Source organism: Mus caroli, unplaced genomic scaffold (genome assembly GCF_978045245.1).
Source record: "Mus caroli unplaced genomic scaffold, Mus_caroli_1 scaffold_8, whole genome shotgun sequence".
Classification (NCBI taxonomy): domain Eukaryota; kingdom Metazoa; phylum Chordata; class Mammalia; order Rodentia; family Muridae; genus Mus; species Mus caroli.
The window spans coordinates 72,867,024-73,011,202 of NW_028227263.1; the positions used below are offsets into that span (position 1 = coordinate 72,867,024).

Sequence of the window (144,179 nt, forward strand, 5' to 3'; positions counted from 1 at the left end):
CAACTGAAGATCTGAAAAGTATTGGCTCTTGACTCTTCCCTGCACAGCCACCAAGGTGGGGTTTAAGCAGTGGTGACCAGAGAGGAGACCTAGGCCTGCTGCATGAGACACTATGGTGGTTTGAATAGGAAAGGACCCCACAGACTCCTGTGTTCGAATGCTTGGCCATAGGGAGCGGCACGATTAGGAGGTGTGATCTCGTTGGGAGTAGGTGTGGAAGTATGTCCCTGTGGAGGTGAGCTTTGAGGTCATATATGCTCAAGCTGTGCCCAGTGTGACACATAGTTTCCTGCTGCCTGTGGATCAAGATGTACAGCTCTCAGCTCTTTCTCCAGCACAATGTCTGCCTACATGCCACCCTGACGATAATGGACTAAACTTCTGAAACTGTAAGGCAGCCCCAGTTAAATATTTTCCTTTCTAAGATTGCTGTGGTCATGGTGTCTCTTCACAGCAATAAAATCCTTACTAAGACACCACCCACTTTCCTGGAGAGCTGGCAGAAGAAAACTCTAACTTGGGAGTCAGTCAGACTGGCTCAGGAGAGGCCACTGCCAGGGAGAAAGCCTGAAGCACCTCCAGCCTTGTCATTGGCACGGAGGAAGGTTTTGTGGTCCATGCTTCCCTCCCTTAGAAACTGCGCTAGGAAGCTTAGGTGGATGCTTACAAAATAGCAAAGAAACGTTGGGAAGTTGTTTGCAAAACCAATTTTACTAAATATGTGTGTTTATATTGGATTATTGAGAAAGAATATTAAACCCTGCCAAAAAGATATCAGTGCAGAGAAAATAGGCGCAACAAATTTTAATGGCTTTTTTTCTGATTACAGAGTAATTTGTGAACATTGAAGAAAAATTTTTAAGGCAGAAAATAGTGGGGAAGAAAATCAAAATCATCCCAAGCTTCACTGCCTAGAGATGCCTACTGCTACACAGGTAATACACATGTGGTATATGTTCATATAGGTGTGTAAACATGTCCTTTATAGTTTGCTTTATCATAAATAATAAATTATAGCTCTGTGTGTAACACAGTTGATGCTAGCTTTCTACACACTTTGGATATATTATTTTAGTTTATTCTTACTGAAACTCTTGAGCTAAGTACTACTACCGTCTCCATTTATCATCAAGAAAACTGCAACTTAGAGAGACCAGAAACAGACACTAAGAGGGTCCTCAACTCTACTTTGCATGATCTCAGAATCAAGTCTAAAAGAGAACGGTTCAATGTGCAGCCCAGGGTCCAGCACTCAAATGTGCTGTGTGTTTCTACTGCGCACTGGGGCTGTGTGTTACTCCTGCACACTAGGGTTGTGTGGTACTCCTGTACTCTGGGGCTGTGTGTTACTCCTGTACACTGGGGCTGTGTGGTACTCCTGTGCACTGGGGCTGTGTGGTACTCCTGTATACTGGGGCTGTGTGTTACTCCTGCACACTAGGGTTGTGTGGTACTCCTGTACACTGGGGCTGTGTGTTACTCCTGTACTCTGGGGCTGTGTGTTACTCCTGTTCACTGGGGCTGTGTGGTACTCCTGTATACTGGGGCTGTGTGGTACTCATCCCTGGATCTCTCTGTAGTCCTCCCACATCTGCTTTGTCAAGGAAAGTATGGGGACTGGTGAGTGCTGATATCTATCATACAGACTTTATTTGAGCAGGAGAGAAGGGGAAGGGACAAGCTGCCAACACTGACAAACCCAACTTCAACCCCAAGATCCACATGGTGGAAGGACAGAGCCGACTCATGAAAGTTGTTCTCTGACCTACATCAGCATGGCCAAACACAAATGAATAAATGTAGCAGAAAATACATTTTAAAAGTTAAAATATTAAATATCAGCATGCATGGGATATATAAACATTCATTTCAATAAGAAGCAAAGACGGCAAGCACTTAGAACCTCTCGCTTTCTCACTGCTTCACCCTTCACCATTTTCTAGCTCTTGACAAGTTTTCATTTTCTTTAGGCATGATAGACCTGCTCTGTCATGGTGTACCATGCATCTCTCTTCCCAACTATGACTTTATCAACATGAGGATAAAGGTAAAAAAAAAAATTAAACCATAACTGTCCATCATAGATCCATGTGGAGCCAGAAAGTAATGAACGCCTTTATCCCTTGCATGTTTCCAATGTCATTGAAAATGCATGAAAAAAAATTGAAAGAACACTGGTGTGTATGAGAGAAAAGTAGAACTGCATTTGATCAGAAACAAGCAAGCTGGAGTGTAGTCTCAGCTTCGAAACTAAGACTCCGAACTTCATCAGGAGGCAATTCACCTGCCTCAGTCACCACATCCCAGCTGCCAGCACAACTTCAGACACACAAAGTGACGCAATGAACCCTGTCTGTGAATGAAGAGGATCTTATGACTTCCACAGACACCCCCAGCTTGGTGAGTGGAAGACACATCATCCAAACAGAAGCAAAGGGAAGAGATGCAAGATGGACTCAAGGACAGTCAGCATGGGCTACCCATGGATGCCTGAGGATGGGCAAGACATGCTGGACTCTAAGCAAACCGTAGGGAGATGAGAAGTTTGACTCCAAAGTCATGGTGGCCATTTTATGGAATCATGACAGAACATTCCCTTTTGTTCTCTGCTACCTGGAACTGGACTTCGTGGTTTGATTCTAAATTGTCTTTCACCCCTACAGAAGGGTTTGTCAAACTTCCAAGGGAAAGAAAATATTTCAACACCGCTTCCCCCCAACTTCTCTCCCTTCCAGCTCACTGTGAGCATGCTCCACCCCCTCCCCACATCTCTTGCTGATAATTTCAGAAACATTTGCAGCAATTGCCTGAGTATATTTCTTTTCGTTCCTTGGCTAAACTACAATTTTGCTATGTAGGAAAGTTACAAATGGAATGCAAATGTGCCCCTTCGCTTTTCCATATTGTTACCACTCTGATTCTGATCTGGAAGGGGGAAGCGTGGCATTTTTAAAGAACACTCAAATGTAGTGTAAATTTCAAACGAAAAGGCAGGCTCTTTCCGTTATTGAAGGTGCAGAAACACAATAGCTTATTAATCTACCCAGACTATGATATCTTGCCTCTTTCCATTCCCCTCCCATTCTGCTCTATCCCAACACACATTCTCACATTCTCTCTCTCTCTCTCTCTCTCTCTCTCTCTCTCTCTCTCTCTCTCTCTCTCTCTCTCTCTCTCTCTCTCTCTCTCTCCCCTCTTCAAGAGATGATGAACACACAGAACCATCACTGCTTTGTAGCTATAAGGTTGTTAGGTACCAGGTCCAAATGTTGGATAATTATTATTTATTCTGCATTGATTGAAAGGACTTTTCCACATGGAAAGACAAACGTTGAGATTTATAGTTACTGTCTCCTCAAGGATGGAGACTACACTGAAGTGAAGATGGATTTGATCTCCAAGCCCCAACACAGCAGATCCTAAGGGATACAAATCAAAGGAGGTGCTGTTTGCAAATAGATTCAGAGTTACCAGAGTTGTGGGGGAACCTTTGCGTTTACAACATCTGAATCAGAACCACACACACACACACACACACACACACACACACACACACACACACACACACACACACCAACTGAACCACATAGGCAATTGAGCATCTCTAAGCCTCAGTTTGCCTGGTGCAAAATGGAGATGATGTTATTTCTATGAAAGGATCTACAGGAGGACTGAGAGAAGTGTCCCCCAGCCTGCCTTACAGTGACACATACTCGTGAATGTTGGTGTGGAACTGCTCACCCTTCCCCATCTGACGTGGCCCTTCAGTGTGTCAGACAAATCCTCATCAATATAGTAGTTCAAGTGATTTCTTTTCATAGCCAGACTGTATCTAGGCTGTTAGTTAGACTAGGGGTGCTAAAGTTTCAGAGTGTTTGTGAATTGCAGCTCGGGGTAACTCCCACTGCTTGAGGTATCATTACCTCAGCCTGAACACTGACATGGAAGGGCTGTCTGGCTGCTATGTGCTGCCAGACTTCTGCATGGCCTCCTTCTCTGCTACCTCCCATTAATACAAACTTCCTGAGCCCTTTTGAGTTGCCTGAACAGCTAATATACTCTATTAATTTGAATTAAAATGTTAATGAGCTGTAATGACTTTTAATTTACTGGTGCTCCCATATAAGTCCTGCATTTTAGCCTGAGCATACGACGACTTGGCCTAAAGAAAGGATTGCTGCAAGATACCCCAGTTTCCAGAGAAATCCAGTGCAGGAAAGGGGATGCAAGGAGAGAAGGGATCAGCATACCAAGCTAAGCATGTGCTTGCTTGTGGAGCTGTACTGGCTAGTTTTATGTCAACTTGACACAAGGTAGAATCAGCCAAAAGGCAGTAACTTAAACTGAGAAAAGTCCTTCATAAAATCCAGCCATAGAGCATTTTTTCTTAATTAGTGATTAAATGGGAGAGGAGGGCCCAGACCATTGTGGGTGGTACCATCCCTGGGCTAATGGTCTTAGGTTCTATAAGAAAGCAGGCTGAGTAAGCCATGAGGAGCAAGCCAGTAAGCAGCATCCTTCCATGGCCTCTGCATCAGCTCCTGCCTCCAGTTCGTGGTGTTGCATCACAGCGGTAGAAACCCTAACTAATACGGTAGCTATTGACGCTTGCTTCCAATTTGATCTTTCATCCTCATTCCAAATTCCAGGAACAAACTCAGGTTGTAGAGACAACAAGGGTAATCGTTATGCATAAGTCACTGTTAAGGAATTGACCCAAGAATAATCTAGCCTAAGTGCTTTAAACAATACTCTATGGTGAATGATCAAAAAGGTCCCTTACCACCCTCCAAGTTAAACCCTACCTCAAGGACTGTCATTGGAAGAAGGGTCTCTACAATATTAATTTAGTTCCATTTCTTGGGACATGTGCCCTGGAGCCTTCCTCCAATGATCTGGGCACATGAATTTCTCTATAAGGAATGGTATTTGATGCAAGTCCCTGTGGCTCCCTGGCCACTCCAAATGGTTCCTTTCTAGTGGGTAAAAAGGAGGATACTGCTGAGCCTGGAATAAGAACACGGGTCATAGAATAGAAAATGAAAAATCTCTACTATAATAGTGTTTGAAGCAGTAAGGTTTGCCTGACCCAATGAATTGAGCATCGTGGTACTACTTCGTGACATTCTGTCACAATAAGGAGTGTAGTCAGGAGCTGCAGAGATGGATCAGTGGTTAGGGATTCTCAAAAACCCACATAAATGCCAGTGAGTATGGCAGCCCATCTCTAATTCCAGCCTTGGAACGTGCAGTCAGGGCTTCTCAGGGCAAGCTAGCTAGCAAGACTCACTATATTGGTAAGCTTGGGATTTGACTGAGAGATCCTGCTTCACTGTATAAATTGGAATCAATTGAGCATGATTCTCATCATCAATCTCAAACCTCCACATACATGCATGAAAACATACATGTGCACCTACACACTGTCATGTGCCTCCCACACACACACACACATGCTCACACTCTACACACATGAAAAGTAGAAAGCAAAAACGTGTAGCTGAAGAAAGGCAAAGAGCAGGGAAAAGAGAGGCCAGGGTGGTTTCCTCTTGTTCCTTGGAGAGGTCCCATTAATCAGTTATAAGTAGGAGACACAGCTCCACTGTAGCTCACGCCCTTTGTTATAATCAGACACTTGGCATGTCTGCCTTCCTTCTGAAAAGAAGGCCACTAGAGGGCAGGAAATGACTTGGCTCTTGTTATCTCTAGCCTCTAGCATGGAACCTGGCACAAGATAACTGCTCAATAAACAGTGCTGAATGAATGAAGTGAATGGAGAAAAGCAAAACAAAAATCTCACCAAGTACAACACCTCCTACATGACCAACAAGTCAGACAGAGAGAAAGGCACTTAGAAAATGTGGGCACAGGATGGACTAGACCACCTAATCGGTCACACTGATAGAAAGGTGTGGGTGTGTGGTGTGTGTGGTATGTGTGTGTGTGTGTGTGTATGTATGTGTGTGTATTGTGTATGTGTGTGTGGTGTGTATGTGTGTGTGGTGTGTATGTGTGGTTTGTGTGGTATGTGTGTGTGGCATGTGTGTGGTGTGTATATGTGTGGTGTGTATGTGTGGTGTATGTGTGTGTGGTGTGTGATGTGTATGTGTGTGTGTATGTGTGGTGTGTGGGTATGGTGTGTGGTGTGTATGTGTGTGTGTAGTGTATATGTGGTGTGTGTGTGTGTGGTGTATATGTGTGTGTAATGTGTGTGTAGTGTGTGTGTGTGTAGTGTGTATGTGGTGGGTGGGTGTGTGTGCTAGTGTCAGCACAACACACTGCATGACCACATTCTCAGCACAAAGATTATTTGTCCCAGAAGAACAAAGGGCACAGAATAAGAGATAAAGACAGGAGATAGAAGATGAGAGATGAGGGGAAGGGCTATTTGTCCCAGTGGAAATAGGCCTGCCTCTGGATAGAGAGGAGACAGACGTGGCCCATAGCAAATGGTGGTTTATAAAGGTAAAGGAGAAAAAACCCCATATTAGGATGAGGTGTCTAATTTTGATTGGGTATGTTAATTCTGGCAGCTTAAAGGGGGCTTTTGATAGCTAGACCTTGGTAGTCAGCCTCAGGGGGAAGGAATAAAACCTTGGTGGCCAGTTTTAAGAATGTAATCTAATGTTTTTGGTTTGGTTTTAGGTTTTTTGCAAGGCAAAGGGAATGGAAAGATCAAGGCCTGCCAGAACCACATTTGTTATGTTTGGCCAGCTAGAGACCCTTCAGTGTGCGTGTGTGTGTGTGTGTGTGTGTGTGTGTGTGTGTTTGTTGTAGTTGTATTGATCATGTTCATGTGGAGTGTGTACAATGTATTATAATTGCACACACACACATGCAGGTATGTGTGTACAGAGTCCAGAGGTTAATGTTGGCTGCCTTCCTCGGCAATGTTTCATCTTACTTTTTGAAACAGTCTCTCACTGAACCTGGAGCTTGCCAATTCAGCTATATTGGCAGGCCAGCAAGCCCCAGGGACCTGCCTGTCTCTGCCCTGCCCCTGGGCACTGCAGTTAGAGATGCACATTACCCAGCTTTGAACTTGGTTCGAGAATTCCAAACTCAAGTCCTCATGCTTTCATGTGCGCCAAGCCCTTGACAGACTGAGCCACCTCCTCAGCTCTGAGATGCCCTCTTTAGACATCTCCCTGCTTGTACTGGAAGGAAAGAGCGACTTTCAACAAGGTGCTCAGCCTCTGAAAGTCACCCCCAAGTGGGAAAGTGTGCTACTCTTGGGTACTCCTTGAAAGGGAAGGAACGGATGTGCAAGGGCAGGGCAGGGGGTGGGAAAGCAATGAAGCACCCTGGAAGGGGCGCGTCCCTCCTCTGGGAAAAAGACAACTGCTGCTGGCACTCAGAGGAGACCCCTGAAGAACTTGCCCCCCACCTTACCACACTGTTTCCTTATCCTGTCAGCAGGCAGGGCATAGAGGCTCTCCCTGCAGGGGAGTGCTTGTCCTGAATCACACCACTACCACCAGTACCACCAACAACAACAACAATAAAAACAACAACAGAACCCAGCAGACCTCCTGCAGAGACCTCTCCCTCATTCTCCCTCTTACTCACAAAGAGAGCGAAGGATTCTGGTCACAAGATAGCCTGTTCCTTGATGAAGAAGAATGAGGAGCTCTCTAGACCTTCACACCTTGGCCTGGGAGAGACAGGGGTACTACTAGCTCCTCGGAGTTGTTCTGGGGGACAACTGAGTGGGCATCTCTGTTTATCTACAGGTGCTTCCCAAACAGTAGGGCATTGCATTGACATTCTCAACGCCCCTAACAAGCAACCTCTAGGACCTTTCATTAACCAAAGGATGATCTGGCTTCTTCTGAAAAGTTACATCCAGTGTGTGTGTGTGTGTGTGTGTGTGTGTGTGTGTGTTGTAATCTAATTCTAGTGAAACTTAATGAATGAGTTCTTCCCACTTAACGCTCAGGGCAAAAGGTAACGTGAGCTAAAAGGGTCTGAAGCAGGGAAATAGTTCGGTATGGGGTGGGGGGAGGGGCATCTCCCTTTGTGGGAAGTGTATTTTTCTAGAAGGCCTTTTGATCATGATAGGACTCCAGGGGTTTATTGATTAGACCAGAAAAGAGCAAGAGCTAAGGGGATGAAGCACGTACAGTACCAGCCACAATGTGGGTACTATGCCTGCTCTTGGAAGTAGAGCAGGTACTACGGGGATCCCTGGGTTCTAGCCATGACCTCAAACAACTCGAGAGCTCCATGCTCCCGGGCTTGAGTGTATAAATGGACAGAGATGACCGCCCATAGAGAAGGTGGTGTTGTGCAGACTGAGCACCTCGCCCACCAATTGCCATGAACATCGCTGGTGAAGTTGGCCCCTCTCGCCCATTTCTTCTCCCCTCCTCTCTTCCACTTCCCCTTTCAATTCGTCAACTGCTGAAGCGTAGCTCAGAGGATACCGCCTCCTCGCAGCGCGCCGGAGACCGTCCCCAAGGTGCTAGTCTTTGTGTCGGGAAAACTTTGAGAGGAAGCGAGGGCGCTGGACAAAGAGGGAGCGACGCAAGGCGTTTGCCAAGCAGTCCCGGGTGCTCCGAGTTGTCTGGCTCAGCTCAGTCTCCGGGTCGCTTTCGATGGCCCGAGCCCAGCCTTCCTAGGCCGGGAGTGGCAAGCTCCCTGAGCCCTCTCGGGCAGGAAAAGCAAAGGCGGGTGGGTGGCCGCTGGAGTTAGTGGGAGGAGACCAGGCAAGGCGCGGAGCAAAGCTGTCAAACTGCGCCTGGAGCCCAGTGCGGGGCGGGGGGGGGAAGGGGGGGGGAGAAGGAGGGAGGGGAGGGGAGGGGCGGGCAGGAGCGGAGAGAGAGCGAGCGGGCTCGCTGCGCCAGAGCAACCCTTGTCTGTTGCTGCTGCTGTCGCCTTGGCCGCCGCCGGCCAGGACTCGCCCGGAGCGCAGGGTGTGTGCCCTGCTGCGCGTGGAGCGCGGAGGCTCCTCCAGCCCCAGCTCCTCGCCCCGGCCCGCGCGCGGGTCCCGGAGGGCACCGACCCCACCATGCAGCTGCAGTTCCGGAGCTGGATGCTGGCCGCGCTCACGCTGCTCGTGGTCTTCCTCATCTTCGCAGACATCTCAGAGATCGAAGAAGAAATCGGGTAAATAGCCGCCCTGAGCCCGTGCCCCGATCCCCGGCGGGATCTCTTCTTCCCCTGGGCTCCTTACTCCCTATCCGCTTTGTGTGCGCCGCGCCCCCCTGTCGCTCAGCTGGAGGGATAAGTGCTGGCGGTTTGGGCTGGGGGTGCCAGTGTCAGGGGCCCGGGACGCTTTAGGGAGTGGATGATGGGGGCGCGGCTGCCGAGGGGCGTCCCCGGGCGGGGCGCACGGGCAGCTGTAGCCGCGCGGCGTGGGGAAAGCGGACTCGCCCACCCTGCTCCCTGTCCCCTAGTCCCTTCCCCCGGCGTGTGCGCGCGCGGTGTCGCCGGGGTCGAGGGAGGGCGCCGGGGAGTGTCTCGGGCGGGTAGAAGGACGGAGAGTGGAGGCAGGCAGGAGTTTCTTTGTCTCCGGCTCGGCCGTTTTCTCGCCTTGGCAAAGTGGGCAGGGGGCGCGCGGGGGATCTCTGAGCTGGGGGAGGGGAATCCCCTGGCGGGAGATGAGTGGGAAGGGCTCCGTACCGACTCCTGGGAAGGGGAATGTGCCCTGCACACACCGGTACGCACCCACGCCTCCCGCCGGCCAGCCCAGGATCCGGGCGTGGGGGGGTGGCACCGCTAAAGGTGTGGCGCGCGGTGCTGGAGACCAGGGCTCTCCCCTGGCTTTGGGTGCTCTGACAACCTTGCGAAGGCCCCAGGCAACCCCAGGTTGCTGAGCGCTCACAGCAGGCGCCAAGACCCGGAGAGGTTGTCGGAAAGTCTCCAACGCCGCCCGGTGGGCTTCGGGGTCCCCAGGAGCGCGCGATCTCAGCTTGTCCCTATCTCTTCAGAGGTGGGCGGGACCACACCTCCAGCTGCGCCTGATTCGGGACTTCTCGGAATGAGCTCTCTAACTGAGCCGGGCTCATCAATCAGGGTGTCCCGTGAGCTGAAGCTGGCTCCCGATCCTACAGTCTTCTGCACGCGGAGCCCGACCCATGTCCGGAGCCTCCAAACCGTGGTGGACATGTAGGAAGGCAGCAAGGCTCTGAGGTGGCCTTCAGTAAAAGGGTGAGGTCCCTGAGAGCACAAGAGGCGGATTTGATTCTCTGTGGGATTAGTGAGGAGCCAAGCTCAATCAAACAAGCGTCCTGTGCTGCGTGTGCCCCTCCTTTGTCCAACTTCGTTCATACGGAGATAAGAACAGAGAATGGATGGGTCCTGCCTTCAGATCCCTCCAAAACAGAGAGAGTCCAGAATCCAAGATGCTGAGACCCTAGGGACCCTAACCTGCAGGCTGGTGCCTCTTCCTGCCCTTTGCTTTCTCTCTCCCACTGTCCCTTTCTGTAACCCCACTAATCATTCTATGGACTCCACTATGTTTCAAGAGTCCCTCTCTGCTTCATTCCTCTCGTCCTCGGTTTCCCCAAGAACTCCGGAAACTTTCACTTAATGTTCAGTTAATACACTCTGTGCCGCCAGCTTCTCGGCAGAAACAGAAACGAACTGCTTTCCCATAGCTGCTCTCCTGGTGTATGGTCGGAACAGAAATTGGTGCAGTCACATTCTGAGATATGGACTAAAGTGCTCCTGGGTCACTAGATGACTTTGACAATGGGAAAAGGAAGGACCTTCAGATGCCTACTTCTTCTGGTGTGTGTGTGTGTGTGTGTGTGTGTGTGTGTGTGTGTGTGTGTACATATGCTCCCACTTCCAGGAGCAGGCATCCCGGCTCATCAATTCGCTGAACTTTTTACTGAGTCTCTTCTATGTGCCAGGGACTTTTAATTTTTAAAATGTAATGAGAAGATCAGTTACACGTGGTGTCTCCCATTCCTGCCAAAGGCATCTTGAAGCCTTCACTTTCCACAGTCAAATTCTTCCAGCAGGCAGACGGAAGTTTCCAGAGGAGCATTTACATATAGAGTGTGTATTGAAAACTCAAGGCTCTTGTGCTGTGAGCACACCGTGTTTTACCAGGGGATCCCTGAGTCTCCCCCAACCCCACCCCCATACCTGGACTGATCCTAGTAAGAAAACTGTCACCTAGCCCACCCTGACACCTTCTATAGCATCATCTCTGTGGACGCCTGTCTTTGGGGTGGACTTTAGCTTTGTCAATCAACACTTTCTCCTAGTTTGATGGGGATCACCATAGACCTGCACTACCCAGGCCACATGGTTGGTATCAATAGCCCAGTTCTGTTTGCAGCCAGCCCCACCTGCTTAATCTGGAGGGAAGGAGGCTCACTGCATTTACCATGCATGGAGAAGGAAGGGATAATGTGGGACAGAGTATGGGAATCGCACTAGCCCATCTTTCTGATAAGGAGTGTGGTTTTAACACTTACCCTTGGAGCCACCGCAAATGTTTGCTGTGGATAAGTGACCTGGAATAGATTTGGGGGTGTCAAGAGGACTCTGTCTCCTTTGCCCTATGCTTCCTACTCAAGACCACAACGCTTTTGCGTCACACCTTGCTAACTGTGCTGGGGAAGATGGCAAGTTACCCACCAGAGAGAACCACGGTCCTATCTGGACAGGGGAGAACAGTATGATCCTGAATTCTACTGGGCAGGCAAGAAAGACAGAATCACTTTGGGAATAAGTTGTCCTGGGACTAAGAGATGAACAGTTAAAAAAACAAGTAAATCTGTGTGTGTATGTGTGTCTGTGTGTCTCACACACATAGACACACACACACAAATATACACATACACACACACACATATATATACACATACACACACATATATATACACACATACAAACACACACATACACACACACACACACACACACACACACACACACGGCCTACAGATCTATTCTTCCAAAGCTTTCAATTCTTTCTTAGAAAATGAGATTTTTGGGCCTGTGGGAGGCAGAGGCAGGGGCATTTCTGAGTTCGAGGCCAGCCTGCTCTACAGAGTAAGTTCCAGGACAGCCAGGGCGAGATTTTTAGATTGGTGGCCTCAGTCGTCCTGACCTGCCCCCAAGCATTAAATATCCCGTGGCCAGGGGTAGAGTTTCTGCGAGACATCTCCTTTTCTGAGTGATTGTCTTCAGAGTTCCATTCTTGACATTCTTTTTTTGTTTGTTTTTGTTTTTGTTTTTTGAGACAGTATAGCCCTGGCTGCATTCTTGACACTCTTATCATTCATGTGGAATTGCACGAGAAGTGTAAAAAGACAGACTCTCTGCAAGGTGCCCGGCCCATTGAGTTCCCCCAGGAACCCAGGATCACAGTTGAGTTCTGAGTCAGATTGAATGGGGCTTTGGTGAAAGGAATGCATTACCTACCCCAGTGCACATCCCGGGTTTTGCGGTCAGTTGGCTCATGTTGTATCAGGCATGTTCAACCTTTAGATACTGTGACATGATGTTATCATTTACAAAGTTCACAGTATGTAGTCTTATTACAAAATAAAAAGCAAAGAAAACCTTGTAGTGTTTTAAATACATTTGCAATTTTACGTTCGACTACTTTCATAGCTCTTTTGGTGTGTATGGGGCCTGCAGGCTGCAGCTTTGATATACCTGCTTGGTAAACTGAGTTATTCTGTTTCTCTCCTGGGCTTTAGGCTTGAGTGTAACCCTTACAAAGGAGTGGGATTCACGGTTCTCATGTGTACTACATTGCCCTCACAATTGGCCTACAGAAGTCATTCAAGAGGCACAAATTTTCCCAGTCTAGCACAGGTTAGGCACACAGCATCCTTGGGTAAGGTGCCTCAAAGGGCTCCTCCTCTGAAAACAGCCCCCTCTGTTATCAGTTGTGCTTGGTTTAATGTAATATCAAATATTTAAGTCATATTCTGGTTGCTTCCATGCAAGGCAGGCTTATGCCAGTTGTCATCCAATACCCCAGACACCAGATGAGCCATTATAATTAAGAGAGTTACACAACTCTGTCTGAAGACAGATGAGTATTTGGTGATCCTAACAATGCCTGTTGTGGCACTAAGGGGGGGGGGCGGTAATGATGACTCGCATGAACTACAAGCTTTTTGAAGTTAGCCAAGACATTAACAGATTCTATCCTTGTGGTACCCCAAGGGCAAGCAACCAGTGGCACCAAGAACTACTGTTCATTGAGCTCTGTGTACCTGGCCCATGCTGACTATTTCGAAGCACCTGTTCACTGACTCATCACCCTCCCTGTCTTCAGTGGGTACTGCTGCTACCCCTAGTTTATCAGTCATGAAACCAAAGCTGTGAGTTAATTTGCTAGTAATGAAGTACAAGGTCTCCATAGGCCAAAGGTCAGGCAGGCTATGAACTAAATCTTCTGGAGGCTATGGCCCTGTCATTCTCCTGCAAACTAGATTCCTATGGCAACGGAGCCAGACGTCTCTAATTACACCCAGGTACCCAGAGCAGGGGAGGTTGTGAAGATGTTTAACAACCGATCCATCTCTGGCATGGGTGCCTTAGAATGAATATCAGACTGGTCAGAATTGATACCATCTAGTAGGTTATACCAGGGTCCTATCACCCTATTAAATGTCAAATCCTGTCTGGGAAAGTGGCAGAGGAGAAGGGGCTAGCTCTGCCCATCACTGTGACCAGATGCATGAGCAGGCAGTGACTCCTGCCACCCAGGGAAGGCCAGGTGAAATATACTTTTGAGAGGAGTCTTGAGTGAATGCTAGATAGAGATCACGGACCTGGGCAGTTACACCCTGTACTCTGTGAGAAAAGACTGTGTTTATTCAAGGTGGTCCCTTTGTTGGGGGAGGGGTTTGGTTGTTTTGGTTTTTTTTTTTTTCCCCCTTCCATTCCAGTATAGTTTACCCAAGCATAAACACAATTAAAAGATAAAATAGAAGAGAAAGACGGTCTGGTTTTAACTCCCTTGCTCCTAGTCCTTGATGCCAACTGTTCTAGCGTCAAATTTAAATTGTAAATAGATATCTATCTTAGAAACCAATTCAGTGAGTACAGCCTCTTTCCCCTTGTAGTACAGAGTTGCTAGGCTTCAAAAATTGTTTGGATTTTACAGACTGGGAATGGTGAAAATGAAAATTATAAATACTTGCCCCAGAGTGGGACTGTAGACAGACATTGACTTCTTTAAGCAGAGAATGAACATCCATGGCTATAACCTAGCTATGGCCTTTTGGGTTAATCTTCCCGTGGCTTCTACCTGTTCCATCAATATGACTCACAACTTTCTAGATTATTCTATAATGGCCCATCTCTATGCCTTTGCACATGCCAATCCTCCTATCTGGGACTCCTGATATACATGGACCTTGGTGTTCTTCTTGCTCCCTTCCCAGGTCCCTGTCTTCTCACTACTCCACCACCACCTCCTTTGCATCACCTTCCCAGCCGCCTCACCCACTCTCCCTCTTACTTAGTTGCTCATCCAGTGTACAGCTTGAGTATCGCATCATGTACCTTATGGAGACAGAACTCACAATTATGTTTTATTTCTTCTCTGTCCCCAGCTCCTTGTGAGAAATACATGGTCCGGAAGTGCTCAGCCTTTTGACATTGCAAAATGACGTAGCCACCTACAAGCTCACCCTCAAGAACCCCTTAATCAAGTTACCAAAAAAAAATCTTTTTTTTAAAGTCACAATGTTTCAAGTTAGTGTGCTAGTTTGTAGTGAGCTGCCTTCATAGCTACCCCGGGAAGCATATGGCCCAGGGCCCCAGGATGGAAATGCCTGGTAGATAATGAAGCCCATAAAGGTTTTTGTTTTGTTTGGGGTTTTATTTTATTGAATGAACAAACTCAGGTTTAGGGACTAGCAACTGGATCCTAGTCTCTATGTCTCAAAAGATCCCCACTGTTCAGCCGACAGTTAAACACCTCCACTCGGTGAGAAAGCTGTCACGTGCAGCATGAATGGAAGGACACTGAAAGGGACATCTTTAAGACATGGCCCACATAGGAACGTATGGTCCCACCCCTGAATTCTATCTCCAAATGTTCTTTAGGGGACATTTGAAATGGGTGTTTTATTTTTAAAACACTGTCAAGCCAGAGGCTCTGATGACCACTCAAGGCTGGGGATGCTGCATGGATCTAGATAAGCTCAAGAGGATCAGATCTCACAGCTGCCTGCAGCAAAACTGAGTTAGACAGGCAGATGGCAGGATAGCAGGACTCCACAGCCCAGTGAGCTGACGGCTGTCTCCTGCTGGTGGGAGGGGACAAGTCCCTCACTAAAGGTCTGCCAGAGAGACATCCCCAGTGACTGTCTGCCTGACAGTCTGGGTCTTGCTTGCTATCTCTGAAGTGCTGGTCTCATCCTTAAGTGTTGAGATTAGTCACTCTCCTAGGTGGCAGCTGGACTGGTTTTAAATTCTCCCCAGTTGCCCGCAATTCATCACCCAGCCAGGAGACTGCCCAGTGTCCTGATGGGACCTGTTTGTCCCTGAATTTGCTCAGCTTCAGCTGTCACCTACTTCACAGTAGTGTGAGGAGAGTGGCTTCAACCAGGGAGAGCGTGTCTGCATTACACACGGGCAGCTGTGTTCCTCCTGGCACACTTGCGAGCACTTGGGGGAGCTGATTTGTTTCCCTGGAAAATCCTGCATCACGCCTTGCTTGCTGTGTGAGTAGTAAATCTGCATTGCAAGAGGGAGGCTCGCTGCTCTGTCAAGGGGATTTCCCCTATGCTTTCTTGCTATTGTCTGAGGAGCCCGGGATCCTGCTCTGCTCTCTAACCCCCCTTCAAGCTTCAAGGATGCAATTCCTGCTCCTTCAGCATCTCAATCCACAGTTTGGAGATCCAGATGATCCATCCCTCTGACCAGTGGTCCCCAAATGCTGATGTGCAGAAAGGACAAAGGATGCAAAAGGGAAAAACAAAGAAGAAAGGAAAGGCTACAATGTAGCCAGAACATTAGGCAGTTTCCAGTCCCAGCTGTCATTGCCTCTGAGCTACCATATCCTGAGGTACTGTTTTCTTTTCCTTTTGGTTACTAAGACCATGCTTTTAAAAGTCTTTGTAGTTGGCCCAATAATCCCTTTCTTTGACCAAACAGGTTGAGAACCAATGCCTGCCAACCCCAAGTTTTTTGTTTGCTTGCTTTTGTTTTGTTGGTATTTTTTTTTAATGTTACCAGCTTTTAAGATTTTTATATGCTGGGATCCAGGTCCTAAAAGATCCATGCTGGGGACCACAGTGGAAGACACATCCTCCCTCCGCACACAGTTCTTTTCTCCAGGAGGAAGGCACCAACAGACAATAACACCATAGTCATTTTATGGGTGTTAGATCTCAAATAACACCTCTAAGACTCACAAGCAATATGATAAGGTTGATGTCATTATTACCCCTATTGTACAGGTGGGGAAACTGAAATACAAAGCCATCAAATAATTCATCCAGAGTCATAGCTAGGGAAGTACCTACATGAGTACCTCCATTCCAGATGACAGGAACTATCCAAAAAATGCATGAAGCAGCCTCCAGTAAGGAAACAGGCATGCTGTAATCTCCAAGGGAGAAGTCCCTGAAACGCCTAGGTCTATGACAGGGGACAGTACAGACTCAGCAATCCTGGGGAAGGCCTTCAGGGACAGTGTGCTGGAGCCCAAGACATAGTAGGCCATGACAGCTGGAAAGATCCAAGCAGAACAGGGGTGTGTGTGTGGGGGGGGGGGGGGGTCAGCTTTAAAAGGCCACTCACTGCCTTTGCCTCCCCTCCAACAACCTTCTGTCTCGAGCCATCAGAATGGAAAATGGTGCCTGTTAGAGGTCGGGGAAACTGAGTCACTGAGAGAAGAGGGAATGATACACATGAGAAGAGGAGTTTTCTTCTGAAGAGGAAACAGAAGGGCTCATGCTGTCAACTGCCCCTGGTCAGTGAAGCCTAGTAAGGAAAGATGTGCATCTGGGAAAGAATGCACTCAGCAGGGAGATGCCTAATCCCAGGGCCGGACACCTTCTCTAAGAGCTCTAGCCAAGCCTCAATAAGTACTCCAACTGTGGTCTTTACCCATCTGTGGATAAGCAAAAAAGGCTCACAGAGGTCCCAGGACTTTCTGTGACCACACAGCAAGAGGATCTGCCTTTACCTGCCCCCACCCCCACCCCCACCCCCACCCCCACCCCCACCCCCGCTCCAGTCCCAGGTCCAGCCCCCACCCACTGCTCCTCGATACCTTTTGCTACTGACGTTTTTATACCCTCTACTCTGGCACTCTACACTCAGTTGCATTTTCTGTGCACCGCTGCAGGTTGGTAAAAGGATACTGGAAACTTCTGAGTCTGTAGGAGGGACTCACTGTTCATCTGTAGTCTCCTAGCACTGGGGTGACATCGCTGAGGTCTTTCATTTCAGCAGATGCAGAGGAAAGGGCAGACATACTGGGACTCTGCCCAGCAAGACCCAAACGCGTGCTGTTAGTTTTTCTGTATCTCTAGTTTCTAGGCTAAGTGTGTTGGCCTCACTCAGGGGAGCGATACCTAGGGTAACTCGCACCTTCTTTCAAGGTATGTGCCAGGACAGTGTAAATAATAGAGAAAAGGCATCTGGTGTCTGGAGAGAGTAAGCTTGACGGGGCAGGTGACTTTGGCTTGCTGTTTCTATAGGTCACAAACTATATTCCTAGAACTTGACTTCAAGTAAACCATGCAAAGTATGCAAATCGAAAAGTGTCCTAATCGAAATGTTTATCTATGAGAATCAAAAAGAAAGGTGAGAGGCACTCCAGGGCTGTCCTGTATGTGTCTGGACATGCTTACAGAAGGCCTCCCACAAAGACCCTGAATGCCTGTGGAAACAGCCACGACTTTCAGCACTTTCCACAGCCTACCCATGCTGCCTTCTGTGGCTCTGACCCCACAGAGTGAGGTCATACAAATCTCTTCCAGATGCCACTCAGAGCCTTACTTCTGCAGTGTTCTCACGGGGGCAATGCTCACTGCCCATGATGCAGGAGATCCACCTCTACCTCTGTACCAGTCAGGAGCTACCATTGGGCAGTGGGGATGCTTTGCTGTGGCGAAACACTTATTACCTGTGTGTCCTCAAGTCAATGTCCCCACTTTTCTGAACCTCGGTCTCCTAAGGCACAGTCTTTTCCTGATTGTGCAAAGTGCAAATGACAGAATATGAAATGCTGTGGCCACAATAGAAAGCAATAGGACTGCCCCCCCAAACCCTAATAGAGATTCCATGCCATCTAATCTAGCAGTCTCGCTGGTGGGTATACACTTTTAAAAATGGAGGGGCTGGAGAAATGACTCAGTGTTTGAGAACACTGGCTGCTCTTCCAGAGGACCAGGGTTTGAGTCCCAGCACCCACATGGCAGCTCACAGCTATCTTCAAGTCCAGGCCTAGAGAATACAACTCCCTCTTTTGGCCTCTATGGGTAAACACACATGTGATACACAGACATCTATGCAAGCAAAGCATGCATACACATAAAAGAAAAATAAGCAAAATCACCAAAAAGTTTATAAAATTGAAAGCAGAGACTGAAACAGATTGTCGTGCAATAATACCATTGTTCATAGAACCATCATTACAATATCCACTGACAGATAAGTGATGACATTTATAAAGGAATACTATTTAGCTTCAACAATGAAGAAACTTCTGACACATGCGCTGTCCGACATAGGTGAACTTTGATGTCATTAAACTCAAAATAACACCGTCACAAAAAAGCAGTCACTGCTTGATTCCTCGAAAAGGAGCCTCCTCAGACCAACCAGATTCGAGGTAGAATGGTGGTGGCCACCGCCAGTGGGAAGAGAATAAAGAGTTACTATTTAATTAGTATAAATTTTCCCTTTTGCAAGATGAAAAGGGTTCTATAGAGGGATAGTGACGAAGATTGCACAGCAATCAGAAATGTACTTAACGCCACTGAATAGAATAGTTAAACAAGTTTAAAATGGTAGATGTTGCACGTGTTGTACTACAAAATTTGAAAACACACACACACAAAGGAAAGACTGCTGGGGGCTGCTGGGGGCTGCTGGGGCACGTTGGTTTATTTTAAGAGCGCGGTGTGGTTTTAACAAAGCAATATCAATGAGATGGTTATTTCGCTTAGAAAATGATATGGCGCCAAGAAGCATGGGAGAGAGGGGGAGCGGCAGAGGCATGGGATTGGAAAATGCACTCCATGGAGTATCATGAGTGTGTCTGGATAGGCTTGCTGGATGTGGCCCAATTCTCTAACACCTGGAATTGGGACTATGAGATGTACAAGCCCACACTTTTCTGTGTGAACATTGATGTAAATCCTTTCTGGCCTGCCTGCCTGTTTAATTCAGTGGAGAAGTCCCTACGGTCCCATAAACACATAAGGAGGAAGGAGAAGGCTCCTTAGACCCCTTCCAACCAACACCCTGCCCAGCTTCCTGCTCCCCCTTGCTCTTCTGCAGCAGGCTAGTCTTGAAACTGCCTTTTTTCCCCCTCAAGAGTGAACTTGACTAGACCCTCAAACCTCTGATCATCTGATTTGGCAACTGAAAGACTAAAAATGTGGGGTCCCATGGCCCCTTACCTGTCAGGCTCACACTACACAGCACCTGCAAGAAAATGGGAAGATGAGTGAATATGGCATCCTGCGAGGCATGACGTCTATAAAGTCATTCTGAAGCTTGAAAGAGCATCAGAATTACTTCAAAGGCTTGCCCAAAGCAGATCGCTGAGCCCCACTCCAGAGACCCTAAGGCTTGAGAATTTGCATTTTAGACAAGTTCTGGAATTGAGAGACACTGGGCTAGGGCCTTTTTATTCAACGTATGGTCCTTAAACCAGCAACTCCAGGCATCATCTGGAGGTCTAGCAGGTATGCTGAATCTCAGACCAGCTTATAATAAGGCCCAAGCAATGTGCATACACACCCCACTGGTGGGAACATAGTCACACCCCACGATATGATGTTTTGCTCAATCCCAAACTACATATGCCAAAGTGGCTCCCTAAGATTATAGCAGAGCTGAAACATAATGTGCCTTTCCTATGTTTGGATTAAAAAAAAAAATGTGTACCATTTTGTTGCCTATAGTAAGTGCACTGTACAGGAACACGTGCTTGGTCCTAGGAGCAATAGAACATATAGCACATAGTGAGCAGATAGAAGGCTGCACCATCCATGTCTGAAGAACACTTGGTAGCATTTACGCAATATCGCTTACGGATGCATTTCTGCAGGTATGTCCCTGTCACTAAGAGATGCACGAGTGTAACTGCTTTCTTTATCTGCCTTCTGTAGTGACCCTGGCCCTACTCACCAGGGAGAATTTGCCTATGTGTTTCCACTGCCCATCACGGAATTGTCCTAGAGTGAATGTTTTAAAGAAATGTTAATGAATGTTAAAATGTTAATACAAAATGTTAATTAAAATGAGTCTTTTAAAAAAAAAGTAACTCATTACAGACACAAGCGGGGATGCCCTTGTGTATTGTGAAGAGCTCTTTATGTAGTCCACACATTTATTATAAAGACACTGCAAGATGTACTGGAGAGGTGGCTCAGTGGGACAACTGCTTATCACACAAGCTCGAGGAACTGGGTTTGAATCCCCAGGACCCATGTGAAGCCAGCTACACTAACACACATCTCTAATCCAAGTGCTACTACAGACAGATGGGTGGCAGAGATAAGAGAATTTCCAGAAACTCATAGGCCATGAGTATGTATTGGCAAATAACAACAACAACAACAAACCCAGCTCAAATGAGATTGATGGTGAAGGCAGGTGGACAAGGTTATCTTCTGACCTCTATGGGTATGCTATAGTGAACACACACACACACACACACACACACACCCTGCAAGAGAAATTTGATGGACAGGTAACTGAAACCTAAGAACAATAATTGCTTTATAAAGACAGAAAAGGAACTTGAAATTTTTCAGAGTCTAGCTGGCCACGTTCCTGGGCCATGAGGTAAAGCCACAAGGAATCTTCACCAAAGGTTGACCTGCCTTAGGGGTCTAAAGGGGCTCCAGTGTGTCCAGACACAACCTTGATCATAAGCCTTCAGTACCAGATGGAAATTTCTGGAGAAGCTGGACAGCAAAGCACACCTCAGCTTCACTGAGGCCTTTTGCGAGCCGGTTGGCTGTGATCATTCAAATAGCAAATGGCCTTGCTTCACAGTTGGCACGTGCAGTAATAGCCGCCTCCCCACCCCACCCCCCAGGTCTGGAGTTTCCTCAGCAGATTTGGTGGCCTGCCCAGCCTGTAGTCTAATCCCAAGCACCACTGTCTGGAATGGAGAGGGGTGGGCTCTAGGGGTGATGAATGCTAAATATAGGGGAACCTTTTAAAACCCATCTGCTCTTCCTGATAAAGCAAGCCCCTGAGCAGGACGGTAGCCAACAATTTAATTGTATTTATTCTCACTATTACCTTCTATTTAGGGCAAGGGATATTGCTATTCTATTTATGGTCGCAATATAAAGATGTCTTTTGTGATAAATTCGTTTAAGTTTTTAAGTGAGTCAATTTGAAGACAAGTGTTAAGTCAATAAAGCTGAGTTAGCAAAATACATGAGAGTAGACTCAGAAAGCTTGAGGTCTGGGTATGACATGCCAGTCTGATTTCTTCCCCGTGGCATTTTCTACCCCAAAGGTAGCAAAGCCAAAACAACTCCTTGAGGAACTTCTATACAGAGTGAGTTAATACTCCAGAAAGATCCCTTGTTACAGAAATGACTCATTCAGTGGACTTGGGAAATTGCCTAGTACCCAATGGAAGACTCTTCCAAGGAAGCAGTCATGCGGGTGATTTAAATGGTGTGTGTGTGTGTGTGTGTGTGTGTGTGTGTGTGTGTCCATCACAAGAGGAAGGTTAAGATGATTTAGGTTCAAGAGGACTTCCCTCTCTCTGCAATACTACAAGGCCAACACCAGCTCACATTCTTCTTTAATGCTCTGCCTCTCTTGGGTACCACTTCGTATTTATCATGCAGTGTCTTCCATAGTTGCTGCACATGAGCTCACCAAGGGATAGGAGCCTTTCAGATTTGTGCTAGGTTGGGCATCCAGCTCCTTACCCAGAGCCTGCTAGAGAATAAGTGCTCATTTGAGAATAAGGAAAGAATGGGGAAGGGAGAGAAAGCCTGGCGAGGGAGCTCATTCCTTGAGGAAGCCCAGAAAACCTGTCACACACATTCTGAGTTCCCATAAGTACCTCTTTCTGTTGCAGTGAAGAAGAAATCTGCAAGGTATCATATGGAGCATTGCCGTCATTTGATATAAAACCTACTGTTACTATTTGAACATGAGATGCTCCCCCACCACCACCAACAAGCTCATGTGTTAATAACATGGTCTTCAGCTGGTAGCTCTATTTGGGAAGGTATCAGAAACTGTAGGAGATAAAAATCTACCTGGAGAAAATAGACCATTGGGAGGATACCATCAATAGCTCTACCCGGTACCCAGTCCTTTCCCCACTCTCTGCTTCCTTTCCACCCTGAAGTGAAGAAGCTTTCTATGTGCTCCCACTGTTGTCATGGTCTACATAGACACCTGGGCTAAAGAGATGGACTGAGCCATCTGAGAGTGTGAGCAAAATAAATCTTTTCTTCTTTGTTTCCATTAGGACAAAGTTAATACATATGTTGAATTGTGTCTTGTTAATACATCAAGCCCACCCAATTTCATGAAGAAAGAGCAGCCTAGAGTTGAAGTTAGTATTCCTAACTGACTGCTTCATGGTTTCACACAGACATCCTATACAGAAACCAGAAGATTGGAGGGATGTGGCCAGAATAGGGAATCAGGCGAGCTGGCTTCTGGCAGGCTAAGATCCAGCTGATAACAAGAAGATTGACAGAGGTCCACAACCTCCTCAATCTTGAAGCACAGAAGAGGGTTTTTAAATCAATGCTGGCTAGGCTGGCTTAATGGTATCTAATCTTACCTTTTGAAACACAGATATTTGGGAGTTGAAATCCACTGAGATAAAGTAAAATAATGCATGTTGGGTTTTAGATTTTTTTTAGACTTCATCAAAGTCACATTGTGCAGTGTTGTTTTTATTTTCTTAGAAGCAGGCAGAGATTAGCCTCACTCCGTCTGCATGAGGGGTGGTCTATTTTTATTCTCGTTCTTTTTTATTCTTTCATCTCCCATTAGATCATTTTTCCACCAGGGAAAGAATCCATTTCTGTGCTAGCTCATCTCTGTGTACCCAGCACATGGCTCTGTAAATGTTCAGTGACTATTTCTCAAAAGCAGTAGCTCAGAGAAACCAGTGAAGAATGTACCACAAGTCTATCTTCCAAGGGGAAAACCAATCTATTTCTGATCAGGTGTGCACACAGCAGCCTAACAGGACACTCATGGTATTCCTATAGGGAAGTGTCAGGTCATCTCCCAGTACCTGATTTCTGTGACAGTTCCGTACATAAGCTTTGTGGCTTCATTGAGCCGCTGGCTATGTCTGTCTTGTGCACATGACCCATTGCACCAGGTACTTATAGCTGTGAGTGGCATGCAGAGATGGACAGAGCCCAGATGAGAGGCTCAAGGAAATTGTGGTCCAGTTGGGCAGAGTTCTTGTGTGATATTGAGACAAGTGTCTGGAGGGGAGCCTTCAGAGATCTGGATCTGGCTGTAGATGTACAGCTTACCTCAATGGCAGATCCTTGCTTCTCAGGGTCTAAGTTTCCCTATCTGTAAAACATAGATTAGATACTGCCATGGGTCTTCCCTTGTTCTGGATTCTCACAACTGGGTGACTACAACAGAGACGAGCTTTCCCTGGGCGAGAGTTTAGACTCACTGGAGGGAGCCAGACCCTTTGTTGTGCTTCTACATGTCCTCTGGGATGGCAAGGTAAACAGATTCTAATCTATTTTCACCTCCTATCTGCTCTACAGAGAACCTAGAGGGTAGAGGGGTTGGCACACAGAAATAAAAAGAAAATTGAACTGGCTAAGTATCTGTGCCATGCCAACTATTGCACGTGACACTTTCTCCTGTCAGAGAAAGGTCTTCAAAGATTCATAATCACTTTGCATCCTCTGCACCAATCAGTATCACTGGAGAAAACATTAAATCACAGTCTGAGCAGCGTTCTTGATAATAATGGTCAACATACCCCATTTCTGCAAAGTTCTTGACTGTGCATAGCTGGACGCAGAAAAGTCCCCACTAGGCACAGCTAAACTGGGTGACTTGGCAAGCCATCTTCATTTGGCTATCAGGAAACCTCATCGTTGCCAACAAAGGGCCCATGCCTGTGGTCTGCCATCAGCCTAGTTGCAACCCCTGACCTTGGCAGTGAATGCTCTGTTAAAACAAATAAAAATTTAACAGACAATGTGGTTTGGGGGAGGAGAGGTGTCTGGCTTACTTTGAGGAGTCAAAGCCCTGTATGGCAGAGCTTATGTACTCTGAAACCCTTCAAGTGACAGGCACAGGATTCATAAGTCCAAATGATTCTCAAAGAAAAGGGAACCACAGTGGACCCCTGAAATGCTTTCTTTGAACAAATAATGTGCCAGCAAAGAGTAGTTTACTAGGGGCAAGGAGAGCACGGGAGTTGAGAGAACCACCCACATTACCAACTGGAACCACAATGAGTAGGGTCTGCCCCAAGTTAGTATCCTTGCACTGACAGGAAGAGTTAAGAAATGATTTCAAAAAAGAATTGACAGCACTCCAGCTTCTCTGGGGACTGTCCAGTAATGCCTAGAGGAATTCCTGAGCCTGGGGCAGCTTCAGCATGAAGAAAGGAAGCTGTTCTGTATGGCTCTTGGATGGGTTGGGTTTCACACCTGATCATTTAAACAGAGGTATCCATCTGTATGGTAACAAGAACAAAGTGTAATGACACCAATGAAACCGTGAGAAAAACAAAACAGGCATCACCTTGCCCATTATTAGAGCAAAGAGGTGCATAAGAAGTCACCCCTCATTATTATTATAGACACAGCGACAGTAAGATGTGAATGATTTATCCACAGTCCCCTAAACTGTGAGAACCCAGGACTGACTGGTGTGTAGTTTGGAGAGCAGTCAGGGCTGAAACTGAAGTAGTTTTCCATGAGGTCTGATGAAAGTCACTAGTTGTAGATGAACCTCTGCAGTAGCAAGGGCTCCAGAAATAAACCTTGGTCTTTGGCCTCACTTGGAGAGTCAGAGCAGAAGCCCGGTGGCAGAGGCCACGGGGAAAGGTAGCCAATGGGGCAAGGAGAGAAGAAGAGAGCAGGGAAGCATGTTGCTGGTGTGTGCTCCCTTTAAAGATGAGGGTGCTCAGGGTCCCAATCATGGCCTTGGTCATCATCAGGACTTTGGCAACTTTGAGAGACCACCCTTGCATCAAATGGTGGAGTGGAAGGAGAGTCTAATGGCAAGAGACTGGCCTTGTCAGAGGTTTGAAAAAGAAGGAGAAAACAGGAGATGGAAAGACAGGGGAAGAGCCTACAAATAAGAATGGCTTGCCAATGACACCAGGCTGAGGAGCTGGCTCAGTGTGTCACGCCCTGCCAGCCAGGAGGAAGCTCCTGAGTTCTGAGTTCAAATCCATCCTCAGAACTCGTATGTCCTGCTCAGATGTGTCAACTTGACACAGCCTAGAGCCATCTGAGTGGAAAGTCTTGATCTGAGAGGAAAGCCTGATTCAAGAGACTGCTCTTAGGTCAGACTGACCTGTGGGCATGTCTGGGTTGGGGGAGTGTGTCTCGATTGTTAATTGATACAGGAGAGCCAGGACCACTTATATCATTCCTTGAGCAGGTAATCCTGGACTGTATAAAAATTAAAATCTAACTAAGCATGAGCCTGGGTTTGAGCCATAACATAAACTAGCAAGCAGAATTTCACCAGGGCTTCTGCTTCAAGCTCCGGCTTGGGTTCCTGCCCTGACTTCCTTCAGTGATGGGCTGTGTCCTGGCAGTTTCCTCTTCTCTGTTGCCTTTGGTCATGGTGCTTGTCATAGCAACAGAATGAAACTAGGACATCACATAAAGCTTGGCAGTGAGAGGCTAACCCAGCACTCCTACTGCATGATAGGAGGCCAGAGAACACTGGGATCTCGGAAGGCAGTAAGCGTGCTGGAGGCAGTGGTAGACAGCAGACGTTCCTGAGTCAACGTGGAAGTCGGGAACCAACACCCAGCTTGTCCTCCAACTCACACACACACAGAGAGTCACACAGTCACACACACAGACACATAGACACAAACATACACTCACACACACATATTCACATACACATACACACGTATACTCACACACATACACACACACATAGACACAAACATACACCCCCACACACATATACTTACACACATATACACACACACAGAGTCACACAGACATACACACATAGACACATAGACATACACACACACACAGAGTCACACAGACACACAGTCACACATATACACATATAACCACATACATACATACATATAATCACACACACACACTCACACACATATTCACACACAGAGACACACATATACACAAAGACACATACTCACACACTCACAAACACAGATATATTGTTTTTAAATTTTAAAAATAAAGTCAGGAGGGAAGAGAATGAAAGCAAGAGATAGGGCCACAACCTTGAAGCAAAATGGAGCTAAACATCTCAGAGGGAGAAGGGAGAGGGACATGGAAGATGAAGATGGAGTGACTGTTCACTGGGTAAGGAGGGCACAGAAACACCATGCAGTTCACTGGAGGGAAGACCTGGCTATAGTTTATAAACCATGAGGCGGGACTGTACTTTTAGAGTAGCAACATTTGCAATTCCTCCCTCAAAGTGGTGTTTGAGTCTGATTCCCTGAGTCCTCTAGAAAACAGCCCCTCCCTGTCCACTCATGAGCACACACTTACCTGAAGCGCCTTGCACTGCTCTTTCTTTTGTATATGCTCAATACTACCCGAGGTGTGGGTGGGTAATTACAGCTCCATGCCTAGGCGCAGGAGGATGTCTGCTTGAGTATATGTGTGTGTGCGCATGCACATGGGTACTAGTGCATGTGCACACATGTCTTGTTTCCAAGTGAGAGCTTAAGGACCTTGAAACTGGCCACTCTGTGTCTGCATACTCTTGGGACCACAGAGCCTACCCCAATGCCTGTCACATAGGTATTCAGAAAATTCATGCTAATTGGACGAAAAAGAAATTAAAACAGAGTAATTTGGCTATAGCCTACACATCTTCTTATAATAATAATAATAATAACAACAACAACAATAACAATAAAACAAAGGTTTAAGACCAGTGCCTGCCAAGCTGATATCTGGAATGGAAAAATGGTGGCTTTGCATTCTCTATTAAAGGTGGCATTAGGAATCACAGCAAGCTTGTGAGGTTTTTGGGTGGTTGGTGGTTGGTTCACTTGAGGATTTGTGGGGTTTTTTTTTGTTTTTGTTTTTTCTTTTGAGGACTATTATTCACACATCACCATATCAAAAGCATCTTTGTTGAGAAGGCTGTCAGAGCCCCACCTTTCCCATCCCCCAGCCAAGTGGTAGGAACTTCTGTCCTCTCTTCCTGTCTTCGGGAGAAAAAAAAACTATTGAGTCCCAGTGTGCTTGTGTGATTCCTCTAGTGCCCAGACATCTCAGAAGAGCACACAATCTGTCCAAGACAACAGGACCCCAAACCCTGCCCAATTGCAGTGTGCTGTGGTCAAGTAGAGAAGTTGGTGGGATAAGAGTTCTCTTTGACTCCGGATGATACCAAACCCCAAAGACTGGCAGACTCTCCACCTTCTTGGTTGCACCCCAACCCTCTTTTCTGAAATCTCCTACAGTAATTGCTGACAGGAGGTTTGAGAAGAGAATGAAGCTCCGAGGCAGCCCCTTGATGTGAAATGTTCAACAACACCTTGAGCCTTTGTACCCAGACACTATCTAGAATCCCCAGCTCAGGCTCTGGTCCCTGCCCAGTGTCTGTGCCTATCCCCGGCCAACCCATCATGGTGTCTGAGCTGAGCTGACTGATACTCAGGGCAACAGGGAAAGTAAGGGTGTGTGTGTGTGTGTGTGTGTGTGAGAGAGAGGGGGGGGGATTGGGGGAGTGTAGGTGTTTGTTATGTCTTGCTAGCTCTCACTATGGGTGTTTAAAACAGAGAACAGATTTCCAGCCTGAGCTCCTATCAGAAGCTGCTGAAAGCATCCAAGGTGAAGGGCCAGAACTCCAAGGAGGAGACGGGGGAGTCAAATCAGGACAGCTCTGTTGCAGTACACAAGGCCTCCTTCCTCACATGACTTTTTACTCCTTCTCTTGCTCTAGATAATGAGCTTTGGCATCTGTCTGGAGTGAGGTGCAGTGACCAGGAACATTGGCTGCCTAGTCTCACCCTCTGACATCTTTTCAGTGCGTCCCTCTTATACTGAGTCTCATTGTTGACTGAGTTCAGATTCTGACCATTTAGAAAATGTTAACACAGCTCAGTTCAAATTCTGCCTCCAGCTTCGTCCTTGGCTGTCAATCACTGGATATTGTTTGAGTTTGCTTTTCTTTTGCTGTGATAAAACACTCTTCCTTACCAAAAGCAACGGGAGAAGGAAAGGGTGTATTAGGACAGGGACTCTAATTAGGAACTTAAAGTAGAAACCATGGAGTAGAAACCATGTTGCGTTCTGACTCAATCACTGGCTTGGTGACAGGCTCATGCTCAAGCTAGCTTTCTCAGATAACCTGGACCCACCTGCTAGGGTCGGTGTTGCCCACAGTGGGCTGGGCCCTCCCACATAAGTCATCATTCAAAATGGACTCAAAGAGACATGGTCATAGACCAATCTGATCTGGGCAATCCTTCAACTGAGACTCCCTCCAATAACTTTAGGCTGCATTAAGTTAGCTGCCAAACCTAGTTAGGATCAATATGATGGCCAACATCCCTCAGTGAGATGAGAGCAATACGATGCTAAACATAGAGGACTGGGATGGGGATAGAAAGAAGACTTTATAAGGAAGCCCACCCATGGCAATGGCTTGGGTTGTCGTAGTGCCGTGACATTTTTGCTCTACTTAACGGTCAAGGCAAAGTCTTCCTCCAGTTCTCAATCAAACTCCATGCCACTAACATTAACCTGGTCCCAGTCTTGAAAGCTCCGGTCTTCTCTGTACTATTCCGACCCCCAGCTGCTGTGAGCTACAGTGACGTTGGTTGTGTATAGTTACTTTCTGATCTCTAAACCAACCAAGCTGGAGTTCCTGCTTTCTACACTGAGCACACCTGAGAGCTCTCCACCAGTCACGAGGACCTAGGGCAGAAACCTTTAAGCCCAGTGCTTCTTGGCACCTTGGCAACTGTAGAATACTGGTGAGAGAGGTGGATGGATGATCATATCCTAGAAGCCCCTGAGGCTGAGCACCCTCCTAGGGGTTGACTTTACCAGAAAGCATCTTGTCAATTGTGACTGAGGAAGAACAAGGAAGCAGTACCCACCATACCCCAAGGTCCTGTAGGCTTCTTGTGTCTCAAAGGAGAAAAGTTTTGTGGAGAAGATGACGTTAGCTGAGTATTGTTCCTTGACTGGGATAAGCCTAGGGAATCACAAAGTCAGATGCCTTCAGAGTCCAGGCAGGTCACACGCATAAGTGAAGCAGCTCGCTGTCAGGCAGGACCAGTGTGCACCGTGGGAAAACACAACACAGACCTGGCCAGATCCCTGGAATGTTCAAAAGAAACCAGATGGTTCTTTGACTAGCCTGCTCCATTTTAAAGATAGGGCTCTGGATTTTAAAAGCTTTAACATGGGATGGGGTAGAGTGCCTTCCTAACATGCACAAGGCAATTAGTCCATCCCCATCGTCTCACAGAACTAGGTGCGATGTCACACATCTGTAACTCAAACCCTCAAGGAGTAGAGGCAGGAGGGCAGAGAATTCAAAGTTATCCCCTGCTAAATAGAGTTAAAACCAACCTGAGTTGCAAGAGACCCTATCTCAAAAAGAGTTCAACATAACACAAGCCCCCAAATGCATATTTAGGACAGTTATGATCTGAGGCAGACCATTTATAGATGTTAAATTCAACATACACACACACACACACACACACACACACACACAAATAAAGCAAGGCATACCTGGGAGAGAACTTGATGTTCTAAGGTACAACCATGCAAGACAATTCATTCATTCCAGGACAGCCTTGTTTTACCTGGCAGTTAGAAGACCTGGAAAGTATAGCATCGGGCAGCTCAGAATGGCTCTTGTGCTAAGAAACCTGGATCTGATGTTGAAAATGAGGGGTGCCCATGAAGGAACCCTGAGGGGGTTCTAGAAGGAAGAGAGGTTGCTAAGCTCTGCATTGTAGTAAGTCATGTGCTCCATGGGGAGGTCTGGAAGACTGTGTACCTGGGAGAGAAGATGTATGTCACAATGATGGGGACACTAGCCACTCCTGTCCTTTGTGTGTGTGTGTGGGGGGGGGTGACCTAAAATCCAAAGGTGATGGAACTTGGAAGGGAAAGCAGCATAGGAAAGATGGAGGAGCTGTAAACACTGCCCTGATTTCGAATAAACAAGGCAGGGTTGTCTTTCCCTACAGGAAAGATATAGGTGAGAGATTTGAGTTAGATGTAAGGCATGGGTAGGAAACAGTCATGATGTTCAATGAGTCCGACAGCAGGAGTGGAGTTTGCAGTGAAAATCAGGCAACTTAGAGGTAGGGCCATACTAGGACTGAGCTCTGAGTAACCCTAGCATCTAGGTAGGACTGGAAGCAAATGAGTACAAAGAAGTTTCAAGGAAGAGCCAGAGAAAGTGTTGCCACAGGATAAAGGCAGGAGGCTGGTCCCTGGAATGCTTCCCACTTGGTACCTGGGCAGTGCAGAAAATACAGACTCAATGTCTTCATTTCTTTTCCTGACTGGTGTAGTTAAATTCTCTTGACAAAAGCAACTTCAGGGAGAAGTCTGTTTGGCCTCACAGTTGTGGGTACAGTTTAGCATAACTGGGCAATCAAGGCAGCAGGAGTTCCAGATAGCTGATCACCTTACTCCTATAGTCAGAAGAGAAGACCAAAGAATGCAAGCCTCTGCTCTCTGCTCAGTCCCCTTTCTCAATCTATACAGTTTAGAATCCTATTCACCACGACCAGTGTTCCCACTTCCAGTAATCGAGATAGTCCCCTACAGGCATAGTCCCCTTTACCCAGGTCATTCTAGATTCTGTTGAGAAGACACCACACCATCATACTTAGCTTAAGCTCAACACATGTCTGCACCTGCTCAAGGAGAGATCAGATGTCTCTACACAGGGTTCTGTCTTACAGAGCCCCATGAACGTGAGCATGTGACATTCAGATGTGTCCCTTCTGTGAAGAAAAGAAAAAGCACAAAACTAATCCCTAGCAGCCTTCCCTCTGGGTAGACACCCCACCCCCATCCCCGCCCCAGGGTCCACATCTGAGAAGGCCATGGAGCATCTGAAAGCATGGTCCCGTTACGTTTAACTCTGTCTTTTCCTTCTTCCCTGGCTTCTGATAATAACTTAATGGACTGCACTATGGAAAAGCAGCTGTCCCAAGAGACTTCATAAGCTCAGCAAGCAATAACTGGTTTATTCTCTGTTTTGAAGGACAGTGAGCATCACCTATAATATCACTGAAAAAAAAATTCACATGGCTTTTGTTTGAACCCAAGACATGACTTACAAACAAAGACATCTAGACCAAGAAAGAGGCCGGATTGTAAGAGCAGAACTCATGAGGCGCTAGAGCTCCAGGCCCATTCCCAGTGCTCCCACTGCTCCTCCTTATCTAACTGTGAGGCTTCCTGGGTGGTGGCCAGCATCGCTGCTTGGGGGTGGGGGTGGGGGTGGAATGGTCATTGCCCTAGAACCAAACAGGGTCAAAAGGAGATACATCAAACACCCAGAAGAAAAACACCTTCAAAGTCTTTCCTAAGCCAGGCATCCTCTAGAAATTCCATCATGAAAAGGCTGCCACTGAGGTTAATAGGGACACCACTGCATCCCAATGCAAGTCCATCAAGAAGAGAACAAAAGAGAGAGAAGAAAGCCTGGTTGAACATGGAGGCCTTTCAAGTTACCGCCAGGCAGGTTCAAGAGCAAAGTGTAGCCCGTCAGACAGGCACTCTGCTCCTCTATAAAGAGCGCGGCTTTATCCACGCCCTACGACATGAATGAAATGAGTTTTCAGGGCTGCCAACTCTCTGGTTAGGGTTCTGCAGTAGTACGTTTCTTCTACAATAAAAGAGCAGGGGATGACAGTCAAGGTTATGGCTGTGTCTGAAGTGTAAGGATTGTCAATAATGGATGCAAAACAACTGGGTGAGTACATTTTTGTAGCAAGCTGTTTCCAACCATAGCTTTCAATGGCTGGGCCACGTTTTTTCTGATTAGTGTTTCACAAATCGGAATTCTAACATTACTATTTTGCTAAACTGTCTGTTCAACTGTCCCACTACTGTTTATAGAATAATGTTTTCTTCCTATGGATTCTCTAGCACAACCATGACAGCACACTCAATTCTTACCAATGAAGGGGAGGTACAAGGTACCTTCTCAAAGACACATGAGATCTGGCCTTGTGTGGGTGACATCCTGAACCCCCACATTTTGGGGTTATTCACTGGCTGATTCTGGGCAAATCCTGAAGCCTATTTGAGCCTTGGACATACTATGTCTAAAACAATAAGAAATAAGAAAGTGAACATGCTGCATTTCTGGTACTGTGCCTGGCATGTGGTAAGACTCTGCACATGAAACCATGACTATTTTTAACAGCTCTTGGAATCTTCCTATCCTTTCAGACAGCATTTTGTCTACATGGCCAAGTGGGACCAAAACTGTCAGCTGGAATAACATAGACACGGCTCTTGGGATATAATGTTTCATAATAGGAAGAAGACCACTTAGTCTGAAGGGGAAAATATGCATACACATACACATTTTTAACAATGCTTTGTATTTGGAAATGTTGTAATCTAAATTCTGTAGAAAAAAATTATAGAAAGTAATCCTAAGCAAAATCTGGTTGGGTGTGGTATTTTGTTTTTTGTTTTTCATAAAGAATTTGGACACCATCTGCCTGGGTACCAAAAAGCATCAAAGAGGGATTTTATCCCATTGTGGATAGAACGTTAAAGTATTTAGAGAAGACTATTTGAAACAATGCATCTCTGAGTCAGAAGACTGTTGAAGATGCTGTGTGAACTCTAACACACCGTTCACTTGAAGTCATGCCCCACATTTCTTCCTGATAGCAAGCTTCCTCCAAGGTGTGCTCTTGGGTGACATTTTTCATGTGTCTTCTAAGGAAGAGAAAGCCTGTTCGGGGCTACCCAGTAAGCTAGGCAGAAGGTAATGAGTACACCCTGAAAACCCACAATAGTCTATCCAGTAAGAAAGAAGCAGCTACCACTGGCAAATACTGACGGAGGCTGATGGCATACTTCTCAGTTTCTGTCACCTTGGCATAAGCTACAGTCATTTAGGAAAGGGAAACACACCTCAAATGCTTCCATTCTTGATTAATGATTGATATGGGAGGGCCCAGCCCACTGTGGGTGGTTGCCTGGGCATGGGTTGCATATGAAAGCAGGCAGAGCAAGCCATGGGGGGCAAGCCAGTGAGCAGCTTTCCTCCATGGCCACTGCTTCAGTTTCTGCCTCCAGGTTCCTGCTACATCCTCGGAGGTGGTCTCTAAGCTGTAAGCCAAGTAAGTGCTTTCCTCCCCACGTTGCCTTTGGTCATGCTGCTCACCACAGTAATAAGAAGAAAACTAACACAGGTCATGACTGAGAAATGTTGATGCAAGGTAGTCCAACAAGAATTCTTTGAATAGAAATAAGACAGATTAAAGTAGGACAGAGAACAGGGTGAAAAGAGATGACTAATATAGGTGAGGCTTTGAGAGCAGTTGCAAAGTAATGTGAAGAAATAATAGAATAAGCTGTGGGAGTATGGAATTAAGGGTTTCTTAAGAGTAAAGTGAGATTAAGTGACTATATATATCCATGATAGTGGATGCGTGTGAGCCAGAAGCATAGAAGTAATTCAGAGCTGGGCTCTTCAACTAGGTTTCTGGGTTCAAATCCTGAGGTCCTTACTTACCATGGGGCTCTGATCACAGTTTTGCCTTCTCTGGGCCTCAACTTCTTCTTGTGTAGAAATGGATGTTCATTCCTTCCGCATAGGGCTGTAGCGAGGCAACTGTGAAGTAAGGTAAGATGTGTGGAACAGAGCCTGACATACAGCTGCTCTATGATACATATCAGGAGGATGTATCTAGTGCGAATTGTTCAGTTCATAGAAGAGGGAAGACAACGGTGGATACAATAGCCTCAAGGAAGAAGGGGGTGCAATTCAGAATATAGATGGAGGCACTGGCTTTGGATAAGGAGACATCTGGTTCCTCTGTTGTAACAAGAGAAAGGTGGGAGGTTGAGTACTTCTATTAACAAATATTAATTGAACCCCAGATGCAATGTGCCCAACACTACAGGAGGGTGACAATATGAAGGCAGACACACGCTTCCCTCACAGAGTTAACGCTGTAGTGCAAGATGGTACCTTTAATAAATGAGTATGGTGATTAAAAGATAAAGAGGTGGAGAGTGAGGAGAGCCACAGTAGGAATACAAGGGAACGTAGGTGCTATTTTTAATGATCGTCGGGAAAGGGCTTGCTACTCAGATGACATTTGCACAAAGATTTAAGAAGGGGGAAGCATTCCATGGGGATCTCTCCGGAGCAAACATTCCAGGAGAAGTACAGCTAGCACACAGCACCAGGTCCAGAGCATGCCTGGTGGATGCAGGTGGAAAAGCATGGGAGTGTGGTCTGGTTTCTCCATCCTTCATCCCCAAGACCTGCTCTAGGAGGCTGAGACTTCTCTAGAGAAGAGAGACACCTGAAACTCTTTTAACTCATATCTTCATTCTCCAGACCTCCCTAGAACACACTGGATGTATATAAAGCATGCCTCTCATGGCAATACCGGGATGAGCAGGGCCCCAGAACCATGTTTGCCATGGTCTATGCTGGGGACACTGGGAACTGAGTGTAGAAAGCACTTTGCTGCAAAAAGGTGAGAACAGGAAAGCAGGGCTGGAGGCCTTGTACAGAATAGTAATGAGTGATCTCAGAAGAGACTTGGTAAGCACAGACACTCTTGCTTGCTCTTGATGCTGTGACCATATATATGGGGGAAAAGAAACAACTTGAGGAAGGTAGGGTTTCTTTTGGCTCACAGTTTAGTGGGAGCACAGCCATTTATGGTGGGAAGGCTTGGGAGCAGGAGCAGAAAGCCGCTGGTCACATTGCCTTCTCTGCCAGGAAGCAGACAGAAGTGAGGGTAGACTATAAAACCACAAGGCACTCCTCCTAGTAACCCACTTTCACCCCTGAGGCTCCACCTCCCAGAGGTTCCAGACCTTCTGTAAAGTGTCACCATTTGGGGACCATGCAATCAAGCACATGAACCCACAGAAGACACTTAATAGTCAAACTATGGTACCTTACATTTAAAAGTCATTGGGGCTAGGCAGATGGCACAGTGGTTAAAAACACTTCTGGCTCTTACAGAGAACCAGAGTTTGGTTCCCAGCACCCATAGTAGGTAACCCACAGCCTACTACTCTAGCTCCCTGGGATCCAATGCCCTCTACTGGCCTGAGTGGACACTTACATGTTCATGTGCATACTAGCACATACGCATACACACACACACACACACATGTAAAACTAAAATGTTTTTATAAGCCTTTTCTACTAGCTTTTTATGAGTTGCAGCTCATTTATTAACATAGATTCATACACCTTTGAGTTTTAAGTGCTGGTAAATGGGCCTTTGAACTGTAGGGACTTTAACTGATAGCTCTGTACGAAGTCTGCCTCCTTTAAAGATTTGAAGGTCAAGTCCCACATGAATTGATAACCCTAGTTTATGCAACTTCTCAGGTCTGTGCCCACATTCACTCTGAAAGCATTCTGGCTGGGGTGATAAATCATATTGTCACCCCCTCGTGAGACGTAAGGAAGAGAAAAGATGGTGAAGAAGCCTGGTGTGAAATGCTGGCATCCAAGAGACTTGTTTACTTGCATTTTGATGTGCAGATGCCTATAAGTACTTTTCTATAAAACTTATGGAAATTGGCTGGAACATAATCAAAGCTCTAAGGTCTCAGGGATGTTTTCTGAACTTAAGCAGAGGGGAAAGCCAAGAGTTAGCTAGTACCTTTTTGTCCATCAAGGGAAACTGATTGACAAGAAAAAAGTTGGCTGAAATCAAAGTAAATGTATACATGAAATCAAGCTAGCATTTAAAATAGAAGAAGGGATAGCAAGGGAAGTGATGAGAAGTGGAAGAGAGGTCATAGGAGCAGAAGACAGCAAGCCTTGTTAGCTGAGTTAACCTCTGCCTCATACATACGCTTAGAAGCCCCAGTCACCTTAGCTGTTACAGAAGTAGCACTGTCCAGAGACATTTACATGAATCGCCAACTTTTCTGTGTCCCACGGAGCACATAGACATTCACTACATCTATAAGAGTTAAGCACTTCCTACCATAATAAGGCTTGCTCTATAAAAAAGGAGTCTCAATCCTGGTGAGCACACTGTAAAGCTGTTAGGCCTGGCCTGAGAACCAACAAAGAGGAAAAACTGCCAATCTGCATGGGCAACACTAAGAGAAAATCATTGCTTCCTGTGATGGTGAACCTGTAAGAAGAACGCCTCATGCTGTCACTCTGTCCTATGACCACTGACCAATCCCAGCATGATCTGTGATGCTTCCATACTAGTGATGAGCTGTCCCTGCTGGAGTTTCGGACCTATGTTAGGAAATGCCACATATAAGCATAAGGAAGGAAATGAGACAAAGATGTCTCCTAAACTATCAAGAGTATCTTGCATCCTAAAGTAGGGAGTCAACAATATTCCATAGCTAGCAGATCATATCTGGCCAGTTCCCTAGTACCAACTTCTGTCTTAGTCATTGTTTTATTGCTGTGAGGAGACACGATATCCAAGACAGCTCTTATAAAAGAAAGGATTTGGTTGGGGCTTGCTTATAGTTTCAAAGGTTTAGTTTCTTATCATCATGGTGGAATATAAGTAGTCATGGTGCTGGAGAAGTAGCTGAGAGTTCTGCATCGGGGTCCTCAGGCAGTAGGAAAAGAGAGTCACTGGCCCTGGCTTGGGCTTTTGAAACCACAAAGCCCACACCCAGTAACACTCTTCTTCTAAAATGACCACACCTCCTAGTCCTTCCAAAGTACTGTCACTTCCTGATGACTAAGCATTCAAATATGCAAGCCTATGGGGCCGTTCTTGTTCAAATCACTCCACTGCAAGGTCCCTAGGTCAAGTGGAAAGTAATCAAAAGAATGGCATTACTGTTCAGTGTTTTGCAGTGTGTTCTACACGGTTTGGATCTTCCCGTTAGATCACGTAACCTTTTCAATAACCATACCAACCAGATCCTATTATTCGTTCTAGAGACATGGAAGCCCATAGAAGCTTCTAGATAGACCAAGTGATAAGTTAAGATCAAACAACTAATAATGAGTTCATGTAGAAATCAGACCCAGGATTTTCCCTCCCACCTTGCTCTTCACCATAGAGAAAGTACCCCGTGGCTGTAATGGCAGAGCATAAGTTCCCAAACAAAGATTAAGGTAACACCCAAGTTCACAGGGAAAAAAAGGATCTCTGAGATTCAGGGGAACAGTACAGGAGAATGAGACCTCCTGCCCATAATAATGGCAAGAAGAGTAAATTTGAATTAAGCAAAACCTCATCCGTCCTGCCTCCCCCAAAGAATTACTTTCTTCTCATCAGAAGACTGATGAAGCTTTTGAGTAAAAAAAAAATTCTACTGAATTATTATATTTTTAAATGTCATCAATAAAACATTTGTGGAAATTTTTTCTCTCTTATTTCTAAAAGGTGTGCATATCTTTAATTTTTCCTCTTGGCTCATAAAGCCTAAAATACTTACTGTCTGGCTCTTTAAAGGAGAAATTAGCTGACTCATGCCCTCGAGGATAAAAAAAAATCTCAGAGGTGACTTAGAATGTGATTGGAAAAGCCAACTCCAGTGTGAGGTGGGAGCCCTTCTTGTACCACAGTGCACCTGTGAAGGTCAAAGGGCTGTCTGAGAACTTGGTCTTTGCCCTCCACTTGGTTTGAGATACAGTGGCTTCTTCACTGCTCCCTATGCCAAGCTAGCTGGCCTGCAAGCTTGTTGGTAGCCTCCAGTCTCTACCTCCTATCTCTTAACAGGAGAACTGCAATTACATACATACAGTACTGGATCTGGCTCTGGGTGGGTTCTGGGGATCAGAACTCAGATTCTTATGGTGTGTGTCAAGAGTTTTACCCACTGAGCCATCTCCCCAGTTCCACTTTTAGGGGTAGCAAAGGGCAAGGACACTCCACATCTTAGAGTTTAGGAAGGACAACCTTGAATTTATTGTCTCCTGATGATCCCAGCAGTTCTATCACTACAGTCTAGCTGGCAAGTCCTAAATCAAGGAATATCCAATGGTAACTGCTGAAGATGCCTTGAATCAGGATGACTGGAATGCTGAGAGCACAGTCTCCTCTAGTGCAGGTCATATCCAGATGGTATGCATTCTTCTTCATGTGACCATCCCAAAACAAAGTAGTAATACTCCAGGCAAACACACATGAACCACCTCCCACTCAGAGTAAGCAATGTAATTATGGTTACTAACTTGGTGTTAAGGATCTGTACGGAATCAATCTTTCTGGGGCCCTTTGCTTATTTGACCTAGGATAGCTAGCCTTTCAGAAGACAGAGACTGGCAACAGAGCTCGATCTATTGTTAATTAATTCAGAAAACCCTGGGCAATGGAGCCCCTGAGCCATCACAATCGAGACAAAGAGCATCTTTGTGATGCCCTGCTTCCCAGAACTGTACCATCAAATGCCAGACCTCATTGGCACACCAGTTAAGTGGATAAACTTTGAAAACATGGTAGGAAGTCAAAGAAGCCAGATGTGTGATTCTAGGCACAAATATCTAGAATTGGCAGCGTCATAATGGTGTTAAAAGCAGACAATGGAACAAAAGTTACAGAAATGACGAGGAGAATTGCTTATTGAATGTGGTTTCTACTTGGGATGAGACATTCTGGGGGTGGATGATGGTGACAGGTGACAATATTATTAGTGCTTTAGTATCCTTGTGCTGTTTCTGGAAATGACAAATATGGTCGGTTTTAGGTAGACAGAGGATAGAGTACCTTTAAATCAAAACCCTTACTTGACCCTTAGTATGAGCCCCAGGTCTGTTCATGTGACTGATTCGAAATTGTCCCTTTCCTCAATCCTTTCCCTCTCATGTGCCCATAAGACCAAATATTAATGTACACCCAGGAATCAGCAGGTAGGAGCTCAGTGGGTTTTATGACTTGAAAAAAGGCATTCACTCTCCTCCCAACAATGTGAAGTACCTACAAATTCCTGAGTCCCTCTTCAGTTTAATCTTCTACTCTCAAGATTAATCAACTGTTTAAGTTGGGTCCAGACTCTTAATTAAAGCTGTCAGCTCCTGAAAGTTCATTTTCTGAGCTCAACTCTCTGGTGAGAAATGGCAAATGTGGAAAATTCTAACACAGATAGACGCTGGGCATGACTCTGAGTATACACAATGGAGCCTGATGTTCACATATCAGAGCGGCACATTGTATCTCACTAACTATACATTTGTGGTTTGTCTATTGGAAAAAAAAAAACCCAGTTAACAAGAAATTTGAAAAATTTCCAGCTGCAGTTGTAGCTTGGTTGGCAGAATATTTACTACTATGCGCAAAGCTCTGGGTTCAGCTGCTAACACTACAGAAGTTAGTGTGTGAGGTACACCTGCAATCCCAGCACTCAAGAAGTTAACACAGGAGGGTAGGGAGTTCAAGATCAACCCAGGGTACATAGCAAGGTACATGGCCTAGGCTGTGTGAGACCTTGTCTCAAAACTAAATAATTTAAAAATAGATACTTAAAAAGAATTTGGTTCTGATGCAGAAGATGAGCAAAATTCCTTTTCCATCTTTGCTGGTTGCTTTTCACCAAAACAGATCGACTGCATGTTGTGTTTTGTTAACTTTCTTTCTCTCTCTCTCTCTCTCTCTCTCTCTCTCTCTCTCTCTCTCTCTCTCTCTCTCCCTCCCTCATCTTAGTTACTGGAGGATGCTCTACTCAGGGAGAACATCACAGATGTTGTGCAGAAAACACTTTGTTTAAAAGTGCTTCAAGTGGCCCACCTTTGTCCCTATGACGGCTGAGAATATTGAAGAGAGATCAAACAGACACTTTATGGTGCTGATATTAGGGCTCGGTTTAGAGGATTTCTGGAGTGCAAAGTGCTTTCACAGGAGAGAGGGGTGTGTGTTGTTATTGTTCAGTTTGGATAGTCTAAGCATATGTGGTTTTATAATTCACTTTGTGGAATGTTTTTAGAGAATTTTTCACCTGATCATCATGTTCTGTCCCTTAACCCAGCAAGTACTAATTGACCTTCAAGGATGAGAGTTTAACTTAGTTCACTAAGCTCTGGGACAAGGTACTCTATGAGCTACAGAAGTGAATGGGACAGAGCCCCACCTTATTTATGTTAATAAATGTTATGTTATGTTAATAATCCCTACAGGGAGAGAACACACGTGCCATACCATGGAGTAGGAGGCACGCAAGAAAGGCTGGGGCAGGTCATAGAGTGAGGAAGAGTGCCAAGAATATTCAATGTGGTTTCTGTAAGGAGATGGACAAGGCTGGTGAGTGGACTAGTTTGAATAATTTCTGTTGGCCATGGGGTATAGGATCTGGTCCTGGTTACCTCATATCTGACCTTAGAGTTATTATGCAAAGGAATCCTGACCTTTAGCAGGACCTCCATAAATGAAGTGATAGCATGTGGGCCGTGCCATTGCTGGGTGGTCCTTGAAGATCACATGTCCATGCAGCCTTGACTTAGTTAACCTAGGCTTAGTTAACCCTAGGATGGATGATGTCTGCAGGGACAGCAAGATCCAGATGTCAAAACATCAGAATATGGAAAATAAAAGGCAATGTTGATTTCTCCTTAAGGGACACAGGCTGCAGTGGGTCCAGAAGCCAGGGAAGCAGAAACTGGAACAAAAAAGCACACCTCGGCCTCTCAACTGTAAGAGGAGGCATCAAGACTTTGAGATGATGGGAAAGATGCTGGGAAAGAAGCACTTGCTCACTAAGAGAAGGAAAGGGTGGCTGAGGATGGAAGGTTGGGCTTGGGGGGTTAGCATGGAAGCAGACAGAGTATGCTGGGAAACACTAAACCAAAAACTGATAGTCACAGAACAGGCTCTAGGATAGAGGCAAGTCCCTGCTCCACACTCCAGGGGACGTTGGTAATAGTTGGGAACATTTTTGATTATCATACCTTGAAGATGAGGAAGAAGTCTACTGTTGGAAAGCAGTAGAGAGAAGCAGGGTGTGACAGGTCGCATGTGTTTAATCTCAGCAGAGATTGAGGCAGAGGCAGGGAGCTCTGCGAGCTCAAGGCCAACCTGGTCTACGTGATGAATCTCAGGACAGCCAGAACCACACAGTGAGACTCTGTCTCAAAAAGAAATAGAAAAAAAATTAAAAAGTCAGGGAGTGCTATAACATAGAGATAGCCGTTCCACCCCTCGCCTAGCCAACAAAGAGATGTTCTGGCTGCGTGTCAGGAGTGTCAAGGACAGGGAGTCCTGAGTTACAGGAAGGATTGATAAGGAAAAGCACAGGATTTGATGGATGTCTGAAGTCATCAGGATTCCATGTTCTCTGGGACCTGCCTGAGGCAGAAAAGGAGAAAGGCTGGGAGCTGCTGTTAGTAAAGTTTTCTGTCCCTCTAAACCTGTCAGTCAGGGGCTGGGAGCAGAGAGGGGGAGATGTTGGTCTAAGTACACAAAGATCAGTTAGGCAATTTCGAAGCTCAGTGACCATAGTTTTGTAGCCCAGTGACCATAGTTAACAGCATATGTAACCAAAGCACAATGTCTCATGCCTGTCATCCTCAATACTCAGGAGGCTGATATAGAGGGGTCACAAAACCAAGCTCACCTGAGCCACATGGCAAGACTTTGCTCAAATAATAACAATAATATGTACTTAAAAATTGCTATCAGGTTGACCTATGTTATGACCACAAAAAAGACGATTATATGAGGTAATGGATATGTAAATCATCTTAATTGTTTTATAAAGTATACGTTCATCAAGGTATCACAACAGGCATGATGAACATACTTAGTCTTCAGTAATCGTGAGTGAGTGACTGTAGGACTCTCCCACAGACACCAAAATCCATAAGTACTCAAATCCTTTATATAAAGTAGTGGAGTATCTGCCTACAACCTACGCACATCCTTCCATGTACATTGGATTCATTACCACTAATCTCTAAAACCATATACATGCTATTGTATATTGTTTGGGTACCAACAAGAAAAAAGTCTGTTCAGCTTCAGAAGACATGAAATTTTTAAGTATCCTTTTGTCCTAAGTTGGGTTGTCCATAGACAACCCAAGAACACAAAACATCATTCCGGGTGGGGGTGGGGGCTGTTGGGGGGGTGTGGGGGGTGTAGGTAAACTGGGAACTTAAGACGAAGTGGGGAAAAAAGAGAGTGAATTCTTGTGCTATCTCTAAAACGGAACTTCCTGAGGGCAGGAACCATATGTGTTCAGCTTTGCCAGAAACCCTGCTATGATGTTATTCAAAAAAATGTTATTGAATGGATGATATTTAAAAGTTAAATGAGATGAGGCATTCTCCTCACCTGGAGTCCTTGTAAGTTTGCTGAAAAGCCCCGTGAGCTGGGTTGGCATTCTGAATAAGCAGCATTTTTAGATTCTGATAAAGGCTGCGCTTTCTCCAGAACCTATTATCTCTTCTTCATACCCTTCACACACACTCCTGAGCCCTCATCAAAGACTTCATAAATACCCTGCCATTTTTAACCCATTTCTTATGTTTGTTTAAGTTGTTATCCATACGCTGGTAACTCCAGACATAAGTTCAATGGATTTGGATCAGGTCCACCAGCATTCTGCTCCCCACTCCAGCTCCTGGAGACCCCACCTACCACACATCCTCCTGATTTCAGGTTTGCTTTCTCTTGTAAGCCTTTTCCTCTTTTATGCAGTCTTTCCCAAAGGAAATGCAAGTATGCCCACTCTCCCCTGTGGCGATGACTTCAGGAATTCCTCTAATAAATACTTTCCTGGTGATGGTTTTGTGGTTTTTGTAAATAAGTACATGGTTGTGACCTAGTACCTCTGTTTCCTGGGTGGTCTTGTTTAGGACAAAGGGGCATTTTTAAAGATGAGTCCATCTTAAAGCTTAAATTTAAAAAAAAATAGAATTCATAGATGATGATAAGGGAAATTGGTTATAGAGATGCAAGAATTACTGGTTTAGGGAACATTAGTGTGCTGGTTAATTTTGCCAACTTAGTACAAACTAGAATCATCTAGGAAGAAGGGGGCTTCAATTGAGACAACCTTTCATCAGATTGGCCTGTGGACAAGCTTGTGATGTACTTCCCTGATTATGATGGACAGGAAGGCCAAGCTCACTCTGCATTAGTGCTACCCATAGGCAGGTAGGTGGTCCTAGGTTACAGAGAAAGCCAGCTGAGCAAGCCACAGTCAGCCAGGAGGCGGAGTTCCTCCAGGGCCTTTAGTCCCTGCCTCAACTCTCCTCCATGACCTGGGAACTGTAAGAAGGGATAAACCCCTGTCCCCACATTAGTTGTCTTGGGTAAATGTTTCCTCCTAGCAACAGGATGCAAACCAGGATAACCAGCTAAACCCATTTGTTTTCCACTTTGCTATCCACAGGAAGGTGCTCAAATTATTTCTTCCAAGATTGTTAGGCAACTATTCCAAACCATTTACTTAATTTTTCTTTAATAATGCTTTTAAACACCACGTGTCAATTTATGTGCGGTATTTCTAGACAAGCTCTTTCATCTCATTAACCTCTCGTTAGTCCTGGACTATCACTGCACTTTCAATGGCCATGTTTGACTTTCTATCTAGTCCAAGAACTCTTCCTGCCCCTGAGGAGAGCTGCTTTGAGGGCTGGGGTCTGGGTAAGATGTGAAGGCACAGTGATATACAGGAACAGCACACGAAATAAAGCAGCTGGGGTCAGTCAGAAGGGATTCAGATGGGGACCTGGGAGATGTTACCAGAAGCCAGGTCAGAAGGAGAAGATGTCTGCCTTCCAAGGAGAGTGGAGAGACTAAAAAACGTAATTAATTTATTAAATACTAGACATTAAATTAGAATAGGCAGCAAGATACTCTGTGTCATAAAGAACTAAGCTTTGAGGGGTAAAACTTGATGGTGGAGAAATTCTAAAGGCCCTCTTGCTGCCTCCAATTATGTGGCTATTAAATAGACTATTGACTGTCATTAAGTAAGGTTGAAACTGCACTTCAGCAGATCGTGCGTGTGAGTGTGTGTGTGTGTGTGTGTGTGTGTGTGTGTGTGTGTGTGTACACTTATGGTGTAAATATACGTATAAATTCAGTGCACTGCTCTGCTATAACTTCTTCCCAGAGAATCCTCATTTAAATGATAGTTTCCCCAAATGCATAGCTTCACTGGGGATGCTAATTCTTTGCTGTACACCAACCCCTTCTCTGAAAGGTTCCATAGAACTTTAAATTACAAGTATAATACAAAATACCTTCTTAACCACACCTCCTAGAAATCCGGGGTAGGGGGGGGTGTTAATGAATAAAAATAGACATATATGACTTCCCTACAACACAGGCACAAAGTGTGGAGCCGAGGACACACATTCATGCTTTACTCAGCCAATACAATAGCAAGATAGGATGAAGCTGTGTGGCCATAGGACAGAATCTGACAGCTGAATAAAAAAATGGAGAAAAGTCTTGAGCATTGCAAGAGCCTGTTCTCCAAAACAAAGAACCCCATTCACTCTTCACTCGCCTCCTGCCTCCTCCATTACACACAGCAACACTATTAATGTTATCTATCCCGCCTCCAAAGAGTAGATTGTTGCCCCATTTGCCTAGGGGCACTGCTGAGTTAATCTTGTTGCCTCTGTTGAATTGCTGGTGTCTTGAGTTTAGGGTAAATATGAAGAACAACATCTCACCACCCATGAAAGAAGGCAAGAGAGGAGGGAGAATGATACTGAGTCACACTGGTGGAAAAGCTACACTGTACTGAATTGTGTCATCATGTGGGTTAGCCAAGGGAGACTGCCTCCAGAGGCATCTACTACCAGTCTCAAATGGGTGCCTCTGTTTGAAGTGGTCAACTGGGACACGGGAGGATCTGGAAGTTCTGAATCCCCATAAAATTCCTGGGCTATGGCTGAGACCAAGACGTGGCCCTTTATGGAAAGTTCAGAGTAAGATGTTTTCGTTCTGTAGTCCCCCAGGTGAGCTCTGGGGTCTCCTGGTGATTGAAGAGGGCTTTGCAAGGAAGAGCTGTGTTTATAAATAATGCATTTCCTTTGTCTTGCAGGAATTCTGGAGGCAGAGGTACAATCAGATCAGCTGTGAACAGCTTACATAGCAAATCTAATAGGTTTGTAAATTAGATTTTGTGTTCATTTGTTTTTGCTGTAAGGCAGCTATTAATCTGCTTCTCCTCTTTGCTGGATGGTGCCCTTTTTACTTAGCAAATAGATCTGTTTCATTTCTTGGGTTTTGCATTTCCTTAATCACTTTTGAGGGGAGCCGTCAATGGGAGATCACATGAAATGGTCCATGGGGCTAGGGAGGTTGTGGAGACGGGAAATACAGATGGGTAAGCGTTACCTTCTGGAAAAGAGCCCGCCCCCTTTGTGGAGCTTGAAGTTCCACCAACTTACTTGTAACCTGGAGTTTTGCTGAGCAGTGGAGCCCCTCAAGCCAGCTAGGACTTTAATCCAATTTCATTGGAGTTGATGGCTTGTGTGGGGATTGAGATGGGAATAAAGCACTCGAGAACTTTGCTGAGACATCTGAAAATACATAGGGAGTCACCTAAGTAATGTTGACTCTAATTATTGGATGTGCACTCTAAATTCTGAAAGAGCACTCTTACACAGTATGACTGGAAGCCTTTAGGAGGGTCCTTGGCTATGGGGCAGATTGGTGCAGAGAACTGTGCAGACATTTTGCAAGGCAACAAACTCAGATTCACTGCAGATGCCCCATGCTTCTAATTCTCCATTCTCCACAAAATGATGAGTGCCACAGCTCTGACCTCTGTCTCAAAGCCCAAGCTTAAGGAGCAGGGAGGCAAGGAGTGAGACCTTAAACATGACCAAATACTGTTCCAATTGCTGTTCCTGTTTAACTTCCTCAATGTCCCATTTTGATACTGCTGGGAACAAGAGTTCCACAACATTCAGAGGCCAAATTTGTCATTCTTCCTTTTTTTTAGGTCTTTTGACCATGCCTGACCTGTAAAATATGTCTGATCTTGACTCTGTGTAGCTGAGGAAAGAAACTGTTCTCGCTTGCCACCATTGCTTCTACAGCTCTAATGGCCTCAACCATATGGCACTTCAAATCAAACATATCTTTTGTCTAAAAAGAAAACACAGCCAAAATAAAGAAAGCCACGTATCCGTATACTTCTTTCTGTCTTACTATGGAAAAATGTCCCCTTTTGGAGACAGGTGACCCTGTACACCAAGCCCAAGTCTCCATGGTAATTTGAGGAGGAAAAGCCAGATTGAGTCTGAGAACTGAGCAGTCTCGGAAGCCAGAAAGCCCTGGATTCAATGCTGAGTTTTCTAGGTAGGGCTTCAGGCAAGTAAATTCACCCTCTAGGTCTTAGTATACCATGCAATTCAATTAATAAAGCAGCCACTTAGAACTGCAAACTATAAGGCTCTGTCTAGCCAGTTTCTGAGATGATCAATGCATGCATCAGACACTTGCTGCTGTCACTAGATGTATTGATAGCATCAGAGAATGGTGCCTGAGGGCAAAGTTCAAGAGTTCAAAGGTGAATCAACTTAATCTCAAAATGAACCTGTAGTGTTTGAGAGATGTCCTGGGCCCTAAAGGGCATATTTATGGAAGAGAACTAATGTCCTTCAGCAGTCCCGCTGGCTTTGTATAGCACAGAACATATAAATCATGTCAACAGAGGTAGTCCCTATGGATAGTTAAGCCATCCCCTTTATTGTATAGACATGAAGGCAGAACCCAGAAACCTAAAGGAACCTTGCCATGACCCCTACCCAGATAGCCACGGGGGTGAAGTTCAGCAGCAAGGCTAGCTATGTAAGATGGGATAACTGGGACTTAGGATCAGAATGTTATCATTACCAGTGTCTGGATCCTTCACTTCTTTTACCACCTTGTACCCAAGAGAAGTCTGGAAACTCCACTTACAGATATCTGATCAGGTCCCCACTACAAGCCTCTCTGATCCCAAAGATCCAAAGTTTTCTTCCTGAGTGTGCCTGATGCCATGCAAAATGCCCAGTTTCTGGGGGAGCATCACCAGGGCCAAACCCATGAGACGCCAGCCATGATGTTTTTAGAAAGACCATGTCATTCCAAACAGGAAGATGTTTCTGTCACTCACCCCTACTAATAATGAAAGTTTCAGTGAATACTGGGGAGTTTTAGGATGTGGCAGATGTACTCATGGTCCTGAGTTTACTGCTTATGCCTCTAGCCACACAGAAGCAGGCAGTAAAGCACCAGGCCTGGGAAGATAGTTCAGTGGGTAATGTGCTTGCTACACAAGCTCGAGATGTGTTCAAGCTGAAGGACTCAAATTAAAGCCAGGTATAGAGGTGCACACTTGTAATCCTAGACCTTGGAAAGCAGAGACAGGGAGGTCTCTGAGGCTGGCTAGCTAGACAGTCCAACTGAACTGCAGGGCTCCAGGTTCAGTGAGAGACGCTGCCTCAAAAAGTAAGACAGAGAACAGTTTAAAAAGATGCCTAACAACCTCCTTTAGTCACACGTAGAAGACAGTACCAGAGGGGATGCCGCCACACCTCCTGGAGCCCTGGGCAGTGGTGGGAAATAACAGTAATCCTTTAAGAACTCTAGGACCTCAGAGCCTGGTATGTTCCTCTTAGGTGTCTTCTTTCTGTAAAGACCTAAACTTCGGACCAGAGGGGTAAGGGGATTTCTCATGGTTGCCCAGTTTGCAAAAATCTCTCCATGATACATTCAGCTTCCTTCCATGATACAATACAATTCGGAGGTTTGGGTTTTCTGTTTCCTTCTGTAAGATCCCCTAAGCCTGTGTACTAGATAAAGTACATCAGCCACTCTGAATCCTTTCATGGTCTATCCTCTGCAAAGCTATGTGGTCTATCCTCTTCAAAGCTACAAAACAGGTGCTGAAAAGCAAAGGGGAAAGGAATATGGAGAGGTGGAGTGGGCAGACGGGACAAGCATGCCACACAAGGTAGACCCTAAAAGAATTTGTCCCCAACCTGCATAAAGCAAAACAGAGTATTGAGTTCAGGCATCGCTAGCAGAATTTTATCTTTTTGAACTTGGTTGTTCCAAGATAAATGTCTAGGACAGAGGTGTTTGGTTTGAACTCTCAAAGGCCTATAGCATTCAGTATTACAAACCCACTTATTATTCTAACAGGAAGAATGTGCTGCCGGCTAGACAGAAGGAACTTGGGACATGACCCACATGTATCTCTGTGCACTGGCAGGAGGCAGGCTGGCTTCTAGGCTGCCTTCAAAGATATCAGTGTAGCCTGGTTTCTTAGAAACCTACTAGCATAGATTTCCAGTGTCTGAGTTCAAAAGGCCCTGCTGTTTCTGAGTCAGACAGAAAGATAGTTTATATCCAGCACTGCGATCTGCTTCAGGAATACAAAGCAGCTAGCTCCTTCCTCCATGCCAGGCTTCTCAGGACCAATTTCAATGCCAAATTCAACAAGTGGTTATTTATTGGATACCTGCTATGTTAAACCATTATGAAATGGAGAAATGAATGAGTAAAATCCCTCACTTGAAGTCTAGTAAGACAGGCAAATACAAGACTGATAATTCTATCATAGATAGATGATTTTCTATCAGCAAAAAAAATAGCAACAGAAGCTGGGCAGTGGTGGTGCATGCCTTTAATCCCAGCACTTCGAAGGCAGAGGCAGGCAGATTTCTGAGTTCGAGGCCAGCCTGGTCTACAGAGTGAGTTCTGGGACAGCCAGGGCTACACAGAGAAACCCTGTCTCAAAAAATGAATAAATAAATAAATAAATAAATAAACAAAAACTAGCAACGGAAGAACCGATGTTATGGCACAGTGATCTAAGGCACTTGCCACAAAGGTTGATGACCTGAGTTCTAGTTCTAGGACCCATACAGTGGAAGGAGAGAATGGACTCCTGCCCCTGTCCTCTTACCTTCACGCGCACACGCGTGTGCACACACACACACACACACACACACACACACACACACACGCGTGTGCACACACACACAATTTGAAAAAGTCTTAAAAGGAAGAAAGTGACAGGAAGGAGGGGAAAGGGGTGAAACCACAGGCTATAAGGACTTTGACCTATGAGGGCTTAGCTATCTTTGTGAAGTTTGTGGGCCAGCATGTAATAGTTTATGATTTCCCCTTGTGAGCGGTCTTCACTGTAGCTAAGAAAGGAAACTGTACGGTCCTGGCAGAGAGTGCCTAGTTCCCTGGAAGCAGAGGTGGAAGGGAGGGAAGAGCAACTGTAGAGCTCCACATCCTGTTTCTAAGAACCAGCGTCTGTAGACTATTCCCGAGGGAGAGAGCTCGTGCATTCTAGAAGATAAATAGACTTCCCTTCTCAGGTAATAACGGCAATTTTGCTCTTGTGAAGTTTACATTCAAGCCCGTGCAAAAACAGAACTATTAGACGTACGTGTCGTGGGCAGGCTCACAGATCATCTCTACCTTCGTGTTTCTTTTTCCCCCTTCCAGAGCTGAAGTTGTAATAAATGGCTCTTCACCGCCAGCTGTCGCTGACAGAAGTAATGAGAGCCTTAAGCACAACATCCAGCCAGCCTCATCCAAATGGAGACACAACCAGACACTCTCTCTGAGGATCAGGTATTGGTCGGTCACTACAGAACAAGAGAGAAAGGGGCAGACCTGGCCTTCTCTACCAGGGGCCTCCAAACTGCTGTTCTCTGTTATTTAAAGAAGCCAGGATAGAAATAAAATGTATCCTTCTTGAGGAAACAGCTTTCATCTATTAAATGATCAACTAAATATCAAAACCTGGGACAAGTCCAGCCACATGCCCCAAGTGGATATGTGGCCATTTGGACAAGGGGAGGTTGTGGGTAAACCACAATGTCCTCGGGTCCGGCCAGGAGCTCTGCTTCTAGGCAGCTCAGGTTACAGTTTGCCTCTTTCTCCGATATAAAGAGTTGCTTCTTGTTTGTCTCAACCTGATATTTGTGTCCCCATTCTATGACAGTCCCTCACCTGTCTGCACCTCCCATGGCCTTTGTAGAATGCAATCCTATATCCTCACCACCACTAACATGAGAACACACAACTCTAGCTGAGAGATCCAGATCTGACCTGACAGGTGGTGGACCAACCACAGAGCAAACTGCCTAAGTCAGAAAAAGAAAAGCTTTTGTCCTGCCTTGGTGCCTTCAGATCACAATCATCCTTGGGTGGTAGACATGGAAAGGAATTATAACTTCAGCCCTTGGGACTCTGGGTTGAGATGCTGTTATGATCCACCCAGCAGCTACTCATCTCTCTAGGCATTGAGCTGTGTGGCCCAGGCTGCTGGCATGAATAGACATGTTAGGCAGAAAAATACAAAAATAAACAAAGGCAACTCAGGAGGATGTTCACACCAGACAGTACTGTATCTTGCAAATATGCGAAGCTAAGGAGATTGCACTGAAGAGAGCTATTCGGTTTCTAAGGGTCCAAGAAGGCTACTAGGAAAGGTCTAGTTTTGAAGGATCAGTAGGAGTTTGTCAAGTGTGCCATGCTGCATCCTGCACTCAGAGTCTGAATATGATATTTGAGATGAGGGATGAAAGAGAACTGAACAGAAGATAGAGAATGGGGGGGGGGGGGACAGGGCAGCGTGAGAAAAGTCTTGATGATGCTGCAGGGCACCAGCGTGCTGAAGCAAAGGTAGAGGGCAACATACAATGTAGCAAGAGGTGGGGAGTTACCAGCTACATCAGGTGGCTCCACCAAAGAGCATAGGACTAAAGAGTACTGACATCTGGGAACCCAGGAATTGAGAGGCCAGCTGGAAGAGCTGCCATGGGGACCACCCTTTCTCAGCACCTCTTTGGGAACCACCTAGGTGAGACCTGACCCCCAACCCCCGCCACCCCTGTTGCACTGTCCAAACAGCCATGTGATTTCATCTGGGACTCAGTGGAACTGGCAAGACAGATGCACAGCAGCAATCCTCACCAGCCTTGGGCTAAAGGCACAGCAGTTATTTTCCCTAGATGGCTCTAGAAGCCAGTGTTCTGGCCGCTGCCCCAGCAGCTCTAGGAGGAGCCTTCTTGCCTCTGCTGGCTTCTTGGGACTCCAGGTGTCCCTGTGGTTGCTTTACCCTCATATCTATCTCTTCTGCCCTGACGTCTGAGTCAGTATAACCTCATCCTCTGTTTCTCACAGGATGTGGTCCATGGATTTAGAGCCCACAGGGAATCTAAGATGATCTCATCCCAAGATCCTTAATCTTGAGAAACTCTGTTTCTTGGTAAAAATCACATCCACGGGTCCCAGAGATTTGGAATTGGTCATATCTATCAGGTGGCCACCATACTCCATGCTCCCCACTATAGCACATGAGGATAAAAGCCTACAGCCAGAACCTAGCTACTTGAACTCCCTCTGGCCTTTTTCTGTAGGAACTCTGTAAAGAAGATGAGAAGTAGAGAGATGCACACATTCATGTGTACTCATGTGCACACACATGCACACACTCACACACATGGATGCATACACACATACCCCATTTGTGAAGAAGAGCAGGCCATTGCTTCCATAAGGAGTCTGCAGACGCCAGCCACTGTAGAAGAAAGAATATGCCTCCACCCAGAGGGAGAAGGAATTTCCCTCCACTCAATTAGTTGCCAAAATTATTCACAATAAAAGATTCTGTAAGTGATTTGGAATGATATTTAATAATTGATTGTAATTTCTCATAATTAGTTAGAAATTAATTCCCTCACAGAGGTATTTATGTATGAGCTTTCTGGGGGCTTTCTTTGCTTTTAAATACTTTGGGGTAAGTAATTGCATGGGATATTAGCAATTTCCAAACCATATTAGTGTGTCAAGTTATATAATCTTTAGTGAAGTATAGTAAATAAAACGCTTTTGTTTCCCGCTAAGAAGTGAGAAGTGCTAAGCCAAGGTGGCTCTCCGCCTGCTCGGTTCCTAAAGACTCCAGTCACTAATGTGCAATGGCTAGTGGGTGGAGCATGCCATGCCCAAGGGCTTCTGGCTGTCCCTTGGCTACCTCAGAGCATCCCAAGCCTGGATGTGCATCAATCATCTGACCTGGAGCCTGACAGAACCAGGCTTCTTCAGGTGTCAGCCGCAGCTTCTAGATTCTTCCTAGGTTCCAGGTATCTAGACATGCAACCTCCTGGGACTTGCCTCAGGGTATATACCTTTCAAGCTTTGCAGGCTCAAGGCTCAGGGTTACCAAAGGCACATCCAGGTAGAGTCACACATTCGCAAACCACAGGAGCATTCTGTGGATGGAGACAAGCTCCCCTGGGCCTGTTCTCTAATGGGGCCTTGCTGCAGGAGATGCAATTAGATCAGCTGACCCAAGCATGCAGCCCCTTTCCTGTATGACTGAAATCACTATCCTGTCTTTTTGGTGGTGGTGGTGGTGGTGGTGTTTTTTGGGTTTTTTGTTTGTTTTTGGGTTTTTTTTTTTTTTTTTTTTGGTTTATTTGTTGGTTTTTCAAGAAACTTTTCCAGAAATCCCTAGCTGTCTGGATCTTTCTCTCTCTCTCTCTCTCTCTCTCTCTCTCTCTCTCTCTCTCTCTCTCTGTGTGTGTGTGTGTGTGTGTGTGTGTGTGTGTGTGTGTGTGTGTGTGTGTCTGTGTATGTGTGATACATATATATGTATATAGTGTATATATAAATATATATCATATACATATACATTTACATTTACATATACATATATAGACCAGTCTGTCCTTGAACTCAGACATTCCCCTAGCTTTGCCTCCCAGTTGTTGGGACTAAAGGTGTGTGCTGTCTGTCATCTATGTGTAGGCGTGTTCTTGTGGAGGGCAGAGATCAACCGCTGACCTTGTTCCTCAGGAGCTGTGCACCTTAATTTTTGAGACAGTCTCTCATTAGCCTGGAACCTGCTGAGTAGGCTAGACTGGCTAACATTTGAGCACTGGAGATCTGTGTGTCTTCACTTCTCCAAGACTGGAATCACAGGCACATGACACTGTGCCTGGATTTTTTAAATGTCGGTTCTGAAGATCGGACTTTCATGACAAACACTTTACCAACTGTGCTATCTCTCTAACCCCTTAGGCAGTTCTTTTAAAAATTTAATTAAAATATAATTAAATCTTTTTCCCTTTTCCTTTTCTTCCTCCAGAAGCCTCTCTCGTGTACCCACTGCCATCCTCTCTTTCAAACTTGTGGCCTCTGCATCTTAATTGTTGTTACCTCTGTGTGTGTGTGTGTGTGTGTGTGTGTGTGTGCGCGTGCATGAGTGTGTGTCAAGATAGGTAGATAGATAGATAGATAGATAGATAGATAGATAGATAGATAGATAGATAGAGATAGATAGACAGATGGAATTCCTAAATGTATAAACACAACTGGCTCAATCTGTATGTTACTTACATTTGTATATGATTTCAGGGCTGATCATTTGGCATTGAACAACCAATTGGGGAGTGGGTGGCTTCTCTGCTTTCAGCATTCCTTAGCTATCTCTGGTTCTTTTCTAATGTTGTTGATCTTATGAGCGCTGTTCCCCCGACATTAATGTGTCTTTATTATCATCCTATAGGTATAACCTATCACCTACATATAGATCCTTAGGTTTCTATAAGTAGAGCTCATAACTGGTACTCAGGCTCCTAGGGACAGGCTGTGTTAGGAGTAAATTCTCATGGTAATTTCATAAAGACGTCTATTCCTCTCCAGACATGACTCTAGTCCCCCCCCCCCCCACTGTGCTATTCTAGAACTTTCCCTCTACATCTGACTTACCCTGGAACCTAGAGAGCTGTAGTTTGATCACTTTCTTCTGAATACACACAGAGGAACACTTTTCTGTACCAGGGGGAATGTCACAATTCATAAACCCCAGGAGACAACAACTAGAGGAATAACAACTAGTCCACAAAATGGGCCAGTGCACAGACCAGGAGGCCGTGCTCACAGGACCACACAGACTGAAGCACTGATTCTTCATCTCACTCCACAGATCCAGCTACCTGTACTCCACCTCCCACTCCTCCCCAATCCCCATGCCTATAGAAACCTTCCTGGAAAAGTAGAGGCCAATGAGGAACGAGGGCATATGTTACTCTGGCTTCTCGCTATGCTTTCAGATCTTCCTGTTAGATGGTAGTTCCCCTAAGATAGACAGTTTGATGAAGGGTGGGCCAAAGGGCTGCCTTTGCCCAGTAAAAAAGGTTTCCTGCTGTTTATGCAACACCAACCCATCTAGGGCAGTGGTTCTCAACCTGTGGTTTGAGATACCTTTGAGGGTTGACCTTTTTACATGGATAGAAGGTCAGATACCCTGCATATCAGATATTTACATTGTGATTCATAAAAGTAGCCAAATTACAGTTATGAAGTAGTAACAAAAGATAAATTATGGTTGAGGGTCACCACGACATGAAGAACTGTAATAAATATTCACAGCATTAGGAATATTGAAAGCCACTGTTCTAGGGACTTCTGTAAAGCTTAGAGAGCATTCCTGAGGGCAACTGAGCTCTGGGTGCGCTCACCATATTTTCTGGGTTGCAGCATCCTTACAGGGTGACACAGGATAGAACATCTGAGTCGGTACACAGCATCTAGCAGCATGGAGACTTTCTTCATTTGGTTTTCACAGGAAGCAAATTTTAAAGTTCTTGGATGCGGAGAAGGATATTTCTGTCCTTAAGGGGACCCTGAAGCCTGGAGACATTATTCATTATATCTTTGATCGAGACAGCACAATGAACGTGTCCCAGAACCTCTATGAACTCCTCCCCAGAACCTCACCTCTGAAGAATAAGCATTTCCAGACGTGTGCCATCGTGGGCAACTCGGGGGTCTTGCTGAACAGCGGCTGTGGCCAGGAGATTGACACACACAGCTTTGTCATAAGGTAACCATCCATCCGCAGCAAGGGTTGTGGCGCTAAGTGACAGGTATCTGGAAGTATATTAATATGGCTGAAACAAGCCCCATTAATTGGGTACATTCTGTTCTCAACCTTCATTGCTTGTCAGAATGGCTTTGAGAGAGCATTAGTGACTTAACTCATTGCTGTGAGCCAAACATCCCACAAAAGCAGCTTAAAGGAGGAAGGGCTCATTTGCAGCCCAGAATTTGAGAGTCCATCATGATGGAGAAAGCATGGCAGCAAGAGTCTGAGGCAGCTGCTGGATTGCATCCACAGTTAAAAAGTAGATGAGTGTTTGCTCAGCTCATTTTTCCCCATCTTGTTCAACCTGGAACCCCAACCCATGGGATAGTGTAACACATCCCATAGTGAGACTTCCTTTTTCAGTTAGACCTCTCTGGAAGGCTCTTAAAGGCATACTGAGAGGTATGTGCCCAAATCCAATCATGTTGACAGTGGAGATTGGCCATCACAGGGAATCATGTCTCCAATCACAATGTACATCTAGTCAATTAAATCATGTGCAGGACCGGACCAGGGCATTCTGTGACCCAGAGAATTTAAGTGATTCTAGGCTGTATCTAAGGTTGGGAATCAGAGAGAGAGTACAGAGGTGAGTGGACTATGATCCTTAGCATGTCTTATAAATAAAACTTTATTATAACATAACTACTCCTGCCCACCCTCACCCTGCTAATAGTGTTCTGGGCAAAGCTGGGTGTTTTTGCTAAAGCAATACAGAGCACATACAGGCTGCAAAGCTGGGAATATTTATTGTCTGGCTCCTTACAGAGCCAGCTTGTTCTCTGAAAACACTAAACAGAACCTGGTACAAAAGGGATAAGAAAATCTGGATGGATAGTTACTGGGGTCAAGGCTGAAAAACTCTTCCCAGTATTCTAGAAGGTGGTGTTCTACCTGTAATGTTAGAATCCTGGAGTCAAAACCTAGGAAATGAAAAAGTGATACAGAAACTCGGCAGTCATTTCCTCTATAATATCAGCTCTTGTTTTGCCATAACTGGAGACATTGTGACAGTTACCCATGGCCCTGGTACCTGACCCTCGAGCCATACAAACTCAGAAACAAGGCATTGCTGTCTCCTGGACAAAAGTAGGACACATGGTGCCTCAAGTTTCATCCCAAACTGTTCCCAGCCCTGGTAGAAATCTGAGCCGTGACACACATTTGTTCTCCTTGACCAGGTCTCTCTGTGCTTGGCAGAGCCAATAGCTCTGCCCCTACATTCCTAAACCCTCCTGTCTAAAGATTGGTTAAGAGAGGGTTTGAAGAGGAAAATGTGTGGGAAATTGTCTGACTGGAAGCCAGAGAGGTGAGGCGTAGGGGACAGCTGCTAAAGTGGAGGACACAGGGTGAAGCGTCCTCCCAGGGTCAGCTCACCACAGAGTAGGCAGCAGTGAGGGAGCCTTTCTGACCTAGTGTAGCTCTTGCAGGTCATGACCCTGTACTTTGATATGAGGGATGGGTTTCAACAGTTAGCTTCATGTGAAGGCCCACTCCTAACTGAGGAGAGAAGACCCCCCTGGATGAACATGGTTGGCAATATCCTATGGGGCTGAGGGTCCGGCCCACAGTTCCCAGTGTGAGTTCTGAAGCTCATTCTTGGTTCTATTGGTCATTTGTCACGTGACTTGGAGGAGATCACTCCCCCTTTCCTGGGTCTTGTTTACAGCTATAAAATGTTTGGGTTGCATTGGCTGATTCTGAGGACCTCCCATGATGAAGCCTTTTCAGATTTCTCCACACTTGAATGTGGCTATGTATCTGGTGGTCATTGAATGCAGAGGCACTGGATATGAAATGGGCCTGAGACTGGATTTACCACAAGACCCCAAAGGAGGTATACAAGATGCCTTAGGGAGAGGCTAGGCTGTGCCCTGCTGAACCCACATCCACAAGCACACATACACAATCAACAGAAAATGATGTCATGAGTATTAGGTGATGTAACATATGTGGACATACCACATGTCCCCACATGATAGTACACCGAGTATTCATTCTCTATAAACTATGTTTCTGCTGCACTGACTCACCCCCAGTGAGCTCCTGAGATGACAGTAGTCTTTTCTATCAACGTCTGCACCACCTCCAGGCTAAGGACCTGCTAGCACACAGGAGGACCACAAAGGGCTGTACTTCAGCAACAAATACTAAAAAGATCTTAACGGAGGCCTGCCTCTATCTATCAAAGTCTGAAAAATCAGTTTTCCTTGTTTATGTTTCTGCTCCCCTCCATGTGAGGGGCACACAGAACATTGCCACTCCCTCAGAAAAACACTGAGAGACAGGACCCCAGGAGTCCTAGTAGGTCACAGAACACATGGAGCAAGTAAACTTGTGACACGTAGCACCTCCCACAAGGAAGAACAGACTGAAAGAGGGGGGATGGGGAAGCCAGAGCTGGTCCAGGAGGCTCTGTTGAGCAGATGCTGGCTACACACTGGCTGCTGAGACATAAGATGGCTGAGATAGCTAGGCCCAAGAAGATGACACAAGACTATAAGGCCAGGATGAGGAGAAATGCCATCCTCAGCTTCATTCTTCTAAGCAGCACACATGCATATACATATATACATGCGAATTCACATACATACATGCACATACACAGACATACACAGAAATATACACACATACAAAATACACATACATGCACATACACATACATACATACACATATACACACACATACATGCACATATACAGATATACAAAGGCACACACATAATATACATATATACATGCACATACACAGACATACACAGAAATACACACATACAAAATATACATACATACACATGCACATGCATATACACACATATACAAATATGCATATATAAACATGCATACACATACATATACACACATACACACATATACACATACAACATACACACACACACACACAGTAAATTACCATCAATATAGTTCCTTAAGATATGCTGTGCCCTCATCATGTTACTAATAGCAGCAGGCTCATAGCATCCGGTGTTAGACCGTGCATGTCTATGAGCTAACTCAACTCTCAGCACTATCCTTTCCAGTGAGGAAATTGAGGAAGGGATGGCCAAATTCAGGTGACTAGTTACAGTCAGGGTTAGGCTGTGGAGCTGGCAGCCTAGCTCCAGAACCACAACAGCTACCCCTCGTTTGAAGCTTCCTCTACTCGTACCTGTGGATACAGCTCTTTTTGGAAGGGGCCATCACCCTTCCAAAGCCAGTCCCATCTCCAACACAGCTCCCTCACCACGGACTCTCTTTGAACAGAGCCTAGAGCCACCAGAACCAAGGCCATAAACACTTCATGCACTCCATGCCAGTGGGAAAGAACATTTCACACAGGCCCCAGCTGCCATGCCTAGCAGCAGTGTCCATACTGACACATACTACTGAACAAGCTTGGACCCCACAGACCCCCCACACCTACCCCATGTAAGTGTGAAGCCTCTGCTATGAATGGCCCTGCCCTCAGAGGGTACAAATATGCTGAGATCCCTTCCAGTGGAGGCCTTTCAGATTGTCATTATAATCATCAGTGTGTTTTCTACCTCCTGACCTGTCCTCAAATCTACCAGGGGCCCAGTACACCTGTGCTTCCTTCTTTGCCCCAGGGCAGTTGGTGTTTGTCTGCAGAGAGCTGGACAGGATTAGATCCCCCTGGCTCTGCTCTCAGGACTGGGAGTCAGCTCACAAACAGACCCAACCAAAGCTTTGGGAGCCTGGTTCAGCTGGCCTCAGAGTACTACGGAGCTATGGGTGGCCCCAGATGGGCCACTATGCTGGATGTACCCTTACCCCTCCGCCCCCCTGCTCTTCAAGGTCTACAGCAGGGGCATCTGAAGAGGTCCCCAGCATTTCTCTTCCCAACAATTTTATGCCACTGTTGGAGAGAGTAAGCCTGGGGCTAGAGATGGAGACAAGAGGTATTTGGAGAGGCTCTGAAGAGTTCATGAGCTTCTGAGTCAGACACCACGAAGTCTGAATCCTAATGGTCCCCTTCCTGACTCAGGAGAGTTGGGCAAGTTAATTGGCATCTGAGGGTTACATTCCTCTCATCGGTAAAATTAATACAGGTTCACAGTAAAATGAACTGACCCATGAAAGGATACAAGCCAAGTGGCCAGCATAACCCAGGGCTCAGGGATGCCCCCTTGCTTCCTTTCCCAGCCAAAGTTGAACAGTTATCACTTAAAGGCAGGACCAGCCAGTGTGTCTGAAGTGATGGCACCTGGCCCCACCCTCACACACAGCCAGCCTCCATACTGTACATACTTGCTGTGCATTCTCAGACATATACCCACTGATCTGAAGATTTTTCTCACCAATCAGTCCTCCAGGGAAGACAGTACCGGCAGGCTGTAGACTCAGTCCCTGAGGCCCTCAGCTCAGGCAGGAAGCCTTGTGTGCACATCTAGGGCAGGACCCTTGAGGGAGGGACCCAAAGCAGTCCTGCAGTGAAGTTCAAGAGCAGGCTGATGGGCTAGGCAAGAGAGTGCAGTGTTCAGATCTGCCCACACTCCTTGTTCCAAGACCCTTCAAATGCCTCTCTACTGCCTTCAGAGCCAAGTCCCCGCATAGCCAACCTCTGATATCTCATCTGGCTGCTCTTTTGTTCTCTGTCATGATCATCTAGGTAATATTTGTTAGTCAGACCCACTCAACACACCCTCCTCTAAACACCCATGCTGCGCCATAGTCTCTGCCCTCAGGCAAATTTCTTGTGCCTAAAATCCCTAGCATGGTAGTTTGGTTTTTTGTTTTGTTTTGTTTTTTTGTTTTTTTTTTTTTTAAGCTGCTTGGAACCCAAAGAGGAAGAGATTTTTAGAAAGTATATGTATGCACATGCATATACATATATAAATATAAATTCTTAAGCTCTGAGGCCTGCTGAATCAGGACCTGGGGAATCCTATTTTTAACAAGTCTCTGTGGGATTCTTCTGACTTTACAAACTGGAGACAAGCTCTTTTTCTGGGCCTGTCCACCAATGCTCTTTTGCTTATCCATCCTTTAGATTTCCCTCCCTGCTCTGACACCTGACAGTCTCTAGTCCACAGAAAGATGACAGCAGTTAGCACTGGCTATGCCCTCATTATGGTCCAGCAGCATTCTGAGTACCCACTGTTCATGTGGTGGCCGTCACAGCCAAAGTCATGGGAGCTCCCAGAAAGCACAGAGATGCTAAAAAAAAAAAAAAAAAAAAAAAAAAAAAAAAAAAAAAAAAAAAAAAAAAAAGCTGCCCATTAGCACACAGGTAAAGTATGCTAGATCTGGGTTTTGAATCTGGAAATCTGTCTTCTGAGCCCTCACTATAAAAGGTCACCTACTGGGTCAAGGCGCACCTGTTAAAAAGCAACTTCATTGTGGGACTGAGGGCAAGCACTGTTGCTCCTCTTTTAGACATTAGCCGGTAGGAGAGTGGCATTCTCTGTCTAAGGATATAGCAGAGGCTCAGTAAACATTTGAGGCAGAAGGAAGAGAAAGGATGATAGGAGGTGCTTGTGATCCATGAAGTATCCTGCATCTATGAGGAAGAAGACAGAAGCAAGAAGCGGCCGAGGACAGGGTCAAGTTCAATGTAAGAAGGGCCATCTTCCCCAAACAACCATGTTTGCTTTTTATTCCTCAGGTGCAACCTGGCTCCAGTTCAGGAGTATGCTCGGGATGTGGGCCTCAAGACGGACCTAGTGACCATGAACCCCTCGGTCATCCAGCGGGCCTTTGAGGACCTTGTGAACGCCACGTGGAGGGAGAAGCTGCTGCAGCGGCTGCATGGCCTCAATGGGAGCATTCTATGGATCCCTGCCTTCATGGCCCGGGGTGGCAAGGAGCGTGTGGAGTGGGTCAATGCTCTCATCCTGAAGCACCACGTCAACGTGCGCACGGCTTACCCTTCCCTGCGCCTGTTGCACGCAGTCCGAGGGTGAGTAGCTCTCATTGCTAAGGGTGGGCTGTGCGCGGTAAGCAGGGCTGCAGCTCAGATGCAGTTCCACCTCCACACCCATTAGCCGAATGCTCTTAGCAAGCCTTGTTGAGCCTCCATCAGCAACGAAGGAGATTGGCAAATGGGTATCATCCGAGTGAGATGCCTCCTTCCCGTGCTCTTAAGAAAGCAATTGGAGGTCGTATCGAGGCTCAGTGGACCGGTGCAATGAACTTGGGAAGGAAGATGGTGACTGATAAGTATCATATCAGCCATCTCAGGTAGGTGATCTCTACCAGAAACAAATGGTAGTGACTTCAATATGTCACCTTAAGCTCTGTGGACTTTAATTTCCTTGTCAGTAAGTAGGTACGGGGAGGGTAACGTTGCTGGGGTGTGAAGACTACGTGAGATGACATCTGGGCAACTAATACAGATACACTGTCACCATACTTGTCACCCACACCCTTGACTCTCTCACTAAGCCTGGGGTCCAGTCCATAGCACCCCATAGTCAGGGCGTGGTGGCAGTAAACTCAGTACTTGGGCAGTGGAGGCAGGAGAATCAGAAGTTCAAGGCCATCTTTGGGGCCACAGTGAGCTCAAGGGCTGCAGGAGGCTCTGTCTAAAATAAGAATAAGATAATTTTTTTAAGAAAGAAGAATTGCTTAAGTTCACATTGATCCAGTTAGGCTTTTTCAATAGCCCCAGGCAAACTGAAAATTCCTAATTTCATGCTTATTTCTACCCAACTATGGGACTAGGCACAGACTCACCCAGCAGGAATCTGCCTGGGATCATACTCTAGGTCACAACAGCCAGCGGAGCTCTACGCTAAGCAATTACTCACTCTGTTCCAATGATCTGTTACAGGGTAAGAAATCACTCCAAATCTTAGGATTGAGGGGAGCAGTCATCATCCTTTTCAATTGCTCCAGGTCAGGGGCTCAGCCATCCCTCGGCTGCATGGTTCTAGGCCAAGCTGTACCTCACAGCTGCAGTCAGATGGTGGCTGGTGATGGGACGTTGGATACAGCTGGTATTGAGTACATCTCTTTTCACATCGTTTGGGGATTAGGACCTAAGCAAATGGGTGGATGGCAGTACCATACTCTGAGATATAAGAGCTGGAAGAAGCCTAGGTGGTGGGATGGGAGCAGGTGCTGAGGAGTTGAGTACCTTCTTGAACATAAATTTGAGATATCTGTTACAAATATCCATCGCCAACCTACCCAGCAGTCCATCCAAGCCAGGAGCCAATCACAGCCCAGCCCCACAGAAGAGGCTTCCAGTGCTGAGCCCTTGCTGACTGGGCACATGGGAATGTTCTTTCATGAGCCGTCAACATAATGGCGGGAAAGCCCTCTGAGTCACCCACAAAGGACTCGTGCTCATGAAAAACGGTGACCGGATAGCATTCATGCCTATGAACAAAGCTGGATATATTTCAATATGTGTTATCTCAGAGAACCCACTGGCCCCAGGATAGAACTAGAGACAACCCTCAAGGGTAACCATGCTCGAGGCTGGTGAAACAGAGGGCTGTCTGATCCAGAGGGACGGTAGGCTCTGGAGACCCTCTTTGGCATCTTTCCACTCCATTCTGTAAGAGTGGGTCTGTCGGAGAAACCTTCATCTCCAGGGCTTAGGCCCCATGCCTTGAAGCGCATTTATTCCTGGAAGGAGGCTCCCCGAGTTGATCTGACAATTCAAGGAGATAATGGAAGACAAGGAACTGCCCTTTGACAATAAGAGCAAAAGTCCTTTGGATGGGGCTGCAGGCAGCCACCTGGAAGAAGCCTCTATAGCCAGAGCTATTTTTAGCCATAATTGACTCACTTTCATCTGTCAAAATAGCATTAAGCAGCAGTAATGAGCCCTTTAAACAAACAGGCTGTGGATCCTGGGAGCAAGGCAGCTCTCTTTGCAAGCACACCGGGAGGGAATACTGCAGGAGCAACAGGTGGACTACCCCACCTCACACCTTTAACCAGGAGAGGAGGAGAAGGAGGTGCCTGGAGATGGATTTCCTCAGTCAGATCTCTCCATCTTGTGAAGTACTGAGTCCAATGAGAAGAGGGCAGCCTGTGTCTTTTGGAGAAAGCTTGCCTCCATCTCACGGTGGCTTTACCTGATGTTCACTGAAAACGAAGGAACAGGCTGGGGTGTGCAGAGTGAAATCGTGGAAGAAATGTCAAGTGGGTAGTAGAGAAGAAGGTGAGGGACCAACTATGCATAAAGGATGCTCTGTCTGGAAGTGACAAAGAAAACCCATAGAATAGGCAGAAACATTTACAAGTAGTATGTCTGGTGAGGGACCAACATCCAGGATCTATTTAGAACTCGTACAGCTTGACAGCAGAAGCACAAGCAACCCAATTCAAAAACGGGAGAAGCATTCAAATAGACATTTCTCCAAAGAAGATATGCAAATGGATAATTAGAATATGACCAGTCATTCGGCATCACCAACAACTGCAGAAAGCACAAAACCACAATGGGGCATCATGTCACACCTAGGAGCATAACTGTCATCAAGTAAATTAAGAAAATGGACAGAAAACAACGTGTACCTGTGAGGACTTGGAGAATCTGGAACTTATGTGCGCTGCTGGCAAGGATCTTAAATAAGAGTCTACTGTTGAGGTATGCTAGTATCTTTGCTAGTGAATGCTCAGGAAAATCCAGTAATGCCATACAAGGTGACTCGGCCATTAAGCAGCACAACCAAGAGTAGAACCATGTCACCTGACTCCCAGGGTAGCAGGTGCAGTGGGAACTTGTGCCCCTTCATTTCCAGATCTGCAGGGGGCAGGGGAAGAGTTCAGTGGACTTGGGAATATCACCCTGGTATAGAGACTCTGATATATATATATTATATATCAGTATATATTATATATCAGTATATTATATATATAGTATATATATATATATGGTCTGAGGCAGCTTTCTCTACAGGCAGGACAAGTTGAATTGTCAGAACACTTCAGAGTCTCGATACCTCTTAGCACCTAGAGGGACACTATCTTCTTAAAACCTTCTCATCAATGGACCAGATGGGTTTGTCTTCCCTGATTTGCTTGGCTGTTTCTTTGCATGCGAGATACTCTTCTGAAGAAAAGCATACAGGCTCGGATGTCAACTCTTCAATCACACATTCTGAATGCTGTGTGGAGGAACTGAAAAGGGAAATAGGAAAATAGATGCAGGCACATGATATCTTAGTTATCGCTGATGGGCCAGACACCATGCTGAGCCTTCTCCCATGTTACAGTAAGGCTAGACTTAGTCTTGTTATCCCCCCTTTAAAGATAGAAAAAGTGAACCTCACAGAGTAGCTCATTTACACCAGGCCCCCTGGGAGGGAAAGACCCAGGACTATTCCAGTGCTCTTCATCAGCTTCTTTTTATGTCTAGTGCACATGGCCAGGAACTAGTGAAGGGACTCTAGAAGAATAATGTCAAGAAGAGAAAAGCCAAGGTAATAATAGTAAGAAAAACAATAACAGCACCAAAAAGCTATATTATCTTGCAAGCAAAATCCAAAGAAACGGAGGTAGATTGTACTGAGGCTACAAAAGACAGGGGCAGGCTGGGAGTGCAGCTCTTTTGCTTTGCACATGGGAAACTCTGGGCTCCGTCCCCAGCACTGCCCAAAGTATAAAAACAAAATACAGAAGTAAAACAAACTCCTCAGCTCCCGTTTTCTGTGCAAAGAGGGTGAGGGTAGAGCTATGGCCTGGAGGAAGGGAGATAATCCCTGATATCTTACCTACAGGTCCATTTGCTGCCCTAAGCTAACGGCCTTCAGCATGGACCCTGGGTGAACAACATCAGCATCACCAGGGGACTTGTTAGACTTATACATCTTCAGACCATCCAGGTGTATGGAATCGCAAGCCCTAGGAAAGCATCCAACAATCTGTCTTTTAACCAGTCTTCCACCTGAATCTTGTAATGGCATAAACTTGAAAACTATTGCTATCACTAAACCAAGACCAGTTAACATCCAGGAGAGACTAGCAGCTAGGTACTCTGAGCAGCTAGCCATGGTCTCTTCTAAATTGAGCTGCATTAGAAGGATATTGAGGCAGTCATCTTGGCTCTGATTAAAACACACACACACATGCACACGCACACGCACACATACACGAGAACTATGGACACCAGTAAGCCTGAGTTTGGGAAAGTTACTCATCCAAGATTTCATAATCAGAGGGTTGGAAGAAGCATGGCAAGTAGGTGTGCTCACCCAACAGTAACAGGGAGTGCTGTCCTGGGATTCCTGGGTAAAGGGAAGAGCAGACAGTACACTGGGATCTATGTAGTCCCTTTCTTTACACAGGGAGTAAGTCAGCCACAGTAACCAGGTACTTCATGGCAACTTAAAGAGCTGTGGCCTGATTGACAATCAGGACAATGAGGGAGAAAAAAATGCTAGCTTTCTTCTTGGAACAGCCTTGTAGATAGAATACTAGTCCAGTTCTCCTTTTTCTCTTAAAGAAACTAAGACTGGAAGGTGTTAAGTAAATTGTCCTGGTAAGAAGGGGAAGCTAGGATCAGACTCTGCCTATGTGAAATTGAGAGGTCTCTACACATCCTCCTGCCACTCCGCATATCTATGACAGATGGACAAACCACTCTCTAATGACCACAGACCAGCCAATGATGCTAAATTCATTGTGTTCATGTTGACCTTATTTAATCCTCTATGACCCTGCCTCAGACCCTGTCTCCGTTTCTGCCGATGACTGAAATAGGTCACTGTTGGTTGAGTTAGCAAATTCACAAAGTGCAATGATTCTAATAGAAATCTCAACATTCAGAGTCTCGGTTAATCTAAGGGAAGAAACTGAAAATTCTGACGAAACCAAAATTCTGCCACTGGCCATGGAAAACAGTGGTGGCTTGAAACTGTGAGTGGACAGATGGCTATCACGAAGGTTTCCACAATCTGAGGGCACAACTGAGGATCTTTTAGCACTTTTCAGAGGTAGGGAGGTCAGAGATCACTTCCTTACTCTGTTTGACCAGATCCCACTTGAAGACTCACATGTGCTTGGGGGGTACCAGATTGGAAAAGGACCACGGTGGCAGAAAAACATGAGGAGTTGAAACGTTTGGGAAGAGAAGGCTCTAGGAGCATCGGACCATCCTCCTTCAGTCAGGGGCACTCATCAGACACTTAAAAGCTCCCAGGGTACTTTAGGCTGATGAAATAGAGCCCTCGAGGGACTGCTAGATTGGGCCTGTGAGGCTGTAGGTGAGCGGAGGAAAGGAGTGGGGAGGGCAAGCCATCTGGCCAGTGGTGAGAACATCCCATCTCCCGAGAGCCTCCGCAGCCAGATGGCTCCTTTAGGAAGTGATGAACCTTCAGTACCTTTTGAAATGTCTGGGTTAAGTGAATCCCTTCCTGGGGCTGTGAGGAGGGGAATTCATGCTGCTCACACAGAGTTGGTGCATTGTTCACTGAGGGCAGCCCAAGCAAAGGACTGACTGATAAGCTTACACTGTAGCAATGGGTCCCCTCATAACTCTACAGGCTGGGCACCCCGTGATTAGGATGCAGCAGCAATGCCCCCCCCCCACTGAGGGGCTATGAGACACCTATCTTAGTCTCTCTTCTTTGTCTGTAGGTGGCTGTTTTCACACTCACATGGCACAAACATTTCCATTTACAAGGACATAAGACACCTCGGATTAAAGCCCATCCTAATGTCTAATTTTAATCTGGAAACTCCTGAGATCTTACCACCAAATAATGTCACACACAAAGGTACTGAGGATTAGATAGGACAGACTTCAACCAATGAATTTGAGGAATACAAATCCGTAACAGTTATACTCCACTCCAGAGTTGTTGGATTCAATGAATCAGTGCACTTAGCAGCTCCAGCCCATCTGAGATTGTGACCCGGGTATTGCAAAAAGCACAATGCAAAGCCGGTGGCTGGCAGAACCTAGCCTCAAATGCCAACAAGGTCCCAGGAGGAGCAGCACTCCCAAGAGCTTTGCCAGCCTGCGGAGTGGCCCAGTGCCCTGGCTGGCTTTTAGCCAGGGAAGAGAGTAGGAAGCGGATGGACAGCCAGGCAGTTAAGTGTGGCACAGAAAGTGGGAAACTAGTCAGCAGCTGGTCATGAATGGTTCTAATTCAATTACAACAACTGGGAAGGCAGTGACTCACAGAGAGGACCACCCCTTGAGCAGGGGAGCAGCCCACGGGCCCTGAGCAGACACTCTGTGATTGGTGCCAAATGAAGTCCCAGGAATGCTGAGGCTTCTCTTGGAATGGCACTTATTCAGGTCTCCTTCCGCCAGGGCTTAGAAGGAAAGATCAGTGGTGGGGTCCTGCCATCCATCACTGTAAGCAGAAACCTGAAGGCCAAAGAGCAAGCTGAGCGAGAGGATGGATGGTGCAGAGGACAAAAGGACAGCCCAGCATCAGCAGGGGAGCTCTCTCCAAGTGTGCCACCCCAGTCCATTCACGGGAATCCCTAGCCATACCCTTCTCTTTTGCTGCTCCAGCGGGCAGATAGCCAAGGAACTACAGTCGCCTTTCTGGATATAGGTTCTACAGAAAAGATAGATTGTTTGGTTTGGAGAGATGGCTCAGAAGTTAAGAACACTGGCTGTAATCCCAGTACTCGAGAAGCAGAGGCAGGTGAATTGCTGAGTTCGACGCCATCCTGGTCTACAGAGTGAGTTCCAAGACAGCCAGGGCTACACAGAGAAACCCTGTCTTGGAGGGGAAAAAAGGCCAAGAGAGGATAAAATATGTTTCTGTGACTTTTAAGGAGTATACGGTTGCAACAAGATACAGTTCAAATGCAGGGTTAAGGTGCCACGTAAGCTTTATAGACTGTACTGTCTTGATAGCCTCCTCCACCTGCTCACCCTGGGGAGGAAAAGGAGAGTCCAGAATTGTTAGTGGTTGTGAAGCCTTCCCTCTAAATGAAATGAGCTTGAAAAGATCCAGACCATCCCAGCATTCCCTCCCTTTGGCTGAATTATGTGTTCTGGCTGCTGTTCCAGAGGTCCTGAGTTTAATTTCCAACAACCACATGGTGGCTCACAACCATCTACAATGAGATCTGATATCCTTTCTGGCATGCAGGTGCACATGCAGATAGAGCATTCATGTACATAAGATATATAAATAAATACATTTTTAAAAACATAAAATGAAAAGATTGCCTATAGTATTGGAACACATTCAAATACTAGCATTTGTTTGTGTACATGTATATGCATGTGGTGTGTGTGTGTGTGTGTGTGTGTGTAAAGGAAGTGAAGGCCCTCATTTCTCATCCTCCTCCAGGAGTCAAGCAGTGAAGCTGGTTCTCAGTGACTATGTCGCTTTTTACACATAGGGAATTTGTGTGCACTCACACCTTTCTAAACTGAAAACTGTCCAATCTGGATGCCTGCCACCTCATGGTCCCTCAAAGCTGCCTGGCCATACGTGGTACACCTGGCCTCATCACCTGTGTAGACAACAGAGGCATTGTTCCCAGTCTTTGCTGCAGTGATGGATGAATCCATCCATCACTTCTGATGACTTTTGCAAAATATCTTTATCCGTGGGCTTGCTCTTTAAAAGTGTCTTTGCTAAAAAGGGAGATGGATACATGCCTTGTTGGTCTTTATGGCTATTGCCAAACTGCCCTCCTTAGAGGCAAGTACCAATTTACTTTCACCTACAATTATTGAAAATACTTGCTTTCCCAAAACCTTTCCAAAATGTACTATCAATATTTTTGTCATCTTTACCAATCTAGTGAAAACTGACATCTGATTATTGTTATTTGAAACTGAAATCCTTTGATTATGAACAAGGTTGAATATAATCTGTTTGTTTATATGTGGCATCAATTTAAACTCTAGAATCTGGCCACAAGGTTTAAACTGCCAACAAATGATCTTTCTGGAGTCCTCCTGGCCCTTTAGAGTCTCAGGTAATTCTTAAGCATGAAAAAAAAGTCTCTCTACACCCAAAGCACCCACTCTGTATCAGGAAGGGCCCTTCAAATAACCAGTATGATGGGGTATTTTTACTCTTTTGTTGAATCAATATGCTGTCTAGACTGGTGTTAACCTAGCACATGCATAGTCTTGCTTGTTGCCTGGATGGGTAGAATAAGCTAAGTGAGCCCTGAAAGTGCCCCCACAGTGACCCGTGAGCTCTGCTTGCCAGTTATCATTGAAGACTTGTGAAGTATGCTCTTCATGCATATATTATGCTAGGATCTAGGACTACAGAGAAAAAGGAAGTTGTCTCAGTTAGGGTTTTACTGCTGTGAACAGATATCATGACCAATGCAAGTCTTATAACGTACAACATTTAATTGGGTCTGGCTTACAGGTTCAGAGGTTCAGTCCATTATTATCAAGGTGGGAGCATGGTAGCATCCAGGCAGGCATGATACAGGAAAAGCTGAGAGTTCTACATCTTCATCTGAAGGCTGCTTGCAGAATACTGGTTTCCAGGCAGCTAGGACTAGGTTATTAAAGCCCACTCCCACAGTGACACACCTACTCCAACAAGGCCACACCTCCAAATAGTGCCACTCCCTGGGCCAAACCGTCACAGAAGTCAATTAACTTCCTTATAGAATTTAGAAGTTCAGGGAGGAAATGGCAGGCAAACAGATAATCAAAATGTAACATGGAAGGTGCTGTGATAAGAAATCAGCACACAGGACCAAAGCCGTCCATGAAGGACCTGAACGTTTCAGCAGGAAGAGATATGACGACTAGAAACATTCTAAAGTAGCTAACCAAAAACATATAGGAAAAACTTTGGGAAAAAATCAAAATGCTTTGGTGGCAGTTGGGTGGTACAACACAGTGATGAGCAAGATTTGCAGCGCCAGATTGCAGATATGTCCAGCCTGACAGGGGCCATTGATTGCATCCTATGTACTCATGGGATCATTGAAATTTTTGGTGACTTGGTCATGTTTGAAGTATACTTGAGCGAGATAGAATATTGGTTTAGATAAACCTGGAGACCTAGACCTCCTTATTTAAACCTAGGAACCAGAACCCTCCTTATTTCCATGGCTGCACTGTGTGTGTGTGTGTGTGTGTGTGAATTCGTGTGTGCATGCATGTGTGTGTTTAAGAAAGTATCCATCCATATGTGTGCATGTTAAGGCCAGAAGTAAACCTCAGGTGCCAACCAAGGTGTTTTTTGTTTTTTGTTTTTGTTTGGTTGGTTGGTTGGATTTTTTTGAGACAGAGTCTCTTGGTGCAGGACAGGATCTAAGGCTCAAAGATTAGGCTACCCTCCTCCAGCTTTTGAAGGGATTAAGCTCCAGTCCTCATGTTTGCAAGACAAGCACTTTATGAACTCTTGACAACAGCTCTGAATTCTAAAGTAAAGCCATAAATTAAATGTCATGCAAAATGGACAAATTCACCCTGAGATTAGCCAGGGCATAGAAGAGACTTCAGTGTACAGCCAAGGAAAGAACAGCAATGGACTGTGGGACCTTTAGATCCATATTGCAGGAGACAACAAAGAAGTAACCCCGCCAGTGAATATCTTCCATGCTGTACTGCTAACCTTGTACAAAGCATCATCAAATGCCATTCCCATCTCCCTATGGATATTCCTTCCCTACAAGGACATGATGAGCCCCATCCCACAGTGTTATTAGCTTCTTGGAGAAAACCCTCACTGTCCCCTCTCCAACCAGTATCAGCCATTATCCTCACCACATACTGCACCCAAGAATCTAGGGTGAAGGAAGGAAACACTTTAAAGATAGCTTTGACAATCCTCATTGATTGGTGCCCCTGCTCATAAAATACAGTGCTTAACCGGCACAGTTATTGGGGTGGCCAATTTGAAAAATAATTGCTGCCGTCTTTGAGATTACTTTGCCTTCTAATTAAAATCTCAAGACTAGGATATTAAAGGTGCATTGTCAATACAACTCTCTGGATGCACCCAGCTAACCTCATTTGGGAAAGCAAAATTAATTAGATTGTGTTTTAACACTCAGCTGTTATCCCAAGGAAAGGAATCGTCTACAAGTCAGCCATGCACACGGTCTCTAAATTGACCAGAGAGACTGTGGAGACAGAAAGGAAATCGAGAGTGATCTGTTCCTACTTAACGCAGTCAGCTTCTATTACAAGATGCTCATTAAATGGAGCCCCTGGGTCCCTGTCAGACATGGCTCAGGAGTTCTTGTTTACCCTGGAGGCAGAATGGGGAGTAGGTGGGTCCCTCCACCAAGAGCCATCACACGTTGGTTTACTCTAGAACCTTGTGGGTCATTAACACCTTTCTTGAGTAGTGATTATGGGTGGGAACTCTGGCACTGGGTCTGAAGAGCCTGTCTTCTGTTCCTGTCTCAATGTCTGCAGTTCCGAAGCTGTGCACAATGTTAGCTTCTCCTTTCATCTTTGCCACATCTTCCCGGTTTTCAGTTTCATTTAAGTGAAATGGATGTGGCACACAACAGACCTGAGGACTACTATTTCCAGACCTGCTACAATGATGAACTTCAAGTTCAAGGGACAAAATTAGATGTTTTTGTCTTGGTCTTACCAAATCTAATGGGATTTGTTCCTGACTCTCTTCCAACAAGTAATTTGGAGACCTATGATGCATCCTATTTTAACCAGCCCATCTCCAGATCAGGGGAAGAGAAAGTAGAAGCCTCTCTTGATGTAGCCTGGGTACCACAACTGGTGATATAACCCAGCTTAACTACAAGGATGCTGGGATGTGTGGGGGAGCACACTACAGATTCGAGAAATACTACTGTCTCTGCCTATGGGAAGCAAGTATAGCGTGTAGGGAGCTGGATGCCTGAATCCTACAAAGGAATGTAAGCCTTGGCCCCAGTTGCTAAGCATAGAAAAGAATATGGAGAAATCTCATGGTGATCTGGTAATGTGACTGACAGGTTGAGCCAGGGAGGAATTAAAGGTAAAAAGAGACTGTCCCCATGTATGTGTTCAATTTGGAAAGAAGAAAAGAGAGTTCACCCAAGAAGCAGGTGGGAAAAGGTATGGAGCAAGAAGATCTCAGTATGGTCATGTCCTAGCACTGTCCCCTGCTAGCTGCTGGCTTGTCCCATTGATTAAACTTACACACCCCTTCTGGGCATAGCACTACTGACCTGAATAGAAATTCATTTCAGAAAGCCCTCCCTTGCTAAGGCCTTACTATCAGAAAGTAAACAAAGCATAAATCCCAGGGATAGCATTTGGTCGTGTTAGCTTGAGGAGGGAGCATCAATGTGGTTCATGGGTCCCTGGATAATGTTAGCTGCAACTGGCTAGACTCTGGATAACAGTAGTTGTAGCTACAGTCATGTCACCCCAACCCTGACCCATGTGGAATCACCACAGGGCAAAAACTGCCCCAGAGACCAAGATTAGGGAACACATCTTATATCCAAACTCTGTCTAATCTTATGCTGATGGATCTTGCATCTGCTCAGGAAAATCTCCCTGGTCCACTCTGTTTGCCTCTGTTCACTGAAAGAGGAGGACAAGTTCAATCTAGGAGGCTGGTACTCTAACCACAGATAGATTCTGTCTGGCTCACTCACTCAATAAGGTCTCCCATGATATTTTTGATAATGTTAAAAATTGAACCCAGAGCCTCATGCATGCTGGACAAGTGTTCTACCACTGAATGCCCACAGTGTTTTAAACACACACACACACAATTTCTAGTGCTTTTTAAAATAACTCAGAAAAATCTTAGTATCACCTTACAGAGCAACAATAAAATTGATCGTTCCTGAAGATGCCACCATTGCCACTGCTCCCCATTATGTGACAGCACAGAGGCTGGACACTGGTTCTCCTTATACACACTCCAACTCCCAGTTTACTCCATCGTAACTCTGCCAGGCTGTTGGGCTGGCTGAGTTCTCATCTTTCCCATATTTACTCTTCAGGTACTTTCCTATGTCATAGTCAGAGCAGAGAGGAGGACATTATGGAAATCTCAGTGTGCAGGCTACACCGAGGGGTGGGCTCCAGGCATCTCCTAAAGCACCCAGTGTTGCAGTGGGCAATGAATTAAGAAACTTCTCATTAGGGCTGAAATGTAATAGGCCACCTTATCAAAGGGCAAGCTCCCCATGTGTGTCTGTCGAGGTAGATGAACATCTCCCAGTATTCATGGGAGGACCTGCATCATTGGCTATCCTCCTGGAAGTCATCTTTAAAACAACAAACAAACAACGACAACAAAATGTTATTGAAGTGTAAATGATGCCTCTTAATTACATACTGTAACTACAGTTTGATGCACTATAACATATTGAAACCACCTGCACAATCCTGCCTTTAAAAAGCCTTTTATCACTATCAAAAGCTCTTTTATACCATATTCAACCCTACTTGGAATTGTCTCTTTACAGAATCCCCTTGTCTCCCAGGGCCCTCCCAAGTTCATCTCATAGCCCCGTTGAGCACAGAGAATGCCATGGTGATCCAGGAGCCCCAACTTCAGCATCAAGCATCCCTAAACAATCACTGTGCTTCCTTCCTGTTAGCTGGTGAATAAACAGATGGCTCCATCGGCAAACCCACTTCCTAGCATCATGTATCTCCCTGGCCATCGATATACTGTCAGTGATAGACTACAAAGGACAAAGAACATAGGTGTGACATCAGGGGACCTGATGAGGGGAAACTCAGTTTAACCCCTCACCAATAGGATCTTGCTTAATCCTTGAGGACTTCCTAATGTCCCAGTCTGTTACCACTATGTGAAACCCTGGGAGAAGGGTAGAATACTGTGAGAGGGCTACTGAAGTCGAGGCTAGACCTCAGTTGGGATACATGAGGGGAGTGGCTGTGGAAGGTTATTAGGATGGTTGCTGTATTAGTCAGGGTTCTCTAGAGTAACAGAAACACACACACACACAGATGATTTGTTAGCATAACTTACAGGCTGTGGTCCAGCTAATCCAACAATGGCTAACTATGAATGGAAAGACCAATGAATCTAGTAGTTGTCCAGTCCACAAGACTGGATGTTTCAACTGGTCTTCAGTATGTGCCAGAATCCTGAAAAAGTAGGTTCTAATAATGCTGAAAGAATAGACTTGTTAGTAAGGCAAAAGCAAGAAGGCAAAAAAAAAAAAAAAAAAAAAAAAACTATACCTTCCTTCTTCCTTATTCTTATATAGACTTCCAACAGAAGATATGACCAGATTAGAGGTGGGTCTTTCAACCTCAAAAGTTCTAGATTCAGGGTATATATTCCTACCTCAAAGATCAAGATTAGAAATGTATCTTTCTGCTTCAAATTAAGCAAAAACCCCTCACAGGTGTGCCCTATTTTGGGGTGGTTTTTTTTTGTTTTGTTTTTTTTGTTTTGTTTTGTTTTGGTTTGGTTTTTGTTTTTTTTTTTTTTTTTTTAGCTATTTCCAAATTGTTGTCAAGTTGACAGGCAAGAATAGTTATCATAGGTGGAGAAAAATAAGAGTCACAAGATGGACTTTTCAAAGCATGTAATTCTTCTTAAGAGATCAGAACAGTATTGCAATATGGGGCAGTTGGAAGGAACCTTCACAAAATACAGCCTTTCAGAAACACACAAGTAGCTGCAATCAGTACTTCTGGTGTCCTGTGGATTCTTGAAATGATGACATTAATTCCCCTCTTGGCTTAGAATCCCCAGCATCAAAATCTCCCATGGAATTCTCTCATCAGCAGTATGGCAGGCTGATGTTATCTACCTGTCTTATTGAAAGTTTCTATTGCTGTGAAGTGACACCATGACCTCAGCATCCTAGACCTCTGTGGGACTTACTACACATAGGCTACCCCTCATCTTCTCAACATATTTTCTCTCAGACAAGTGACACCCCAACCCATGCCCTACCTAACCCATGGAAAGTTAGGCTATGACCCTGCAGAAGCTCGGTGTAAGGGAAGGAAAGACAAAACTCAGCCCTCTGTTCTGAAATCAGACCTCCATCCATTTCCTCCATCCACAGAGGCAGCAAGAGAGATGATACACTGGGAACCCAGAGTATAAAGAAAAGGCACACATGCTCACTGAAATCCCATGAGATTTCAACAACCTGGGGAAGAAACTATTGACAGGTGACCTCAGATATAGCTCAGGGACCAAGACAGAAGAGCGACAGAGCCTTGATAGGGGAAGCAACTATGAGACAACACAGGGCTTTGGAAGAGAGCCGTGGCCATTTGTTTATGCTGGGGAAGCTGATGCAGTGTAGGCAAAGCTGCCAGTGTAGCCAGGGCAGGTTCTTTGGCGTTTCCACCATGGAATTTGGATGACCTGTGGAACAGGGAGAGGTGTCTCAGAGATGCCCAGGAGGCTGTGAGGAGTTGGAGGTGGAGTGAGGCCATGAATGACCATCACCATAGAAACATCAGTGGTATGGAAAAGAAAGGAGAGATATGTGACTTGTTCCTTGCTGTTTTCAATTGTGTCATGTTTGCAGTTACCAGAGCCACTGCATGGCTATGTCTTTGTCATTCCATCTTTTTCCCTGTTGGAGAATCTAGTTGCTAGGAAGTTTCTAAGTTCTGATAGAATAACATGGGTGGAGGCAGCAGAAAGAGAGTCTCCAAGTGACAGACTTACAGAACCACCATGGTTGTACAAAGGACCACCAGGCTCTCATTGTGCCCAGGAGAACCACAGGCCTGGATGTGGTCATCTGGACCCACAGTCTCCTATCTCAAGGTCCAAGGTAACATTAACATCACACCAGACAGAGAGTTCGGTTGGAGGGGTGGTTTGTGGGGGTCCTCAGAATACCTTTTATTTGATCAGACATTGCCAATATTGCATACTTTAATTACATGGACTATTGGGCATTTGTAACCTCATCAAATTCATAAGCTTATGCTTCCTCCAAAAAAAGAAACAAAGAAATGCTTTAGGGTTGACTCTGTAATCTTTTGGGTTCCACTTTTGAGCTGCAGAAAAAGCCATTGTACATAAAGAATTTCCTGAGCTTCTAGGAAGCCTTCCCCTCCTCTCCACTCCCTACCAGCTAAAATCACTATGAAGATACACACACACACACACACACACACACACACACACACACACACACATACACACACACCAGTTTTAACCTTCAACAGTAAGTAAATGTTTTGCTCTGGTGTCCTTCTACTTCCAGTATGAATTTAATAGGATCATTTGAGGGTAAAGTTGTATGTGTTGCTGTGCTGTGGGCCATCAGAAGCTGTGCTGGCCTTCACTTCAGTGGAACAGTGGCAATTGGGAGCCTGTAAGATGCCATGCCATGGAGGTTGTTTAAGGACAGAAAATCATGGTCTGGGTCTGGTTTAGAGACATATTGGGCCAACTCAGTGGTCAGTGATTCTGTCTTCCCATTGGCACAGAAGCGTGGCTATTAAACTCATTCTGCTAGTGGGGGCAGGGAGAGTGGAGCTTTAGCTACAAATAAAGAGGTGGGGGAGGCCACTCAGTGTGAGCTCCATATCCATACAGTAGGAATCAAGAATGATAGCAAGCAGAAGGTTTCTCACATGTAGAAAATTTTCTAGACTCTCCTGGAATATTGGAACCTGGAGCTGTCTAGACTCTGCATCAATGTGAAAAATGAGGTTCATCAGAGAGACGTGACTTTCTCGAAGACACAGCTGGAACAGAAGCTAAGGATAGAATCATCTGAATTACACATCTCTATCCTCTGGGCATGATTCCTCATCCAGAATGAAGATGGCCCCTTCCATGCTGTGGTCCTGGCCAAGGCACACAGAAATGCACAGAACTCCACTCACCTAGGACGCCTCATCCAACACCCTGCTCTCTGGAGTTCTCTGTGTTTCCTCCCATCACTCTTTGACCGTGTCCTAAGGCAGGAAACTCGTAGACAGAATCCAGCCCAGCCCCACCATCCTGAGTGCCTTGGCTCTGCAGAGAAGTTACACGCATGGTCTGAGCAGGTCGGCTGCCTTGGAGGGCAGGGATTCTGGGAGCACTGACAGGAAACAAGTCTAACTGAGCCTGCTTACATGGAGAAGATGAATGGGACTCTCTGTAAGGCAGTGAGCACCGTATAAGCAAACATGCTTTAAGAGAGGTCAGGGCCAAGCATGGACACACCCATGTATGTTGATGGTGGCTCTTTAGCACTCTGACTTAGTGTGGCTGCATAGTCATAATTGGAGCCATAGGGCCACAAAGCCAAAAGTATTTATCATCCAACCCATTACAAAAACATGCTAACCCTGCTTCAGTTGCCAATGGTTTGAGTTCAAGGCAAAGTACATACCACATGGGTGACCTCGGGCTGCCAGTTTTCATCTTGGCACCCCAGACCTCATAGACTCATGCCCAGGAAAGTACTAACTCAAGGTGTTTTCCAAGTGCTTAACTATGGAGGTTATCAGACCTCTGAAAAGGAAGCCCTGGGTCTCTGAGTTGATTGGCTCTGGGAGTGTCAGAAAGTGGGCTGCTAGACAATAAAATTTCTTCCTTCTTGGAAAGAAGTATTCACAAACACATTTCTTCTCTGTTATACATGTTTGTTTATAATGTATAATGTATAGTGAGTGCATGTGGTATGTGTGCAGGGGCGTGCCTACATGCAAGCGCGTGTAACGGTGGCAGCCAGAGGTTGATATAGGGTATCTATGCTCTCTGCCTTCTTTTTACAGACAGGGTCTCGTGCTGAACCCAGAGATCACTAATTGGCTAGGCTGGGTGACCAATGAGCTGCAGGAATCCTCCTGTTTCTACTGGGCCCCTACAAGACAGGGTTACAGGTGTACTCCACTGGCGTTTACCTGGGTGCTGAAGAATCCAAGCAAGTTCTCATGCTAACAAGCCAGGATTTACCAAGTGAGCCTTCTTCCCAGACTTTATTGTTCCTTTTCTAACTTCTTTTTTTATTTCTTCTCCAGATATTGGCTGACCAACAAAGTCCACATCAAAAGACCAACCACCGGCCTCTTGATGTACACCCTGGCCACACGCTTCTGCAATCAGATCTACCTTTATGGCTTCTGGCCCTTCCCACTGGATCAGAATCAGAACCCCGTCAAGTATCACTATTATGACAGCCTCAAGTATGGCTACACTTCCCAGGCCAGCCCCCACACCATGCCCTTGGAATTCAAGGCCCTCAAGAGCCTACATGAACAGGGGGCATTGAAACTGACTGTCGGCCAGTGTGACGGGGCTACGTAAGGAGGGCAGCCCATGGGACTCAGTGGCTCACTTTCCTGCCAGCTACACCACAGGCAGATGGGAGTCGGGGTGGCACAAACAATAGAACAAGCAGGCTAGTGGTTTTCTTTGTTAAAGTGTAAAACAGTGACCAGAATATATATATCTATACCTGCATATATATATTGACCTGAGTATTTATAACTGTGTGGTGTTCATCTAGCACTAGGCAGATAAGCCACAGGAAGAAGGTGTGGAGAACCCACCTGGAACAGATGGAGACTCAGTCCATCTTTGGGGGCAGAAGGACTTGACATGATAAGAAGCCAGTCCCATGACTTTGGATGACAACCCACTTCCTGGGCTGGATGGATCTTTGGGCTCATGGATGAATGGAGAGCCACCTGTTGTTAGCTTCCCCCGAACCTCCAAGTGAAGCGGATTCTGGGTAGCCCAGACCCAGAGATGACAGCTTGGACCAGTCTAAAGAGGTGCAGTTCATGGAGGAGAGACTTGGAAAGTTCCATTGGGCAAAGAGGCACACGGAGACCAAGCAGCACTGATCACAACGGAGCTGAGGGCTTTGTTCATGAACTTGAGAGTGCAGCTGCCCAAAGGACAAGTACGCATGGCACCTGCATCCCAGACAAGCCTTCACAGCTATGGAGAAAAGCTGGAGGAAACTCAGTGACAGCCCCATATCCTGGTTAGACCAGTACCCCCGGGACTTAGTAGGGCAGAAGAGCACATGGCCCTAAAGAGGTAGATTGTTGCAAATCATGGTTTTAGAAACTTGGCATCTTCTAGGAGTTTGTTCCACCTCAGAAAAGGACAAAAGGGTGTACAAAATAGGATCATTTTGATGGGTGCGGCCCACGGAGGCAGAAGTAACCCTAGGACTTCAACTTCCAGGTTAGCTTTTATCCCATCCTCTTAGAATGTCACATGAAGGAAACTCTACTGTCCCATCTACCGCCAGAAAGACACAGCAAGTGCTTGAAAGAGCACAGTCACAATAGGTGTCATGTTGTTCAAAACATATACAATCAGTTTTCTAGGCACCTCACAGAGCCCTAGAACTGGACACCTGGAAGACTGTGACAAATCTAACCCTGGGTCTCTGCAGTCACTCCCTGTTTGCTTTCTGCATCCTGCACTCTGGAGTCGCCTGCCGTGTCAATGTCACCTTGTCACTTTCCCATCTTGACAGTCATACCTGCCCACACCAAGCTCTTCTGGGAGAGGTTCCAGTGTCTACCCTACTACATCCCTGCCCACCCTCACCCCCCTACCCCATCAAGCACTGTGGAGTGTTTGCAAAAGCCTTCCCCCCTCTGTTAGGGCTCCCACTTAAGATTTGTTTTTCTTGTAGAAAAGCCCAAAGCCAAACACAGTTCCAAACACTGGACATAATCTCCAGGGGAAATCTGGGCTCCATGCCAACAACTTAGGGGTTGGACTTACAGGTCACACATAGCAAAGCATTAGCCAGCTTGATGTGTTAGATGCAGTTCCCTCACCTGATAAATAATGGTGTTTTAAAATATATTTGAAAGATAAATGTTAAAAAAAAAACACTATTATCTTGAAGGTGAAGAGAGATTTTTTTAAAAAGTAATCAAGATCTGCTCCCAAGCATATGAGGCCTGACGTAATTAATCAACAGCCATTCAGAACACGATGCTTGCTCTAAATTAATGGCTGATGGGAAGTGAGCAGAGACAATGGAGGGATACCCTAGAACTATTAACCCTGCGTACATTCTCTCCAGCCCCTAACAGGCTGAGGACTGTACATCTCTGTTCCCCTCTTTGTTCTTGTTACAGTATGAAGCTTGCGATTTGGGATTTGCATCATAAAATGAATATTTAAAAAAGTAACAGCCATAACAGCCTCCCTGGGAGCTGAGTGGCTCAGCCTCCTCATGAGCAGTGGAGATAATTAGTATCATATTTTACATGTCTCCAGAGCCTTTCATCTGAAGGTTCTCAAAGGCTCTAGAAGACATTTAATTTCTAAAGTTGGCCGTGCCCTAGAGGAATAGATACGATCACCAACAGGGCCTCGCATTAGTAAAACCCTTGGATGTCAGAACATCCCACATCCCACGTGGAATCATGAAGAAGGCCCAGAGGTCAGGTTCTGGAGGTGACCCTGAGCCCCACCCAGCATCCTCTCTGTGAAGAGGAGTTAGAAGAGGGGTAATTGTCTAATTAGACTTATTCGGGCTCTAACCTGATGGGGAAGGGCAGAGGTCCCAGGACTACCCACGTATGCCCGTCCCCTAACTCAGCAGACCCTGTGCTGTTAGAATGGTCTGGACATGTAGCTGCAGGGTCTCTGTGGACCTTGGCTTCCCCTCTTGCCATTCTTCTCCAGTCAGCAGCCAAGTGTCCTTTACTGCCTAGTGAGAGTGCACTTGGAGCTGGGCTCCACTGAAGTCTTTTAACATGGGCTGGTTGACTTTGGCTGGCCCCAGGGAGACACAGCCTGCACTGTTGACCTCATAGCTACCACACAACATCACATCAGCCTCAGCCAGTCCCCTCAACTGTTGACTATCAGTCACCTCCTCAGTCTGCCTGCCTAAGCCTGCCAGACCTTCATTTACTCTGAGCCCCCAGTGACACCACCCTCAGCCTCTGCCATCACCAAAAAAGAAAAAGAAAAAGGGGGGGGGGGGCATTTGGCATGAGACTTTATCTCATAACCTCTTGGCCTCTCCCTCCCACTTAACCTTCATTCTTCGACAAATGAGGTGCCTCCTGTAAATGGGGAGTCTTTCCTCTCATGATCTCAGACATTTCCCAGCCCCTCTTGCATTCACCCTGATTCCTATAGCCTCTCCACTTAAATCCTCCACTACCAGACCTTGACAGGGTCTGCAGTCCCTACTGCCACCAGTCCCCTGTACCACACCTTAATGTCCCCTCCTTAATGTCCCCTCAGTCACCTCCGTGTGCAAAGCCCTACAGCAAATTCCCCTGGGCAAGACACTAGGTTCTTAAGATTCTTACCCCTCCCATCCCAACCTCTATGACCATTTATTTATATATTTATTTATGTATTTATGAGGTATTTATTGGCATTCCTACCTTGAGCTGAAAAGAGCCAAGGAAGATCTGCCCATTTCCCCTCTCTTCTTCCTGTACCACAAAGTAGTCATTCTTTCCAACAAGGTCCTCCCCAAAGGCTTATAAGCTGTGCATCCACAGTTCCATGCCTTCCTTCAGACTCAACTACTACCACCCAAAGAATACCCTCCACTCCCCTTAGCTGTTTAGCTCCACTGGAAGCTCCCAGTTCCAGGATGATACACTGTTTTTCTAACATACTCTATCTACTCTGACATCTTGAACTCAAGACATCTGAAGCTAAGTAGACCATCTCTCTTCCCTGCATGAGCCCTGATTTTCTGGTTGGAACACCAATGATTCTTTCAATACATTCTGGGACCCTAAGATGATCACTGACTCTTCCATGTATTCCCTCATTACCCTTTCCAACTACTCCCAACCTTACCTCTCCTTGTCCCTTGGACTCCTTAGTAGTGGTCTCCTCTCCCAGACCTTCCTGAGCATGCACGATGGTATGTAACTTGAGCTCTTCACGAACTCAGCTAAGATCTCCTGACCCACAGAAATGTGCCCATCTTTATCCTGACATTACACTCAATCAGGTCCCTTCATAGCCTGCACTGGCCAATCCAGAAGAGTTGTCAGTATTGGGGAAAGCACCACGTTTCCTGGCCCTGTGCCTTTGGCCTTGCAGTTCGCATCTTCTGGATCATTCTTGAGTTTCTTCCAAGGCCCCTGCAGAGACCACATCCACCATGAAGCCCTCCCCGATCCATCAACGCCGGGAACTCTCCCCCCACAGAACCACCACAGCACTTTATTTCTCCCTTTCTCACGGCACTTACCATACTCTGCCTTGTATTATAGCTCCTTGTGCACTTGTCCTATGTCCGTTTGTAGACTGTAACACTGCCGAGGGCAGGCACTGTTTTATTCATCTGTATCCATCACAGCATTAGGCGTGGTGCATAGCACACAACAGTTGCTCAATAAATGTTTGTTGGATTAAATCTTGGGTGTCTATCGAGGCTTTTATAGTGAATGAAGCCATTTTGCATCTCTCATGTCAAAAGAACCTGCCAAAAAAGTCATATGGGTTGGACCAAAGCAGAAGAAATAGGTCATTAAAACTGAGGCAACGGCCTGCGTGGAATTTTCACCAACATTCTCCCCTCACTCCAGGGCTTTTTCTAAATCCATATGATTAGAGCACTCACTGGAAACTAAAAATTGACTTTAGGTAGATGTGGGCTTGGCTGCCCCAGGTCAGTATCATATCTAAGGACGAATCTTAGTATGAACCACAGCACATGTGCCCATCGACACAGGCAGATTTTCCCTGTTTCTCGGGAGGACAAATGCCATTGGGCTTCTCAGAGCCCAGGGGTGTTGAGCTGTGGGACCGCATCCATCATCCCCACTGTTGTTGTTGAGGGTGGAAAATCATCCGTCCAGATGGCAGGGAGACCAACAGCTCCAAGAGACTGCTGTTTGATGAATCTCTTCATGCCTAATTAAGGCTCTCCTTCCAGAATGGAACAGAGACACTTATTGATGCCAGTCAGATGGGATTCCAGACATGAATGCTGCCTCATAAATGTCCTTAATAGCATCTCCAGTGACACCAACAGCCTGCCCCCACCCACTGCCCCTCGCCAGCCCTTCGGGATGTCATCTTTTGCCAACTTCATCCCCATCCTTTCATTCCCCTCCTCCAAAGCCCTCCCAGGTCCTTTTATCCTTGGGTACCTGAACCCTAACCTGAGTCATTGTGAGATGGAGGAAAGAAGGGAAGCAACACACTTAATACCACCCCTCTGGGAGGCAGAAAACAAATGGCTTTTGTTCTGGGGTGGGCTGTTCACAACAATGGGAGGTTTCCATGGTTACCACCTAGCAGCAGTATGCATTGCCTTTGGGTACTATAAGGACAGTTTAATTTTCATTCTCAGCAGTCCAGGTTGTGGGGAAATCTTCATATGGGGTGTGTATATAGCCCCTGGGCAAAGTTTGTCTAGTCACTGGAATTGCCTTTAGACTAAGTCCAGTGAAGTCAACCAACCAGGACACTAAAGGGCCTTGCAGCCTGTCTTATCTTGTCTTACCCACCACTTCCTGAGCCATCACATCTTCCCCTGCAGGGAACCTAGAAGAGAAATGGGTCTTCCAAAGGGACTCCAAGAATTGTCAAGAAAGGTCCACATGCTCTATCCAAGAAAACAGCTTCAAATTCTAAAGATGCTTCTACAAAGCTGATATAGAACCAGATAGGAGCAGCCAATCCTTGGGAAGTGCTGGAAAATGAAGATCCAAGAAAGAGGAAAACTGCCCTTAGTTTGCCAACCACATGGAGATTTACAGTCCCTCATGCAACAAACTGAGGTGAGTCAAGTCAAGGCTAGTGCAAGAAAGCACCCTTCAGTGTGGCTCCATTTGCTCGGGCAAGATTGTAACAGTTAGTGCTGCTCAACAGTTGGTGAAGGGCTTTCTGTTCATCAGAATACTCAGTGGAAATTAGAGGCTGCGGGAAAGACATGGGTGAGCCAATTTGCCCAAGGAAAATGAGGATTGTGCCTCCTCCTCCCGGTGGCCAAGGGTGCTGAGAAGACAGCTCACTCTAATGACTGTGGGTGGGGTAAATTGCTTGGCTGTGTCTTGGGCTTCTAGTCACATTTCCTGGGCAAGAGCTTTAAGATGAAGTGCAGGTGACCAAAGTCTCAGTCAACAGCCAAGAGATATGGATTAAGTCACCATGGGTTAGAGAAGATACCTAACAACTCCTTTGTAGTGTTATTGTGAAAATTCAAATCAAGAATGTTCTAGATGGGTGGGGGGTGGTGTGAGGAAGAATAGGAGAGTGCAGTGCTGTAGAGCAGAAAATGTGTGTAGCTCTCAGTGCTCAAGCTTGCACCAAGTCCAATCATGCCCTTGCCTTGGTCATACCTACCCAACTCCCCTCCACCCTGAGAAGACATCAAAGCCTATCCCACAACTCTTGAACTCTCCTACCCTCTGACTCATTGTTCCGGATACCTAGCCATTTTTCATCTTTCTATAACTTTTCTAAATTATTCTGGTCTCAGGACTTGGGTGTCTGCTGCTTCCTCTGCCCAGAAAGTTGCTTCCCTTCTACCTTACTTACGGCCTCCTCCTCACCTTTCAGGACTGAAATTGGATGTCATACACTCCAGAATCCTCTGCTTTCTCAGCCAGTCACCTTCTAGTACATATCGCATTGTCCTAGGAGGTGGTCTCTACAAGCTACAACAGTGCACTCATGTCTCTGAGAGACACGTACCACCAATATCTCCAGTGGATACCTGAAAACACAGAGAGTATCAAACTCCACATGTACTGGTTCTACTATACATACCAACCTATGATAAACATTAACTTATAAATTTCACATACTAGGAATAACTAAATACAAAATAGAACAATTATAATATGTTCATTGTTCCCTTGTTTATTGTCTGCTAATCTTCTAGAATGTTCTAGGGGTGTGTGGTGTGTGTGTGTGTGTGTGTGTGTGTGTGTGTGTGTGTGTGTGTGTATGAAGAGGGGTCATATAAGTCTGTTTCCTGAATGTGGAAGCAGCTGTCCCCTGAGGTAGTAACTAATGTCTCTGCCTGCGGTGTAAGATTCCTTGACTTTCAAGGACCACAGGTAAGCACTGGATTTCTCACAGACAATGCTCTACCCCCGCCAGACCCTGGGCTGTAGTTTGAACATCTCTAGAAATTTCCATGCAGCACTCAGTTAAACCCTTACCAGAGTCACTTCCTGAACTCTTCGATGGCATCCCCACGGGACTTGACTTGAGACCTTTCCTTTGTTTCTGGTTTCTGAGGTTTCCCCTTCTTGGTTTCAGGCTTGGCTGCATTTTGTGTGGTTGTTTTATTGCTGCTATTGCTGCTGCTGCTGCTGCTGCTACTGCTGCTGCAGCTGCTTAACCCCCCCCTCTCCCCTCCTCCTCCTCCTCCTCCACCTCCTCCTCCTCCTTCTTCTTCTAATATATAATGGGTGTTTTGTCTCTAGGTACGGCTGTGAACCATGTATGTGCCTACAGCCTATTGAGGACAGAAGAGGGCATCAGAGATCTTGTGACTGAATTTACAGATGGTTATGAGTCACAATTTGGGTGCTACAAATTAAGCTTATGTCCTCTGGAAGAGCAGCTAGTTTGCTGAATCACTAGTCATCCCTCCAACCCCTGCTGCTTGAGTTAACATGTGCCTGTGGGGAGTGGAGGGGGCTGACATGTTGTTTGCCTCATTTGGCATTTTCACAGAGGTTATCTCCAGCCACCAGAACTATGCTTGGCACAATGAGCGCTTCACTGGCCCCTGTTGTATGAACAACATTACATGAAGGCAGAATGTGAAATGTGCTTTTGCAGCCCCATGAAGAGAGCAACAGTGTCAATAAGCCAGACCCCACCAGAGCTCCCGGGGACTAGACCACCAACCAAAGAATACACATGGAGCCACCCATGGTGATGACCACATATGTTTAAGTTGGCCTTGTTGGATATCAGTGGGAAGAGAGGCCCTCAGGCCTGAGGGTGTTCAATGCCCCAGTGTAGGGTAATGCCAGGGTGGGAAAATGGGAGTAGGTGAGTGGGTGGGGAAGCACCCTCATAGAGGCAGGGGGAGGAGGGATGGGGTAGGGGGGTTCCGAAGGGGAGACCTGGAAAAGGAAAAACATTTCAAATGTAAATAAAGAAAATATCCAAAAAAAAAAAAACAAATAAATAAATAAAAAGAAAAAGAAAGAAAAGAAAAAGATATAGAAAGAAAAGAAAAAGATATGAACCCAACTGATCCCTGGAATGTTGGGAGAAGAGGCCTACCTTTAGAAAAAAAATCTCAGGACTTCCTCAAGAGGAGAAGAAATCACCTCCCCTTTCTCACAAAATACCTGAGATAACTTATAAAGGCCGAAAGATGAGCTGGGACAATAATCCACTGGGTAAAGTGTTTTCCTTGTAAACACAGGACCAGGGTCTGATTGACAGAATCCAGGTTAAAAAAAAAGCCAAGTACAATGGTATGTCCTTGTGCTGCCTATACTAGAGAGACAGTTAGGTCAATTCCAGAGGCTCACTGGCCAGCCAGTTCCAGTGAGAGATACTGTCTGAGAAAAAAAAAAAGAAACCAAACAAAATAGAAATAAACAAACAAACAACAACAACCTCACCAAGATGCACAGTACCTAAGCAATGATACCTGAGGTTGTCTTCTGAACTGTACATGTATTTACATACATATGCATGTGCACCTTCACACATGTGCACACACACACACACACACACACACAAGCATATGCAAATGCATACCAGACAAACAAACAAAAATTTAGGCTCAGAATTTCCAGTTGCAGTCTATGGACACTTGACCAAACCATTGTTGGTTCTAACAAGCAAGCAAGCAAACAAACGAAACCATTATGGCACATAGCAGAGGCAAACTACTCACTTGTGCTATACAGTGAGGGTGGGGCTAGCATTCCACATCCATTCAAGAGTACACCCCCCAATGACCTAACTTCCTCTTGCTAAGCCTCATCTTCTAAAGCCTCATTACCTCCCAAAAGTGCCACAAGCTGATGACCAAGCCTTTAATACATGGATACATCAGTCTTTGGGGCCATTTAAGGCCCAAATCATAGAACCTCCTGCAGTGTTCAACCATATCAACTGGTCTACGTGGCTATAATTGGATTGGATTACCAAGATCCTCTGAGATTTAAAAAAGAAAAAAAATGTATTCAGGATGCCTAAGCACATAGTCTGAGAATAACACCAACATGTTCACACCATCTGCCAACACTGTTCACACCAGCCCACCCACAGGGGCCATTTCACTGTACCACCTTTCAAATATCTGGTCATACAAATGAGCTCACACTGGAAGGGGATGAAGATGGGACTCTGCCACTCAGACTGCACCCAAGCTCTGTTTTGCTGTGGCTGATCACACTAGCACAGTAGGAACGAACTCAGCAATATGTTAAACTGTTTTCTCGACAATCAAGAGCCAGCTCTCTGAGCCCCCTAAGGAGCCTTGCTCAAACATGGTAGCTATGGTCTATTCTGATACCCAGAGCCCTACCTGGGTGTCAAATAGTTTACATATCCCTCAGCCCCTATAGGCAAGAATTTAGAAGGCAGAAGGGATATTTGTATGTCTGAACCTTTGGGGCAGGACACCAGAGAGTCCCTCCATGGTGTTTCTATTATAGAAATGCCTGAAGAAGTAATGGCTTTCCTCTTTCTTGTTTTGCATGGACACGTCCTTGACCCAGAGCAGATGTTCTGTGTAGCTCGTGTGTGTACAGATTACAAATTCAATTAGGAGAGCATTGAGAGGCCCAAGAAAGAAAAGCTTGTCTGACAGTGTGTCAGGACTGATAACCAGTGAATGACTGCCTCAAATAGTATCTGAGGTATGCAGAGAAGTGCTGAAGGGTGACTGGAAACTGAAGAAATAGCTGAGAATCAGGAGTAGGTGACAGGTTTTGTGTACTGACTAAATGATGTATCCCGTACTCTAGCTCTCGGATTTCTTAGAAGCCCCACTTTTATGTAGCTTGTTATTTCCCAGTTCCATTGGTGACGAAACTGAGGCAAAGAGATGGGCTGACTTTCCCAAGGCCAAAACCCTAGGAAGAGGTTAAGGTGGAGTTTGAACTCAGAATTTTCTTAGGGCCCCAGGGCTCCATCAGGCTAGATTAGAGAGTAATACATCTGGTCCCCATAGTCCTGTTCCCACCCTAGTCTCAGCTTCTAGCCCCTCCCACCCTGGCTTTGACCCAGGCCCATCAAGTAGAGATGCTCCTTAGTGCAGTGTCAGGGACAGAGTCTAGCTGCACGGCCCTCAGCTCGTGCCTGCAGCTACTGCCTTTTGAACTTGGCCAGAAGCTCCGAACATCTCCTTTCCATCTTCCTCCGTGGACAGTGGCCATTTGGCTCAGAGTCTGAGAATAAGATGAGAAAGGGGCGGGCAAGAGTCAGACTACTGAGGAAATGTGGAAGTATTCTCTGACTCCAACAGCCTAGAACCAGCATAGTGGAAGACAGGAAGTGAGAGAAAACAGGCTCCAACAGCCTGCCTCAAAACTAGGCATTTTCTATGACAGATCACAACAAGGAAGTGGGCTTCTCCAGCCCTCCTCTGCAGCACCAGGGGAAAGAGGGAATCTCAGATGGCCTGAGAATGGGTGCGGCCTCTCTCTTCTGTTTCTGTGACCTTATCAATAAATTGAACATAAGAAAACCTGCCTAGCTAGTTCAGTTTTGCAACTGCACCAGATTAGAGAGAGCCCTTCATTCTTCACCCATCGTCTCAACCACTTTTGTGCTACTATCACAGGGTACCTGAGACTGAAGAATGTATAAAGAAAAGAGACTCTCCCCCACCTATAGTTCTAGAGTCTAGGGAGTCTAAGGTGCAAGCACTCACATGAGTCTAGAAAGGAACCTTGTGTTGAGTTGTCCTTGGCAGAGGATGGAAGGGTAAAAAGCAGTAGGCAGAAAAGTTGGGCCTGTTTTCATAATAAAAATAATCTTTGCATAACTAAGTCATTTCATTGACATGCAGCTATGCAAAGGGCACAGTGTAGTATGATCACTGTTCAGTAAAGCTTGCCTCCTAGTCCAAGTGCTCTAGTAATTGATTTTCCAGCATATGGGCTGTGGGGCACATTCAAGCCATAGTACCCACTGAAGGTGTTCCATACATAGGAACTCACTTCCTTCTCCTCTGAGCAACTCACTCAGGCTAAAGAGGTGAGTGGTGCTTGGAGTTCTCCCAGATCCACCTGTATACCCTCTTTACTGTGGCTGAAGCAAGTGAATGGGGCTTGACATGCAGGGTTTGCACTGTGAAGAAGATAGATAGATAGATAGATAGATAGATAGATAGATAGATAGATAGATAGATAGATAGATACATACATACATACATACATACATACATACATACATGCATACATACATGCATGCATACATACTTTACATATATACATACACACATAAATGAATGAATTCTTCCCAGGTTCCTGGAATCATTTCTTTCTAACCACACAACAGGTGGGCTCCCTGGACCTCGGTTGCCATGTCTGAACAAAATAGGTATAATTGTCCACTGCCACCTCCACAGGAGCTTTGATTGTGATCATAGTACTCTATCAGATGACAGCTCTAATCTCATGGCAGTGCCACCGACAGTACAGAAAAGGTTCACTTTCTTCCAAATAGCTTTGTGGCCCTTCAGTGCTCTCACTGTGAGAGTCACTTTGACTAGATTGGCTCTTTCCCCTTTGAGGTCATTCTATTTATCTTCATTGCATGAATGAGGGCCAAAGAACGTAACGCGTCATATGACTAGTGGGGATCAAACTTCATTTGCAATTTCCTCCTAGGAATGCATGCAATAAGATTCTAGATGGAGAGAATATCTGGAGGAAAGAAGGAAGGAATCAGTCAGAGGGGACAGAGCGCAGAGGTAACCTAGGTGTCAAGTAAGAAAGAGGATAAAGTAAATGGCACATATGCATGTAAATGTCATAAGGAGACTTGTTACTTTGTGTGCTGATCTCTGCTCCCCAAGCTGGTCAGAAACTTAAACCCACTTATGGCTTCATCTCCATTTTGGTTAGTTCGGCTTGCTAAAATAAATATACAAATATAGCAAGTATTCAGACTGGACAGCTGGTACAACATTGATTCCTCAAGGTTCTAGCGACTAGAAAGCTCCAAATCAGGACACAAACAGATGCAGTATACTGTGAGAATCTACTTTCCAGACTGTAGGTGGCTCTCTGCTGTGTTTGAATATTAGATACTCCCTAAAAGCTTGTATACCGAAGACTTGGTTCCTCGCATGGCACTGTTCAATGGTGAGGACTCCGGATTATGAAGACTGGCCTTGGGAATGAGTTTGTGGATTTGGAGCAAAATGGACCATGGTAGTATGAATAAAAATGGCCCCCATAGTTCATAAATCTGAATACTTGGCCCCAGTTGGAAGAACTATTTGAGAAGAATTAGGAGGTATGTCCTTGTTGAAGGAGGTGTGTCATGAGCCTATACCATTCCCAGTTCTCCTCTCCCTCTCCCTCCCCCTCTCCCTCTCTCTCTCCCTCTCCCTCTCCCTCTCCCTCCCCCTCCCCCTCCCTCCCCCTCCCCCTCCCCTCCCCCTCCCCCTCCCCCTCCTCCTCTGCCTTTTGCTTGTGGATCAGAGGTAAGCTCTCAGCTACCACTCCAGCACCAAGCCTGCTTGCTTTTGCCATGCAACCCACCAAGATGGTCATGGACAGGAACCCTCTAAAGCTGAGAGCTCACCTTTTTTTGTTATATTTATAAGTTGCCTTGGTTGTGGTACTTTGTCTCAACAATAGAAAAGTAACTAAGATGTGGGCTATTGAGAGCTGGTGGAGACTTCAAGAGATGTGGCATAATTAGAGTAAATACGACATCAGGGTATGCCCTTGAAGGATGGATCTTCATTTCCTCAGCCTTTTCCCCCTCTCTTCTAGCTTCCTGGCCCCTATGAAACACCCCCTCCTCTAACACATTCTCCCAACATTACAAAGGTCCCAAAGCAACTAGGCCAGCTATGGACTGAAACCTTGAAATCATAAGCTAAAAAATAAGCCTTTTGCCTCAAAGTTGATTTACCTCAAGTATTTTGGCATAGTAATAGAAGGCTGACTAATACCACTTATTTGTAGCCTTACATAGCAGAAATAAAACTGAGAAAAATAAGGTTTCTTGTGTTATTTTATAAGGACACTAATCTCATCAGAAATATTATCCTCTGGTAACATAATTATCTTTCAAAGGACCAAACCTCCTGATACAATTGTACTAGAATCAGAAGTTCAACATGTAAGTTTAACAGGACAGAACGGTTGAGTCTAGAAATATGCTTAACCGTTCATTCAAGGATGTGAATGGCCCACTGGACAGCATAGCACATGGACACTGGGTCCTTGCTTTTGCAAGGTTCACAGTCCAGTGGCTGGACAGGTGAAGGAAAGGAGATACAGGGTACAGCCCTGTCAGAGATGTTACAGAGGTGAGAGAGTCAGAGAGGGAGGATATGCAAAGAAAGCATTGGATTCATGTGCCCCTTACAATGGCTCTCCTTTCCTCGGCAGAAACATGGTCCATAAAGGAAAAGAGAAGGCTGGGACATTTTAATCTTCATGCCCATCCCCGAAGGTCAGGCACCATTCCAGATATGGGGCTCTGGACTATACCACTAACATCAGTGAGCCACCCAAGGCAGGTGCCTCATGGATTTCTAAGAAGGACCCTGCACTTTCTTAGACCATAGTGATGGCTGCAGGGAGGGCGGGGTCTGCTCAGAGCAACCGTGACTGCAATCTCCACAGTCTGTGTACACCTGGGCTCCTGGCTCCCCTCACTGTGGCTGACTTCATGGCTCCTCCAATCCCATTCCTGTTTGCTACTCCTTATTGACCAAGACTTGCTTTCCAGGTTTATCGGAAACGTGATTCTTGCCACATAACAAGCAAAATTACAACCACATACAAATAAAGACAAGATACCTTTGCAAATCCTTTAAATAGTCATATTGAAACAGACGTGTGTGTGTTACCTATCTTGACATGCATGATTCCTCCAAAGAAATAGATTATTTCATCAACTCTACCCAACGGGTAGACAGATGGAGCTAGAAAAAGATTGATACCTTAAGTCGTTGACTGCAGTCTGGCATGAGAATTCAAGTTCATGAATAAAACACACACCAAAGCCAGGCCCAGTCCAGCAACAAGTTCCTCTGACTGTCTCAGTTAGTTCCCCAGCTTTTCTGAGCTCTGAACCCACCCTTCCCCAGTTCCTTAGCCACCGGCTCACTTCAGCTAGTCTTCTCTGAAGGGTCTTCACTGTCTGCTCCTTTTCCACTTAACTTGACATTTCCTGTCCTAACTTATGTCTTCTCTGGAAACCTCTCTTCCATCTGATACAGCACAGAGAATGACTGGCCCTTAACTCATCTCAAGTGTCACCAAAACCTTTTCTTGTTGGGCAGCCCAAGAACTGGAATGCCCTGGTCCCCACCTTCCAGTCACTTCATCTTTAACTAGTGTTATTACAGAGACAAGTGTTTCAAACCTCCAAGGAAAGCAAGAGCTCAGACATGAGGAACTACCTCCGAAGCACTTAACACAGTCGTTGTGTCTCTCTATCCCTATTCATCAAACATCAACAGACCATCAGGCCATCAACAGACAATGGAAGAGACACTACCTTGTCACTACATAAAGTCACTCCATAGTTATTCCTTTATCAAACTGATCTTGTGAAAAATAAGGCAACAGACTCTGTGTTTAAAATAAAGCTTTGTGTTTTACCGAAACCTGCCTAAAAGAACACAGTAGACGCAGCACTCACAAGCAAGCACACAGACAATCACAATGATGAACATACAAAAATCTCAGGCTTTCTGTTACACCAGGATAGAGCATAAGACACATTCCAAGAAATACAATTAAATACTTGAACACGCAGGCTCGAACACACACACACACACACACACACAAAGGCTCCATGCTCCTCTGCAGAGAAGGGGGCACAAATCACACTACATTTAAATTATACTTTTGTCAAAGTCCAAAAAGTCTAGTTGAACAGGAGATGGGTAACATTCATTCAATAGGGTCAAGATATTTGTTCAGTATACATTAAAGGTCTGTCATTTCATTGTAATAAGTTATGTGTGGGTAGGGGGTATGCGTGTGTGCTTGTGTGTATGTTAGTGTAGTGCAGAGGCTAGTCTCTATTTCAATCACCTATCCTCACGTGCATCCATATTAAGAATTTTATTTCCTGTTTGGGTTATGCTTTCATTTCTACAGTTTATTCTACTCCGGATCTTTCCACTGTCAAGAATCCACTGTCCAGCACTGAGAAGAGATGAGGATGTGTGAAATCTCACTTCTTAACCTGCTTCCCACTGTGTGCTATCCTTGCCTGCCCTGGTTGTCCTAGCTAAAGCTCAGCCTTTGGGAGGTCTTCTAGGGGTTGAGATCTGTGAGTCCTTGGTCTTCTAACAACTGCCACAGTCATCCAGAAGTGACTGCCAACAGAGAGCAGATTTCTCCAGGTCTTCATCAGATGGTGAAAGGCACGTACTCACCCGGCCTAGTGGGAAGCACACTGGACAGGAAGAGATGCTGAGGAGGAAGGGGGTGGCCCAGAAGATGTCTGAGTTGGATTATCAGTGCCCTTCGTGCTTTTTTTCTTCTAGCTTGGGGTGGGGAAAAGTGTAGTGAGAATTTTGGTTTATTTAAAAACCCAGTTATGATATGTGAATATGTTTTTGTTTTAATTCCAGGTGTGGGATACGGGGCTTTGTCCAATTGTCCACAGCCGCTAACTGTGATTGTCTCATGCTCTAGGAGAGGTGTGATTTTTGCCAGCTGCAGATGGTTTATGATTGGAATTCTAGAGACTCTTGCGATGGTATAAATACAAGAACCCCGACCTGGGGTAGCTGCTGCTCCTGCTGCTGCCCCTGTTACTGCTGCTGCTGATAATGACGATGATGACGATGATAATGACGCATTTGTTACTACTGGATTGCTGGTTTGCTGGTTTGTTGGATTGTTCATTGAAGATATACTGACTACTGACACCCCTAATCAGCAGGAGGTAGTCTACACCCTTTTTCCCTTCTAACCTTTTTTTCTCTCCAATCTTGTGTTGGAAAGTTGGAAGGAACTGGGGTGGAATAAGGGTTGGAAGGGTGATGGATAATAGAACCCAATAAAATAGGGGGGGAAGCCAACAAAAAAGACTTTCTTTGACCTGTGGAGCCGGGTACACAGCCTCATGATGCCACCCAGCTGGATCTCCTCAATTAACTGTAATCTCTAGGATATTTGGTTTCCGATAGGAACAAGGGCACAGCTTTAACTCTCTGTGACAGTGGAGACAAAGGATGTATGACAGGCTTCTAAAGGAGAGCTTCCTCTAGTCAAGTAAGAGAGAAATGACAAATGATGGGGTGGGGTGGGGAATGCACAGAGTAAATGGGTGTGGCTTTCGGAGGCAGGGGATGTTCAGTGGCAAAGAGCTCTTTGTGTTCCCATGTCAGGCCACTTATGACTGCCTGTAATTACAGCTCCGGAGCCTTCTTCCACCTTTGCAGGCACTTGCCCAAATATGACAGGCACAAAAACACACACATACACTCATAAGTAAACATTTAAATTTAAAAAAAATTAAAGGAAAGGAGGGCAGGAGGATAGCTCCATAGGTCCTTGCAAGTATGAGGTCCTGAGTTCGATCCCCAACATCACCCCACTCAACAGGGACATATAAAAAGCCAGGTATGGTGACTCATGCTTGTGACTTCAGCATGTGGGGTCGAGACTGGTCAGTTTACCCTACGCTGTGAGCTCCATGTTCACAGAGTGGTGAATGGCTCCTGAGGAACACCTGAGTTTGTCCTTTGGTTTGTGTGTGTGTGTGTGTGTGTGTGTGTGTGTGTGTGTGTGTGCGCACACGCGCGTATACTTGCATATGTGTAACCATATGCATATACACAGTAGCACACAGCTGTACATACACATGCATGAGCACACACTAAAAAGGGAAGGGAAAAACTGGGAGGAAGCTGCTATGTAGAAGTGGGATTAAAGAACATTCCAGAAGGTAGTGAGTTTGCCTAAGCGTCATTAGGAATGCTGGAAAGATGTCAGTGGAAAGCAAAATGAGTGGAACACACTGTTAAGTGGCAGTGTTTGCGGTCTTAAGCTTCTGCCTCCCAACACAGATGCTAACACAGCTCACCCCCCTTGACATTTCTCCCCCATAAGAGACCTGGCCACAGCCGGGCATGGTGGCACACACCTTTAATCCCAGCACTTGGGAGGCAGAGGCAGGCAGGTTTCTGAGTTCGAGGCCAGCCTGGTCTACAAAGTGAGTTCCAGGACAGCCGGGGCTATACAGAGAAACCCTGTGTCAAAAACAAACAAACAAACAAACAAACAAACAAAAAACAGAGAGAGAGAGAGAAAGAGGGAGGGAGAGGGAGGGAGAGAGAGAGAGAGAGAGAGACCTGGCCACACCAAATGGGGCCTTTGAAAGCAGGATAGTTTTGAATAGCGTGTATCATGTGAGGGTGTGGTCCTCAGGAGCTGTAGCACAAAGAGGAGCCCTATCTGCTTTTGACTCAGTAATGGCCTTTGCTAATCCTGACAGACAATGTTTTCACAGACATTGTGGGCTAGACTCAAATCTTGAGTTCCTGGCTGTGCTAGAGACAAGAAACTGGCCTGATGGCTTGGCAGGAATGGAACTCCATTCTTCTTCATGACACCAGACACCTGCCATCAGGACTGAAGTCACAAAAGCCTTAGCATGAAGTCACACGGGGATTGAATGTCAGCTGTTCACGTGTAAAAGTGTATGTGAGGATAGGCCCAAGGTGCCTCATAACTATCTAGCATAGACTTAAAAAGGCATTATAGGGGCTGGAGATATAGCCTAGTCAATAGAGTGCTTGCCTTGCATGCATGAAGTTTCAGGTTCAATCCCCAGCCCTGAAAAAGGAAATAAAGGAATGGAAAGGTGAGTATTAGATAACTAAGTCTGACTATCCCTCTAAACATTACGTCAAAGTTTCAAAGCTAGCCCCCAATCACAGAACATTCTGCCCTACCTCTTTTGGAAGACACACGAATAGTAGCCCATTTATACCAGAGATCAAAGAAAGGCTAGAAAGGCCTACTACCGACTACAACCTCAATAAACTGTCCAAGAGCACCCCAGATGCCCCCAAAGTCTTCCTTCACTCTCTGTACTCTCCAAGCAGATAGCTAAGCTGCAGTGTGTTTCTGGATGTTGTCTTTCATGATTCCCACATTTAACTAGATGTTAAGTAAACTAACAAAGCATTATGAGACACTGTGCCTCTTCTAGAAGCCATGGTCTAAAGGTTCACAGCAGAGAAGTCTCCAGTCTTACGGGTATGTTTGCTGCATCAATCTTTGTTCTATAGACTCAATGGTTCTGCACTACAAAGCTTACTTGAACTCCTACAATCTGCCATGTACAAAAATAGCCCCAAGCTAACAAATGTATTTGCCAAAGAAGAAACATATAGGGTGAATTACAATGTCCCTTTTTGTCTCCCTAATTATAGTGGGGCAAAAGCACCCCAAATATCACTAAAAACAGCATGCAGTGATGATATGTAAGAGTCCAATGTACAATGATCCAATAAAAGACTTGCAACACTGTGGGAATAAACCTCTGTCTAAAGAAAGAGAATGGGCAGCAAACATCCACTCACCTCTACTTCCCCCAGGAAATGATTTTTAAACGACACAAACCCAATGGCACATGAGGAATAGGAGAGGAAATGGGAAGAGGCATTTGGAAGTTAAGGGCCACATAGGAGAGTGAACACTGAGTTGTCAACACTGGGCTGGCAGCAGGGCCAATGCCACCAGGTGCTCATGAATGTAGGAATGAAGAGGAGGCTGCAAATGAGAAACCCAGTTGAAGAACTTTAAAGCAACAATTCAATTGTCAGCCTACTTCCCTATTGGGAAACCGGGGGATGTCTTCTCAGATACAGAACTCTGGACCCCAGGGAGAGGGACACCAACAACAACAAGGTCCCCAGTACCTACACATGTAGACTGCATGCTGAAATACCCCACCACCACCCCCAGTTTCAGTCTCCTTCCCCATCTCAGCTTCCAGAGAGTTGGCTGCCAGGACTCAGTCTCCACTGAAAAGGAAAACACATGAAGGGACCAGCATTGGAACCAGACAGGTGAGTGGTCTCTGCCTTAATGTTCTTTTGCTGTGAAGAGACACCATGACCATAGCAACTCTTATAAAAAGAAAGGATTTAATAAGGGCTTGTTTAGAATTTCTGAGGTTTGGTTTATTATCTTCATGATGGGGAGCATGGCTCGCACAGGCAGACATGATAGCTGAGAGTTCTACATCCAGATGAGCCTAGCATGGGCTTTGATTTTGTTTCTTTCTTTTTAAAATGTATTAATTTTATGTTTATGAGTGTTCTAGCTGCATGTACACCTACATACCAGAAGAGGGCATCAGAACTCATTCTAGACAGTTATAAACCACCATGTGGTTGCTGGAATTGAACTCAGCACCTCTGGGAGAGAAGCCAGTGCTCTTAACCATTTGAGGCACCTCATCTCTCCTGGCCCGGGCTTTTGAAATCTCAAAGCCTACTAACAAGGCCACACCTACTCCAACACAGCCACTTCTATCCCAATAAGGCCACATCTACTCTAACAAGGCCTTACCTCCTAATCCTTTCAAATAGTGCTACTCCCTAACAATTCAAATATATAAGCCTATGGGGGAATCCTTATTCAAACCACCACAGACATGAGGCCCAATTGTCCAAAAGCTTTTGGCAAAGACATCCTGTATTGCAAGTATTTCTTCTGCCCTCTCGCTCCTTCCAGAATGTGCACCATAAACAGCTGTAGGTGGCCAAGGCATCGCTTAGGACTGAAGCACGTAACAATTGGCTGGCACCCTATTTCACAAACAAGGAGCCAGAGAGCCTGTATGGTCCAACTAAAGCAACCATGATGGTGGGAACCCCGTGGACCCAAGTCCTTGAGTGTGGAGTAGAATTTAGCAGCTGTGGACGTTGAGAAATTATGCTGTATGAAAGATGGTTTCAAAACTTAAGCCTACTCTCTCTTGATTAGGTCAAAACACACACATGCACACTTACAGTGTACTGGTTAGTTTTGTCAACTTGACACAAACTAGAGTGAACATAATTGAGTAAATGCTTCCGTAAGGCTGGCCTGAGGCTATGTCTGTGGGGACACTTTCTTGACTAATGATTGATGTGCAAGTTACCAGCCCACTGTGGGTGGTGCTACCCCTGGAAAGGTGGTCCTGGACTGTATAAGAGAGCAAGTTGGGCAAGCCACTAAGCAGCATGCTCCCTCTGTGGCTGAGTCCTTGTCTTGGATTCCCTCATGGAGGGACTGTGATCGTGAAGTATAAACCAAACACACTACTTCTTCCTCAAGTTGTTTTTACTCATGGTCTTTATTGTGAAGACACAAACTAGGACACACACACATGTTCACATCTACACACATGCACAAATGCACACAAAGAGATACAAGCATATTTAAATGCACATATATAAACACACACATAGAATGTGGTTTTTATCATCATTTTGGTGCCTAGTGTTAAAATCTGAGTAGTTGAAGATCCCAGCATCAGAGACAGCTTCCCCTCTGCACAGAGGAGACCAGTGGAAGATGGCAGCTTGTAAACACAATGACCCAGTCAGAGAACCCAAACTATCAGCAGCAGCCCCATTGAGACAGAAGACATTTCAGTCCAGAAACCAGACCTCAGGTGCTAGATGAGAGAGAACTGTTCAGAGAACGATGAAGGGGCGTGGGGACTCTCAGAATTAAAAATACCATTACAAAAGGTAAAAATTCAATAAAAGCACTGAAGTGGGCATTGAGAAGTTCTTCCAGAAAAGAAAGCAAAATGATCCAAATTGGGGGCTGGGGAGCATGGGGCAGGGGGTGCTGGCTAAGATCATGAAAAAAGAATATTAGAGCCTTGATACAAATGGACTATCATCCAAAGAATTGTCTCCTTGTCTTTGGAGAAAACTGGAGGCAAATGAAAACATAAATGTTATGAAATATGTAACTCAGTGTCCTTTTTAGAATAGAAGAGAGTAAGTTTTATGCTTTAAAAAGGCTTACCAAAGGGGCTAACACTTCTCGTCTTGTGTGAACTTTTCCTGAGATGTGTAAAGGAATGTTTATTCACTCCAATCAGGGCACCTACGACAGTGCAAATAAGTCTTCCAAGGACCAATATGAGGCTCACTCCCACAGCATGGGCGTGTGTGTGGGGGGGGGTACTTACAGGAGGCTCACTCCACAACACGGGTGGAGGGTATTTTCAGGAGGTTCACTTCCATTGCATGGCTGAGGGCTTATATAAAGGAGCAGCAGCATTGGAAAGCTTTGCCTCAGCATACATAGATGTATACATAGAGGAAACAGCTACTCTTCCACATCCTATACACGGTACCACCTCCCGAGACCATGGGATCATACACTGCTTGGGTGGAACTAGATATAAGCAGAACTGGAAGTGTGAGAAGTGGCTGACATTTCAGGTGAGTGTCTACTGGCCTCCCCTCACTCCTTCTATAGGAGCATCAGGCCTGAATGGCTGTTACGCTCAAAGGACTGCGTTCTGTGTATCTGCTGGGTTTGTACCTCCCAGAGGTGACATGAACCAACTCTCCTCACAAACCTCACTAAAAGTGTAAGTAAAAAACACTAAAAACACCTTCATGCAAACTCTGGTGAGAGAGTAGTAAGTATCCCATCCAAAAGCCAAGACAAACGCAGACTCTGAGGTAAGCGGAAGTCAAAAGGTAAGTCAAAGCGGAAGGCAGAGGCGCAGGGAGGTAAACTGAAGCTCATCTCACCCGAAGCTATTTGTCACGCTAAGTGAAAGTGAACCACTGTTTTCTATGCTCAGATTAAGGTCACGCCAGCAGAAGGAAACCCACTGCACCTCGCCCTCATGCCCAGGACCTGCATAGAGAGTCCGTGACAAATCAAAACAGATCTATCTAAAGTCTAAAAGCCCTCTTTAAGTGGCCGTGACTACAGCTGGCCTTTATAAGATGTTTAGCCTAGATGCGCACCACCTTAGAGAGTCCATAATAAGCATCCAGCCACAAATGAAAATGAAAGTAATCCCAGGCTGGCAGGGACACCGCCCCCCACTCCTCCCCCGCCGCCCTACAGAACACACTCCCAAGCCCCCAGCAACAGCCTAAGTATTCACCGAAGTAAGTCACTTTCATCCTTGTTTGAAGAGAAAAAGAACGATTCTCCATAAATAAGTTTTCCAGAAAACCAAACACAGCTCAATGAAGAATAACAAAGCAGAGCTCGCTGTCAGCATGTGCACTGAGATGGGACGAGGCAGGGCGAAACATCTGGGCCTCTGCACTGAGCACTGAGACATACAGTTACACGAAGAACCCTCTGAGGTACCTTAATCAGGAGAAAGGGAGACACAGGCTCCCACGATGAATACACGTGAATATTCATATTTAGCAGCTCTGATCCCAATAGCCCCAAGCTAGAAAAAAAAAATCCATGTCCTGATCAATAAGGGAGCAGGCAGGCAAATGATTAACTAGTACTGTCATAGAAGGCTATTCTGCAGTTAAAAAGGAAACGGTTCCTAAAGGTGACTACATTTAGCGGTGTCCTTTCACATCCTTCCTGCTTTGGGGTCTTTGTGTGAGCACTAGGGTTGTAGTTTATTGGTAAAGCATTGCCCAGCATGTGAGAGGCTCTGGGTTTCAGCCTTAACTCCACAAATAAGCAAGCAAGCCTCCTGTGAGGAAGTGGAGAGGAAGGGCAGGCTCAGTTTTCCTCTATCCTGGGCCCCACTCTCTCTGTTCTCTGTAGTCTCCCCCAAGCCCTCTCGTGGCAGATGGTTGCTCCAGCTGATCATCTCCCGTGTTAGTCCCTGAGGACCACAGCTCACCCTCCAGCTACTCTCTGATAGGGCCTCATTACTTTTCCAGCTGCACATCTTGGCCAAACATCCTACTGAGACATCTCCAGGTCAATTCTCTTCCTTCAGTCTATTTGAATCATAGGAAATTCGTAGCATTGCTTTCCGGCACCCCCAGTTCCCTGAGCCCCAGTGCCTGAAAACCTGTGCCTATCTCAGATATGGCTCAGACCCCAGTGTGCTTGTGTGCCCCTCCAACTCCAGGGAAGTTTCTCCGTCTGCCTCCTGTTTCCTACAGTGTGTCTATGGAAGGTGCAGGTGGATCACACCACACACAAAGCTGCCCACCAGCAAATCCTTTGTCTCTTGAATATCCAAACTCAATTTCTTTACACCTAAGAAACAACTGATGGACTAAGGGTCAGGACCCCGTCTTAGGTCAATCTGCACAGATGTTGGGCTCCAGAGGTTGGAATGTGAGGGCTCACAGCTGTCCTTCCTGTGTCCTTGTGCTTTGTCATCTCAGCTAAAAGAGATGTGGGCATCCAGTTGCACCCTTCAGTCATGGGTAACTACATGGGGAGCTGTTTGGAAGCCCACGTAACCAGGCTCAGGCACTCTCAGAGGTCTAGATTTCCTGAAACTCAGTCTCCAGGGTCACTGATCATAGATATTTGCTAACACCAGAGTCACAGTTGGAGCTTCTTGAGCCATAAACACCTACAAGACATGGCTCTCATCTGGGTAGTCCCAAACAAGGTAAAATTCTGTATCTGTCCCCTTCCCTCTGGTTTACAATTACATCAAATTAAAAGTTCCAGGTTCAAAGCATCTGTGCTTCCATGACATCCAGTGGTCCGAGGCTAGCACTAACTGAGCCATTGCTAAGAAGAAAAACTTCACCGCCTCAAGCAAGTGGAAAAGAACGTGTACAGAGGTTTTAGTGCTCGTAGCATGTGGCAAGGCTGAGGGGCCCTTCCTTAGCCATTAGTAGCACACAGGTTTGTGGGAACCCATTGAATTTTGGTTACAAAATGTTGTTGCTGTGGGGGACATCTCCGTCTGAAGATGTAGTCAGCACAGGTAATGCTGGGTCAGCAGCATCTAGTCCATGCCACCACCGTGAACACCGAGCCCCTACCCCCCGCCCCCTACCATAATGTCCTACAGTGTGAGATAGGATGAGAGACAGATCTGTAGCCATCACCAGGCCTCCTTTATTCCTTTATTTTATATGTAAGGAATGTCCCTCCATTTCTCGAGGTCATGAAGCTATCTAACAATGGAGAAAGGCCAGACTTCCGGTTCAAGGCTCTTTCAGCCTTCTCACCCTGGATGAGAGAGAGGAAGTCCTTATTTCTCAATAACCTTTGGTCCCTCTTTCCCTAGAAAACCTGAAGCCTCTATTCCAGTTGGCCAATGAAGTCCACATTGACTCCTCTCTTCTGGACAACAGTCCCTTTATTCCTTTCTAAGCTCCTCACAGGAAGCATTAGATTAGATACAAATGCTTTTGCATGGACCAGACCTTTAATTCACTATTTCTAGAGTCTCCTGATATTTGCACAAAGTGCTTACAAGCAAAAAAGGCCTAACCTATTCCTGGAAACATGGAAATGGAATCTTTCCAAGTGTTGTACCATGGAAGCACCAGATAGGATCGAGTGTGTGGATGTCTCTGTGTGTAAAAGGGCAAGAGAAAACAAAACACGCTCCTTCCAATGTTCCGCGTGTTTCTGGCTCCGTTTTGAATGAATTGCTTTACTTCCATGCAGAATGGAAAAAGCTCTTGGGTTAGAGGTGACCGTGAAGGCGGATGGGAAGAAACGGTGCTTTCTATCCTTGGATTGCATATTGCCGTTCCATATGGAGCTTGAGCCAAAACATATGGTGTTCCATCTGCAAGACTGAGCTGGCTGGGTCTCATGAATGGCTTTTAATGCAAGTAGATTCAGCCTGATTTGGTCTGCCTCCAAAGGAAAAGAAAAGCTAGTGATTCAAATATTGTGTAAAACCATTGAAATTAATGGCACAAAACAAGACTCATCTGTATTCTGCCTAATTTAAAAGATGTCTGTGTGGTGTAAAGTAATGAATTAGTTACAGGGGGTGTTTGGACTGAGCATTCGATAGGCTCCTTGAGAGAACAAAATGCCTTTTTCCACTTCTTTCAAGCCACTCTCTGTTAAGTTATTTGGAACCATTCTCCCAGGAAATCCACTAAGCATTTTGCCTTCTCTAATGAGCCAGGCTTCGAGAGGTTCACAACACCGGGCACAGCTGGTGCCTCCTTCCTGCCCCATCCCGTCAATGATTAGAGGGGAACATAAGAAGATGTTCTTTCTTAAAACTTACCTAATGTAGTCATTGTATGGGTAGGAAAGCAGTTCATGCCCTTGCAGAAAACCATAAACCCCTGAAGACCCCCTGTCATCTCAGACCTGGCCCGTCCTGAACAAAGTGAGGGTGTGATCTTGAGAGTTCATTGTTGAGTGACAGTACTGTGCTTCAGTGTAACATGTTACGATGACATGTCATGTGTGGCTGCAACTTACCAGGCTGCTGAACTACACTGTGAAGATAACTACACTCACTAATGAATAGCGATGACCGTGGTGGCTGTGGTAACTTAACGCAGTGAGACCCTGCTCTACACATGAAGTGTCCCAGTTCCATTCTTGTGGTGTCTTTAGCAGTTAAACACTGTGCACTCCACTTTATGGGAGAAGTTGCTGAAATTCCAAGTTGTCAAACCTCATGGAGCTAGGCAGGGTATGGACTCTGATGGGTCTGCCCCAAAGCCCGTGCTGAGACTGACAGGGGAAGGGGTGGCTAGGCTTCCCTGAAGCATGGCCTCTATAACTGCCACATCTCTCCTCAGGACAGGCTGGGCTATTGTGAGAATTACTAGTGAGCCCAAATAGATTGACAGAAAACAGCTACTCCACAGCCTTACTCAAAGCAGAAGATAGGACCATGCCTCAAACTCCAGTGGCATTAGTCTCAACAGGATCAGGACCGAAAAGATGGTCTTCACATTGCTTCCTTAATGGTTTGGCTAAGATTCAGACCAACACATACGTGTCCTAAAACCCAACACCAAGACAGAGTGCAAAATACCCCAACCTTCCAATCTTCCCTAGGGTGAAGGCTGCTGCTTCGTAGGGCCCATCATTGATTGTTTAGTCACTTGGTGTTTAGATCTATTTCAGCAACCTTCCTCCACAAATAAAACTGGCAGAATCACTCCGTGTGAAAGGGGTGGCAGTCTCCTATCTTTCCTCTGCTCCTGAAAACAAATACTTAAGAATCCAGGGAAATCAGGGCTCCTACCATCATTATTGGAAATCCACTATTTTAGAGCCCTCTTCAGCTAACATCTGCAAAGATTCTGGTAAGCTCAGTCATGGCTACCTATTCCTCTGCTTCTTGTTAGAAAGCAGAGCTGTTTCGGAAAACTACCATGCCTGTCATTAAAAATGATCTTTACAAGGGCACACATTAAATGATATATAACTTCCAGGAGTGGAAGGAAGCCTAGCCCTGCATCACTTCTAAGAGGCAGGATTGTGGGAACCTTTGGCCGGGCATGGCCTTCTGTAGTGTAAAGGCAAGGAGATCATGCCTCGCTCACTGCTGAATTTGAAGGAGGTTGTGGAAAACACTGTATGCTTTTAATGTGCTGCTTTCTAGGCAGGGTGGAAAGTCGGAGGGTATTAAAGGATGAGTTATTTTTCTAGTGTTCATTCTCAGTGAAATAATAAACCAGAGGGGCTGGGGAAATGGCTCAGTCAGTAAAATTCTTGCCGCATAAGCATAAGGGCCTCAGTTCTGATCTCCAGACAGATGATTTAACAATGACCTAAAGCTGGACATAGTGGTACAAGCACTAAGTGGTACAATAGGGATGTGGAGACAGGCTTATTCCTGGTACTTACCAGCCAGGCAGTCTAGATGGATCGAGTCCTACACTGACTGGGACACTGGATCTCAAAAACGTAAGAGAGAACAATGAATGGCGACACCTAACTTTACCCTGTGTCCTGTGTGCAATGTGAATATAAACATGTCACATGCATGAAACAAAGAATAAGCCATGAGAGCTGAGCACAGTGGTACTCAGGAGACCGAGACAGGAGGACACAAGTTTGAGCTACACACTGAGACCCCAACTCAAGAATTCCAAAGAAAACACAAAGAACAAAATGTGGATTGCTTGGGAACGTAGAACAGTAGCTTTCTCGGCTAGAAAATGTGTGTGTGTGTGTGTGTGTGTGTGTGTGTGTGTGTGTGTGTGAGAGAGAGAGAGAGAGAGAGAGAGACATTTTGTCACACCGTATGAGGCTTAGCACAATTTATTTCGGGTTCCCCTATATCAGACCATGTGTATTGCAGTTCTCCATTGAGGAGTAATTTGTCAGTGCCTGACCCGGCGAGAGTCAATGTGGGCGAGTCTCTTAGGCATAACTAGAAAAATAAAGAAGCAACATGAAGTAGAAGAGACTGTACCAGGTTGAGCCCAGCAAGAGGGCATGGCTGCCCACGCACAGAGCCATCTCTTTCTTTTAAAAGAAAATTTGCTTCAGAAAGCCCACGTCTGTGGCAAATTACCCTATGCTGAGACACTGACCACTGTCTGCTAACTCCCTTCCAGAGATGAGAGGCCAAGCAGAATCCTCTGATGCATGTTCCTTCTGGTCACACTGACCCTGGCCCTGTACAAGCCCATATCCCCTATATCCCTAGCTAAGACCAGCTTCTCCCCCACTTTTCCAATGACCAATTTGCAAACAAGCCCAGACCTCTGCCCCCTAAAGAAGAGGCTTTTCCTGTGACACGTACAGTTGGCATGAATCCTAGTCCTCCACGTTGCATGTCAGTAACAAAGATGACTTCCTTGCATCAGAAGTCAAGTTAGTTTCAGTGTGAAGCCATCATTTCACAAGGTCAGAGAAAAGTCCAACTGAGCCAGTATAAGATTCCTTCACTTCCCCAGAGATGTGGCCCAGTCCTGGGGACTACATGATGCCAGTATATAGTAGTGGGGATGCCATCTCATCCTTGAAGTCAACTGTCAACTCCGGCAAGTGCACACACGTGCACTCGTGTGCACACATGCACATGTATGTGAACACACACACAAATAAAAACAAATCTTTCCTAAAATGCTTTCTGCCTGGGATTCCTGGCCTTTCTAATAATGCAGTCAGACCCAGGCAGACATTAATAAGAGCTATAGTTTGAAGCCATTCTTTGTGTCTAGAGGACTGGGGTGGTCTCAGGCCTACAAAAGTGATAGCAGGAGTTATCAAGGATTGAAACTGCTTACTTTTTAAAACCTGGTGCCACACTATCGGAGGTTCTAGCAGCCCCACTGATGAACTCACTTCCACAAAGGTTCAGAAAGGTGCTTCAAGCTTAGCCCAGTTGTATACAAAGAAGCTGTGGTAGTGGTGGAGATAACCAGGGCCCTACCCTAGTATGCAAGATGAGAGCTGAAATGGCTAACAGGAATGTACATGCACATACACACATACACACACACACTCACACACACACACAACACAGCACATCAGGACTGCCCTCTCTGAATGCTTAGGCACTTCTGTCTCTACCTCCTGGGAAACCCAGACTCATTCCCGCTGATACTTTCCTCTATCAAATACTCAGGACAGGCACTCCAAGGTTCTAGGGGTCCCTCCTCCGTCAACCTGGGGAGTCAGAGAATGACTGCTGTCACTGATAGGGCATTTTTCTTTTTCAATCTTGATTTCCTAGGTTTGAGTGTTAAGAACCGACTCTTGCAGACATGGCTGAGGTGACACTTTCAGAGAGGTTTAACTGAAGAGGGAAGACTTCTGAATTCAGGCATCACTGTTCCCTGAGCTGGGGTCCTAGATTAAGTACAAAAGAGAGAAAAAGATAAGCATTGGCTCCCTTCTTACTCCCACACCCCTCCGCCTCCTCCCCTTCCTCCTCCCTTTTTCCCCCTCCCCCTCCCTCTCCCTCTTACTTTCTTCCCTTCCAGACTAGATACAAAGTGACCAACAGCCTCAAGCTCACAGGACTCTGCCTTCCTGCCCCAGTTAATTGTATCCCTTTCAAAACAATTAACCAAAAAATACCTTCCTTCCCTTACATTGCTTTTGTGCGGTATTTTGTCATAGCAGTGAGAGAAGTAATTAGTATAGGTCCCTAGGGACTGGATAGGGAGGTTTGTGTGAAGTCCCCTGTGTAGTGTCCGTCACACAGCGAGAACTAGCAGCTCAGAGAATAGCTACTGTTATCATCACAACCTGCAGTCCCGTCCTGCCTACTTGCTTTGTTTCTGCCAAGGCAGGCAAAGCCAAGGAGAGATCCCCCAGCCTCTCTCTTCGTCCCTGAGGAGAGACTTGTAATTGCCATATGCCTATTTCCAGGGAGGTGGTGTTTTAGGACTCAACTCAGTGGTCCCAAATATGTCCAAGTGAGTGACCTCATGACATGAGGACTTTGACACTCTCCTCCTCATTCCTCTTAGCCAGTTGGTTGCTTCACTCTGCAACAGTGACATGCTCTGTGTCCCCTGGGTAAGCATCAGAGGCTGATACATTGCTCTGCCCACTTCTCCACACTGGTCAGTTCTACTTCCTCTTACTGTACGTGGAGACCTTGGAGGACTAACTGATGGCCATGATGTCTTAGACTACCACCTGGCCTCCAGGTATAAATAAGATGTGGAAATGCAAGGATCTCTGACAGCAAATGAACCCAAGGTTTCTGAGCCTTCAACGTCCAGGAGACAGAGCCTATAGCTTCATTTCCAGGATTTTCAAGGCAGAAGCTGGGGGTTTTCCATAAGATCTCACCATCTCCCTTACACCAGGAAAGACTGCCCTGACCGTCTGGAGTTTCTATAAGAGGAGACTAAGATACAGGTTTGCTCATGTGAAAAGAAGGAAAGAAAGAAAGAAAGAAAGAAAGAAAGAAAGAAAGAGAGAGAGAGAGAGAGAGAGAGAGAGAGAGAGAGAGAAAGAAAGAAAGAAAGAAAGAAAGAAAGAAAGAAAGAAAGAAAGAAAGAAAGAAAGAAAGAAAGAAAGAAAGAAAGAAAGAAAGAAAAACAGGGACCTGCTGGCATCGGGGCACAGCCTCTCCAAAGCAAGCAGAGGCCTCGGGAGGAGCCTGACCTGCCAACATCTTGTTCTCAGACCTCTAGGCCCTGCAATCTGAGGACTGAATGTAGTAACCTCCAAGTCACCTTCGTCATGCCAACCCCTGCAGACTTCCCCAGTAGGAAAGACCATCCAGAAGGGTGTGATGCCCCTCACTCTACCCAGCAAAGCCTCTTCTCTCCCTATCACACACTCCTTTCCTGTGTTCCATCCAGAAGGTCAGATCTCCCCTCCATTCAAAGCAAACATGGGATCTCTGCCTACAGAGGTCAGGGCCACTGGCATATCCATTCCATGGGGCCACTAAACATTATGGCTCCAAGGTCACCATATGCTTCTTCTATATTATTCCCTTTCTCTAAACTGACTGATGGTTGGGGGAGGGGGGCAGAGACTCCAAGCCCTTTACAGGCCCTGTAGGCGTGGAATGCCTCTCACCCTCCCCTCTATTCTAACCAGGGGTGGATACATAAAAGGCTCACGGAAGTCACCAGCAACCATTGTGTGTACCCACTCCTCTCCCCAGCAAAGAACAGTAGTTCAAAGGAGATTATCTGCTTGGATTTAATGAGAGTCGATGTGAAAACTGCATTCTAAGTAAAGTGAGGGGGGTATCACAATAAAACAAAGATGGAGAAGAAAAGAAGACCCTTCCAGTTAGTGTCGCTAATGCAGCCTCATTATGCACCTGATCCTGATGTTTCCTAGTGCTGTCGGATTGGAGCTGTAAAAGTGTCTTTTGAGTGGCAGATTGACATTTGCCATAGCCACCCCCTCCCATTCTCACCTCCTAGAATCTAAGTACTTACCATGACAACAGAGATTAGGAAGAAGAGAAGCAAGCAGGGCAACCAGTCAACTCCCTACAGTGGACAGACTGGCCCGAGCAGAGTCGGAGACAGGAGGAAGACGGGGCCACTAAACATTACTGCTCTGTATGAATGGTGTGATTTCCTTTTTAGGGAACATTTAATAAGATACAGAAGCCAGATTTGGTTGGGCTGAATGCGAATTGCCATGGCAACCTGCTTTTGGAGGTTAGCCAAGTCAGGTAGTGACAGCAGAGCCAAGGCAAAGGTCACCCCTAGTGAGAAAGATGGCCATTGATAAAGTATTTTAACAAGACCCAGCGGAGCTGGTATTTGAAAGCTGCCTTCAGAGGATCAACTAGGTGCCAGGGATGGGAAACAAACAACATCAGGGAGAGTGTGTGTGTGTGTGGGGGGGGGGGGGGGTCCTGCAGGGGATTCCACAAGAACCTGGGGCAGCCTAGAGCTGTCCAGTACCTTGCCCTCCACCAAACTCTCAGAAATGAAACTGGCCTTAATTGCTCCCTTTTTTAACAGGTATGTGGGTGGGAAAGACACACACATGAATCACTGTGCATCCAAGAAGTGTGTCCCTGAAACGTTTTAGATAAGCTACACGGTTGTGCATGGGGACACTGTGACCACTGTGGCTTCAGATATCTGGATGTAGCCTCCATCCAGTTGGAAAGTCACCTTCACAGCATGGTGCTGAGATGTTCCCTTGCATGATACTAAAGCCAGGATTCTTCAAGGAAAGCCTATACATTCCATTTTGGATGAGACCCATCCCTAGAAAAAGACAGAAAAAAATGAATTTTAATCATAAATTCTATTTTTAAATGGCCAACTTTTTCCATAACTAAGAAAAATGTGTAGCAAATAAATAGATGTACCTTAAGATAAAAATAGTTTTGTTTGTCATATAAGAAAAGCATGGTAACACTCAAAAAATGTGACAGGAACAGTCATAGATTCACAGCAGGATAGTAAACTGGTGCCATTTCACTGGGGAACATTTTTTTAAAAGACAGAATCTCACTGTATAGCCCTGTCTGCCTGGAACTCGCTATATAGACCAGGGTAGCCTCGAACTTTCAGAGATCTGCCTGTCTCTGCTTCCAGGGTACTGGGATTACAGGAGCGGAACCACTGCACTAAGCAAATGTTTAAATGATTGTTGTATAACCCAGAAATTCTACTTCTACCTATCTCCCCCCACACAAAGATCAATGGATACAGACAGTCACTGCAGCATTGTTAGCAAGAGGGTAGAATGGCAGAAAGGTGCATGAACAGGAGACCCATTGAATAAATAGTGCAACATTTATGTAAAAGAATAGCTGTTGCAAATAGTAGAATTTATAGGCATTGGCATAAATGATCTTCCTTCCATATTATACACAAAAAGCAAGTGTAGAATCATGAGCAATGTATGTCCACTTATGCCTTCTCTCTCTCTCTCTCTCTCTCTCTCTCTCTCTCTCTCTCTGTGTGTGTGTGTGTGTGTGTGTGTGTGTGTGTGTGTGTGTGTACATGTAAGTGTGAAGGCTCCTTGTATCCTCATCTGTCCTGTCCCAGACCTGTAGCTACTCACAGAGATGCACTGCCACCCATTTCCATTCTCCATCCCAACCCTCTACCGGAATCCACTCCCCATACCTGATCGCCATCCACGTCCCCCTTCCTACCCAGTTCCCTCAACAATGACCCAGTTCTTATGCAAAGTAAGTGCATTTCAATGTGCCCATTCATCGGAAGCAAGGCTGACTGAGGAATGACCGTCTCTGCATCAAACTACAAGTTACATCAGCTTTCAGAGGTCACTAATATGAAACATGGGACCATCCAAGACTTTGGCCCATTGGTCACTTGACATCCTCTTATGCAAACTGATGCATTTGGTGAGGGCCCAAGTGCCTCTGTTATGAATTTGGCTATGGGCAGACAAGTGCATCCTAACTTATCAAAACATAATAAGGATCGTTTCTAAATAGTTAAAGCTCAACGGCACTTTTCCTAGATGGCCGAAGGTCATGTACTTACTAAATAAAATCAAATTAGGGAAAACATTTGCAACCTGTCCCATGTGGACAGCCAGATCACCTGAGACTTCTGTGCTTCGCGTTGTGTTTTGGTTTGGTTTGGTTTTTTTAAGACAGGGTTTCTCTGTGTAGCTCTGCCTGTCCTCAAACTGGCTCTGTAGACCAGGCTGGCCTGGAAATCAGAGATCTGCCTGCCTCTGCATCTCTAGTGCTGGGATTAAAGATGTACACCACCACTGACTGGCTGTGTGTGTGTGTGTGTGTGTGTTTAATCCAGTGAGATGCACAGATAAAGGTTAAGGGAATACAACTCTGAGTGAAATCTTAGCTAACTTGATTTAACAAACAGTTCCCAAGAGAAAAAAAAGAAGATAACTGAGTCTCAATGGGAAATTCCTTTAAAGAAAATGACAGTGCATCCATCTCCCTGCACCCCAACAAGCAGAGCATCTCTCTCCCTGAGCATCTCTCACATTTGTCCTCCAGAGCACTGGCTAGTTCCTTTTATATGATTCCTGGGCTCCCTGGAGACTCCATTCTGTCAGGGCATCCAGTCCTCTGGGCTGCTTCCAAAGCTGCCAGCCATTCCTGGAGGGATGTAGTTGAAGCAGGGGGAGAAGAGGAGAGTGAATAAGGAGACAGTGGAACAATGACCGAGTTTCAGTAACTTCTTCAGGAATAACTCTGAGCTCTCAAGCAGGACACCAATCTGCCATCAACCACAGAAAGAGATCTACAATGTAAAAATAGCTCTTGCAAATCCAAAGCGGTGGGGAGTGGGGCAGCACCTACCCTAATGGAAGAATTTGCAAAGAGCATGCACAAAGAAATTAGAGAAGAAAAACAAATTGAAATAGGATGTTCAACCTCACTGGTAATAACACAAGTGGAAATTAAAACAATATTTCAGCTAGTAGATGAGCAGATTTTTTTTAATTAATTATAACCAGTGTTGGCTGGGTATTCAGGAAAGGGAACTCCCACACTCCACTGATGAGAGAGTAACTGAGGGAAAAATTCAGTAATACCTCTCCAAATTGAAAGGCAGTCTACATTTCCCCCATGATTCTGCACCTAGTAACTTATCTTAATGAGTTCCTAAGACAGTGCTGTGATGTGGATATGGTTTGTTCCCTAAAGGCTCATGTGCTGGAGAGTTAGTCCTCGATATAATGATACTGAGCGGGGTGGAACCTTTAATAGGTAAGGCTATTAAGAGGTGTTTAAATCACAGGGAGCATCACCCTTGGAAAGATTAATGCCCATTTCATAGGGGTGGGTTAGGTCTCAAAGGACTGAATTGGTTACAAGAGCAGGTTGCAATAATGCTAGCTAGTTTTCACTGGATTCCCCCCACCCCACACTCTCACCTTGTAATAAGTCCTTCCATGCAAGGTTACATGGCACAAAGCCCAGTTGTAGGTACCCAATCTTTCAATTTCTTGCCTCTCTGAGAACTGTGAGATAAATAAACTTGTTTTCTTTATGAAGTACAGCCTTGGGTATATTGTTACAGCAACGCAAAATGGACTAGAACAGACAACAAGAATTGTGCCAGAGCATCATTCCCGTGAGAGCACACTGCAGCTCTGTCTGCGCTGGGAGTGACTGACAGTCCCAAGGTGCTTGCTCACATCTGATTTGCAGTGTACTCCTCTTTGCTCTTCTTATGCACGCCAGCAAAATCTCTGTCCGGATTGCTGTGGTTTTACGGTGCTAGAGTGTGAACCCAGAGTCTCGTGCATGCTGGGAGAGCAGTCTACTGAGCTGTATCTTCAGAGGGAATATCTATCGCTACATAAATTAAATGCTTTACGGGTTGACCTCCACAAGCCACAACAGACACAGCAGCAACTGCTCTAGGAGGAAATGATCATTGAATCTTAATGGTGAAGGAGGGTTCTGAGACCTAAGAGCCAACTCACTCCATCTTCAAGTTAAGCCTGCAGGGACTGGCGGCTGTCCCCACTCCCTTGTTTCCCCTCACTTTCCAGTGTGGTTGCATCTGTGATACTAATGGACTTTTTATTTAAGATAGAGTTTGCCGTATAGAATACTGACTCCTTGCTCTGTTCCACTTTCTTCCTGCTTTTCCTGAGAGGAGATCGCAAACCCCAGAGGCTCCTTCAGGGGCAAAAGTATATATAGCAGGAGACCCCGCTCCCCACCCCACCCTCATCCCCCCCCACCCCCACTCCCTGCCAGGAAAAGCGAGGATCTTAAACACTACATCTGCTGTTAAGAAGTGCGCTATGGGGGACTTTTGGGATAGCATTGGAAATGTAATTGAGGAAAATATGTAATAAAAATATTAAAAATCAAAAAAAATGTTTCAATTGCTCAAATAATAAAATCCTTCACCATTTCTCTAGTTTTACCAACAGCAAAAAAAAAAAAAAAAAAAGACTGCAAACCCACTTCTCTGAGGACCACAAGGAATCCTTTCTGTCTTGACTTAACTACTTTGTGATGCGCAGAAGAGAGAAAACAGAGCCCAGGGAGTTTGTAGTCTCAGGTTAGAGTCATTCAAGTTCACAGGCTGAATTCAAACTGTGTGGTTGACTTCAAAAACCTCAAGGTGAGAATTCAGTTCAAATAGTCCTAGGGTGGTAATTCTTCGGGAGGCTGACAGCAAATAACACCTTCTTTATCTGAAGGAAGGCATCTCCAAGCCAACCTTCAAAGCGTTCCTTCAGATAAATGTCTAAATAATAAGCTCACAGTCAACAAGGAATCAGGACCCAGAGAAGCTGAGAAAATAGAAAATGAGAGTTGAAAATACCTTCACCGGTGGGTTAGCACATACCACCTATAAAATACAGTCCATAATTTCTCCTTTCCTTCTACCTTCTGTACATGTGTCTGCACATGCCCCTGAACATGTACGTACATATTGCATATATTCATGTGCTTGCAGTAAAATTTTTTGGAGACCAGGGGTCAGCTTTGGGTGTCTCCCCCATCACTGTCCACCTTATTTTTTGAGGCAGGGTCTCCCACTCCCAGTCCTTACTGCAGCCCGCACTGTTGGCTGACCGACAAGATGTGGGATCCTCTCCTGTCCCCGATGAGCCTAGCACTGGAGATACAGACACGAACCACCATGCCAAGCTTTTTAGATAGACGTCTGGGTTTAACTCCAGATCTTCTCATTTCTGTGGCAAGCATCTACCCACTGATCCATCGCACCAACCATCTTTAGTGTTGTTTTTTTTTTAAGGAGAGAGGGCTGATAAACATAATATATATAACACTGAGTGGAAGAAGCCAGTCTGGAAAGGTGATATGGTGCACCGTTCCAAATCTAGAACACGCTGGGAAAGGAAAAAGTATGCGCACTGTAGAAAGGATGGTGAGCCTGGGACTGTGAGAAGGAATGGATGGGCAATACTCTGTGCTGTACTGTAATGGCTGGCAGGGTCTACATAGTGGACAGTACCAAGACAGATAGGGACTCGTGACAGTGAGTGCTGCCGCCAATGCCTCACTGTGGGTGACTGTAACAAATGCATCTCTGTGGTATGGAGTGTCAACAGTGAGGAGGCCGTGCACATGGAAGAGCAGGATACCTCTGCACCAATTCTATTGAACTGCTCTAAAAACGAGATCTATTATAAACAAACAGGCTTCAGAAAGAAGAGAAAATAAATGAGAGACAGGGAAGAAGCAAACTTGCCTTAAAATGGCAGAATGGGTTTGAAAAGGCATGACTTCAACTTCTACAAATGAAAACTCCAGTAAGTAAAACTGAAAACAGATGTTAGAAATGAGACATACCCATTTCCATAGCTAAACTTAAAGATAGACAATCTCAAGTGCTGACAAAGCTATAGAACAACCCAAGTTCTTGTGTGTTGCTAGGACAAAGTGGTTTTGGTTATTTCAGAACATTCGACAGTGTGGTTTCAGTTAAGCATATATAATGTATGTATAATATCTATGTAATGCGGGGATGACTCCAGTACTCCTAGGTATTTGTTCAAAAGAAATAAAAGCATGCCCACATGAGGGGTCAGAATAGAGACCTTACCTACGAAACTCATCAGTTTGTGAGGTGACTTTTCGAGATATATATGAAACAAAACATCCCATCTCAGATCAATGGAACTAGAAAGAACCTAGAGGACCAAGGTTGCTGACTGGACAAAGGCCTCTACCACCAAGCCTGATGGGCTGAGTTTGGTCACCTGGACCCATACAGTAGAAGAAGAGAACTGACTTCCACAGCTGATCATGACCTCCATAAGGACACTATGACACACAGGAGCACATACATAATAATAATGGTTTTAACACTTTCAGAATCCAGAGAAATGTTGCACCAAGCATACAGACAGTATCTATGAAGAAACTCAAGAAACTTAATCTTTAAAGGTAATAAATAAATAAATAAAATTTAAATATATGTGGAAGAATAGAAATGCATGGATAGGCAAATCACCTTTTAAAAGTAAAGAAATGGTCTTTTCCTAAGAAATAATAAGATAACCCACAAAGTCATATGAACATACTAATGAGCATTTTCTGTATTGGAAACAAACTAATTGGAAGAGAATGGTGAGCCCAGGATGAAAGCTGTAGGTTTAAGCCACACACACAGCCACATACCCATACACTGATACACAAGTTCCATGCCAAATATTAATACATGACAGCATAACCTAGCCAGCATAGAAATGCACCACTAAATACAGGAAGCAGGCAGTGGGATGCTGAGGGATCAAAGGCCTAAATACTAAATATAATATAAATATATAATTAATCCCCTAATTGCAAGTCAGTATTTTGTTATCTTAATGAAGCGAAGAAGAATTTTTGTAAGGTAATTTTCAAAAACATAAATCAAAGGCAAATGAAAGCTAAAACTGGTATCCTCAAGGTGAATTATTTGTGTTTGTGCTGGCCAGCTTCACATAAGCTAGAGTCATCTGAGAGGAGGGAGCCTCAGTTAAGAAAATGCCTCCATAAGATTGAGGTGCAGACAAGCCTGTAGAGGACATTTCCTTAATTAGTAATTGATGGCAAAGGGCCCAGCCCATGTTGGGTAGGGCCATCTTCAGGCTGCCCATCCTGCATTCTATAAGAAAGCAGGCTGAGCAAGCCATGTTGAGCAAGCCAGTAAGCAACACCCCTACACAGCCTCTACATAAGCTTCTGCCTCCAGGTCCCTGCCCTGTTTGAGTTCCTGCCCTGACTTCCTTCAATGATGAACAAGTATATACAAGTGTAGGCCAAATAAATCGTTTCCTCCCCTAGTTGCTTTGGTCATGGTGTGCCCTCACATTGATAGAAACAAACCCTGACAAACACAGTGTTAAATGTAGCATGTCATAACACACTTAATAAGAAAATAGTTTAGGTGGAGTACATGCAATAATTAAAATCAAGACAAGAATATCTAGAACATACAATATAGTTTATGAGCATCTACTAGAAAAGAAAAGAGCAAAATTAAACAAAAGGTAGAAACATGTATTTTAAAAGAGAAAAAAAATCCAGAAATTAGTAAATTCATAAATAAGTGCTCAAAAGAAATGAAAAAAAAATTAAAATAACAAAGAGACAGCCTCAGGCTGCTGGTAAGAGTTGCTATGAAGAACCAATGTAGAAACTTCATCAAATAAGGATATGCATTCCCCATAATTCCCAAGAATAAATTCTAAGTATATTCTAAGGCATAGTTGCAATTCAGTATATTCAGAAATGTTTATTGTAGTTCTAGCTGTGAAGCAAAGAGAGATTCTGGGTGTCCATTGTTGGCAAAATGATGTCATTTACAATCGTGTACTATTTACAATAACAAAGATGTATGAGTGGATTGAAGGAAAACCACAAAATCCACCTTGAACACTGTTAAGGAATACCCGACTGGATGCATACCATACCCGTGGGTTGATAGTATTAATTAATATCAATAGTAAACTATTATCCCAAAATTCACTTTCAGAATTAAGAAAATTCTAAGCAGAATTTCAGGAATTATTTCAACAGAACCTCCCCGCCCCGCGCGCCCCGCAATTCCATTATGCTTATATTTAGAAGAACAAAATGAAGAGATTTAAATGAGTTGGTGTAATTTGTCATAGCAGATACCAAATAGACCTCATGATGTACACAGCTCTCACATTAAAACAAACAAGAGAGATGGTTCGTGACACTTATTTATAGTCTCCAAAATCCATGTTCCAACATGGGAACAGTTTCGTGACGTTTTTATAATAACAACACAAAAGAAAATCATAAATCAAAACTCATTTAAATCCATCGGTGGACTCATCAGGTAGGATGTTATAGCAAAGCCTCTACCATGGGCTTAGTAAATTATCTAATGGCCCAGAGGTCAGACTCGAGGAGGACTGGCAATGAATAGCTAGTCAAGGTCTAAGATAGCTCAAGATGTCTCACCAGGGACATACAAGGCTCTAGCCTTCCCATAGTCACTGAAGCTCTAATGAGTTATTGAACCTTTGTAGAATGGTCAGTGTAGATGTGGCTTCTCTCTGGCAACTTTAATTCCAAGCAATGAAGGCAGCATGGCTTTGGTGGTGAGAATAGGAGGCAGACACTGGCTAGGCAAATTAAAGTAAATATCTTTCTTGGTTGAAAGCTAAAAAGTCCCTGGGTCTCTTGGGACCCTCATCCATGCCAGAGGCCAGAGACAGCAGAAGTGACTCCTCATCTAGTTCCAAATTGATCTGAGGCTCACCTCTTCTGAAAGGAGAAGTTGGGGTAGCAATAAAAGACCACTAAGGGAAATCCCCTTCTGGCCAAGAGATTAGAATCTCTGGCCTGGGTGGACTCCTGACATTTCAGCTAAAGAGGGTCAATAACTGACTAAAAGACCACCCCCAAGAAGGCGGGACCTTCCCTCAGGAAGGCAAGACCACTTTGATAGGAAGGCAGGTGCACCGTAAGCCATCCTAAGGAGTTAGGCAGTAAAAGTATTCCACTGATAAAATACTGTACTTTTCTTTTCCAGAATTCCCAACTCACATGGAAATCCACACAAACTGGGCAACCATGAAGTTCAGTGGGTTTGCCCACCCTGCTGCTGAGTGTTAATTCAGAAAGGCACACTTTTACCTTTTTCTTATCTTATCTTTTCCTTTCCTTTCTCTCCTCTCCTCTCCTCTCCCCTCCTCTCCCCTCCTCTCCCCTCCCCTCCTCTCCCCTCCTCTCCCCTCCTCTCCCCTCCCCTCCTCTCCCCTCCCCTCCCCTCCCCTCCCCTCCTCCCTCCTCCCTCTCCCTCTCCCTCTCCCTCTCCCTCTCCCTCTCCCTATCCCTATCCCTATCCCTATCCCTATCCCTCTCTCATCTAAGTATCTCTTTCCTAATCTTCGGAGCCCTCTTACTCCTTTCCCACATGCCTGCCTTCCTTCTACCATATGATGCTCAGAACTCAGACAGCAAGGCATTCTTTCCCTCTCTCTTTGAGGCAGCTGTTGCGATTTATAGCATGCCTGCCCCCCAAAGGTGTGTTTTAATTTTAATAAAATTGTCTTCAAGCTTCCAAATGAGTCCATTTTTAGATTCTTTCACTAAGGAAACCAAATCCTAAGAGCAGACCCCCAATTTCTCTCTACCACTGGCACAAATTGACTAATAGACCACCATCCACATGACAGAGAACCCCACAGTGAGATAGACCCGCAATGAAATAGAGTCCAAGGTGAGATAGACCCATGGTGAGATAGAATCCACAGTGAGATAGACCCACAGTGAAATAGACCTACAGTGAGATAGACCCACAGTGAAATAAAATCCACAGTGAAATTGAACACACCGTGAGACAGAAATCACTATGAGATAGACCCAAGGTGAGAAAGAGTTTAAGGTGAGATAGACTCAAAGTGAGATAGAATCCATAGTGAGATAGAGCTGATGGCCAGAAACAAGCCCTCATCCATAGAAAACTGATTTATAGCATTTCCATAGCAAAGAAAGACTGATCAATAAGGTGTACTGGAGCGATTGTTAATGTAGAAGGTGGTGAAGTTAGGCCCATACATCATGCATACCAATAAATCACAGGCCGATCAAACATCTAAATACAAAACATCTAAATTTAAGAACTAAAATCAGAAAGAAGTGACAATTACTAGTGTATTAAAATTCTTTTAAAGACATCAAGAAGAAAGTGCAGAGCCAACACAGAAAATATTATCATCTACTTGTCACAAGAAGGCAACTTCATGAAGAAACATAAAATAGATGAACAAGCATTTTATAGTAAAATCCTGAACAGTCAAGAAACATGAAAAGTTATTCAGCCTCTTTAGAAAATACATAAATTGAAATAAAAACCACATTGGGAGATCAATACAACCACCAGATCAGTATAAATCAGAAAACCTACCATTTGTCAATGGCCAGGAGTGGCCAAACGCTGCACTGAATTGGTCAGATAATCTAGGGACCCTCTTGACAGCAATTCTACCCCTAGATATATGCTCTTATGCTATTTCCAAGCAGAGTGCTGCAACTAGATCTACTACAGAACAACACAGCATCACAGACACAGAGTTAGCACAGGGCCCCACAGGATAAGGGCAAAGTCCAAGCACGGAGATTTAGTCCAGATACCACTGGAACTTCTGACCAACTGGCTGGAAACTAAGGCTTCTTCAAACCCACACCCTGGCTTTGATAATGTGTTAGAATGACTTCCAGAGCACAGCACATAAGTCAGACAACACTCACAGTGAGCTGGAACGGTCCTGGATTCAGAACTCAGTGCGCTCTCTCTGTGAGCCAGAGTTTATTGTCTAGCCAAGAAGTCCCACTGAGCTTCATCGACCAGAGGTTTTCCCTTGGTTTCCATTGCACACACAAGATCAATAAGTTCTTGGCAATGTGCATGAATGACATCTTCAACCATCTCCTGTCCTCGAAGTTCAGGCAGCTGATGGCCCCAGCTGGATGGAAGTCTGTTCTTAAGTCAGGGATTACAGGAGTCACCTTATTAGCATGGCAAAACATACTCCTGGCACTTGGGAGTTTCCAAGGTTTTTTTTTGAAGCTCTGTGTCAGACACTGGGAAAATAAATCCTTTACTAGACAATAACCTTAGAAGGATTCTCCATAGGAGCCCCAGGAGACATTTCCAAGAAAGTTCCAGAAGCATTGTTTGTAGCATCTATAAAGAAAGGAAACAGTCTGTGAGCGTCGTGAGTATACCAGGAAAAGTCCACGCAGTACGAGGACCCATACACAATGGTGGGATGCTGGAGATGGGGAGCCAATGAATGAAAAGCAGGCTGAGGATCACACATATCCTCCCCCTTGCCGTACATGACTTTGAAGAGCAGTGTTTCTGCCTCTGCTTAATCTCAGATGCTGACCATAGAAGTCTCGCTTGAGTGCCCTCTTCTTCAGTAAGCATAAAAGGATTGGCTGTTTGACCACTGGTCGTCACCATCCCTGAGTGTGTGGGCCATGGGAAGAGACCTAGCACTACTTGTTAGACTGAGAACATTAGTAGTTAGCAATGGCATAGAAAGGAGCTACTAGTTCTACACACACAATTTGGATTAAAGAGAACTGAATCTGTTCTTGAAAGGAATTTGTACCCAGGAACAAGCAACCAGCAAGAAGCCAATGTGGCCCAAGGAAATCTGTGTGCTCTCTCTGCCTAGGGACAGACACAAGTCCATCTGCACAAAGAGGTGGGAGCCTCTTTTGCCTGGCCCAGTAACAGGAGAACTACTAAGACAGCAGAGAAAATCTCCAGTCAGACAGCTGTTCACCCCTTCCCACCAATACATCGCCACAGCCCCCACAGCACGTCCCTCCTTATAAGAGAGCACCAAGGGGACCCTCCAACTAACTGACCATCCCCCAAAGTTCAGCTCAGACATGTACTAAGTGTACCCAAATGGCAAGACTAGAGTTTTCTCGATGTTGAGTTTTAGTTAAAAGCTGTCTTCTCCCAAAATATTACAGGCAGCACATACACATAAAGATAGGTGACAGATGTAAGTGATAAGTGATAGAGACGGGGGAACAGACAGGTAGATGACAGACAAATAGATGGATAGATATAGGTAGATAAACACACATTTTGTTAATCACTTTAAAGCAAAACCTAAATCCCACAGGGCACAGTGTTCTGGAACTTTCTTCTTTCAATCCCCTGAGCATTGTGGGCTCTGTGACCAGTTATTTGCAGAGTGTTCACAAGATGAATTATATATAACATTGATTTTACGATAAGTACGCTTGCATCCTCTCCTCCATGAAAACATCCTTTCACGGATCAGGCCCCTGTTTGTCTTACTCCTGAAGACCCGAGTCTGTCATTATTCCTCTTAAACTGACAGAGATATCTTTGCTTCTGACATGAGAAGAGGGCTGAGCCAGTAATGGCATGTCTTCCTATGGCATGGTGCTCACCAGCCGAGTCTGGAAAGGCTCTGCAACCCAACTTAGAGGTCTCTTTTCAAAAAACTATGACGATTCAAAGGCAAAGCCTTGAGCCTTGCAAACTGACCCATTCCTCCTGTCAACTATAGGACCATTCCAGATTTAACTCCTAAACCCTTGGCCTTGGTTCGCATCCCTAGTCTAACCCACAGAATCTCCAGTGTGGGTAACCATGAAGAGTTCCAGCAACGTCTCTTAAGGAAAGAAATGGAAATACGGAGGTAGGTAGACATTGTACACTCACTGTACCCCAGGAAGGAGTGCTCTGAGCTCCAGCTCAACTCCTTCATTTCTGCTCAGGTTTGACGGCACACTGCAAACAGCTCCCTGTGTGTCAGTACCTGTACCTTACCTGTACCTGTAAGTTCAGGCCCCACTCACACACACCTGTCCTCATTAATGTGGCCTCTATTCATCTGTCCCTCTGTCCTTAGAGAGCGCAGTTCATTCTTCAGGCCCCGGAGAAGGCCAGATAGTCTGGGCAGATGGTTCTGGGTCCTGATACCCAGAGTGTGGTATATTTGTATCAGATCAGTAAAGAAGGGCATCAAGCCCTGTGCATACAGATAGCAATAAAGAAACCATAATTGTTAAACACATGAGATTTTGTCTTCAATGGATTTTGCCTTCAATGTACACACCCGTTTTCCACCCAGAAGGCAGAAGTGGATGTTGTTAAATAGCCTGGTGATCTTTTGCTATTCTGAGGAACCAGGCTTCACCCTAATCTCCCTTATCCCAAGCACTGCTTCTCAGTCAATAGAACCCATCCTGATGAAAGGGGTCCCATGTAGTTTGCTAAAGGGTTTTACTGCTAAGCTTATTGCAAACCCTTCCTCCCTAGACCCTTATCCTGAGCGGTTTTTTTCTCAGTTAATAGAACCCTTTCTCATAGAAGAGGTCCCAGGTACTTTGCAAAAAGACATGTACTTTGCAAAGGAGTTTTGCTACAGTCCTACCCTAAGCTTTATTGTGATAATTGTCATGGAAAGAACCTTTTTTCAACATTGCACTGTGTTTAAATATGTAAAAAAAGAAAAGAGAAAAAAGTGTTTGGGGTCAGACTCCAGTCGTTTTAACCAATCCAGCTAAGTTGTCCTAAACCAGGTTTCCTTCTCCCTGTCACAGGTCACTTCTCTGCAGACAGTAGAGTTTTCAGGGATCCCCACAGACAGGTTATGAGTGAGCAGGGAATGGAGCCATCCTGAACCCAGGGAAGAAAGAGGCCACTGTCCTGCTGTCAGGAGTGTCCTATGTGGGGTGACCCAAGGCTTTGCAGAGAAGTGCCTTTTGACAAATCAGTTGAGGATGAGAAGAGACATGCTTGTTTTAGGTAAGACAATGTAAAGACCGCAAAGCATGATGGTAAAAAGAGAACTAAAGGAGTTCTGGGGCTGACGGTGAGGTCTGCAAGCACAAGCATGCTTATAGTCAGGATGTGTTAGAGGCAGCATGGAACAGAGGTAGAACCAGGTCTCGAGGCCATGCTTGGCTTCATCTGGAGAGCAATAGGCATACACAAATAGTATTGTACCCAGGGAGGAATCTGACTGGACTCATATTTTAAAGAGGCAGCACTCTGCAGTGGAGAGGCAGAACAAACCAGGAAATCAGCAAGAGTAAAAGATAATGGCCCAGGCAAATGTAACCTGCAAAAGGCAGCTATCATTTGGGGAAGGGGGAGACAAAAACAGGGTCTTGGATCGGATGAGGACACCCCACAGGTAGGACCTCTGACAACCCTGAGTTGAATCCACTTTCTCACACTGAGGAGAGCACCAGCATTCCTTCATCTTCTTGCTTTAGTTTCCTTCATCTTTAAAATAGTATGAAATCCACTGAGAGAATTAAAATGAATATGAGCACAAATATGAGCTTCCCCAGCCAGCCCGATTCCAAAGAGAGGCTCAGAAATGGAAAACTCCCTAAGGAAGAGTTTGTGGTTTCCATGGAGAGCAAATGAGATCTACATCTTTGATGCCTGAAAGGGAACCAAGAAAGGAAGTAAAATAAAGATGGATGGTGCAGGTCTCCCTACACATATGTAGCAGATGTCCAGCTTGGTCTTCATGTGGGTCTCCTAACAATTGGAGCTGTCTCTGACTCCGTTCCCTGCCATTGGATCCTTTCCTCTTAGCTGGGATGCCTTACTGAACTCATTAGGAGAGGATGCACTTAGTCCTGGTGAGACTTGATGTGCCAAGGTAGATTGGTACCCGTGGGATGTGGGGGGCTCTCCTTCTCTGAGGAGAAAAGAAGGGTGAATGGAAGAAGGAGTGTGAGGGTAGAACTGGGAGGAGAGAAGGGGGGCTGCGATCATGACGTAAAGTGAATGAATGAATGAATGAATGAATGAATGAATATAAAAGCTTTATATGACCAAAAAACTGGGTGGTGCCTTAATACAATGCCTGGACAAGCCTTGGGAAGAGCACCATGAGCTTTGGCAAGTACTCAGACCCTGGCCGCAGCACAATAGGGTCAGCTTTGAGTTCCTAGGAGCGTGACTTCCAGAACCGCCCACCAAACCTCAGAGCCACCCAGCCACACTCTCATCAAGAAATCCACTTCCAGGTCACTGAACCTAATCATATTCTGGGAACTTCCCCAGGCTCCCCACTCACTAATTTATTCTGCAGGAAGCATTATAACCAGAGTCTCCGCTCCCAGTGACACCACATGTAAAACACAAAGACAGTTTCAAGGAAGATGCTGCAGACTGAGAACAGCGATGCAGCCAGAAGCTGGGGAGAAAAATAGAAAGCCAACAACTGGTTTAAGTTATTGATTGCTTTTTCTCCTAAGCCTCCGTTCGCAGAATGCCTTCATTAGGAAATAACATTTATAGAGATAGGCGATAGATAAGAGTAAAATCCCAGTAAATCAAAATCAATTAGTCGTGACTCTGCAACCTTTAATTTGGGATAAGTTAAAGCTCACCCTTAACATAACAGCAGCATGGCTCTGCTGGCAATTGAACATGAGAATAGCAAGAAATACAGTAAGCCACCCAACACAGGCTTCCCTCCTTGTTATGAGCTTCACAGATCCTGAATTTCACTCCATGGAATGATAACAAATGCAAAATCAACTTAAAAGGTGGAACTTGCTGCTGCCATTCAATCTAAAGAGAGTGACAGGGTTTAATAGCATGCACTAGACTTCTTATCTTACCCAAGTCCTCTGCAGACATGACTAGCCAATCAGAACTTAAATACCCTTCTCTCTGTAGCAATCCAAAGTAAGGAGTTTAGAACAATGCTGTTTTGCTTTCATTGCTTAACTCCTCTATGCCTCAGAGTCCTCCTCTATAAAATGGAAACAGTAAGAATGCCTGCATTATAGCACTGTTCTGAAAATGAAACGCAACCATCTACAGAGAGTTCCTTGAACAGACAATGGATGGTACCATATTCATCAGGCAGGAGGCTATCAGTAAATAACACTGCATTCAGATGAAGCCATGACTGGCTTGTGGTGACCCCAGAGATGGGAGCTCCAGTCATAGCTGTTCTGTTCTGCATCTTTGGGTCAGCCATTGTTTCTCCAGCAGGAGCTGACCACAGGTGGTACAGGGGGGGAGGGGAGCACAGTTGGAAATGGGCCCAATACTCTATTTCTTATCTCACACTGAATCTGGTATAAAAAAGAAAGATATATTCTGTACAAATGCACACACACAGACTCTACTCCAGCTAATGAGCCATGTCTGCACGCCCTTCTGACACTGTGGTACATAGAAGAGTTGACACAATGCCCACCTGCCTTGTAATGGGCATTTCACACTTTCTCATCTCTACCTAGACCTCTCTATTAGATATCAAAGCCGTTGGCTCCATTTTACCAGTTTAATTTAATCTTGAGTAATTAGTCCTTTGAGGGAGCCACAGGCTGTGATCCATCAGATGCTGCGGCCTGTTCATTGTAAGCAGAATTTAATCTTGGAGCTACATCATATGAAAAATAAAACCGCCTAAAACCACATGTATTCAAATTGTGATAATAATGCAAACAGGCAGACGTTTCCAGCCTGGCTTCTAAAGCGGTTTAGAAGCAAGGGATTTCCAGAAAGCTGTCAGGCAACAATGAAGAAAATGAACATTTATTTGAATCTATGTGACTATGAATATAAATGGGGTGAGCATACACACACTGTCTCAGGTTCTTTTCCTATTGGTGTGATGGAATACACTGCCAAAGGCAACTTAGGGAAGGGACGCCTTATTTAAGTTCAGAGCTCAGTGTGCAGTCTATCACAGTAGGGCAGTCAAAGCAGTAGGAGCTTGAAGCAGCTGCTCACAGTAGGTCCACAGTCAGAAGAGAGCAATGAACATGTGCATGCTACTATTCAGTTTGCATTTTTCACTATATACAGTTCAGGATTCCCTGCCCAGGGAATGGTCCTGCTCATAGGTAAGATGGACCTTCCCACATCAATTAACATTAGCAAGATAGTCTCTTACAGGTAGGCACAGAGAGCCGTATCCCTGTTGATTCAAGACTCTGTCAAGTTTACTATCAACATTACCCAACACCATCAGACACACATACAGATATATACTAAATCACACAGATCTAGGACTAAGACCTAGACATAATTCCTAGTCTTCGCCACCCTGTGATCTACAGTAACTCATTTCACTTCTATGAAACTCAGTTTGTCATCATTAAAATGGGCACAATAATACCTTCTTCAGACTTAGCATGGATACAATGGTGGCCTCTAAAAGGTATGCCCACCTAGATAGGGGTCTCCGAATATTTCTATATTTTGAAGAAAGGGATTTTTAGATACAGTTAAGTCCTGACGTCATCCAGGGTACTACAGGAGATGTTTTGGGAAACACAGAGGAGAAGGCTGTGCATTATGGTTTGAATCTGAAGAGTCCCCCTCCCCCACTTAAGGCTTATGTTTTGAGAGTTTGGTCCCAGCTTGTAGGGTTTGAACCTAGCTAGTGGAAGAAGGACCTAGAAGAAGATCTTTGAAAGTTATAGCTGCCCCTATGTCCAGCCCCAACCCAACTCTCACTGCTTCCTAATCTACTGCTGTTGCATGACTGTCCCTGGGGAGACAGAAAAAAATCCTATTCCCTCCTGTTCAGACATCCACAAGCCAAAGAAACCATTCTATTCGAGTCTAGCTTAGTGGATCCACGAGTCTGGTAAGGGGTGACGTATGAGAGCACCAGCCACTCTCTGCAGCTACAGCACCAAAAGCCCCACTTCAACGTGGACGACAAGTCACAAAAGCTGTGCCACTACAGCTACCTTCCCACTCCTCCTTCTGCCTCCTACATATTCCAGCATGCTCCTTCCCGTACCATGTGCCACTGGGGCAGGAGGAAGAGGTGGGACCAAAGCCTCAGGCGAGGAGCATGGGTCTTGGGTGTGCTGCTCTTGTTATAAGACAGTAACAATCATGTCACATCCAGAGAACAGAGCTATGCTGGTGCCACTGGGGGGGGGGGGAAATGCCAGGCACACATCGTCATACCTTCCCCACCGTGATAGACTGAAATCTCCCCTGAAACTGTGAACCAAAATAAACCTTCCTTCCCTTAAATTGTTTCTGCCTGGCATTGTGATTATAGTGACTTGAAAAGTCACTGATAGACCATGTGACCAGGAAGGCAGCTAGTGCTGTATCCTTGATATGTATAACTAATATCAAGTAAACTCTATGTTCAGCATTCACCTGTTTCTTTCCTTTTTTCTTTTTAGTCAATTTATCACAAGTATAGCTTACTCCAAGGAGTGGACATGATGCTGCCTAAGTCAGATAGAAGCTTATGAGTTGCCTTCAAACCGCATCGGCTACAGTAAGGACTATTTGTCACCAACTCTGCACAGATGTGAAGAACCCAGAATGAAAGGAGCTATTCCCCTCTGATACCATCCTCTTTCATGATGCCAGAGCAGAGAGGCGAGGATCCAGCATCAACACATAATGCGAGTGCAAATCAACTGCTTTCTGCTGCTTACAACACTCAGGGAAGCTGAATTAGGAGAGAACCAGACATCAGAAGCATGAAGAACGACTATCCACTGACCTCTAGACCCCTGCACTTTAACAATGATGGAGAACCCTACTATAAATTGAAGATGAATGAAGTGACCCAGGCCTAGAAGATTTCTGTGTAGTTATCATCCGCCAAATGACGGCCTGACCCTCCAGCCCCCACAGTGAAGCAGCTGTGAGTAGCAAGAAAGCACCACATATCAGCATCATTTTTGTTCTTCTGGACAAGCCCTTCCTGCCACACCAAGATTCATGGGGATTCAGGCCCCAGGAGCCTATTAACCTGAGTTGCTCTGCAGGGTCAAAAGAGCCAGATCAATGAGATTAAACAAACGATTTCTCAAAAATCTCTAGCAAAAAGCTGACTGCTGGTGTCCAGCATGTGACACTGGGATCTGTCTTTGTGAGTGGCTGGCAGTTGCCAAAGTAAGATGTCATTTTTCTAACAAGCCCCAGAACAGGGATGTGTTTTTTTTTTTAATCTACTATAGAAGCCACCACTGAGCAAACACTGGTCTTCCAGAGAAACAAATGCATGGCCAGGATACTCATTATCAACCATCACTGGCTTGAAGATAGAGCGGCAGCCCATCATCATTCCCTGACTCCCTTTCTTCTTCCTTTCTCTGTCTCTCCACTCTTTGATGGAGCCCCCCGCTCCTGCATGTGAGACAGTCACGACCATTTCATCTTCCCTTTCTATAGCAGGGAACAGGGAATGTAGGTCACTGATCTTAGACATGGCCTAGTTTCTCGGCTCTAAATAGAAACCTTTCTTCAGGTTGAGACTTTTCTGTAGGTTTATGTCTAATAAAAGTAGAACCTGCTTAGCCAGGGCAAACAAGCTAAGCTCTGACGGCCCTCCACCCTGCCACCAAGCTGGGAAGCTTAAAAGAGGAGCCACTGGGCCTGCAGCCTTAGGAATGATGAGAAAGCAGCTTGAAAACAAACATGGCTCTTGGGGGCGCAGTAATGGGTAGGGTGAGGCAGCCTCCATTTCAGCCCCTGAAAGCAGGGAGAGAATGAGATAAGATTCCCAGGCACCCTGCCTTGCTTAGCCAGGTTTATCATCCTCAGCAGCAGCTCTGGGTACCCACCTCCCTCTGTCCCACTCCTTCATCCTTCATCTCTTTCAGTTTTGCTTTTGATTGACACCTGCATCATACCTGACCTGTGGGATTCGGTGTGGTGTTTTGATTCATGTGTACACCGTGTGATGATCTAAGAGGGTAATTGGCACAGCCGTCATCTTAAACATTTGTCATTTCTGTGTGGTGACTATTCAACATCTTCTACTCTAGCTTTTCAAGCATATGCATTTACATGTCTCACAGTTGTTAACTATTGTCACCCTATTGGGCAAACAGCCCCAGAACTCACCCCTTCTATCAAACTGCAACTTTGTACAACAAACAATTTCATTCCTCTCTGCCTCCTCCCTCCGTTTCCCCCTTCCTTTCCTCCCTTCCTCTCCTTACCCCCACCTCCCCTTCTTTTCTCCCCTTTTGGGATAGTTTCTCTACTAACTGCTGTTGGGACAAAAATACTTGACAAAAGCAAATCAAGCAAGGAAAGGTTTATTTTGGCTCGTGGTTCGAGGATGCAGCTCATCTTGGCCTGGAGGGCGGCTGGTGGGAGAATTAGGCAGGTGGCTATGCAGTGTCCGCTGTCAGGAAGCAGTGAAAGATGAATGCTTGCTTTCTTTCTCAGATCTCTCTCCATAACTCAGGACCCCAGTCCATGCACTGGCACCGCCTGGATTCAGAATGGGTCTCTCCACCTCAGTTAAGACAACCTTGACAATCCCTACAGACATGCCCGAGGCTTGTTTCTTCGGAGACTCCAGATGCTGTCAAGCTGAAGACCAGCACTGCCCTTCGCTTCTCCTCCCTGTCTCTCCACCTTTCTTCTTTCCTTCACTCATTTTCCCTTCCATTCTTCTTACAAATAATCTAAGCCCATAGTAGGAAATTGGAAAACACCGATGAGTTCATTCAAAATGATTACACATACTCGTAAAGAAATCTCTTCCATCGTTTCTATTTTTCTGTGTTTTTGTGGTATGTGTATGCAGGCACTTTAAATGATATCAGAATCATAATTTTCTATGGCCTGGTTTTCTCCATTATTCTTGTAAGGTTTCTTTGGGGGGGGGCAGGGTTTTGTTTGTTTGTTTGTTTTTTGCTTCTCAATTTATTCACATGTGTTTACATGCACATATGTGACCTTGGGATATTTTTCTAAAATTACTTACAGAATTTAATAAAAACTAAACTTCATGGGTTGTCATTTCAAACAACTATTACATTTAGAATTTACACCACCACTCCAAAACAAGTCCCCTCAGGGAGCTGGTAGGGAGCAATGGCAGGGACCTTAGCCAAGTAGATGCCATGCATGATATCCCTCCCACTGCGTCTGTGAGGTTAGCTTCCTCAGCAGAAGACGCTGGACAGCTGTGGCAGGAGGAAGTGGGTCTACTGTTCTTACTGGCACTGACCTTCTACTTCTTAGTGATCTTGCAGCCTTGGCCTACTGATGGCTGTTCCTTTCCACAAGGTAAGGAAATCCTATGTTCAGATCCCTTGCTTTGGAGCCACCTGTCCCATTAGCACCTACACTTCTGCTGCTCTCAGCCACTGATTGATGGTCCTCGTGTGTACTCTAGAGAGTGGCCAGTGGCTTCTCAGGCAACACCAGTTCAATCTGGACCAAGGCAGCAGCTATCACCACTGTATAGCAGCAAAACACTACTTTGCAAGCAAGGTCCTTCCCAGTGCTTCCCAGTTTGATTCTCCTCAGCCCTGGGAACCAGGCTGAGCTCCCTCTCATTCTTTCAGTCAGTTCCTGCTTAAGCCAGTGATTCTGTGATTCCCCATCTCCTTAATGAGCCCACATCGCTATAGTTAAGTACCTGACCAAGGCTGCAATCACTTATGCCAGGTAACTTGGAACCATTCATCCCAACACCCAAATGATAACTGAAGACTACCTGTCTCAAGAATCACTTGCCTCCTGTCCATAGTGCTACTAGGATGCCCTGCAGGACACACACAGTCCCAGCCACTATTGATGATCACAAGTCACAAAACAAAACAAAACAAACAAACAAAAAAAAGGCAACCATATATGGCCACACATTTGCTCATCATTTATCTGAAGGGCATCTGTGGATGCTGAAGTTCTGTCTGTGCCCTACACACTCATCCACAGAGCCAGCCACTGGATGATAAGGCACTGGCTTGGGCCTTTCCTCCTGCACTCACCGCCCCCCCAAGTGCTATGCCAACTGAGCCATTTCCCCACATCATGGCCTTTATACCATGCTCAAACAGATTCTTGGCATTTCACTTCACTGAGAGAGGCACAGCATCTTCTTTGGTTCTTTTAAATTCAGTAGATGAAGTTAATTCAAACTTAAGTTGACAGATTCTCTGCATTTGACTTAAACCGCAGCCATGAAAGGAAGAGCAGGAGCCTGTCTTCCCATTTGACAGATGAGGTCACTGTGGAACCCGGGCTCATAATTGCTTTCAACCACATTAAGAACAAATAGTGTCTTCAAGAATAAATCTTATGATTTTTCTTTTAGTCCAAAGTGTTGCTGAGACTCTTCTGAGTCCCCCACATTGTTATAGGGGTGGACAGTGACCTCATTCTGCAAGTTACAGATGATCACAAGTCACACAAAGAAGGTATCCACATACAGGTCTCACAGTCTGCACACCGCTTATCCGAAGGGCATCTGTAGATGCTGAGGTTCTGTCTATACCCTACACACTAAGCCACACACTCAGCCTTGGGCTGGACTCACCTGGAGCATGCACCACTTTGACATTTGACCCATTTTCACATAAGCACAAAGAATGAGCTAACAGCTGGGGCCTATCCACCTGCTGTCCCCAACGACAACCAGACAGGAAAAAAAAATTAATAGATGGCACATTTCATTCAATAGACCCATCAGTGTTTAGTCACTGGTTGTCCTAGAAGTGGTCTGCAATGAAAACGAAATGTTAGGGGTGACTGGGGCTTGAGATGTGCTCCACATGCAACGCTTCCCAGGGGACAAGGTAAGGGGGATGGTTCAAGGCACCTTACAGCCCAAGTGACCTCAAATCGCCAAGGTTAAGGTCAAAGATGCTTCACAAAATTTCTGCTGAAATGCCTGCTGCTCCCTACCGAAGAGTCAGAGCAGCTTCTCAGAGATCCTACTCCAACCTGACTTGGGTCTGCTCCAGAGACAGCTCACAGGACCCAGGTCAGGAAAGAGACAAAAGACCCCTGTGCTCACTCTTCAGGAGGGCCTAGCAATAGGCCCAAATGCTCTACAGTGAGCTTCAGGAGAGAGACACAGAGCTACTCTGAGCTCTGCAGCCCAGTCAGCACCCCACAGAAAGTTCTAATGAGAACCTTCTGTTCCTGCCAGAAGAGGAACCTCTACATCCTCCTGTCCCAAGCTGACCCCTGGCCACAAGTTATCTCCAGAAGGACTTAGGGACTAAGGCTGATCCTGTCTCCTGTTTGAAGATCCCTTGTAGAAATCCAAAGGATTCCAAGATTCTACTTGGAATCTCCAGAGCCGTCAGAAGCCTTTGCCACCAAACCCAGATCGAGACGAGAAGCTTCAGAGATGCTTAAGCCCCCTACAGTCATCTTTCTCGGACTCAGCCTCACAGTTTCCACCATGGCCTGTTGCCTCCTTTGGGAAGAGAGACTGATTCACTGGGCTTTTCTATTCAGGGGTTTCGGGACAGACATTTGAGCCAATTCATTTAACATCTCAGCCTTGTCTCCTATTAAGAGAGACAACTTCTTTAATCTGTTTAAAGTTTGGAGCAATCGATTTTTCCAACTAAAGAGAGTGGCCACATGGTGGCAGTGGCCCCTTTTCCCCCAGTTTTGGCCCCAGCTTCAGCCCACATTCTTGTGCTTTCTGTAGATCTGTGCAGCAATCTGGACAGTCTTCATCTCTCTGCCTAGGCCTCTGCTTCTCCTCCTGGTTCAAACGTGGAGCACACCTAATAGCAGTTGCTGAAGCTCACTCTCCTCGCCTGACCTGCCTGCTCAGTGTAGTATATGGGGTCCTCTTCTGTGCGAATCTAACTGCACAGTTATTGAAGGGTAACGACTGCTTCCTGCACCTGGATGATGTGGGTACCCCTAAAATACTCAGCTATTCTTCTGTTATTTCCCCTACTCTGGTGCTGGCTTAAACTTATTTTTACTATTGTGTTATTTGTAACGAAAACCCAGACTCCAACAGCCTTGAATAAGAAAGGAGACACCTGAAACCCCTGGTGATTGCCAGGCTCTGGGTTTGGTTTCTGTGTCTCCTCCCGACCCTACTGTAACAGCCCTAAGAGTATGGTTTGTGAAGTAGAAACTTAAGGGTTCTTTGGAAACTCAGTTGGATGGTGTTTTGCTGGGGCAAACATGTGAAGGAACGTTTAGCTGAAGCAGACACAGGTGAAAGGATGTTCTGTTAAAGCAAGCACATGAAAGGAACATAATGAAGGATTCTTTGCTAAGGACATGCATGTATTGATCTACCTTACACTGCATCGTTGAGCTCCATTTGTTGGGACACCATAGAGAGAAACAAACAGAAAAACTTCTGGTGGTGTGCTGCAGTTTCTTGCTGCTTCTGAGAACTGGGAACTCTGATTGGCAGAGTGATGTCAGCTGAGACAGACTCATGATGTTTGGACACATGATGTTTGGAGGGAGAACAAAAAGGACTCAACAGACAGTGGTGGGGGTTGAGCTAGGCTTGCTGATAGAGCTAGCTGTGCAACACTTGTTAGTCTCAAGTCTTCCTTGATCTTCACTTCGCTGAGAGAGGCACGGCCTACAGTTTCTCCTGGCATCCCTCCAGGTCCCTCCTGCTGACTCGTGCCAAGGCTGAGGCCTGACTGTCTCTGCTAGGTAGTGCCACCTCTGCTGATTCCTGTTTGCTATCCTGACTCTGCCAAACTGGACTTCTGGTGTATCTGTGAAGTGTTTGAGAATGGATCGAGCTGCCATTGCTGACCTGTGAACTGAACTGCCAATTTCCTGACAACACATATGGGAGTTGCTTCAAGAACCATTTCTAAACAGGTCCACTTCCCCTGTATCCTTTCCTTCCCACTACCTCTGGTGGGTGGTGGGCTAAAAGGGAGGATAAATCATTTAAGAACCATCATTAAAAATAGGCTTTGAAAAAAAATTAAAGTTACAGGTTTGCATGCTTTTGTTGTTGCTTTCCTAAATGGGGAGCTACATTGTGCTAATTATCTCTACATCTGTCACTAAAAATTGAAGAAAGGTCTTAAGCCATTGCTTACAGTCTTAAGTCATTGCTTATATAGCCTATCACCATTAAGAGGTGATCCATACCCTCTTTGGTTTGTACATCTAAATGAAGCAGAGATCTCCTATGCAACCAGAAGTGTGTTCGACCCACTTAATCTGTTACACAGAGACAGATGGGTAGAGACTGGATGCTGAGAGACTGACGCCACATCCGTAAAGCTACCCTGTGTTGTTCCTTGCTGAGTTTGCCTTTAGAAGCATTCATCAGCCTGCTGTGCTCTATATTGCTAGCCTGTGGGTGTGTGCGTGTGTATGCATTCATGCACACAGTATATGCAAGGGGAGAGGCTTACCCCTACAGGCCATGTTCCCAGTCTGCCATGTTCCCCACCTCTCATGTCAGGTGGCCCCCACTGGATTCAGCCAATGGAGGTGCTATTGAGAAGGGAAGTACTTCTCCAGCCTTGGTATGCTTTAGTGAGATGTGGTGTGCTTTGGTGTCTCTGGAAACAGCAACATCACTTGCATTGGTCTTGCTATTCCACACAAGCCCTTTGTCATCTCAGTCTCTGCCTGGTGACATCTGCCCTTCCTTGCCCTTCTAGCCTGCCGTGGGGTGGCTTCTCACTATGGGCTATCTCCTCAGGGCCTTAGGGCCTTCCTATATGCAGTCCCAGATTGCATAATTCCATTTTGCTTTTGATCCAGCAGTAAGAATACATCTCATTTTTTGGTGAAATTCTGCTATATTCTCTAATATATAGAAATATAAACCTAGGTACAAACTCTGAAAAGAATGGGACTCTTATAAAAGCAATAATACTCAAAATGGCATTAACCCTAGAGAACACACTACACTCTGCGGTGACACCCAATTCCCTCTTGAATGTTCTATGGGTCAACTCACTGGTTACAGATGTCTCCAAGCTTGGCAGGCCACACCACACCATAAGCATGACTTCATTCTCCCACTGCATTTCTCTATTGGAACTCTAATAAAATTTTCATTTATTAATTATCAATATGAAGAGAAAATTTTTAATGATGGTTGGATAGATGGCTCAGTGGATGAAGGTGCTTGTCACCAAGCCTAATGAGCTGAGTTCAATCCTCAGGTCTCACATAGTGGAAAGAGAGAACTCACTCCCAAGGTTCTTGACTACCAAAATCATGCTATAGTACTTGTAGACACACACACACACACGTAATTTAATTTTTTTTCCAAAAAATACCAATATCAACAAGGGTCGTCTCCATCCAAAAAACAAAAACAAAACAAAAACAAAAACAAACAAACAAAAAAAAAACATTGCCCATATGAGATCTTAACCTCAGAGCCAAACTCATCTGTAGGGTCATCCCTGAGACAGGACAACTTCTATATATGATGTAATGCTTTTTATTAAAAACAAAAGCATAGTGCAGGGGCAGTTCTGATGCTAAGGTACTGTTCCCCAATTAGTTATTGATCTGTCAGTAAAGAAAGCCACAGGCCAATTATTAGGTGGTGGAAGGTACAGGCGGGACTTCCAGGTCCTTGGAGGAGAAGGAGACAGATGCAGTGGAGGAGAAGAGAGTTTGCCATGCTTTGGAGAGAGAAGAAAGAAGAACCAGGCAGTCGTGAGGTTTCAGGAAGAGTGGCGGGCTGTGGCTGCTCCTGTAAGTGGGTGGTCAGAGATGTTTAGCAGGGACTAGATCCAACTGACCAGCTAAGGTTAGGGAAGGAAGGTGGGAGGTGTGGAACTAAAGTAATGACAAGGGCACCTTTTCCAGGAAGGAGATAGTAACGCCCAACAGTTGTGCCAAGAAGGCAAGTTGAAAATGAACAACTCTGTGTGTGTGTGTGTGTGTGTGTGTGTGTGTGTGTGTGTGTCTTTTATCCATGGATCCAAAGGAAGCTGAGCAAGGACTGGTAGGTAGCCCAATGCCAGCACTTAGGAAGGGTAGTGAAAAGCTACATGCAACAGAATGGTGTTTGAAAATGTACTGAGAGAAAACACTACTTTGTTGGGGTATTTTTTTCCCCACATAGACATAGATTTAAAAAAAAAAAAAAAGGCCCAGGCCAACTCTCACAGGCCCAGAATGACTGCTGTACATTCAGCCTCTACCATGGATCCCTTAATTAATCCCAATGACAACCCTTTCAGGCAGCTCAAGTCATTGCTGTCTCACCTGGGAGAAAACAAGCTCCAAGAATTTAAGTGACATACCTAAAATTTCACATCTAGAACAAGGCAGCACACCTCTCCCCTCCGCCCCCCCCCCCCCGCCACTCACCTCCTTCCCTCTCTTCTTCCTGTGAGCTCTTGAACTACAGGACTCATTCATTTGCCCAATAAATATTTAAAGAACATCTCCTATGTCCTACAAGCCATATTGAGCAATGAGGTAGAGTATCGAGGAAAACAGACAAAACATCCGCCCAGTGGAAGCTGCATTGCTAGTGGAGGAGTAAGAAGCTAAACAGTAAGTAAAGCATGGACAGTGTTGTGGTAATGAGAAGTGTCACACAGCAGGGAAGAGAACTGAAAAGCAAAGTTGCCAGGAGAGGGCTAAATTATAAACAGGACTCTGAGGAGTGGCTTCTTTCTAATCTGGAGGATGCTGAGGACTAAGCCATGCAGAGATGTCTAGGAGAAAAGTATTTGTGAGCACAGAGCATAGCCCAAGCCAGGGGGGAAAAATAAGAAGTCGGTGTGGTGAAAGGACAGAAAACAGGGATATAGGGAAAGATAATCTGGAGAGAGTACCTTGTAAGTCATTGGAAGGATCCCAGCTTTAATTGTGAATGAGACCCAAAGTCATTAGATGGTTCCAAGGAGGATCATACTGGCTGCCATGTGGAAAAGAGAATTAGAAACCCAAGGATGGAGACAAGGTATAAGGTTGTGTGTGGCACTAAACCCACATGAGAACAAGTAATGAGACCAAGGTGTAGTTAGTGGAAAACAACCAAATGTCTAGATAGAGTCAGAATTTGAAACATGACCCAGCATGAGGTAACCCCTCTGCCCTTTCCAGCCAGTCAGTGCACAAGGACCCAGTTCCATCTATCCTGGGATCCACAGAAAGACTGATGGCCACAACATCTAGAGCAGCAGAGTGCAATGGAAATCTAATGGCAGGCAGGCACACCCACCCCTTCCAAGATGGAAGCCAAAGTATACACGTGGCTACCAAGCACTTGCCGCGTGGTGGATACAACCGAGGAGCTGAATTTTTAAATTTTATTTAATTTTAATTAATTTAAATTTTACAAAGCCATATTGGACAGCACAGCTTTGAAGAGCCAACCTGATAAATTGCATCCGGGAGCTCTTGCCCCTCGCTGGGATTTCCTTGAGAAAAACAATCGCCTGGGCTTTCATTATGTGCGCTCAAATCTCCAACCCGCTGCTGCAAGTCAGAGCGCCTTTGAGAAATGGCTATGATGTGAAGACAGTGCTAATTTTATCTCTGAGATGATCCATTAATAAATAACAAAGTGTTTATAAATATGCAAAACACACAATTAGTCAAGTCGGCAAGGCCTCTGTGATGGAAACATTAAAGCATGTCCTAGAGAGATGGGTGGGGGGATTCAAATCTAGTTTAGTTTCTCTTTAAGCCCTACAAGCAATGAATACTGAATAATTTACTTCTGAGAGTTGTAACACAAAAGCAAGTCATTTATTGGATCCTCTGAACACAAGCGGCACATTCTAACCTAATTCATATATATGCAAGCCTATTAGAAAAAAGTAAACGAGTTACCAAGGAGAGCCGTGGCAGACGGCAGCTGTTCTCCAAGTACTTCATGGACCCTGAGTTACTCTAATCATCATTTTATTTAAGCCCAGAAGGCCATAAGAAAGAAGTTACTGACTCTGCTGAAATATGTGTCCCTTAAACACATAAACTGGAACCTGCAATAGGTGCCTCAGTCATCCCATTTCCTGCAGCAGCAGACCCAAGTCCACAGGTCAGAGGGAAGTCCCAGTTACTTCCCAGTCTCTGGGGCTGGAATGGAGAGCCCTTCCAAAGATGCTTTGGAAAGACCCCTCCCTCATTAGCAAATAAGGTGCTCTCCAGCCCCACCCCCAGTGAGGGACTACTTTTCTTACAATCTTTGTTAGCATATTCCCTACATCTCCTCTCCCAGCCAGTGATACCATATCAGAACAGTCAGGCAAACCAGAAATATGGCCGCCATATTGTACTCTTTGCCCTCCCCGATCCAATTCCATTATTAGAATGTACTAAAAGAGCCTCACACCTAACCTGCCTACCTCCAGCCCTTGCTTCTCTCTTCAATCCATTCTGCACCCAACAGTCTATGTGGACCAGTGTGAAGCAGGCTGCCTGGCATATACAGACCCAAAGGGATAGTTTGTGTAGCGAGGGAATAATCCTCTGAGTGAGAGCCAAGTGACACGGGAGAATGGAAGGAAGCCTGCAGCACTTTGTAGTTAGGGCCAGGAAGAGCAGGGAAGTTCAAGGCCATCTACTGGCTACATACCAAGTTCATGATTAGCCTTGTAATAAAGAACGGAGGATAGAGAGAGACAGAGACAGAGACAGAGACAGAGACAGAGACAGAGACAGAGACAGAGAGAAAGATCAGTTTTGACTCAGAAAGTGAAAGGTTTCCCATAGGAAAATATCTTAAATTGACATGAGTGCTGCCAAGCTACTTTAGCAGGAGCCTATCAGGAACACACTAGTGGCTAACCAACTCAGTTATTTAACTCTTTATAGGGGTGAGAAACTTCTTATTAGCAGTATGTATGTTGTTTGTGTTGTGTGTGCATGCTCCCGTGCACAGTTTGTGCACATGTGTGTGGAGATCAGAGATCAGTATCAGCTGTTGCCTCTCAGGTGCCATCCACCTTGGTTTTGTTGGTTTGATTTGGTTAGGTTTGGTTTGGTTTGGTTTGGTTTTTGAGGCAGGGTCTCTCACTAGGACTCACTAATTAGGCTAAGCTGGCTGGCCAGGGAGCACAAGGATTTGCCTGTCTCCATCCCTCAACTCCTCGATTACAAGCGGGTGCCACCATGCATGGCTTTTTATGTCAGTGCCAGGGATCTATCCCATGGCCTTGTGTGTATACAGAGGCACTTTACAGACTGACCCATCCCCCTGGTCACAGGAGGGCATAATCTTGGGGAGCTGTGGCAACATCCCTTAACAGGAAGAAGCTAGAAACTTAAGATGTCAAAGAACTGGGGTGTGCACTTAGATGCCTCCAAGAAGCAGGGTATACTGGCTGGTTTTGTGTCAACTTGACATAAGCTGGAGTTATCACAGAGAAAGGAGCTTCTGGTGAGGAAATGCCTCCATGAGATCCAGCTGTAAGGCATTTTCTTAACTAGTGATCATGGGTGCATGGCTCCTTGTGGGTGGGATCATCCCTGGACTTGTAGTCTTGGGTTCGATAAGAGAGCAGGCTGAGCAAGCCAGGGAAGCAAGCCAGTAAGTAACATCCCTCCATGGCCTCTGCATCAGCTCCTGCTTCCTGACCTGCTTGAGTTCCAGTCCTGACTTCCTTTGGTGATGAACAGCAGTGTAGAAGTGTAAGCTGAATAAACCCTTTCCTCCCCAACTTGCTTCTTGGTCATGATGTTTGTGCAGGAATAGAAACCCTGACTAAGACACAGGGGTAATTAAGGTGAAAAGAATGAAGACCAAAACTGACTGGTAATGAAGTTAACAGGAACCTAGTGGGAGAGACAGAAAGATGTCTTGGCATTTCTTTTTTTTTTTTTTTTTGATTTTTAATATTTTTATTACATATTTTCCTCAATTACATTTCCAATGCTATCCCAAAAGTCCCCCATAGCGCCCCCCACTTCCCTACCCACCCATTCCCATTCTTTTGGCCCTGGCATTCCCCTATATTGGGGCATATAAAGTTTGCAAGTCCAATGGGCCTCTCTTTCCATTGATGGCCGACTAGGCCATCTTTCGATACATATGCAGCTAGAGACAAGAGCTCCGGGGTTCTGGTTAGTACATCATGTTGTTCCAACAATAGGGTTGCAGATCCCTTTAGCTCCTTGGGTACTTTCTCTAGCTTCTCCATTGGGAGCCCTGTGATACATCCAATAGCTGACTGTGAACATCCACTCCTGTGTTTGCTAGGCCCCGGCATCGTCTCACAAGAGACAGCTATATTTGGGTCCTTTCAGCAAAATCTTGCTAGTGTATGCAATGGTGTCAGCGTTTAGAAGCTGATTATGGGATGTATCCCTGGATACGGCAGTCTCTAAATGGTCCATCCTTTCATCACAGCTACGAACTTTGTCTCTGTAACTCCTTCCCTGGGTGTTTTGTTCCCAATTCTAAGAAGGTGCACAGTGTCCACACTTTGGTCTTCATTCTTCTTGAGTTTCATGCGTTTATCAAATTGTATCTTATATCTTGGGTATCCTAAGTTTTGGGCTAATATCCACTTATCAATGAATACATATTGTGTGAGTTCTTTTGTGATTGTGTTACTTCACTCAAGATGATGCCCTCCAGGTCCATCCATTTGGCTAGGAATTTCCTAAATTCATTCTTTTTAATAGCTGAGTAGTACTCCATTGTGTAAATGTACCATAATTTCTGTATCCATTCCTCTGTTGAGGGACATCTGGGTTCTTTCCAGCTTCTGGCTATTATAAATAGGGCTGCTATGAACATAGTGGAGCATGTGTCCTTTTTACCGGTTGGGACATCTTCTGGATATATGCCCAGGAGAGGTATTGCTGGATCCTCCGGTAGTACTATGTCCAATTTTCTGAGGAACCGCCAGACTGATTTCCAGAGTGGTTGTACAAGCTTGCAATCCCACCAACAATGGAGGAGTGTTCCTCTTTCTCCACATCCTCGCCAGCATCTGCTGTCACCTGAATTTTTGATCTTAGCCATTCTGACTGGGGTGAGGTGGAATCTCAGGGTTGTTTTGATTTGCATTTCCCTGATGATTAAGGATGTTGAACATTTTTTTCAGGTGTTTCTCTGCCATTCGGTATTCCTCAGGTGAGAATTCTTTGTTCAGTTCTGAGCCCCATTTTTTAATGGGGTTATTTGACTTTCTGGAGTCCACCTTCTTGAGTTCTTTATATATATTGGATATTAGTCCCTTATCTGATTTAGGATAGGTGAAGATCCTTTCCCAATCTGTTGGTGGTTTTTTTGTCTTATTGATGGTGTCTTTAGCCTTGCAGAAGCTTTGTAGTTTCATGAGGTCCCACTTGTCAATTCTCGATCTTACAGCACAAGCCATTACTGTTCTATTCAGGAATTTTTCCCCTGTGCCCATATCTTCAAGGCTTTTCCCCACTTTCTCCTCTATAAGTTTCAGTGTCTCTGGTTTTATGTGAAGTTCCTTGATCCACTTAGACTTGACCTTAGTACAAGGAGATAGGAATGGATCGATTCGCATTCTTCTACATGTTAACAACCAGTTGTGCCAGCACCATTTGTTGAAAATGCTGTCTTTCTTCCACTGGATGGTTTTAGCTCCCTTGTCGAAGATCAAGTGACCATAGGTGTGTGGGTTCATTTCTGGGTCTTCAATTCTATTCCATTGGTCTATTTGTCTGTCACTATACCAGTACCATGCAGTTTTTATCACAATTGCTCTGTAGTAGAGCTTTAGGTCCGGCATGGTGATTCCACCAGAGGTTCTTTTATCCTTGAGAAGAGTTTTTGCTATCCTAGGTTTTTTGTTATTCCAGATGAATTTGCAGATTGCACTTTCTAATTCGTTGAAGAATTGATTTGGAATTTTGATGGGGATTGCATTGAATCTGTAGATTGCTTTTGGCAAGATAGCCATTTTTACAATGTTGATCCTGCCAATCCATGAGCATGGGAGATCTTTCCATCTTCTGAGATCTTCTATAATTTCTTTCTTCAGAGACTTGAAGTTTTTATTATACAGATCTTTCACTTCCTTAGTTAGAGTCACGCCAAGATATTTTATATTATTTGTGACTATTGAGAAGGGTGTTGTTTCCCTAATTTCTTTCTCAGCCTGTTTATTCTTTGTGTAGAGAAAGGCCATTGATTTGTTTGAGTTAATTTTATATCCAGCTACTTCACCGAAGCTGTTTATCAGGCTTAGGAGTTCTCTGGTGGAATTTTTAGGGTCACTTATATATACTATCATATCATCTGCAAAAAGTGATATTTTGACTTCATCTTTTCCAATTTGTATCCCTTTGATCTCCTTTTGTTGTCGAATTGCTCTGGCTAGGACTTCAAGTACAATGTTGAATAGGTATGGAGAAAGTGGACAGCCTTGTCTAGTCCCTGATTTTAGAGGGATTGCTTCAAGCTTCTGACCATTTACTTTGATGTTGGCTACTGCTTTGCTGTAGATTGCTTTTATCATGTTTAGGTATGGGCCTTGAATTCCTGATCTTTCCAAGACTTTTATCATGAATGGGTGTTGGATCTTGTCAAATGCTTTTTCCGCATCTAACGAGATGACCATGTGGTTTTTGTCTTTGAGTTTGTTTATATACTGGATTACGTTGATGGATTTCCGTATATTGAACCATCCCTGCATCCCTGGGATGAAACCTACTTGGTCAGGATGGATGATTGTTTTGATGTGTTCTTGGATTCGGTTAGCAAGAACTTTATTGAGGATTTTTGCATCAATATTCATAAGGGATATTGGTCTGAAGTTTTCTATCTTTGTTGGGTCTTTTTGTGGTTTAGGTATCAGAGTAATTGTGGCTTCATAGAATGAGTTGGGTAGAGTACCTTCTGTTTCTATTTTGTGGAATAGTTTGTGAAGAACTGGGATTAGATCTTCTTTGAAGGTCTGATAGAACTCTGCACTAAACCCATCTGGTCCTGGGCTTTTTTTAGTTGGGAGACTATTAATGACTGCTTCTATTTCTTTGGGGGATATAGGGCTGTTTAGATCATTAACCTGATCTTGATTCAACTTTGGTACCTGGTATCTGTCTAGGAACTTCTCCATTTCATCCAGGTTCTCCAGTTTTGTTGAGTATAGCCTTTGGTAGAAGGATCTGATGGTGTTTTGGATGTCTTCAGGATCTGTTGTTATGTCTCCTTTTTCATTTCTGATTTTGTTAATTAGGATGCTTTCCCTGTGCCCTCTAGTGAGTCTGGCTAAGGGTTTATCTATCTTGTTGATTTTCTCAAAGAACCAGCTCCTTGATTGGTTGATTCTTTGAATAGTTTTTCTTGTTTCCACTTGGTTGATTTCACCCCTGAGTTTGATTATTTCCTGCCGTCTACTCCTCTTGGGTGAATTTGCTTCCTTTTGTTCTAGTGCTTTTAGGTGTGTTGTCAAGCTGCTAATGTGTGCTCTCTCTAGTTTCCTTTTGGAGGCACTCAGAGCTATGAGTTTTCCTCTTAGAAATGCTTTCATTGCGTCCCATAAGTTTGGGTATGTTGTGGCTTCATTTTCATTGAACTCTAAAAAGTCCTTAATTTCTTTCTTTATTCCTTCCTTGACCAAGGTATCATTGAGAAGAGTGTTGTTCAGTTTCCACGTGAAGGTTGGCTTTCTATTATTTATTTTGTTATTGAAGATCAGCCTTAGTCCATGGTGATCTGATAGGATGCATGGGACAATTTCAATATTTTTGTATCTGTTGAGGCCTGCTTTGTGACCAATTATGTGGTCAATTTTGGAGAAGGTACCATGAGGTGCTGAGAAGAAGGTATATCCTTTTGTTTTAGGATAGAATGTTCTGTAGATATCTGCCAGATCCATTTGATTCATAATTTCTCTTAGTTTCCCTGTGTCCCTGTTTAGTTTCTGTTTCCATGATCTGTCCATTGGTGAAAGTGGTGTGTTGAAGTCTCCCACTATTATTGTATGAGGTGCAATGTGTGCTTTGAGATTTACTAAAGTTTCTTTAATGAATGTGGCTGCCTTTGTATTTGGAGCATAGATATTCAGGATTGATAGTTCCTCTTGGAGGTTTTTACCTTTGATGAGTATGAAGTGTCCCTCCCTGTCTTTTTTAATGACTTTGGGTTGGAAGTCAATCTTATCAGATATTAGAATGGCTACTCCAGCTTGTTTCTTCATGCCATTTGCTTGGAAAATTGTTTTCCAGCCTTTCATTCTGAGGTAGTGTCTATCCTTTTCTCTGAGATGAGTTTCCTGTAAGCAGCAAAATGTTGGGTCTTGTTTGTGTAGCCAGTTTGTTAGTCTATGTCTTTTTATCGGGGAGTTGAGTCCATTGATATTAAGGAAAAGTAATTGTTGTTTCCTGTTATTTTTGTTGTTAAAGTTGGCATTTTGTTCTTGTGGCTGTCTTCTTTTAGGTTTGTTGAGGGATTACCTTCTTGTTGTTTCTAGGGCGTGG

The 144,179-nt window shown here is 45.3% G+C and overlaps 1 protein-coding gene, 1 long non-coding RNA gene and 1 other non-coding gene across 4 annotated transcripts; 2 read left to right on the top strand and 1 right to left on the bottom strand.

Moving 5' to 3' along the window:
• Window positions 1–8,831: 8,831 nt before the first annotated feature.
• On the top strand, window positions 8,832–80,229 carry St8sia2 (ST8 alpha-N-acetyl-neuraminide alpha-2,8-sialyltransferase 2). The gene is made up of 6 exons (XM_021168000.2): window positions 8,832–9,108; window positions 45,531–45,593; window positions 49,946–50,074; window positions 55,080–55,337; window positions 61,006–61,299; window positions 78,199–80,229. The coding sequence occupies exons 1-6, from the start codon at window positions 9,011–9,013 to the stop codon at window positions 78,482–78,484; spliced, it is 1,128 nt and encodes a 375-aa protein (XP_021023659.1). The 5' UTR covers window positions 8,832–9,010; the 3' UTR covers window positions 78,485–80,229.
• Window positions 18,552–30,271, bottom strand: LOC110298640 (uncharacterized). Of its 2 annotated transcripts, XR_015047728.1 has the most exons (5): window positions 30,164–30,271; window positions 29,447–29,669; window positions 24,128–24,318; window positions 19,569–19,593; window positions 18,552–18,751 (listed from the first exon to the last, which is right to left on the bottom strand). It is a non-coding gene; the product is annotated as an uncharacterized LOC110298640 (long non-coding RNA). The 2 variants fall into 2 exon arrangements; XR_002378391.1 differs by lacking the exon at window positions 24,128–24,318.
• Window positions 32,081–32,219, top strand: LOC115031677 (small nucleolar RNA U109). Its single transcript, XR_003837340.1, has one exon. It is a non-coding gene; the product is annotated as a small nucleolar RNA U109 (small nucleolar RNA).
• Window positions 80,230–144,179: the final 63,950 nt, after the last annotated feature.

Excerpts from the sequence above, each read along its gene's own strand:
- St8sia2 (XM_021168000.2), top strand. The coding sequence starts at position 9,011 with ATGCAGCTGCAGTTCCGGAGCTGGATGCTGGCCGCGCTCACGCTGCTC. Across the intron at positions 9,109-45,530 it reads GAGATCGAAGAAGAAATCGG|GAATTCTGGAGGCAGAGGTA; the intron begins GTAAATAGCCGC and ends TTTGTCTTGCAG. Across the intron at positions 61,300-78,198 it reads CTGTTGCACGCAGTCCGAGG|ATATTGGCTGACCAACAAAG; the intron begins GTGAGTAGCTCT and ends TTTCTTCTCCAG.